General features: G+C 41.3%; 1 long non-coding RNA gene across 2 annotated transcripts; it reads left to right on the plus strand.

Moving 5' to 3' along the window:
• Positions 1 to 15,381: 15,381 nt before the first annotated feature.
• On the plus strand, positions 15,382 to 99,592 carry LOC142826747 (uncharacterized). 2 transcript variants are annotated; one of them, XR_012900977.1, is made up of 3 exons: positions 15,382 to 15,500; positions 98,416 to 98,616; positions 99,455 to 99,592. It is a non-coding gene; the product is annotated as an uncharacterized LOC142826747 (long non-coding RNA). The 2 variants fall into 2 exon arrangements; XR_012900979.1 differs by lacking the exon at positions 15,382 to 15,500 and adding an exon at positions 17,881 to 17,973.
• The last annotated feature ends 44,587 nt before the right edge of the window (positions 99,593 to 144,179 follow it).

Here is a 144,179-nt window from a genome sequence, read left to right on the forward strand (position 1 = left end):
GCAATGCTCCTCTTAATGCAACCTAATATGCCATTAGCCTTCTTGGGTACAAGGGCACACTGTTGACTCATATCCAGCTTCTCATCCACTGTAACCCCCACGTCCTTTTCTGCAGAACTACTACTTATCTGGTTGGTACCCAGCTTGTAACAATGCTTGGGATTCTTCCGTCCCAAGTGCAGGACTCTGCACTTGTCCTTGTTGAACCTCATCAGATTTCTTGTGACCCAATCCTCCAATTTGTCTAAGTCACTCTGGACCCTATCTCTGCCCTCCAGCGTATCTACCTCTCCCCCTAGCTTAGTGTCATCCACAAACTTGCTGAGGGTGCAATCCATTCCCTCATCCAGGTCATTAATAAAGATATTGAACAAAACCGGTCCTAGAACCGAACCTTGGGGCAGTCTGCTAGAAACTGACTGCCATCCTGACATCAAGCCTTTGATCCCTACCCGCTGGGCCTGGCCTTCTAGCCATCTTTCTATCCATCTTACTGTCCATTTATCCAATCCACATTCCCTTAACTTGCTGGCAAGAATATTGTGGGAGACCGTATCAAAAGCCTTGCTAAAGTCAAGGTATATCACATCCACTGACTTTCCCTTATCCATAGAGCCAGTTACCTCATCATAGAAGCTATTCAGATTGGTCAGGCACGACTTTCCCTTTGTGAATCCATGCTGACTATTCCTAATCACTTTCTTCTCTTCCAAGTGCCTCCAAATGGATTCCTTAAGGATCCCTTCCATGATTTTTTCAGGAACCGAGGTAAGACTGACAGGCCTATAGTTCCCTGGATCGTCCTTCTTCCCTTTTTTGAAGATGGGTACTACATTTGCCTTTTTCCAATCATCCTGGATTTCTCCCGATCTCCACGACTTTTCAAAGATAATGGTCAAAGGCTCCTCAATGACATTTTCCGACTCTCTCAGTACCCTCGGATGCATTAAGTCTGGAACCATGGATTTGTGTATGTTTAGCTTTTCTAAATAGTTCCTAAGCTGTTCTTTACCCACCAAGGACTGTCCATCTTCATCCCATCTTGCGTCACTTAGCGCATTAGTCTGGAAGACCACCTTGTCCATGGATACAAAGGCAAAGAAATCATTGAGTACTTCAGCCTTCCCCACATCATCTATCACTAGGTTACATCCTTCATCCAGTAGGGGCCGCACACCCTCTCTGATCATCTTCTTCTTGTTAACATGCCTGTAGAAACCTTTCTTGTTATCCTTCACATCCTTAGCCAGTCACAATTCCATTTGCGCTTTTGCCTTCCTGATAACCCCCCGGCATTCTCAAGCTATACATTTAAACCCCTCCCTGGTCATTTGTCCAAGTTTCCACTCTTTGTAAGCTTCCTTTTTGTGCTTAAGTTCACCAAGGATTTCCCCTGTAAGCCAGTCTGGTCTCCTACCATGTTTGCCTCTCTTGCTACGCATCGGCATGTTTTCTTTCTGTGCCTTCAATAAGGCTTCTTTAAAATACTGCCAGCTGTCCTGGACTCCTTTCCCCTTCATGTTAGCATCCCAGGGGATTCTGCCTATCAGATCTCTGAGGGAGTCAACATCTGCTTTTTTGAAGTCCAAGGTGTGTATTTTACTACTGTCTTTTCTTCCTTTGGTCAGGATCCTAAAATCTACCATCTCATGATCACTACTTCCCCTATTAGTTCCTCCCTGTCTGTGAGCAGAAGGTCAAGCTGCGCATGGCGCCTCGTCGGATCCTTCAGCACTTGTGCCAAGAAGTTATCCCCAACATTCTCCAAAAACTTCCTGGATTGCCTGTGTACTGCCGTATTGGTTTCCCAAAAGATGTCAGGGTGATTAAAGTCCCCCACGAGAACCAGGGCCTGCGATCTGGAAGCTTCTCACAGTTGTCCGAAGAAAGCCTCATCTACCTCATCCACCTGATTTGGTGGCCTGGAGCAGACACCAACCACAACATCACTGCTGTTGTTTGCTCCTTTAAACTTAACGAATAGACTCTCAACAGGTTTTTCTCCCTCTATATACTGGAGTTCAGAGCAATCACAGTGCTCTCTTACATATAGTGCAACTCCTCCTCCTTTTCTCCCCTGCCTGTTCTTCCTGAACAGTCTATAAACTTCCATGACAGTGCTCCAGTCATGGGAGTCATCCCACCAAGTCTCTGTTATCCCAATTAAATCATATTTCTTGGACTGGGCCAGGGCCTCCAGTTCTTCCTGTTAGTTGCCCAGGCTTCTCGCATTAGTGTACAAATAACCAGTTGATCGCCGTATCTTCTCCATTCAAATCAGGGGTCCTCCTTTGTTGCTTGTTCCTCTTTGCATTTCTTCCCAGTATCCGACTTTCCCACTCTCCTCAGGGTTTTGGTCACTGTCCCCCGACGAACCTAGTTTAAAGCCCTCCTCATTAGGTTTGCAAGCCTGCCTGTGAAGATGCTCCTTCCTCTCTTCATTAGGTGGATCCCATCTCTTCCTAACAATCCTTGTGTCTGGAACAGAGTCCCATGGTCGAAGAAACCAAAGCCCTCTCTGCGACACCACCTGCGCAACCACACATTTACTTCCTCAATTTGACGATCCCTGCCCAGTCCTTTCCCTTCAACAGGGAGGATGGACGAGAACACCACTTTCACTCCGAATTCTTGGATCCGTCTTCCCTTCACTACAAAATCCGCAGTAACCCACTCAAGGTCATTCTTGGCCGTATCGTTAGTTCCCACATGGAGAAGCAGGAAGGGGTAGCGATCTGAAGGTTTGATCAGTTTGGTAAGCCTCTCAGTCACATCCTGAATGCGAGCTCCCGGTAAGCAGCACACCTCTCAAGATTCCAGGTCCGGACGGTAGATGGCTGGCTCAGTCCCTCTTAGGAGGGAGTCCCTGACCACCACCACCTGTCGTTTTCTTTTGGAAGTGGTGACCGTGGAACCTCCATCCCTAGGACTATGCATCTCATGCCTTCCAGTAGATGGTGTTCCCTTCCGGTTTCTTTCTTGTGAGCATTCCAAAGCATTCAGCACTGCAGAGCCTGCAGATAAAGCCTGAAAGCGATTACTTACCTCTATAGCATTGGGAAATTCCCATGCTGGCCTTTTTTCCCTTCTAGAAGTTACATGCTGCCAGTTCTCTTCCTGGTCCCATACTGCCCTCTCTGGCTCTTCCACCTGCTGTGCTTGAAGGAATAAACACTACCTTCTATCGAGGAAGTTTTCATCCTCTCTGATCGAACGTAGAGTCGACACTTGGGCCTCCAGTCGTCTAATTTTTTCTTCCAAAATAGCGACCAGCTTGCACTTAGTGCAGATGAAATCCGTTCTTTCTTCTGGGAGGAAGACAGACATGGCACACTCCATGCAGGTGACAACAGCAAACCTATCACCATCCATCACTGCTGTCTTGGAGAAGGGATTTAAAAAGAAAGGCAAGAGAACCTCGTGCCCTTCCCAACTCCCTCTCTAAACTCCCTGTTAGCACTCACCTGTTCACAAGCTCCTTGGTCGCTTGCCCACTGCCTTATAAAGCCCTGGAGTGCCTGAAAGTCCCTCCCCTTACCAAGGCTCAGCCAATCAGCAGAGGCTTCTAGAACTCAAACTTTAAATAGAAGCCAACAGTTTCCACCTTCCAATCACAGCACACACTCCATGAAGGGGAGCAGGAGGTCAAAGGGGAAGTGAAAAAAAAAAGCCTCACTCACAAACACAGGGAAAAAAATAAACAAAAACAAAAAAAGAACATACACCAACCCTCACTCACAAACACAGGCTCAGCACATAGTAAGAAAGCCCAATAACAACACACACTTCCTTCAAGAGTCCTGTATCTGCTTCTCCTTTATCTGGAGAACTCTCTCTCTAAACTCCCAGTTAGCACTCACCTGTTCACTAGCTGGCTTGCGAGTCCCTATCACGATGTGGGCACCTACCCCAAGGTACTCCTCCACCTACCGTGCCGCCTCTCCCAGCCTGCTGCACCCCCCTTCTCTGCAGCAGTGGGAAGCGGAGTACATTAAGGCTGGGGTGCTCTGATTCCTGCCACCACAGAGAAGCCTACTGCAGTGGGCTGAGAGGGCAGCACAGTGGGCTGGAGAAGTCTGTTGAGCGACTGAGCACTCCCACTGCCAGTGTAGCGAGTGCAGGGGGGCAACCCCTGTTGAGGAAGTTCAGGTAGCCGCTGCAGGGCCTCCAACAGCATGCAGCCTGGGTTGGCTACCCTGATTTGTCCTAGGGATGGGATAGCTCTGGACACAGCTGTTCAAAGCATCCAGATTAAACCCTGTATTATGTCCATCATAAGACATACTTTATACAGCAATCATTACAATAGTATGTGAGGTGTGAATACAGGGTGCTTTTGGTCCCAATGGTTAAAAAAAAGTATTGTGTGTGCCACTCTAACAGGAAACTGCTAGGTAAGCATATCATGTAAGAGAATGTTTCTTGCACAGAAAAATGAAATAGCTAAAAATTTTAATCCAAGGGCAAATTTTCTAAATTACTAAATAATGGTTGCCTTAGGTTTATAAAGATTCATTCTGAGAATTAATCACGTTTCAACTCAGTGTGACTCTAGCTCTACTCAGAGCTGCCAAGATAACTGGAATAGCATGAGAGATAAACAGAAGTATGCTACAAAAAGTGGTTGCGTCTCATTATGAAATGACCAGATGCATAGGCTGCATTTGTCTTGTTTCAAATGAAGGCTTAAAAGCCTCCAATCTTTTTTTCTATGGTGAATTAAAGAACAGCGATGGTGTAAAATGTTTATTTTGTAGAGTGCAGTACTAAATATATTAATTGGGATGTGTTGACCAATAAACTCCTACAAAACAAATCCATATACAATAAAACTGCAGTTGTCCAGCATCCAGTGGTCCAGCACTCCTGCTAGTCCAGAACCACCTGGAACCCGGAAGTGCTCCAGGTAGCCAGACAATTGGAGCTGCTCTGCCCCGGGCTTCCCAGAGTCAGCCGCTGATCAGTTTCAGCAGCGTCTGACTTGAGGATGCCCAGGCAGAGCAGCTGGGGTGCTGCCGGGTTAGTCCCGCAGCACTGCCCCCTTATCCCTCCCATCCCACCCCAGACCCTTCATAGCCCCCCCTTCCGATAGTCCGGCATATCTGATAATCCAGCACCCCCTTGGTCCTAAAGGTGCCGGATTATCAGAAGTTTACTGTAATACTGTCTAAAACCAGCTTCTTTCCAACCAGTGGTATGCATGTCTACGGTATGTTTTACTTTGGATTCTGCTGCGGAAATACTGGCTCTTCCTCAAAGGAGCACGTCACTAGTAGTATTTAAATATTCTAGAGGTATTTAAATTATTCAAAAAATTGGGCTCGCATTTTCAAAATTCCTTGTTTCTATAGTTGACCATCATGCTGGGCTGAAGTGAATTCATAATTTATACTCAACGCTACAAATGATATACCAAGGTTGTTCTTCTAACTATGGCATAAAAGTCCCAGGTTCCTTAAGGAATGAAGAGATGGCAAAGTCCAGCATGTAAATTACAGGCGACATACTACATTCTGGATTGCTATTAGCCTTCATTTTCTCATCAATCCATGCTCCCTTTCAGTTGTTAGCCCTTTAGCCAACAGCAAAAACTACTGGTTGGAGCATGAGCTCCACTTGTGTGGCTTTCTAACAACAGCTTTGTTTGTTCTAGCCTTGACCCAAAGAATGCCAGCTTAGTAATGCAAAGCGAACCTTCCCTCTGCTGCCAGAACATAGAAAATAACAACTGAGGTTTCTCATTCACATCTTTGTCTGCAAATGTTACTCTGTATATTTGTTTTGTTATTTCCTTAAAGGATGAGCACATTGATTTGAGGCAATGAACCAGACCAGAACAATTATGAGATATGAAATTTTATCTACCTTGGATCACTGCAGGTAAATTTGTGGTCCTATGCACTGTATTTAGTTTAAATACAGTTGATGTAAACCACTTAGAAAACTATTTTCTTCTTATCTTTTAAAGACAATGAGGAGAGCAATAGTTCTAGTCAGACCATAGTAAAAATTCACCTGCACAGCATCTTAATCCTGATCTACAAAACCCAGCTATGATAGTTTTCAATTTCACTGTGCCCTGCTTGCCAGTCATACAGAGGCTTTTTATTTGTGACCAGTTACCCATAGGAACTCAGCTGATACATTTGATGGTATCTCACTTTTTGTAATCCAAATGTAAACGTAACTTGCGTCCACTCTCCCACAGTCTACTCCAAAGAAGCTGATGAATGATTCCGTGTTTTTTCCATGGCTCCAGATTATCACTCTATTTGTGCAGCATGGGATATAATTTCAAAATGTTGCATTTCAATAGGGTTCACAAAAGCTCATTAACGTGCTTTGTTTGTTCTGTTCCCCTCACAATGTTTTCAAAATCCAGCCAGTCTCAATTTCCTATTGTTCTGCTATTGCAGTCATCAAAAATGTGCTAGAGGTCTAAAATGTGCTCAGAGGTCTAAAATGGATTCATGTTCTCTTACCATAACCTTAACCTCCATTGAAGAAATATACATGGGCTTTTCAAGCATTAACCACCCTATGAATAAATCATTTCCCTTAACAAAATGTGAAGAAAAAATTATGTTAGATATACAGTGTCACCTGTTCCAACGTAACCCTGATTTAATCTTTTATAGAGATCGTGCTATGGTAATAGTCTACACACAGTACTCTCTTAGATATGCAGACAGGAAATAATGTAGGCAGAGCTATTTCCGTTCTCTCCATCCAAGCACACAGAACACGTGCAAGGAGAAACTTTTCGCTCACTATATGTCAAATGTATGGGATGGAAAGAAAAGCTGGTACTGAAGACAAAGCATATTTCATCTATGTTTCATTGAAAGTATTATAAAGGTCAGTTAATTTCCAATTGATAAGAACCATGGAGTGATGGCGAAGCCTGGTTTGGGTTTGTCTACATTGATATTAAACACCTGTGGCTGGCCTGTGCCAGCTGACTGAGGCTTGAAAGGCTTAGGCTAGAGAGTGGTAAAACTGGGGTGTAGGCATTTGGTTCTGACTGGAGCCGGCATCCTGGGATGCTTTTCTCTCAACCATTTCATCTCCCTTCCATACTGTACAAGACATGCATTACACAAGAATGCAGGTTCCAGCATAACTTTGCTCTGTCCAGCTCCTTCCACAGCACTTTCTTTTTAATTTTTTTTCTAGGAGAGCTTGGGAATCTGATATCTGCTGTCCACACCATGCATCTCTGTTTTTTCCTTGTTGTATACTTTGTAAAAGGCCAGAGAGATGGGCTTCTTTAGTCTTTATACAGTAGCCCCAAAGAAAATGAAGATAAATGCTTAATTCCTTCATATCTATTGTTGGTCCAATTGACCTTAAGAATTGAAGCCTTTCCTCCTATAATAAAAAAATCTGTATTTGTGTATTGTTGTAATATTTTTGCTGTTTCCTGCAGTTCTCCAATGAATAAATTGCTTTAAATGTTGTTGTCAGGCCATTCACATTTTCAGTATGCAGCAGGTTTACATACACAGAATGTTTAATTAATTTACAGATTAATGTTTTTTATTATTATTATGCTACTGCCATTTGGCAGCTGTTTTGACAAAACTGCCTTCCTCATTACAGAATTTCTACTTGTGAAAGGAAGTCAACCATAGCAAATGCACTTATTGAATTATCCAGCTCACCAATTATATAGTATAAAATTATTCATCCTGATATAATTTGATCAGGAAAAATCATTTATCTTTAGTAATGGTTTTAAATTAGATATTATTCTGCTGGATAAGTGCAATTTTGCCAGTGTCTGTAGTTAGAGAACTTTTTTTAATTTACTTGAACACTGAGTTATCACCTATTTTGTGATTTTACTTTGTTATCAAAAAGGTTAGCTTCTGACTAATCACTCCATTGAGCCCAATTCATTCAAACCTTGGAATGCAATAGTTAGACGTTTCAGAGCAAAATGCCAGATTGGTACTACAGTTTTGAAAAGAGCTAATTCCAAATCTATTTCAATCTGTTTATAAACTAATTAATTCAAAATCAATCTTACTATGTCTTAATAGAACCAATAAAATTTCGTTGTTTGCTTTTCAAGTATTTTGGCATTGTTGCAGCAATGCTTTAAATAACATTGAGATACCACTTTAGAATTAAAAGTCCTATTTTATTTATACAGAGTAATACAGAATCTATCTTAATTGTCAGTATATTTATATCTTATTATTTACTATGTACAACCTTTCTTTAACAATAATAATAATTAAAAAAAGACTCATGTATTTGAAGACAAACGTTACAATGTCCCAAAAAACAAGTGAACTAAAACGATATATGAGCTAAAATGACTATTCTAATGGTATAAAATGAATACTTTAAATATCACAGTGATTCTGAAAACACTATAAATCTATATCTTATGGGTCAGGTCATTTTTCAATCTACAGCATAAGAAAATAATGTGGACTAATAAAGTTTGAGCTATTGTTGAAAATTACCCTATGTCAGGTCAACCTACTTTAGAAAGATTCGGGGAAATGGGCAATAATATCACTGGTACTTGAACCTTAAGCTTGTTCAGCATTCCACCTGGACAATACAGCTACTGCCTAGCAAGAATATACTTGTATCACCCCTAGAGGTCTCACAGTGCTTTTCAAATAATTAATCCTCACAGCATACCAGGAACTGCTATGTTACAGTTGGGTAAGTAAAAGCAGAGGTATTTCCTGACTAAGTTCGCCCCCCAGATTTTTAAGCACTAGTCCAATCTTTATTTGAGCCTCTTAATTGAGTTCTGCAATTTTGCAGACCTTAACTATCTTTTCAGTCGGTGCAGTGTAAAAAGACCAGTGGATACCCCATTTTCTTTTACATACTTCCTTCCGCATCCAACAAAAAACAGTATAAAAATATTGCAGCAATTGTTTCCCAGACTGAAATGGAATGAGTAGCCCCAGAAAATGACAAAGTATTAAAAAAAAGTGCCTATTACTAAGTGCCATTAATGATCGAAATAAGTGGCCTGATTTTCAAAATTGCTAAAATCTCATTAGCTACAGGCTGTACCTCCCTTAACCAGGACTCTCTGGTCCAGCAACATCTGTGGATGTATAAGGAGGTAGGGCCACAGGGCAAGGGTGTGTATGTGTGGAGCAACTCGCCCAGGAGCCCTGTGCTGAAGGGGGGGGACACAGCGGGGAGATCTGGCCCCAACTGCTGTAGTAGGGGGCCAGCAGTGGTCACAGAGTCCCAGCAGCCATGGAATCCCTGCAGTCACAGAAGCTGTGGAACCCCAGCAGCCACGGACTCCAGTCTGGGAAGCCATGTCCGTGCAGGCAGCAGCAGGGCTTGGCTGGAGTCCTAGCCAGGGGCAGCATGGGCCAAGTTGGGAGAGACCTCACCTCATTTGGCAAATCCCTTTGTTCGGGACCAGTCAGGTCTTGAGGGTAGCGGACGAGGGCAGTCCAACCTATACTACTGCTATCAGTATTGCTGGGCACTCAGCACTTTTGAAAATCAGGCCCCTTATTTGGGCACCCAACTCTGGGACGAGGAATCTATAGTTAGTGTCTCATCTTTTAAACTCTTGACCTTAGTTTGTATAGCTTCTTCATGAGCCAAATCCTAAGCTACTTACTCATTTTTTTTTACCCAGTCTTTGTAGAGGGCCTCAGGATTGGCCCCTGTCAGTACTGTTCCTGCAAAGATTTAAATCTATCTTACACTGCTCGCTGACTGGTAAAAACCTATTTGCTCCCTCCCTGACCATACCCTGGTATCTCAGGGCTTTACTTAGCTGCCAGGATTTGGGCAGTAGTGAAATAGGGTTTGTTGTCTAGTAGCTGCCAGAGGTCTAATCTGCAGTATAGTGGCCAAAAGTATTTATAGAATGTTGTTGATGTTCTGAGTTCTTAATTCTAGACATTAAGAAATCATGAAACCAGCTCCTCCCACTCTTATTAGATTGCTTGGAAATGATGAGCATTTTTAAAAATGAGAAATGCTGGGTTCTTTTTCATACCTTTTGTCATTTTAGCTGTTAGGGTGCACTTGTTTCATATGACAAACCATTTATTTGCAACTGCTATTTAAAGAAAGGTGAAAAAAAGAAGCTGAGATTTCTCATACGACAATGTAAGTCCAGCAGCTGGAGCTTTAAGAAAAAGACTAGAATCCATGAGATGTGACTTAGATTTTGAGTATTAACAATGCTGTAGTGAGCTCAGCAATGTTTCCATAAAGGCTAGGGTGGAAGAAGAGGGAGAAAACTGTATGTGGCTATGGGATAGGGGGAGGAATGGTATTTATTTTGTATTTAACAAAGAAGTAAACATTAAACTTTCTGAGAACATCTTTACTATATCCTTACAGCTAGTCACTTGAAAAAGGTACCTGTCCAAAGTTTCTACTCTCGTTTCCTTATCCTGCTTGACAAGCACATTTATAATTTCTTGTCTTGATTAACACCCTCTTTCTCACAGGCTTTACCTCATTGTAGCTCTGTTTGACTTCAGTGGTTAGTCCAGATTAATATGCATGGATATGAGAGGAGAATTAGGCCCACTGTTTTTAAATTATACAGATATGTACGATTGTTTGAAGAGTCTTTGATCACTTCTCAGAGCGGGGCTATTTAGGTAGTCCAATACGGTATTTGCTTTTAAGTGATCTTGTCTTTAACATTCTCGAGCAACAGTTCCAGGTCAATTTGCCAATAGTCATTACATAATATACAGCCTCACCAAAACTTTATGTGGTGAATGAAGATCACGTAACTCATTTCTATTTACCAGTTTTAATGTGTGTGTGTGTGTGTGTGTGTGTGTTTATGTTTATGAAGGGACTCTCATCTATTTGCACCTGGGAATACATTTATTTCTAAAATAATTCAGAGAAGACTCTGAGTGCTGCTATCCTAAGTCAATGTAAAAATATTCTAAAATACTGCAGAATTGATTTTTTTTAGAAATAATTAATCTTCTCTAGTTGGACATGGATTGTGCAAGCCTACTTAAAATTGTGAAGCTTTCAAAGATGTATTTCCCCCTTTTCCTCTGATGCTTCAAGGTGGGTTAGAGGCAAAACCCATTTGAAAGACAATTGAGAATCTAAAGTATCTTAAAATGACTATTCTTGCTTTAATCTACCCTCTTCAGAAGGGAATTCAATATCTTTCACAATCTACAACTGTGAATTTCAATAAGTCACTTAAAAATTTCAAATCACAGATGAAAGGGATCAATCTGTACAACCTGTGAATTTGCTCAACATTACAAGATGGTTTATTAGACGATGAGCTTTCGTGGGCCAGACCCACTTCCTCAGATCTGAGGAAGTGGGTCTGGCCCACGAAAGCTCATCGTCTAATAAACCATCTTGTTAGTCTTTAAAGTGCTACATAGTCCTATATTTTGTTTCAGCTACACCAGACTAACACGGCTACATCTCTATCACTACTCAACATTACAGGTACAGTAAGATTCTGAGATGAGTGTGCAGTAAGAAGGGGAGTGGGATTGAGAAACTTTGTCTTCATTCCTACCTAGAGAAGTTCAGGAATTGTTCCCTAATTACTCCCCTGAGGGGGGCCAGATGCTCCCAAATATGATGCGGAGTGAATGTGGAACTACAGCTTTTCCCTTCACCCCAGAGGCCAGTAGAATTCTATGCTACTGAGACATCAAAGTTTTGCTTGCCTCACTATGCAATGAAGTGGGAATGGATATACACATGTATTTAATTTTACTCACATGAATAGAACCATAGATATTAATAGGATGCAGGGACTTAAAACTAAGTATCAAGGAAGCATTTGCATGATTGGTGTATCATTGTATATAGTGTCTTTTATACAACCCGTATCCCAGAATAATTTCTAGAATTGATTATGTACTTACCGTAGAAAATAAGATCTGAGGAGAAGATAGAGGAATTCAAAGGCATTGAAAAAAAGGGGTCAAATGAAAAGCTTGCCAGTGAGTTTTGATATCAGATTTACCCCTGAATGTCTGTTGTTCCACGTAAATGCACCATATATATCTTCCTTAACTGAAAAAGGCAGAAATGATGCTATGACGTTCTATAACTTGCTATATTGCAAGTAAAATGGCAGTCTCTCTGCCTGCCTATAAGCTTTCTTCCAGTGCTACTCTCAGTTAGTCTTAACAACCTGTCATTAGAGCTGTGTGAAAAGTCTTTCATCTGTAAGATAACTTACACAATCTATTACTTTTACTTTTCTCCAGGTCAGGTTTCTGTTTGCTGTGATGCATAGATAGAAGACAATTTTGACCAGCATAAATGGAAGCTTTAGACTGACAGGAAAATTTCACAAGAAAGGACTAAATTTCATAAATGTAGGAATAACACAAAGCAGCCCAATAATATACACCCACATTCTACTTCTCAGAGGTGTTTAACACAACCCAATTGTGATTGTAAAAGTGATAGCAAGGAAAATATACAGCATTACAAACAGATGAGTATTTTAGCACTGAGACACTATAAAAAGGTATAGTTTGGTACACTCTTTTAGACCAATGGATTTTTCATGTTTTTAGCAAAATTTGTAAGACACAAACACTTTCTCTCAAACAAGTTTCTGGTCTGGTTTGAAAGCTCATGCTAAAGAATGAGGGCAGCCATCTATGTAATTTTTGGATTGCAGTGTGAAGACAATAGCAGAGATAAAATCACCAAGGGTGTATCTACACAGCAGCATTATTTGGAATAACAGCCATTATTCCGAAATAACAATGCAAGCATCTACACAGAAATTCTGTTAGTTTGAAATGAATTCAAAATAAAGGATGGCTTATTCCAATTTCTGTAAACCTCATTCCATGAGGTGTAACGCCTCTTCTGAAATAGCTATTTTGGAATATCAGTAGTGTGGATGCTCCATTGCTGCTGTTTCAAAATAGCTTTTCCCCTGGACCATTCAAAGTAATTACTCTCCAGTGCCTTCTGGGGATCTAAATCGAGGTAGCAAGTTCACATTATGGAAGCCTGCCTCAGACTAAATTTGAGACTTCCTTGCAGTGTAGATGTGCTATTTTGAAATAAGCTAGTTAGGAGTATTTCTTCCAGAATAGTTTATTTCGAAATAAGCGTGCAATGTAGACGTACCCAAACATTTCTCATGCAGACAGATTTATATACTAGATCAGGAGAGGATGGAATTAGTCAGGGATATTGATATTCTGTGAGAGACAGATCTCCAGTAGCCCTGGATCATCAAGATCTTTTATCCTGTGAGCCAGTCAAGGCATCAGGCTGATCAAGGGATCTCTAATGCCAGCAACAACTACCATAGTTCCCAGTGAGTAGGTGGAAGTGGTGTTTCAGATTGATCTTTTCATGTTTTAGAGATGCTCATATTCTCACAGGGTAGTGGTGTGTCTATATAGGTTCTTCATCAGGAGTTGTGCAGCAAAACAATCAATTTCAAGAACAGATATTACAGGTGGTTCATGTCCCCTCAGGGATGGAGGCAACTGACTTGAGCGTGTTGTCTGCTCAGTGCTTAATTTGTGCCAGACAGGGTCAGATTAAGACATTCTGAGGCCCTAAGCTATATCAAGTTTAAGAGGTGCCAGAGCATTACCCAACATGTGTATTATTCTAACAGAAAGGACAATGAATATAGAAATAATAAAGTTCTATATTTGCATATATATCAGTACATAGGAGAGGATGCAACTAAAAACTAATGCGTTTTTTACATTTATTTAGAATCCCCTCATTATCTGACAACCTAAAGCGTTGCATTCTTAGCTTGCGCATAAATCCAGCGCTGGTGCCAGGGCTTCCCAGTGTGGAGCCCTGGCACTTCTAGGCTTGGCAGTTTATAGCCCTGGCACCTCTGGGCTTGCTGCATCAATTATGAATGTAAACAAAATTACTTGAGCCCTGGCACCTCTAATTACAAAGCAAGGACTGTGACTGTTGTACTGTCAGTAATGAGCTTTTCCTTGTTATTGCCACTTCTCTCACCCCTTATGCCACAGAGAGAGCATGGTGTAAGAGACATGTCACCTTAAACCAGGATTTGAGAAGCAGTTCTGAGGCTGAAGGCACAATGTCTCTCATAGCTCTGGGATGGCCGCTAATAAGTCACCTTGTTTCTCACTATAGCAGAGCCCAAGCATTACTAATTCTTCTGATTTGTATATTATCACTACCAGGAAACAGTTTATAAACTACATAAATCTTAGCACTGGCATAAGTGAACTACATTACAATAAACCTGCCCTAACACAGCCAAATGTCATAAAAATCCATTGATGGGTCACTTCAAAAATTCCATATTTGGATTGCTCATTTCAAGCCCTTAAAAATGCCCTCTGTCTTGGGTACTCAGCATCTAGTCAGCTACTTCCATCCTCCTTGGAAAGAGATGGAGAGCCAAGCAGACACATGGCTTAACACCAGATAGTCAGCAGCAGGCTGATAAATAGCTCTGTTCCTTGTTTTGCAGCAGAAAAGCAGAGCTACTCATTATTGCAGCCTACAGCAGATTCTTCCAGATCGGCTGTGAGTAAGGGAACAAACTGCAATTCCTACCTCAAAAAAATGATTCTTAATTTTCATTCTGAATATTTTATCGTGCCATTAACACTGTGGAAGGCATGTGCTTAGCCTGGACCTGGATTTTCGCCAAACTGGGAAAAACACACCCATACATAGTAATACAAAATCCTTTGCAGGTTAAGATATTTTCATTTGAAAAACCAAACAACTAATGCAATTTGATGTAATGACTGAACATAAAAGGAAGAGGCATGGCAAGCTGACAATATCACATTCGCAACATAATCTGTGAAATCAGTTGCTTCATGTTTCCATCCATTTCCCCCACAATTTCCTTTATCATGCACTTAGTTTAGTTCATTCTCTGGGAACTAGTTACCAACTAGTTCATAATGGCCCTGAGAAATGAACTGCTAAGCATCAAGAAACAACTACACTTCAGGTTTGCAACCCTGACAAGGCTCCAAAAGGCAGAGGCTTGCAGAAGGAGAGACATAAGAGTATATTTTATGGTACCAGGAGGAGGACAGCTGGCTGTTGTGAATGATGGTGTCAATTTGCAGGGTCTTTCTTCTAAAGAATAACATTTGAGTCACTGAGGGTGGATTGCCGGCTGAGAATTAAGCAGTTGTTTAAAACAAGTAAATAGCCTGGTGTGATGGGGTGTGTTTCCCCATACTGGACTTACAACAGTGGAAATGGGCTAATAATCTAATTAGGCTGCAAACAAGGAAGCTTTAGGCTGGAGGAAGCTAATTAGGGAGAAGCTTCACCTGTGAGGGACAGATGGGGCTTCTACAAAAGACATGCAGATGGAATGGAGAGAATTTGTTGTCACTGTGTTAGAGAGGGGCTGAGTGCTGAGCTGGACCACATAGCTGTGTAGGCTGTAGTTCCTCTGAGAGGAAGAAGCTGTGAAACTGGCAGATGCGGAGAAGGGAGGGAAAACCAGAAGGTTTGGAAAGGGCTAAGAGACATACAGCAAGGTATAGGCTAGAACAGACCATGACTGCTGACTAGAAGTGTTCTAAGTTGGGAGGAACCTGGAGCAGAGGGTAGCCCCAAATTGCCTAACTAGTTACTGGGGAAGTGGTGTGGGTGGGGCAATAGCTAGGAAGCCTTTTTCTCCCTGTTTGGGAGAAGAGGCTTTTACTTCTTTCTTCCTGCCCACCAGGAGGGGAAACCACAATAATGACCTGGCTTCAGGGCTGTGTTATAAAACAGGCCCTGCAGATACTTAAGAAAGATACAGCTTTGGAGATTAGAAAACATCAGCATAGGGCCCTGAGGCTGGAAAGAGCTGTATTAGATTTCAATGAGAGATAGGAAGAACTAGAATGATTTACTTTGGAAATTAGTTTGAATGAAGCTTCTGCTTCTTCAGTGGAACGGAATAGAGAAGAGTCCTCAGCCTGAGGGACCCTGATGGGGAGGAATGGGGGATCATAAAGTAGGAGGAGAGGTGAGCCCCATTCCCTAATAGTAGAGGAATAGTACTGTGGGATGGAGTGCAAGCTCTTATTCTGTGAGCAAGCTAAGAGGCATATGGGGAGATTTTCTTTCCCTGGTGTGTGTGGTGTTCAGGGTGAAGTGCAGTGGGGATAGGATGGAGCAATAAGGAACCCCTGGCCATGGACCTTAAACTCTCTTAACAATAAAGACTGTAGGAGAATGCAAGGGGTCAGATGGACATGTAATGCTTCTAGCCTCATCTGAAACAATCAGAAATGAGGTCTCCTGTGACCTTTGTTTTACACTATACCAAAGCCCACAGGGCTAATTCAGTTACAGGGCTTCCAATCTGAATCTTCTGAAAATAGAGGGAGCTCAAAATGTATTTTGTCCAAATTATTTGCAGGTAAAGCTCTTTTGGGGGGAGAGGGGAGGGCAAAGAACTCCATTGAATGAGTAACTGACCTGAGGGACTTCACCATATAGGCAGACATCAAATGGAATTTAGACACTGTTTGCTATGCATGCTAACCCAAAGCATGTATTTTTTTTCTCCTGAAGCAGGAGGAATTTCTCCTATATACAGTGTTGCATAATATGCCTTACCAGGATGGAGCAAAGGAAATGCCTCCCCAAGCCATAAAATATTGGCTGATACTGGAGGCAGGTTACTTGGACTCGATGGACCAGTTGTCTGATTCAATATGGCAATCTTTTATTCAGAAAAGGCCTTATCAGGAGTGACATCTGTGATTTTTATTTCATACACTGCTTCAGGAGATGAGAAGCTTGGAGGTAAAATTTGAGGTTAAGACTGATGCTATTGCTCTTTGCATAAGTATATTTGAAGAAAAGACTGAAGCGCTTGAAGGAAAGACTAAAAAAGCAACTTAAAATGTTCAGGCTATTCAGAATGACACAGTAGCTTTAAGGCTCTTTTAAGAGTTGACAAAAGATTGCTTTTATTATAGGAAAAAATTGAAATGCTTGAAGTGCATTTTAAGAGTACTGGGCTTTGTGGAAAAGTCTGAAAAAGAATATCCCCTTTGAAAATGATTCTCCCACTTGGTTTCCCAAAGAGGGGATATTTGGTTTCCAAACCCACCTTCCTAAGTCTTAGCAAATTAGGGGTTCTACACATTTTTGGTTCAAGTTTGTCTCTACTAACCATACACCTCTGTGCTAATGTTCTCTCAAGACCTGACCCACAGCCCACTGAAATCATCATGATGTATTCTATAGGCATTGGAACAGTCCCTTAAGTGCCACATAGTGTGCTTTCTGGGACTGAAAATGCAAACTAGTTTCTCTTGACACATTCTTTATAGTTTTCTTCTCATCTGTGGGTCTGAATCCTTCCTCCAGAGGCCATGGGACAAGACTGAGGCAGGTGAAAGATGGCAGGTAACATGTCACAATCCTTTCTGCAAATAGCTTTCTAGACCCCTATTTAGCTGAACCAGACTCAAAAACTGTAGTCTGAGCTACTTGAGTTGTAAAACATAATTTCTTACTGAAAAAAACCCCAATGTTTTGGCTTTTCAAACTAATGTAATTCCTCACTCCTCCCCTTTCCCATATTTGTGTATGACCCTGTCTACCTACAGAAAAACAAGAAATAATTGTTCTGGATGAGCATATCCCTGGGATATTTTCCAAGAGAACAAAAAAGGCTGATATTGGAGGGTAAAACAAACTGTACAAAAATGAAATTCTCAGGAAGCAGTTTTCACCTGAGGACAATCTTCTTTCACTGTTGCCCTGGGAGACAGTCTCCACTTATTCTTAATGATCTGCTTGGATCTTTATGCATGAGTCCTTATTTACCATAAATTTTGTGCAAAAAGATCTGTGGATTTCAGCACATTAAAAAGGCTCAAAATAGTAACCTTCAATGGTAACCGGTCTCAGCTGCCACTTCTTGTTGGCAGCATCAGACTTCCTGGTTAGCTACGGTTGGAAAGGAGAGAGCACAGAAGCTGTTGATATGCTGGTCAAACTTTCCAGGTGAGTTTACCTCAACTGAACCTTGGCAATAAGGTCAATTGTTATATTACTATTTATAGCAAGGCCAACTTTTCTCACTTTTTTGAGAACCTATAACAATTTCTTCATGCATTTTTGAACTACACTATAAAATGTAATAGAATGTGTTTAGTATTTTGATATCCTTTTATAGGATGGCTTAAAGAACCTATGACAAGTGATTCAAACTCAGTTAAATTTGGTGGGATTTTTAGAGTAATTGCTATAGAACTCTATTGGATTTATCCTTAATGAATTCTTTGTGCTGAAATTTAGGTACATAGTTGAGTATCTTGCTGACTCAGAGCCTTAGGGATGTCTGTATGTGTTAAGGCTGTTCCCCACTCTGGAACTTCAAGTGCAGAAGATGAGGGCTTGCAAGGACTTCAAAAGTTCCTTGCAATGAAGGTCAGATTCCCTGGCCTTGGATTAGATTAATTGCTGCCGCTACCCATATGCAAAAACCCCTGTGAGCCCAGGAATGAGCATTTGGGAATTCCTTCCTGTGAGGTATCCTCAAGCTCTTTACCTCTCCCTCTGGAGAGAGTCTGAAAAACTGGAATTGCTCTTAATAGTTGGCTTTGCCCTCTTAGGAGATTCTGTGTGCATGTGCCTGCTTTTTAAGACACAGGGATCACATCCTGGGCTTAAAGGGTGATTTTTATTAATAAAAAAAACAAAAAAATACACTTGATGAAACATTGCTTGGTTGCTAGGTGTTTAGAGCAACTGAAAAAAAGGATTAAAACAGAGAATCACTTCCCTGGGATTCAATTTAGAAGTTAGTGTAAAAGGGTAGTTACATATGCTTAACATAAGTCCAACAACCCGTGTCTTCCCCCCCCCCCCAAAAAAAAAACCTGAGTGTGTCAGTAAACATTCCCTGTTCTACTCAAGTATCTCTGGTTTCAAGATTTAGTCCTTCCTAGGCATGTATGTTGCTGGATACTCTATGCCTAGGTTCCTGGCTTACTTCCTGTCTAGCCAGCTTTGCTTTAATCACCCAATGACAACATACAGTAACAGGAAGGTCACTGCTTCTAATTCAAAAGCCCACACTCTGTTTGCATTGGCTCCCTGCCAACTGTTTCCTGCTTCCCTTGTATTCCTGGGGACTTTCTAGTACCCACAGTCAATGGTTTTTAACTCTTGCAGGCAAGACACCTATGGTTATATCTTAAGAGTTAACCACTGTGAAAATACTTAACTAAATGGCTGGAATGTCCAGAAAAGGATATTACCCATCTTTCCCTCTGCCCTCCCTCTCCTCCTCCCCCCCCCCCTTGCATTCCTCACACTATATCTTGGAGGGAAACCAGTAGAAAAGAAGTTGGGGGGGGGACCTTTTAAATCATAACTCTTAACTTCTAAATACAACAGGTCTCAAATGCTGACTAATTCTTTCATAGTGTAATGCATTTCTCTTCTTTAAAAAAGAAAATCCTGTTACTACTCAATCCAGAATTTTCTTGAATTTATGGTATCCTGAAATATTAGTTAGCAAAATCCAAATGTGTGTGACTTCTCCACATTCATAAGAGACAAGTGAGTACAGGAATTGAAAATTGCCCAGAATATTGAACCTAGTTCTATGGTTTGGGAATATATAGCTTTTCTTTCTGAATTGTGCTTTCCTAGCATGCAGTGTGTAGACTGGGGAGATGGGAAGAAAGGATGCAGAGCTAGATTAGGGGAGGGGAAAGCAAAAATGTTGCCAGTGTAAGACACAGGACTCTGTGTGAATAATGTTGCCCTTTAGTAGCTGGTCTAAAAAGAAGAGACTGGAGTCTTTCTTGAGCTTGAGCACTAGTTTTTGCAGCTGGAAACTTCAGGGTTCAAGTTCCAGCTTCCCAGGTGTATGCTTTATATAGTGGTTGTATCTACTGCATTCATTATACTGACAGGACTAGTAGTCCTTAGAGTTGCTTTTTTTAAATAAATAAACACAGATTGTATTCAATCTGGAGAATCTAGCATATCATAGCCACAGTAATACCGTGGGATTTATGTGATTAGAACTTGCAGGAAACAAATTTCCCAAAGCAGCCTGGCAACAAAATTGCTCATTTGTTTATTAACTCTCACTCAGCCATGTGTCTTGTGACAGTAAATGTTAACTGTTTTGCATTGGAATTATGCCTAGTGAATGCTAGTGAATAGATTTGAGATAAATACACGGTGATGTCATAATATTTCCTTATTTGATGAACTGATGAATGTATTTACAATTGCAAAGTAATAAGAAATAGGTTTTAGACTAAGACTTCACTATTTCACCTTTTATAGCAGATGTAAAATGTAGGTAACTTGACAAACTACAAGGAAATTTTAGATGGCCTAAAACAATTGTATTTCTACTCATACATGTGTAATTACTGTTGAGTTGTCATTCACCTTGATTATGCTGACATATGGATCATTTGAAATGGAGGGAGGGAGGGAAGGAATCTGAAATCATGTGCCTAGAGAGAAAGATTGGTATCAAAAGCACGCAATGTTTATTGTAACAAAGTCCTATTAAACTGAGTTTATTTTAGTTTTTATATATTAAAAAAGGTCATTAATTCTCCTGTATTTTGTACTTTGGACAAGGTGTCTTATTTTACAGCAGGGGTTGTAACATCTAGTTTGCCTGTGTCTGGCCTCTGAGGCTTAGGGGCTCTCCTAACATTGGGGATCCCACGCTTGCACTCCAGCCTCCCTCCATCTCCGCAGCACTGGTCCCCAACTGATTTTTATGTGGGTTAGTGGTCCCCAACCCCCAAAAGGTTGCCCAGCCTGGTTTTACAGCTCCAATGTTCAAATGTCTGGGAGTCTTGAGAGAACTACAAATGCTGGTTTGCAGGGAACAAATTTTATTTCTGCCTTCCCTTACTAACCTGAGGTAATACTTTTATTTGACAGCCCAACTTTCCTAACATGACTACTCATTTTGGACTCCAAAGTTGAGACATGGTAAAATAATCTGATTTTTAAAAGGGTGGATGCTCAGTTATTTCTGAAAATCAGGCTACGTCAGTGTTTCAAGGCAGACATCCAATATTACTAATCACTTTAAAACTAAATTTGGTGGAATTGATGTTTACACAGTAAGCAGAAACATTCATATCACTTTAACTTTAGGCAAGCTTGGATTAACTTTAAGGCTGCAGCCTGGAGCTCCACAAAAATAAATTTATAATTAGGGGTCACCAACCTGTACCTCACATCACCTCCTTCATCCCAGCCCCCTGCCTCAGCTCAGAATCCCTTTCTGAACCCCTCTCCTGCACCTCAATACTGTGCCCCAGCCTGGAGTCCCCTCCTACACCTCCACTTCCTCCCAGAAAGAAATTAATATAAGCAGCTCTTCTAAGGTAAGAAGTAGGCTATTTTGAATTAACTACAATCTACATGTTTTAAGACTGAAATGTAACCACAGAACAACTTTAATTAAAAGTCTAGTATAGTGTTAATAGCCTCCAGGCCATACTTGTGATCACTTTGTTCTAAATTAGGAAAGTCTTCTATATGGGGTCCCACAAACTTAAATTACCCCAGGCCATGGGAGAATTAATCTGGCTCTGATAGACATTCAGCACAATGCCTTTTGCAGCTTCTCTGGTATCTGACTCCAACATTTCCATAGGTTCAGGAACTTGGGGATCCAGGGAATGCTGCAGCCCCCCTGGACTCCTGGCTTGCCACCCAGGGTCCCAACTGCTTCCCTGCTCACCTTAGGCTCTGTTGCCCTGTGCACTGGGGTGCTGTGCTTTGGCTCCACATGCTGAGGGGTATCCTGCCACCCCATACCTCAGGTCCCAGCTGCTGCTGTCAGCCGACGGTCAGGGCAGTGAGTGGGGTGTGTGTGTGTGTGTGTGCGCGCTATACACCCGAGACTTCAACTGCTGAGACCGGGGTCCCTTGCAGCGGGCAACCTGGAGGAGGTTGACGAGCGCCGCAATAAGTTTACAGCGAGAGCTTATTACACTTCAGATTTTAGCTGCTAGAATCTGTGATTCCTTTGCAGTGGGCAGCCTGGGGGAGGCTGAGAAGTGCCCCCAATGGATCTGCTACCTGGGAGTGACACAAATCCAAATGCCCAAGCTCTCCCTAAATCTGTCCCTTAAGACCGGCGGAAGTTCTTTTAAATTGTGCCTGGTTCTATTACAGCAACTGAAGGAGTCAGGTTAAAGCTTAAACAGTTACAGGTTTATTGAGGAAGCTTATAAATCATATGGTTGCAATGGCTATTCTATTTCTTAACTGCTAGCAAAATATAGATCTTAAAAATGGTTACAACGAAGAAAAAGATAGGAAAACAGAAATAATAGTACCAAGTAACAGCTTAATCTTTAAAGAGCTCTAAGTCTGTGTACACTAAAGACAGAGGACCACATCCAGGTACAATTTTTACCCGCTTCTATGCCTCTCGACTCCAGCATGTCAGGCCAGGGCCAGTCCCTCAATTCCTAGGAAAGATGAAAATACGAGGTGGGCATCCCCATAGAACCTTGGGAGGTCAAACACCTAACCCGACCAGCAGGTAGAGGGTAGATTAACACTCAAAGTGAGTGTGCTGCTGTACCCATCTTTATACCCATGGGGTCACGTATTTCTCTTTCTTATCTGTCATGCCAAATAGTGCTGGTCTGCCTTTTGTGAGACCAGTTCTTACAAGGGAGTTGTGAACTTAATTTACACTTGTAAGAGAGAGTTGAGAGGATTAAATTGGAAGTACTGGGCATTCTTTTCTCAGTGGGGGATTCCTCACCCAAGGAATGGCTGTGTGTATTCGTATCAACATGGGTGTTAGCTGGGCACTTCTTGCAGCCTCGAGCTCAGCTTATTGCCTTAATCGTTCTCTCCTCATATCCATGTTTTCAGCTTACTCAGAGTCAGAGAAAACTCGCATATCCTGATCTTGCATCAAAGCTTAATGGCTATGCTGATTTTCCTTATTGTTCCTTCTCTGCCCTGTATACAGACATCTCAGAGGGCAAGCAAGTTTGATGAGATGGGGGGAGGGGCTGTCTGGCTACAGCTGCCCCACATGCCAGGGCTTTGTTCCCCACCTCAGCTTGGGGAGGAAAGGACAGCTGTAAGGGGGAGGATGTCAGCAACCCCCATTCTTAAAAATATTCCCTCACCACTGACCTCTTCCTCCCACAGTGTTCCAGTGAGGCACTTGCCCAATCTGAATGTCAGAACTGATCACAGCAGAGTAGCTGGTCAGCTTTATTTTTGCTTCTTGGAAGGTTAGACAAGGGAGAGGTAGAAATGAGAACTGCATGAAGGCCATCATCTGCTGTGCATTAAACCTGATGGACCAGACAGTATAATGCTGTCTGTTGCAGATTATTGTGAAAGTGTATTTTAATGTGCTTATTGATTTGCAAAATGGCCCACTTAATTTTAATCTGATTGACAAGTACATTCAGAATAACACTCTAGTTTCTGCTAAATACTGTAGGCCTGATTCTGTGTGGTGCTCATGAGGTGCTGTATAGAATCACCTTGGAACTCCTCTAGTGCTGCTCAACTTCTCAAAGATCACACCCTAAACTGAGACAAATTGGAAAAAATGTGTCTTGATTTTTATTTTTCTGTACAAATGTCATTGCGTTAAAGGTCTTGCGTTAAAGTATTTGCGCAAGAGAGCGTCTACACTGGTATGCGCCTTTGCGCAAGAGATGTGCTTTTGTGCAAGAGCATCTATGCCAGTATAGACGCTCTCTTGCGCAAGAAAGTTCCGATGGCCATTTTAGCCATCGGTCTTTCATGTGCAAGAAATTCATGTTGCATGTCTACACTGGCCTCTTGCGCAAGAACAGTTGTGCAAAAGGGCTTATTCCTGTGTGGGAGCATCATAGTTCTTGCGCAAGAAGCACTGATTTCACACATTAGAATGTCAGTGTTCTTGCGCAAGAACTCCCAGCCAGTGTAGACAGGCAGCATGTTTTTGCGCAAAAGAGGCTGCTTTGGTGCAAGATCGCGCCAATGTAGATACAGCCTGTGGGGGCAAGAACGGTTTTTTCTCTCTACTGAGCCAAGATTAATGAGTTGGTAGTCCTGGGGCTCCTACTTGCTCTGTAGACTTTTCTGTAGTCAACTAGCAGAAATACCCAATGCCACCTGCGGAAAATATAGTAAAAGGTATGATGAATGAACTATGTCAATTACATTAAAATAGCATATTTTATTGGAAAAACTTCTTACATATTACTTTAAGAAATTAACATAGCTAGTGATGTGCTTACAAAATAACACATCCCATAGTGTCTCTCTTCTCAATCCCCACAAATCAGGAAGGCCCATCTTCCCTTAGAGACTCTGTACAAACCAATGTCTGCCGCCTCCTTGCCAGAAGCCCTGAGAAATGAAGGGGATGTCTCCTGGATTCTGCAGCAGCAGCAGCAAATCACTGCTCCCAAGTAGCCACTCAATGCACGCTCCATGGGGCAACCTGAATGGGACTTCTAGCAGCAGCTGGACCGGTTGCATTGATCAGACAAAGCAAAACACCTTCAGACTAGGTGCAATTAGTGATATCTAGATGATCAGAACATGTAGCACCTAAACGTACCTGTTCTAATGAGAATAGGCTGTTCTGAGTGTACCGTGTCCTCCTCAGGCTCTACGGTGCTCAAAACTCTGTCCTCCTACCCACCTCTTCTTTGTACCGTGAGCTGAATCCTGCAAAGTGCATAATACCCGTGGCACTTGCTGATAATGCGCACAGCCCTGCCAGGAGAACGCACGCAGCCCAAAGGAGGGTGTGTGGTGGGATGGCTCGTTTGGGTGTAGGGGGAGGGAAGCAACTTTAATTTCCAGAAGGGGTTCAGTCTGAGCCCAGTTGCATGAAGATGTTGAGAGGCTGTGATAGCTGGAGGCTTTTCCCAGCCACAATAAGCAAGGCTAGACCCGAGCCAGCATCAGCCACATTTGGGTCTGTCCTGGAAACCTGCTGCTGCCTTAGTAAAGGGGAGGTTGCTAATTCTCTGCCCCACTTCAGCCTCTTCTTCCATGGGCTTTCCCTTGATGGTGCTGCAGGTGCCCAAGTGCTTTATCCTCTAGGATCTTGTAGTTGCAGTTTGTGACACACTTAACAGAAGAGTCCAGCAAATACCTATGATCAGGTGCTACTAAGAGCTAACTATCATTGGGCCCAATTGGGGTGCTGGGGAACTGGTTTCAAGATATAACCAGTTCAGTTATTTAAGTTAGGAAATCAGGAGTATCCGTGCAAACTGTGGTGTTTCTAGTTCTTACCAGTTCAGAGCTCTTTCAGAATTATCAGTGGGCCCCAGTGAGACTCTGAGGGAACCGATTTCAAGATATAACCAATCCTGCTATTTAAGTTAGGAAATCAGTATTATCTGTGCAACATTTGGGCTGTGTCTAGATTGGCATGATTTTCCGGAAATGCTTTTAATGGAAAAGTTTTCCGTTAAAAGCATTTTTGGAACAGAGCGTCTAGATTGGCACGGACGCTTTTCCGCAAAAGCACTTTTTGTGGAAAAGTATCCGTGCCGATCTAGATGCGCTTTTCCGCAAAAAAGCCCTGATTGCCATTTTCGCGATCGGGGCTTTTTTGCGCAAAACAAATCTGAGCTGTTTACACTGGCCCTTTTGTGAAAAAGCTTTGCGCCCGAATGGGAGCAGAATAGTATTTCCGCAAGAAGCACTGATTTCTTACAGTAGGAAGTCAGTGGTTTTGCGGACATTCAAACAGCCAGTGTAGACAACTGGCAAGTTTTTCCGGGAAAGTGGCTGATTTTCCAGTAAAACTGGCCAGTCTAGACACAGCCTTGGTGTTTCTTACCATTCTGGAGATCTTTTGGAACAAACAAACTTTCAGAAATATTTTTAAGATAAGAGGGAATAGAGAAGGCCAAAACATCCACTGCACTAGAGGAGAGCTGGCTCTGGTAATTGGATATCAGGCAGGATGCTACAGCAGTCTAATGTCAGTAGATGTATGTCTCCTGTCTACAGCTTTACTGATTGCTTTTATGATCTGTCTTTCCCAATATTCAGCTACGGGGGGTGGGGGGGAGTTTCTCGTGCTCAGCACCCATAAGTGGGATCAGATATTGAAAACTACTGAGCATCCAGCAGTTCCCACTGTGGCCCTTATAAGATTTTTCAAATAAAGGAGCTGAGATCTTTTGAAGATCTGATTCCATTCTGTAGTATCCCCAACCACAGTAAATCATTTCTTCTTCCCCCTACTCCCCACCTCTCCACCTTTTTGCTCACAGAGCAATTTTTGAGCTACTTACCATGATAACTAGGCATAGAAAGCCCATCCCATTGTGTGCATCTTGACAATGTAGTAAATGAATGAATTAGGTCTCCTGAAAGGTCCCTTATATTAACATTGTAGTTGTTGTAAAATGCTTTTCAGATTCATTTCCCATCATTGTGGTTCATTGTAGCCCATAATATTTTTCTCCACCATATAAATGCTGAATCAAAATAATCCCAGTGGTTTAAATGTCTCAAGAATTCCTCCTGGAATAAAAAGAAGCAGGCAGGTATAGGGAAACAAAAGAAACTGACCCTGCATGGTGCTGAATGCTTTCTCCCAGGTGGGCTTCTTGAAAAAATCCTTGGCAATCCAGGCCAGGTTTTAAGGAGAGATTTTTATTTGATATTTCTATTTAGTAACTTTATGAAAAAGCCAATACTGCATCAGTTATTCCTGAATATGAAATAATTCACAAATTGATTTGGCCAATACAACCACTTTTCCCTTTCAAGTCTCCAACATGCACAAAATGTCAGAATGAGGTGAAATGTTAATTTTGAAAGACACATGTTATCATTTGACAGTAAACCCTGAGAAAACATCTGACTGGTTAAATGAGACTTCAGTTGTCAAGCTGAGTGAGTTATTTGACAGCACACAGTTTAATGAGCATCAGTAACACCATGTCCAAAGTTCATGATGGAAGGGTAGAATATTGATCCTTAATACACTGCAATCAGCTCTTCCAAGATGTTCACTAGTTTAGTTTTCCCATAAAGTATGTACCTTTCTGGTGGCAAATATAGTAATTTGTTTTAGCATTGGTTTTTGCTCCTGCATACCTCAGATTCCTGCTAGGACTGAAACTTTAGGACTGACAGACTTTCCTATAAAGGAGTCTTTCCATGAAAAACTTCTTCGGTAATTAATCTCAGTTTTACAAGGAAAGCAATCTTCTAGTTTCATAAGCAATACAAATATAATACTGATCAATGTTTTGAGCTACTATCTGTTCCCGCTATGTCTCTCCTCAACAATGTCTTCTCTAAGAATATGACTTGATTTTGTTCAAATTAAGTCAGTGGGAAAACTGCCAAAAAGTTTCAAGGGGACCAGGAATGTTCCTTTCTCCATTGCACAGGATAAGTAACTGATGTTTCTTGTTTAAGAACATTTTGCAGTTGTAACTAATTCTCTTACAGTAAGGGTGAGGAACCTTTTTTTTGAGTTGGGGGCTGCTGACCCACAGAAAAATCAGTCGGGGGCTGCATACAAGTGAGAAGCGAGAACTGTGGAAGAGGAAGTCATTCCTTTGCACACCAGAGCCTAGGCGGAGCCAGGCTAGTAGATTTTGTGTGCTCCAGTGCTGTGGGGAGGCAGTGGGGGGCTGGAAAACCAGCGCAGGATCCCCAATGCAGGGAGGGACCCCTGAGCCTCGGTGGCCGGATTCAGACAAGCCAGAAACTGCATCTGGCCCCCAGGCCTCAGGTTCCCCATCCCTGTCTTATAGCTATAAATTGATTGTCCGTTTCCTCTTGTATGAAGACATTTCTTAGTTCCATCACTGTACTATACAGTCACAGCAACAGCAGCAAATGCAGACTTATTCACTTTTCATTTTCATTAAAGAGAATGAAATGTATTTTAAAAGGTACTGAGTTTGACAACTATGTGCATTCAATCTCCCCTGTCCACGCAAAATGTAAAGTAGCATTAATTCAGGTTTTATCCATGCTGTTCCACAAATATCTCTCTCGCCAGAACTGAAGGATTTCTTCCAAGGATAAGAAGTTAGGCCTGGCTAGGAAACCTCTTAAAACAACATTCAGTTGCCTCATCTTCTAAGCTGTGGTAAAAAATTATCTCTATAGTGGATAATCATGGAATAACTCTGTCTATAGTGAAAGTGGCTTTTTTATTGACAGAAGGAAGTTAATTATGAGCAGTTGTCTGTGCAATTGTCAAAACCATGATCTGAAAACTGAAATATTAATGTTACAAGTTCTGCGGTCATGTATCAAACAATGGGGATAAATGGAAATAACTGCTCATTTAGGGTATGTCTACACTGCAACACTATTTCGAAATAACTAGCATTATTCCAAAATAACTTGGCCCATACCTACACAGCAGGCAGTTATTTCCCAATAGTGTCAAAATGCTGTCAAGCTGGAGGCCTTCTTACTCCAATTCCTGTAACCCTCATTGTATGAGGAATAAGGGAAGTTGGAGGAAGAGTGCTCTGTTCGGAAATAAATGCTGTGTAGGCGCTCCCTATTTCGAAATAAGCTATTTCAAAATAAGCTATGTAATTGACACAGCTCAATTTGCATAGCTTATTTTAGGTTAAGCCCTGCTGTGTAGATGCACCCTTCAGTGAACACCATCAATCCTGTGCATCGAATGAGGCAGAACTGAAAAAGTTACTTTTCTTCAGTGCAACCATGTTTTTCTCTTTGTAGAAAAGATGGAAGTTCCTTCCTGGTTTTTGTCTGTTCAGATTCCAGCTGTTGTGACCTATCTGCCTATGGACAAATGGAAAGTGTATTGAATTCTCATATTTGATTTGTGCATGTTATATCTACATCCTTTAGCACTCTAACCATATGCCGGGATGTGTTTATTAATAGCCCTATAAAACACTGAGTGATATACATGTGAGGCATTTAATTGTCCTGAGTCAGATTCTGCTAGGAATTTTGCACTCAGTACATTGACTCTCTAGAATTTCTCTGGGTTTGCACCAGTATAACCAAGATCAGAGTATATCTTGCTTTGTTGGAACCTTACAGAAAGGAAGCTTGGTAGATGATGGCATTTAACAAGATGTTTATAGCATGTTAACGTTATGATTATGCTACTTGTTATAACTATAACCTTATGCCACTAAAACAAAAAAAATTAATTATAACTAATGGCGTTGGTAACATAAGCGGTATGTAGCATGTAGAGATCCACACTAGAGAAACTGAAAGGAACAGATTATTGCCCAAAACTATTACATCATGGTTGTTTTACCAAAGTGCTGACGTTTGAAGCCTTACCTATATTCGTCGATAAACCGAGTTTGTCAAAATGCTTAAAACATTGCAATGTAGTTTCAGCTACTTTGTTTCTAATGCAGCTTTTGGGGACAAGCTTTTCAAGCCTATTGTCCAGAGAGAAGATTTGACTGCTGCAAGAATTTGGAATGCTTGAAAAACACTTTGGGCCAGATCCTGTGATGTACATTGAGAGTTCCTCTAATTACAAGTCTCAGAGGGATAGCCATGTTTGGGTATGTCTACACAGCACCCTGAACTCGAACTCGTGGAATGAGGAGTAACGATAGTTCGAATTAGGATCTTTAATTAGAACTACCTACTCCATGCCGCGTGTAGCCGCGGGCATGGTGTTTGGACTAAAGGGGATTTAAAAATGGCGGCGCCTGGGAACATGCAAATGAAGCCCGGGATATTTAAATCCCAGGCTTCATTTGCAACTCCGCTTGCCCTAATTATCCTACCTAGCTCGAACTAACGAGCTAGTGTAGACGTATCCTAAGGTACCACAGGACTACTCATTTCTTCTAATTACAAGGCAGCTATGCTAACATAGACCATCTGAGGAGGTGGCCCATTGTATACACACTTAAGTGATCACAGTGTTTTCAGAAGCACTATTGTTGATGCCAGTGCACAAGCTCTGAGATCTCACAAACCTTTGGTCCTCACCAGTTCTCTGAAAGAATTTATATGTTTGCGCAGATTGGCAACAATGGTGGTGAGGATGCATACATTACTAGCATAAAGCTCCTACCTAACTTTCAGTGACAGCTCAGAGCACTGGCTGTGTCAGCCGTCAGCTCTCTACCCACTGAGTTTAGAAACTGTTCTTTTGAGTTTCGGGAGGGATAGCAGTATCTAAAAATACCTTGTAACCAAGTTTATACAAAGTTCAGGAAACTCATTTCTGATAGATGCAACTTCCTGCAACATCCTTGAAAATCTCTTACGTTCCATTAGGAGTTTTGAGACCATTGTTTTAAATGTAAAAGATTATGAATTACTGTGGACTGGGATTGTTTGTAATCTGTAATGCCTGGTTAATCAAAGGACTATATTGAACATCATACTGGACAAAATGGATGTTTGTTTGTGAAATGGATTACCTGGAAAATATCTAATGCAAATTCCCCACCTAGTAGTTATGCAAAAATCCAGCCTTTTGAAGCTATACAGAGGAGTGGGTTTTTGTCTGTTGATAACTTGTTACTTCAAAGACCCCAGCTGTACAAAGGAAATGATTGATTCATGGTTTTTTTCTGGTTCTGAAACTGAGGCCAAAATTACACGAGCAAGATACAGCAAAGAAAATCTGTTCATAGTGCTGTAACTTCCAAGGTGTCCACACTGGTCTACACTAAGGAGTTATTTTGAAATAAGTGAAGCATCCACACTACCAAGCCTGTTATTTTAATATCTATACTCCTGCTTTCTTCAGGGAATAAGCTTATTTTGAAATAGTTACTTTGGGAGTTATTTCAAATTGAATTATTTAGAAATAATTTCCTGGTGGAGACATGCCCTTAGTTTGTGCTAGCTCTACAGTTGCTGCGTTCTAGCTAAACTACCTTGATGATTTTGCTTTACTCTGGATACAGCTCTACGGTGGATGTTGTGGTGCACTACATTTCTCTGACAAGCCTCTGGTACTTGTCCTACAATGCCTGTTTTTGCTTCTCTGGTCATCTATATGAACTCTACTGCCCTCCCCTCAGGTGACCAACCCTCAAACTCACCCTTCACATTCCTTGGGAATTTTGAAAGTCCCTTTCCTTTTTGGCTGGGGATTTGTGAGGTGCTCTTAACATCTCTTTCCAGGTGACCACATATGCTCCATGCACCAGGCGATCTTCTAATTGGAGCCATACTGAGGTGCTGGATCTGGTCCCCATTTAGGGAGATGAGGCTGTCCAGTCCCAGCTGTGCTCCAGCCATAGGAATTATGATACTTACCGGTAAATCTCCAGATGCATGAGTAAAAGGGGCCATGATTGGGATGCACTGCAGTGTATGGTCAAAGCTAATGAACTCTGAAATGCCTGCCACAAGGCACATGAAGCAAACCTCCACTCCAGTGCTGCACCCATGGCCTGCCGATTCTACTAAGAGCTGAATGAAATACTTGGGAGTGATCCCACCTCCACTCTGAAGAGCCCCATTCTTAGCAACAAATATTACTTGTTTTCAGCATTAAATTGTTGGCTCAAGGTTTCCCTGATCTGAATGGTTCTGGCACTGTGCTCCTCTAAAAGCCCAGGTCTACATAACACTTTAAAACTACAGGCTATCTCCATTAGATTCATTTGCCTGAGCTTCGCCTCACAATAAGCATTAGCTAACCAAGGCCTGGGTCATTGCAGGACTTCAGAGGGGGAATACATGTGCAATTATCTTGATCTGTGATATCCTTTTCTAGATGGGGGATATGTGTGGAAAATGCTTTCTGGTAGTTTCCAAGGACAGAGTCTGTGGAATGATTAAGCATGTTGCAGATAAAACACAACTGGAGCAAGCCTACTCTTACATGTGTTTTGATGCACAGAAACCTAAGAACTACACAGCTAGCATCAACCATAGAGCACAAGCTCAGTTTAAGGGAAAGTTCAGAGCATGGTGAATAAAAATGCTGGGTTCAGATTACTGGCACAGGTTAAAAGAGAGATTTTGGAAGTTGTTTATTTTTCCAGGATTCTGTATCATAAATTAGAATATACTTTCACAAATTATCAGCATTGGAGGAAGAGATTAAAAAATCTGTACTCTAAAAGGGTCAGGAAAAGATAGGAGGAAGGGTGCTTAACTTGACAGCTAGCTGCTTGAAATGGGTTTTTTTGCAAGAATAATTGTTAGTAGGTTACTATTTAAAGAGTGCAAACACCATATGCATGTGCTTTCTGGCTGGGCTTGAAAGGTCATTTGGAGTCCTGTTCATCCCTGCTACCCTCTCACATCCCTACTGAAGCTTCTTTGCTCTCTACCACCCAGAGTACAATTTTCTTCCACTGAAACCCTCTTACACTCTGAACTTCCTCCCTTCATAGATGTCAACTAGTTCCTCTCTTAGCAGAGACTTATCTTTGTTTAGGCCAATTCTCCAAGTACAACAGGATGTGTTAATTGGTCTCTCAAGCCTACATTAACCATTCTGCCACCTGCGGGATAAATATACCAACACAAATGTATTTTCAACACAATTCACAAATATTTCACTCAGCAGATACATTGTGATGTAAGCATTATGAAACAAACATACACACACACATTGATCTCCTTCCCTGCTGTTCATTACTATTCTTTTTTAAAATTTTCTTTCTCCGTATGTGATGGTAAATAATTCCCATTACACTTTAAAATGTTGAGAGAACAGCTCAAACCATTGGAAACATACAGGAGCTCACATATTGTGCATTCCTGCATACTCAGGCATTTAATTTAGACTGGGTTTATTATAGCCAGAGTTTGGTATCTGTCAAAAAAAGAAACAAAAAAGCCATAAAAATTAAAGTGTGTGTGTGTGTGTGTGTGTGTGTGTGTGTGTGTGTGTGTGTGTGTGTTGGTGGGGGGTGGAGATACTTAAATAGGAAGAAGGCAGTTAGAATGCTGAATGTAGCATCTGTCGGTTGCATCTTAAGTCTGTTCCATTAAGTTTCACCTGAGAGCCAAAATGATATCTAGTGAATTTCTTTAATGATATTTTCTTCTCAAAATAACATAGTTTATTACGCAGGTCTAAATTACACATCTTTTAAGTGCTGCTTTGCCTGACTTTATTAAATGTCATAAAGACATTTTATTCAGTAAAACCAGGCAGTTATGGTAATAATTTTGAAGGTTAGATCCTGCTTCCTGTTCCATTCTATCTACAAAATTCTGATCTATTCAGGGTCTTGTGCCTCACCCTTCATCCTGATATCAAAACATTTTGTCAATATGGAGAATGAGTTAACAGCAAGCTGGGGTGTAAATCTACAATACTCCAACATGCCACTTAGTTCAGTGGACCCCGCTTCCATGCTGTAAATGCTCCACTCTAAACTACTGTTGTTTTGAAGCCCCGGTAGATCAAACTACTTTACAGAACATTCCATAGCATGATACCAGGGTTCACATTGCTAGTCAGTGTGGGACAGGCTACAGTACTGCAGACTTATACTCTCTCTTGCTAAACACTCTTTCTCCCTATTGACAAATCCTTCAGCCCAGATTTTTAAAGGTATGTAGGTGTTACTACACTCATGGTTGCAACCTGATCAAGAGCAACCTAAAAAATCCCACCTTTTTTCTTCGTGTTGATTTTTTTTCTGTTTAAGTTCTGCTGTTTTGGTGGTATTAACACTAATGTGTACATGGTGTAATGACAGCTAACCCCAGCCTAGTAACAAATTCAGGCATAGACAGCTTTTGGGTTACTTTGTTACCTCTAGGTAACTTATGAAACATATGGCCATTCAGAAAGGATAGCAGAATATCCTACCTTGTCTAAACCAAACCAAATGTTGTAGATACATTTCTACATGAACCTAAAACTGTTACCGTGATTCACAATAGAATAAAGCCAGCATAGATATGCTTATCCAATATATCTTCATTCTTGGTGTGGATATCCCCCTAGAAGAAACCTGTTGAACTAAGAACTATCATTTTTTAAATCAGGAATATATAAGAAAATAAATCATTCTGCTACTAATGCACATTCATAATGAGCTTCATTTAAAAATGATTGGCCCTGCACTGCTTGCATGATATGTATGAAATCTAAATGGTCTCTGGTAATTTACAAAGCATTACTCTTATTTTGCTTCCTTTCTGTACAATGCTATATAAACTCAGGCTGTGTCTACATTGGCAAGATTTTGCACAAAAGCAGTCGCTTTTGCGCAAAATCTTGCCACCTGTCTACATTGGCCACGAGTATTTGCGCAAGAACACTGACATTGTAATGTACGAAATCAGTGCTTCTTGCGCAAATACTCTGATGCTCCCACTCAGGAATAAGCGCTCTTGTGCAAGTATTCTTGCACAAGAGGCCAGTGTAAACAGGCAGACAAGACATTTTGTGCAAATGCAGTCTAAACACAAAAAAGCCCTAGTGGCCGTTTGGACGCTCCATACCTGCAGGCAGCTCCCGGACTTCCTGATAACCTGAGACTCCTTAAAGGCAGACACAGCCTGCAGAGGCCACGAGGCAGAAGCCCTTCTGCGACCTCTGCTGAGAACTGTGCCATGTGGCCCCTGTCGTTCCCAAAAGCCACCCAGAGCAGGATGGCAGCTCCAGGAGGGGGAACAGCCACCCACACCCCCAGCGCAGGAGGCCCCAAGGGGCTGAAAACGGAGGGCCCCATCCTGGTCCCCGGGGTAGCTGGAGGCCCTACTGGACCTCTGGAAGGAAGAGGAGGTCCTCCACGACATCCGCCATCCTTATCCAGCCTCTGACAAACAGAGGCCAGTGACTCCATTTCTATCCACTGGCTAATAGCCTTTTATGGACCTAACCTCCATGAAATGATCTAGCTTCTCTTTAAACTCTGTTATAGTCCTAGCCTTCACAGCCTCCTCTGGCAAGGAGTTCCACAGGTTGACTACACGCTGTGTGAAGAAGAACTTTCTTTTATTAGTTTTAAACCTCCTACCCATTAACTTCATTTGGTGTCCTCTAGTTCTTCTATTATGGGAACTAATAAATAACTTTTCTTTATTCACCGTCTCCACACCACTCATAATTTTATATACCTCTATCGTATCCTCCTTAAGTCTCCCCTTTTCTAAACTGAAAAGTCCTAGTCACTTTAACCTCTCTTCATATGGGACCCGTTCCAAGCCCCTAATCATTTTAGTTGCCCTTTTCTGAACCCTTTCCAAGGCCAAAATATCTTTTTTGAGGTGAGGAGACCACGTCTGTACACAGTATTCAAGATGTGGGAGTACCATAGTTTTATACAGGGGCAGTAAGATATTCTGTCACTTTACAGTCATGCACGCATATGGGCATAGAATTATTATAATAAACTTAAGACTTGCCCCTCTGAAGTAGGAGAATGACATAATTGATGCACATGAATTCAGCAATGCTTGAATAAATTCTAATGCTCTTCTTCCCACTCTCCTCATAGTTTGCAATAGCAAGGGTTTGCAATAGCAAGGGATATGGGTGAAGATGTACTGTCCTGGCAATATTTTTCTGAGCTGTGCAGATGCCATCAAAAGGTGCATCTACACTGCACCCATAGCTTGAAATGAGATACGCAATTTGAGCTACGTAAATTGCATATCTTATTTCAAAATAGCTTATTCTTAAATTTGGGTCTTTCTACACAGCTCTTACCTTGAAATAAAGCACTATTCCGAGACGTCTCTTTCTTCTCGTGGAATGAGGTTTATAGGGACATCAGAATAGCAAGACTATTCTATTTCAAAACAAAGGGACTGCTCAAGACGTGTAGATGCTCTGCAGTGTAGATGTAGCCCAAGGGAGCACGCAACAGAAGGTGTTGCATATCCCTTCCCGGGGATAGCCCACATGAGCCTCCGTCATTCTATGTATGCTGTGTAGTTGTAGTCATGTTGGTCCCAGGATACTAAAGAGACAAGTTGGGTGAGGTAATATCTCACCTACCTTCAGCCTCACTCTATGCCGTTTGTCTCCTCTGTCTGCCTATGTTAGGCCTCTCCCCAGCCTTTTGCAGTAGGAACACAGGAATAGAGAGCATGACTGACCCCTGAACAAACAGAAAAGTTGGGGAAGAAAGCTCTCCTCCCCCATAATGTAGCCCATTGTGTGTATTAAACCAAATAATTTAGTATAGGGAAAAGGAAAAGCTATTCCCCTCTTCTCCTTGAGTCTGATTCCTGGCTGCCACCTGTCAATTTGAATATAGATCAATCTGGCTGTGAGGGATATTACTTTGAGTTCCTAATTATATAGCTGTAAAAAGGAATGGCTTTCAGGAAAGTATTTTTCTAACTCCACTGATTCATTATGCAAAAAACAAAAAATAAAAAAAAAACCTTCACATGTGACATCCCTTCTGAAAATAACATCATTGATAAAAGTTTCAAATGTCAAAATAATAATGATTCACTTTTAAAGCAATTAGCACTATTCTCACCAGGTGACAGCGTAAAAAGATAGCACAATGGTTTATATCTGGGAAAACAATGTTATTTAAATAAGACAAAAATAAACTCGAATTTTAGCTTCCATTTTGTGCCTAAATACTATAGTTACAAATCTGTTTTGTGGATTGTTAGTTAAAAAAACAACAACTAACAACCAATTTACCTTTTACTTTATTCTGTACGTCAGAACTTGTTCTCTCTTGGATAATTCAAATTGTTGGTGACCACGTTTAAAGGATGTTGTCACACCACTCTCCCTGCAAAAAATTCTGGCTAGGGGATAATTAAATGTAGTTTCACCACCTTTGGCTTAGCAGCTATTTCAAACTGCATTAAAGGAACAGTTATCTGCAAGCCAGAATTAAATACATATATATTTATTTGAAGCATATTTTTAGATCATGACACTAATAGCAATACCACTGTCATTGACTGGAAAAACAATAACATATTAGCATGAATGGATTGCCAAGTGTTCTAGTCCTAGCAAAGTGTATATTTGGATCCTTAACTTGTTCCCTTTTTTCCAGGCAAGCAACATCTGGGAGCTTGTCAGAACTGGCTCTCTGGTGTCCCTCTTTGGGTAGATGTGTGAAGCAGTATGGATGTGTCTCAAAGGGGGCTGTAATCAACTCTCATTGAGAAAAACTGAGTCAAGGCTTTGGAGCAAAAGAGAATGAGACATCAAGTCTTTTGAAGACCCTTTTGCAGGAAGAAAATGGTTGTAATGGTGATTATTAGGGAAAAATTATTTTCATATGAAAATGTATTTCATATGAAATATTTGATAGTATTTGGCTTTCATGGAATGCTTACATGTTTCTATTTTATTAGTTATAGAGAATATTATCTATTTATACAATATGTACTTGCTGTCATTCGCTGTAATAGACAGATGTTGCCTTTACTTCTCATTGACCATTTTTTCCCACATTCCCATGAGCCAAGTTCTGTCATCTCTCCATAAATTGGATAATCCTCTGTCTCTGAATGTCAATAGATCTAAGTGTGAGTTCAATAGGATTACAGGCAACTCCCGCATTTATGACCTAATTGGTTCCTGGAGAACCGTCTTAAGTCAAGCTGTCGTAAGTCAAACCCTTAATCCCCAGAGGTGCAATTTATAAATGGCAGTTCCATTTCCGGAACCCTATTTCATGCCCTAAATATACCAAAATTGACTATGGAAGTGGAGGAAAAGTAAATAAAACAATAATATTTGCCTTTACAAACATTTATTAGCTTAAAACAAACATTCAATATGAAAACAAATCACATAAAATACCTTCATCATCTTCTCTTGGGGAGGGAGTTAGTTATTAGAGAAAAACAGAAGGGGAGGGGACTTGGATTGCATCTGGGTCATGTGGATCGTCAAAATCTAATCTTCTTGATTGTTGAAATGACCTTTGAACTGCGTTCAAAATTAGGATAATCTTCTCAAAAATTTTCAGCGCTGACTTGAGACCCTTGAATGCCTCCAAAAGTCTGAATGGTAAATCCTGGGGGAGGTGGAGTCTCGACAGTAACGTCTTCTTCAATGACCCTTTGTTCTTCAATTTCTAAAAGATCTTAACTGGTGATTATTTGGATTCCTGAGCATGAGAATCCAACAACTCAGTCATGTCTTCAGGACAGACTTCAAGATCCAGTCGATTTGCCATCTCAGCCACAGATCCAGTGACTTCTGCTAAAGTATCTCAAAAGTCCTCAAAATCCTGAACAAATTCAGGGCAGAGTTTCTTCCAAACTCCCCTGAGGTTGGATTCGGTGACTGCATTCTAGACTTCTTTATTGATTTTCCACTGTGTCCAAAACATTGAAAGACTTCCAGAATTCTTTAATTGTTGGTCCAACTTCTTTGTCAAATGCTTCTACCAGTCTCTCGAAAGTCCCTCCAAGATAGTAAGCCTTGAATGAACTGATGACCCCGTGGTCCATTGGTTGAAGTAATGCAGTCGTGTTAGGGGGCAAGAAAACAATCTTGATGTTCAGATTCACATGTTGAAGAATTCTGGGATGGCCTGGAGCATTGTCCAAGATGAGCAATGCTTTAAATGGAAGGTCATTTTCAGCACAATATTTTTGAACCTCAGAAACAAAATTATAGCTGAACTAAACTTTAAAAAGAGGTGCAGTCACTCAAGTGTTGGAGTTTGATTTCCAAATGACTGGAAGGGTTCCCTTCACCAAACCTTTAAGTGCCCTTGGGATTCTCAGCACGATAGTCAATCATTAGTTTCAATTTGTAGTCCCCTGCAGCATTAGCCCCCAACAACAAAGTCAGTCGATCTTCAGCTGCTTTGAATCCGGGAATAGACTTTTCTTCCTTCATGATGTAAGTCCTCAATAGCATTTTCTTCAAATAAAGTCTGGTTTCATCGACATTGAACACCTGCCAAGAACAATAACCTTCCTCTTCTATAATTTTGGTTAACTTCTGTGGAAAATCCTTCTTTGCTTCCATGTTGGCACTGGTTGCTTCTCTGTAGACTTGAATGTTAGGCCAACCAGCTCTCTTCCTAAAGCAGACAAACCAACTCTTGCTAGCACTGAAAGAATTGTCCTTGGATGTTTCACCATGTTTATTCTTAAGCACCTCAAAGATACTTTTAGCCTTTGCAGAAATCATTGCTTGATTGTGAGGCATAGGGAGGCGTAGCATCTGATCATTTATCCACAAAATTAAAAGATTTTCCATCTTGGGAATGAGCCCATCATGTTTTCTAATCAGTGTTGTTTGCATTGGCCTTGCACTCTCCGCTTTGTTTAGATATTTAGCCTTGACTTCAAAATAGTACTCACAGTTGAATGAGACAACTTAAATTTATAACCTAGTTCATACACTTTCATGCCCGATTCGTGAAACTTCAAAATTTCATGTTTAATTTCCAAAGTAAGGGCTTTCCTGGGCTTCTTGGTTGATTTTCCACTCTCTGCATTCCTTTTCCTTTTCTCAGACACGTTTTCAGCAAAACACACTCAGTTGCATTTCCTGCTTGTGCATTTCTGTTTTGTGATGATGCACGGAGTCTGTGTCATACGCCGTCGTAAATGCAAGCTGCGGACATAAATTGGAGGGTTTTAGGAGCTATCCTGCATGATGAAAAATGGTCGTAAATGGGGAGGTCATAAGTCGGGGTGTGTGTGTATTCTATATGAGGAAGAAAGAAAAGATGGGGACCAAAAGGATCAGAGGAGCAGATGATGCAGATGCCCTATCTTGCATTGTTAGAACCCCCAAAACTCACAATAAAGTCTAGATTGGGCCCTGAGCATGTTATTTCGGAGCAAAAAAAGAATTAGGTGAACCAAAACCCATGATTATCTGTTGACACAGGAACTTGTTTTCCTTTTGATATGCTGAATACCACAGTGAAGGGTCATTCCATCTCCTCCCTGTGCAGGAGGGGCTTTAAATCAGCCCTGAGGCCTAAGAAGGCTCCACTCACTGAGCTTCCTGGGCATACCCAAGCTGCTCTGCTATAAAAGAGAGCAGCCCAGCTTATTTGAGGCTGCTGGCGAAAGGGAGAGCATGTGCCTTGCCAGTTCTAGGCAAACCACAGAGGCTGCTCAAACTCTGAGGCAGTACCATGCAGGCTGGAGGCCAGACGTATCTGGAGATCTCACTGGCTCCAGACACCAGCAGAAGCAGCCAGATCCGAGACAAAGTAGGGGAGTTGGCAATTCATCAGTGAGCAGAGACACTTGAAACAGAAAGCAGCCCAGGGACAGCAATAGCTACAGGGTGAGTCAGATGATGCCAGAGAGTCAGCATGTTGTAGCTGGAAAGCCACTAACATGGGACAGTGCCTTCCCAAGACTCCAGCCTTGGACTGGGATCCAGAGGAGTGGGAGGGTCTGGACCCCCCTGCAGGGGGGGATGTATACTCTCCCCTCATCTCCTGTCCCTTGAGGGGGGACATCATCACCCCATGAGTAGGAGTGAGTTATTAACCAGGACTATTGAACTGTACTGCACTGCAACCAGGAGCAAGTCATAGACTGTGTCCAGTGGGCTGCATCACACTATCTACCTGAGGGGAGGCAATTTATTGTCTGGGACCACTGAAGGCACTGTCACATGTATACAGACAGGTTATAGACTGTGGACATTGAGTCACATTACCCCACGAGGAAAGGTGAGTTGTTGATTGGAATTATGGAATTGTGTTGATGGGGGTGTTCTATATAGACCTTGGTGGGTGACGTGAGAGAGACGGTCTGGGGAACAGAAGTGGGAAATATGAGTATGACAGATGCAAGCTGGACACTCCTACCCCGCCCTGAACGTGGTCTTCTCCCCAGCCATGTCGTAGCCATCAAGACAATATGAGAAATACAAAACTATTGCTTGTGTTATACCCTCCCCCCCCACTCTAGCTTTCCCCTGTCCTTTGAATATTTCCACAAACTGAAACAAAGTACACTCTCTAGGCTATGTCTAGACTGGCATGATTTTCCACAAATGCTTTTAACGGAAAAGCACTTTTTGCGGAAAAGCGTCCGTGCCAATCTAGATGCGGTATTGCGCAAGAAAGCCCCGATCACCATTTTCGCGATCGGGGCTTTTTTGCGCAAAACAATACCGCGTTGTCTTCACTGGCCCTCTTGCACAAAAGCATTTGCGCAAGAGGGCTTTTACCCGAATGGGAGCAGCATAGCATTTCCACAAGAACACTGACAATCTTACATGAGATTGTCGGTGTTCTTGCGGAAATTCAAGTGGCCAGTCTATATGCAGCCTCTAGTGTTTTGAGTGTGTGGTGATGTTGCATATTAATTGAATCTACTCTCATCTCTTCACTTCAGAGTAAAGTCTCTTTTCTGTCTGACCTTAGGAAAGCCATTTAAACATCTGTGTCCTAACTCTGCAGTTGTAGAGCAGGTATAATGAGTATAAGACTACCATACCTCTTGGGAGTTTTGGTGCTTAATTCCTTAATGTTTGCAAAGTGCTTTGAATGAAAGGTGCAGTATTGCATAATATTTATTTGCATCAGCATAATTTAGGCCCAGATACTACAATGTGCAGTATAATCCAACCCCCTCCTCGCAACACACACACACACACACACAAACATACATACAGTTCACTGGAACACTTTTAACCAAATTAAATTTTATTATAGCTAAAATATTTTATGGAGATATTTTGATTTTGACACTGCCAAAACGTTGGGGAGGGGAGGTTGAGGTTGGAGAGGGGAGATAGGAAGGACTAATTCTATCACCCAGCACTTAGGACACTGGTCCTGGATGTGTAAAACTCGTGTTCAGGTTCTGTTCTGCTTGATGAAGGGCAGTTTTTCGTCCCAGATCACTTTGAATCAGGAAGAGGAGAGATTTGAACCTGGATGTTTGAACCTGGATGTTCTACATCCTACACAGTGCTCTGAACACTCCTGCACTCAGGCACATATGCACACTCTCTTGAGACCACTTCCCTAATTTAAAATGGACATTGTGATGCAATTCCATCTTGCAAAAAGGTTTGATCGGTTTTGGTTTTGTTCAAATACAGACTGGTAAATGTCTTGACATGACATCTTCTAGTCAGCTCTAAACACAATCCTGGGAAAGTCATATGGAGCTCATTGCAGGTTTGGGAAATTTGTTTGCTTTGCATTTCTTCCGTGCCACTCATAATGATGGTTCACATACTGTTTCATGAGATGCAAAACTAATGCTACACACACTATTAATTTACACATAATCTAAACATACCTTGTGATTTTATGCTCATAGTATATGTGCATGCACACCAAACCCCTCTTTGTGAGGTGCATATGAAAGTTTTGTTTTTATTTTCCAGCATTTAGATTAGCTTCTTATAGAGAAAACTTTCTCTTTTAAAAGCATCTATGTGTGGCAGAGCAGTATTTAGGCATATGCTCTGTACCTGATATTAACATTTTAAAATATTTCACTTTGGAGTTTAAATGATATAGCACAAAGGGCTTCTTATAAGTCCCATAATCCTTAATAAACCAATTAGAATTCATCATTCTGCCTTTGGCATTTTCCTTTATACTTTTAAATTACTTTAAATAGGTACAATTCAAAGTAATGAGAGACAGTTTCAAGCTAAATTAAGATTTCCCTTTTTCCTCTGGATATGATCCTAAACTAATCCAGTGACTTTTTCCTCAGCCTCAATACCAAGCTGATTTACATTTTGAATCCTGGTTTCATGCTCCCAAGTCAGGAAACCTATCTACTGAGCCTCTCCAATGCCTACCCACAATAGAGAAGTACTAGCATCATCCATCTACCATGCTTTGTGAAATGGAAAGGAAACGTTATAGCTACATCTGGAAAATATATCACAGTCTAAGTATGTTGTGGAAATACTTGAAAGTTCAGGTAGGTTCTGGATCAGCATTGATAATGCTATGGAAAATAGACTGGAACTCAATATGTAGGTTAATGCAGAAACAGAACATTTCTGAGATGGACAAGGATCCTTAGAACTTAAGTATTTCATGCCATAACAACATCACTTAGGGCACTAGAATAGGTTGTAGGTTATTGATAATGCATTGGAGGAGTTCCAGATACTTTTTTCATTGTATTCCTTTGGTATATATGGTCATGCCAATTCTCTTCCATCATATGATCTGAGGAAGCGGGGCTGGCCCATGAAAGCTCATCACCTATTAAACCATCTTGTTAGTCTTTAAAGTACTACATAGTTTTTCCTTTTGTTTTAGCAAGATCAGACTAACATGACTACCTCTCTATTACTATTCAACATGCAAGGTTTTACAAAGGGAATTTTTTAACATAATTCACATGCATTGGGTTAGATTCTGTACTATCACTAAATTAGAAGCAATTCCATAGAAGACACAGGAGTGACACTGGTGTGCAAGTCATGTTTGAAGAAAATCAGGCGCCACTATGTTGCATTTTTTAACATCAATATCACCTCCCCTTTTTTGAAGGAGATGTTATATATTAAGCCTTTAACTTAATGGGCTAGTATGAACAAATCCTACTTTGGAAAGTAATAAGATTGAACATTTTATTTTAAATTGAATGTACGTCCAAGCTGTATGCAAAACTGTGCTACAGACCATATCTCTTTATAGTTAGCTTTGAAGGAATCCTCTCCAGTATACTTTATACAGAAGTAATTTCCTTCCGTACCCAAAATAGGGATCAGTAAAGTATCTGAAGTCTCTATGAGAGTACACAGCTGGGAAAAGTGCCAGAGGAAAAAAAAATTGTGAAAACAACCAGTTTTCCATTTGAATTTTAGAGTCTATGAAGTCAAGAGTGGAAAGGTGGTGATTTCTATACAATGATTCCCTCTTCACAGAACTTGAGCTTGCATTAGAATTATTTTTCATATTTCTTCTGCTCTTGCTGCATTGGTTTCTCTTTCTTCCACTTGTGAATATGTTGCCTACTTTATTTTGTGTATTTTCTTTAGCCTGTTTTTGGTTAGCTTTTGGAACTGTTACAAAAGTAATGGTAACTATTCTGGATCAGAATTAGAAAAATTGAATCTCTTACAGGGTTTCAGTAGAGCTGACCAAAAACCAGAAATTCATCCCTTGAGAAATTCTAAAATTTTGACTTTTTTTTATCCCTGCATTGGGACAAAACGTTAAAATATTGAAAAAAATAAGTTTGGAAAATCTTGATTCATTAGTGTTAAAAGTGGTGTTTCAACATGCTGATTTAGCTTTTAACTTTTTCTGAAACATTTTGTTTCAGAATCTTCCCCTTTGCCTGAGTTGCCATAGGGCATCATGGAAGTTGTAGTGCTATTTTCTTCCTTCTCCCCTTGAGCACTATTTACTAGCTAAGTTCCATTTCCCATAATGCACTATGTGTGATCTCTCCCTGTGATTTAGCCACTGCATCGTCTTGTGGGAATTTCCTGTTCCACCTCAATTTGTTTCCAAATTTACATCTCCTGTGAGGTGTCTCGATAGCTGAGGCAAAGGCAGGTTCAGAAGTGAAATGCTCAAATTCAGGTCAGGTCACCATTTCTTAGAGAAACAAAATGTTTCATTTTGATTTTTCCCAACAACAACAACAAAATCTAGATTTCCAGCCTGTGGAAAATGTTGATGAAACCCCTAGAAAATATTTTGTCCAATTATTTTCAACCAGACTAAGTTTTAGCACACCGGACTGCTTTTAGTTCAGTTACCTTAAGTTTGAAATAGTTCTTAAAATACTGTCTTTCATCATGTAGCTATTTGAAATTGGAACTACCAAGTTTGATCCTGCAATTCTTACGCATGTTAGTGTACTATTCATCTTTAGGCTTTCCCAATGACCATGTGTATCAGTAGGGAGGAAAAATCATCTGAAAGGCTGGAGGGATTTCCTAACCTGATATGACAGATAATTCTAAAACACTATTTGTAGCATACAGTCGGCAAGTGTAAGCCATCATAAAGCATCACAAGCTAAGAATACTACATCTTTGTGATCGAATAGGCAGAGAAAGGGGATGTCTCACAATGGCAATTAACTTAAAAGCCATTCCACATAATGTGCAATTGTAGAACTTATTGCCATGGGAGACAGAGGACAGGAATTCAGCAAGAATAAAAAAGAGTTTGCACAGTTCTATGAATAAGAATAACTAGATTTGTCATAATAAAATATAACAACTTTGAAACTGAATGAAAAATCCAGAAACATGAGTTTTAATGTCAGTCTCTAACTGGTGAAGATCAAAACAAGACACATATTCCTACCAAAGGGCGGGGGAAGGGGCAAAAAGGGGGATGTTTTCCTTTGAAGCATCTGGTACTTGTTACTGTCCAAGACAGAATTCTAGACTATATGGATCACAGGTCTCATCCAATATGTCAATTCCTATATTGCAGACAACAGAACAACTACTTAGCATCATGATTCTGATCTTTCAGGGAGGTAAAGAATGAATATGTTTATCATGCCTTGGACTTACCTTTTGTGATCTGCGTACTGTAGAGGAATGAAATAATTCAGGAGCATTATTGTATAATTATTATAGCTAAGGAAATGGACTTTGATCCTCAAATCACTACAAAAGCCAGATCTGAACTTTTCAGACATTAGTGGTGTTTGTTCTGCCCACTATAGAGAGAATGTTTCTTAAGGATTTCCAATTTCACTCTTTCAATCAGGCTGGATATATACCTGAATCTGCTTTAAAAATTATTTGAGACTTCTCTTCTGGCCACAAACAGCATTGAAGAAAAGCAGGAAATATTGCAAGGTTTTGATTAAAGTTCCATATTTGTCTGAAGGTCTGGGTTTGTATATTATTAATCCATTCTATTATCATACTGGCTTCTTTTTCACATCCAACAAAATTCTATAACTCTATCACATTGGGGCTGTTATAATTTATCAGACTTAGACAGTGATTATGACCATATTCTCATAATAATAGATATTTGGACAAGTGTAGAAACATTGGACAAAGTTAGTGTTACTGGCTGTTATTTTGAAGCACACTGCTATGTGGTCATGACTTTAAAAAAAAGCCTGTACTTTGTTTACTTGGCTTTGACATTGTAGCTAATATACTGTCAAAGCTTCAAGTGTAAATCAACATGAGCCCTACCTCCCAAGGACTTTCCTTTGGTTTTATCACAGCAGTGGAGTCAGTGTTGTAAGATCACTGCCAGGCTTTTAAACAACACATGACAAATTTTGTACATAAAAGCAATATTAAACTTTTTAGTTCTTGACTAATAATTATTGTTAGAACTTTGAGGCCTGGGCTCCTGGAAATACACTAATATTCTCAGTTTGTTTCCATGCCTTTGCTCTTATTTCTTTCTCTTGCTTTAGGAGAAGTAACAGACACCATTTTTTTTTCTCCATTGAGCATCCATTCACTTTCTCTTAGACCCTTCTTTTGGGTCACGTCTAGTCTGCAAGCCTCTATCGAAAGAGACTTTTGAAAAAGCCTCTTTCGAAAAAGAGCATCTAGACTGCAAGCAGTCCTTTCGGAAAAGCAAGCCACTTTTTCGAAAGAAAGCACCCAGGCAGTCTGGACGCTCTCTTTTGAAAAAGCCCTGTTTGCATTCAAGAATGCCTTTTTTTGAAAGAGCACTTTCGAAAAAAGGCGTTCTTCCTCGTGGAATTAGGTTTACCGCCGTCGAAAGAAAAGCCGCATTCTTTCAATTTAATTTCGAAAGAAGGCATCTGTAGTCTAGACGCAAGTGAAGTTTTTTCGAAAAAAGGCTACTTTTTTCGAAAAAACCCTTGAGTCTGGACACAGCCTTGCTGTCTTCCCTGAGCTCCAGTTTCATGGTCAGCCTTCCCTTTGCTCACTATTGCCTGTTCCCCTTATCTCTAGCGTATCCTTTTCTAATGCTGACCTTCCCAACTGTTTGCCTATTGTACTTAGTACTATCATCCCAGGCCTGCATCAGTTTCCCTTATTCTCCATTCATAGGTGGGAGATCTATGTTTTTTCTATTTCTGCTTCTAGCTTTCCCATTCCAAATGCCTGGTTGTGTCTGATTGTCTTTTGGAGGTGTTATGCAGCTGTCTTTCCAAGTATGAGAACCGAGAGGTCAGATACAGAGTTATCAGTTTATAAAAAGCGTTCCTCTTGCAGGTGATAATGGTGTGGTCTGATCATTTTTTGTGTGCACCTCTTTTTTTCCCCTGAAGTCAGATAGTAGTGAGATGTGGTTCCTCCCTTCTATCAGGAAAATTTCAGTAGCAGGACTGATGATGAAAGCTGGAGTGACACCAGGAAGAAATGCATTAGGCCACAGTTGAGGAGGGTAATATTTTTAACTTTCTTGCCAAAAGTACCAAACAGCAAATGACCAAGCATAAAACATGTAATGTGTTTATTTGTTGTATGGCTAGGATGTGATGAATTAACATTTCAGCATTTGCCGGTAATTTGAAGCTGTATTAATCTAGTATATCACAGGGCATAATAATCAAAGATGTTAAAATAATGTTGAGAAGTTTATTTTTAAACTAAAAATACTGATTTGTTATTTTGATGGCATACTGTGCAGATTCTCTAGAGGAAAGATGGACCCTTAAATCAAAGGTGGGAGAGGAACCAGAGAGATTATGGCAGCTCCCTAGCTGCATTAGCTGCAGCTTGCATCCCCCCTTGTAGGAAAAACCATTACATTCAGATTTGTTGAAGATATTGGGGCCAATGCATAATAATGACTTGGAAGAATTGCAGAGAAGAGCGTTGGGGAAGGATATAAATGGAGCATCTGACTGTGAAATCCTGGCTCCATTGATGCCAGTGGGAGTTTTACCATTGATTTCAAAGGGCCCAGGATTTCGACCCTTGTATATTTTGTAGACTCATGAAATCATATCTCCACTTTCCTGTATTTCTACTGCAAAGTTTACTTGTTGGGGTTTCTAAACATGTGCTACTTTTCTGGATCTTCATTTTCATGTTTATTCCTCTAGCACATCCAAGGGGTTTAACAATCTTTTTGCTTTAAAATAGAGAATTGTTCCCAAATCTTTCAGTGAATGATTTATGCTCTAACCTTTCTGAGCTGTACTGTCCTATAAGGAATGGAAATCTGCTCTAGTCAACCTATCATTATCTTTCAATCAGGCCGTGTACTCAGCTGCTAGAAAAAATAGCATGTACAGTCATCACAGTTCAAAGCTAAAGATAACTTTTATCCTAGATTGTAGCTGGTAAACAGCTTCTATTATGGACTATTATATGGCTAGTAGGCTACACTATATTTACTTGGGAGGAGGGGAATACTTTCATTACAAAGTAAAATCCTAAATTTTATAGCAAATCAGGGATCTTGTAAAACAATGGATTCTAAATAATTCCTTCCAGCTTAGTGAGAACATCTCAGACCTCTCATATGCAGAGGTTTTACTCCTTCACCTAATTTCCAGACGGATTTTTATCCCAGAATATGACATGAATAAAAAGTGCACACACACAACAACTTAATTGGAGTCACATTCCCTAAAGCATGATCCACATAACTGCTTAGTGTACTGTGCAGATTCTCTAGAGGAAAAATGGACCCTTAACTCAAGGGTGATAGAGAAGCCAGAGAGATTATAGCAGCTCCATAGCTGCATTAGCTTCAGCTTCCATCCCCCTCTTGTAGGAAAAACCATAGGAGGAATTGTATAATGATGGATCCATGTATTGTATACAGATACAGTCAACACTATGGGGTCCCTGTGGTGCTCCCTTTAGCTGTTGTCATTTGCTCAGAGATAGGAAGGGTAACATTTGTTCTTGGATCCCCATGACATGGGGGCAGTGAAGGAAGCTACTCCTGTGGACTAGGACTCGGATATCTGCACTCTGAGCCAGGAACTATCACAAACTTCCTGTGTGATCATGGGACTGTCTTTGCCTTTGTCCCCATGTGTGAAATGGGAATTATATTTTCCTTTCTAGGTGTTCTGACGATAACTCTTTGGCATGTGAGGCTTTCAGATGCTATGAGAATAAAGACCGTATAAGAATAGAGAATAAGACAGGAACTCAACAGTGCCATTTGTATAATTATTTTTCAGAGTTCTAGGTCTCTTTATCTTTAAAAGAAGCTAAAGATCAAATCTCTGAATACACTGCAGCAATGGGAAGGTGCTCAATTTTGTGAATCTGATGTCCTTAAATGCACTACATTAGAAAAAAACAGGAGATACTAAAGTGAAGGAAATAACTCCTCTTACTCCACACCAGCAAATATTTACCTTCTTGCCAGCTTTTGGGATTTGTCTATGCAGCATTTTACTCATTAGCTGTTGACTTTAAAAATCTGTTTTTTAGACTTGTTTTTAACTTCAACAGCTGTGGATGCCCTAACGTAGTCCCATTCTGCTACACCACCCTTGCATAATTTGTTCTCCTTGTATAATCTCTTCTATGCTGTCTTCATCCTTAAATCACCTCCCCATATCCTGACAACCTCTCATTCCAAGGTAGGAGAGTTCCATTCTACCTAATTCAATTTCCTATCTAGTCCTCCCAGTCTACTGTCTATTTTCCTACTTCTCCTCAGCAAAGGAAACAGAACAAATGTGGAGTGACTAGCCATTTTGAAAAATAATATGGGTAATCACCTGAAGTTTAGTCAGGCAAAGTTTTCAGAACACTATGGGCTGGTATAAACTGATATAGTTCCATTGAATTAAGCTGAAGATCTGGCCTCATAATTTTAAAATTGTAATTTTTTTTAGGGGAAAAAAGCCCTTTATCCTGGGATGATATGCAACACAGTATTTCAAACAGCCTTTTCCTTTAGGGAGTGGGGAATGAACATTAGTGAATAATAAGAAACTAGTGTTTCACCTTTAAATAAACTTAGTTATGGAGGGGCTGATACCATTCCACGGTGTATCCTCTGATAAATGATAGAATATAAAACAAAGATGTTCACCAACTCTGCAGAGTAGCCCTTTTGTCCCTGACATCTGAGCCAGGGCTGCTTTTCTTAGCTGTCACTTTTCACAGAACTTCATAATATTTCTTTATAAAAAAAGCATCTCTTGATACTCTGGGAAATTTATGTTAGGAAGTATGTAAGGCTCAAGGTGCTGAAGAAAGCTGAATCATGCCAATTTTAGAAAGTGTCCTTCAGGGAAGAGCAGCAGGTGGTGTATCTTCACATTTTAATTTAGTTAACACCTTCTGCAGAGAAAGGGTAACACTAGGATGACTGAGGAGCACATAGCTGAGAACAATGAGTTTCCAGAGGACTTGCTTTTTAAGTAGCTTTTGGAACATTGTTTAGGTGGGGAAGAGGGTCTGAAAACTAGAGATTGGACCTTAATCAAAACCCTGATTCTAGACAACTTTGACCTTTGGTTTCAGAGAGGTAAACATGTTAGTCTGTACCTGAAGAAACTTAAAAAACAGCTAATAGTCTTGTAGCACCTTACAGACTAGTAAAACATGTAGATGGTATCATTAGTTTTTGTGGGCACATTCCATTTCAGATGAATGGAGTGAAGAGGACCAGGGGAAAATAAATAACAGAGAAATGGAGAGAGAAAGGGTACATCTAGACTACGAGCTTTTGTCGACAGATACTGTCGACAAAGCTTCTGTCGACAAAGAGCGTCTAGACTACATTCAGTTCTGTAGACAAAGCAAGCTGCTTTGTCGACAAAACCCCGTAGTCTAGACACAACCCTAGATGCAACTCTGTTGACAAAAGGCGTTATGCCTCGTAAAATGAGGTTTACCAGCATCGACAAAACTGCTGAGTTCTGTCGACATTATGTGTAGACGCAGGTATAGTTTTGTCGACAAAAGTCCACTTTTGTCGACAAAACTCTGTAGTCTAGACACACCCAAAGAGAAGGAAAAAAAATATTGTCAATTAGTGTCCATGGTAAATGAGATGGATAGAGTGGGTTCTAAGAACTCTAAGTATCCGGTGCTTGGCTTTTTACGTCATTAGGGTTTGGAAAGTAGCGGATAATCCAGCTGAGGTCTTTGCTTAAACCTCTAATGCAGGTGACAAACTTGTAAAAGAAATCAAGTTCTGCAGCTTCTCTCTCCAGCTGTTTTTTAAAATTGCCTTGTAATAATATTGTCACTTTTAAATCCATTAGTGTGTGCCCAGGCAAATTAAAATATTCCCCAAGAGGTTTCTATGTGTGTTACCATGTCAAATATCTGATTTGTCTCCATTAATCCTTTGTAGACACTGTCCAGTTTGGTCAATATACATGACAAAGGGGCATTGCTGGCACTTGATGGCATGGATGACATTGATGGATGTGCAGTTGTATGAGCCGCTGATGTGGTGGCTTATGTTGTTAGGTCCTGTGATGATGTCGCTTGAGTAGATGTATGGACAGAGTTGGCACCAGGGTTGATTGCAATGGTGGGTTCCTGGATGAGTATGATGGAGGCGTGTTGCGTGGTTGCTGGAAAGAGTTTGTTTGAGGTTAGGGGGTTGTAGTGCATGAGGATTGGCCCATTCCCCAAGGCCAATAAGAATGAGGGGTTATTTTGCAGGGTAGGTTATAGATTGTTAAAGATGCGTTGGAGGGGATTAAGTTGGGAGATGTAGATAATGACCAGTAGTGTTCTGTTGTTTTCTTTGTTAGGCCTATCTTGAAAAAGTTGATACCTGGGTACTCATTTGTCTCTGTCAATCTGTTTTTTCACTTCTCCAGGTGGGTATTTAAGTTTTAAGAATATAGATCCTGTAGGTGTTTGTCTCTGTCTGTGGGAATGGAGCAAATCTGATTACATTTTAGGGATTGGCTGTATACAATTGATTGGGAAATGTGTCTTGGATGGAAGTTGAGGCATATAGGTAAGCGTAATGGTCGATAGGTTTCTTGTATAAGGTGGTGGAAATGTGGTCATCATATAATTGTACAGTACTGTGAAAGAAGTGGATTTCTTGTGTGGACTGGTCCAGGCTGAGGTTGATGGTGAGGTGGAAGTTGTTGAATCCCTGTGGAATTCTTCAAGGGTCATAAGAACATAAGAATGGCTGTACTGGGTCAGACCAAAGGTCCATCTAGCCCAGTATCCTGTCTACCGACAGTGGCCAGCACCAGGTGCCCCAGAGAGGGTGGACTGAAGACAATGATCAATCGATTTGTCTCCTGCCATCCCTCTCCAGCCTCTGACAGACAGAGGCCAAGGACACCATTTTATCCCCTGGCTAATAGCCTTTTAGGGACCTAACCTCCATGAAATTATCTAGCTTCTCTTTAAACTCTATTATAGTCCTAGCCTTCACAGCCTCCTCTGGCAAGGAGTTCCACAGGTTGACTACACGCTGTGTGAAGAAGAACTTTCTTTTATTAGTTTTAAACCTGCTCCCTATTAATTTCATTTGGTGTCCTCTAGTTCTTCTATTTAGGGAACTAATAAATAACTTTTCTTTATCGGCCCTCTCCACACCACTCATGATTTTATAAACCTCTAGCATATCCCCCCTCAGTCTCCTCTTTTCTAAACTGAAAAGTCCCAGTCACTTTAACCTCTCCTCATATGGGACCCGTTCCAAACCCCTAATCATTTTAGTTGCCCTTTTCTGAACCCTTTCCAAGGCCAAAATATCTTTTTTGAGGTGAGGAGACCACATCTGTACACAGTATTCAAGATGTGGGCGTGCCATAATTTTATACAGGGACAGTAAGATATTCTGTGTCTTATTTTCTATCCCTTTCCTAATAATTCCTAGCATCCTATTTGCCTTTTTGACCGCTGCTGCACACTGTGTGGAAGTTTTCAGAGAACTGTCCACGATAACTACAAGATCTCTTTCCTGATTTGTCGTAGCAAAATTAGCCCCCATCATACTGTACGTATAGTTGGGGTTATTTTTCCCGATGTGCATTACTTTACACTTATCCACATTAAATTTCATTTGCCATTTTGTTGCCCAATCACTCAGTTTGGTGAGATCTTCTTGGAGTCCCTCACAGTCTGCTTCTGTCTTGACTATCCTAAACAGTTTTGTATCATCTGTAAACTTTACTACCTCACTGCTTACCCCTTTCTCCAGATCATTTATGAATAAGTTGAAAAGGATTGGTCCCAGGACTGACCCTTGGGGTACACCACTAGTTACCCCTCTCCAATCTGAAAATTTACCATTTATTCCTACCCTTTGTTTCCTGTCTTTTAACCAGTTCTCAATCCAAGAAAGGACCTTCCCTCTTATCCCATGGCCATGTAATTTACACAAGAGCCTTTGGTGAGGGACCTTGTCAAAGGCTTTCTGAAAATCTAAGTATACTATATCTACTGGATCCCCCTTGTCCACATGTTTGTTAACCCCTTCAAAGAACTCTAACAGATTAGTAAGACAGGATTTCCCTTTACAGAAACCATGTTGACTTTTGTCCAACAAATTATGTTCTTCTACATGCTTCACAATGGTCTTCTTCCATGGTCCATATGATGAAATTGTTGTCAAGGTAACATAAGTAGATTCCTTACTAGGGGGTCAGAGCTGAGGAAATATTGTTCGAGGGCAGCCATAAACATGTTAGCATATTGTGGGGCTTGAAGATATAAGTTGTCCCTAAACTGGAAATAGTTATGGGTGAAGACAAAGTCACAGAGCTCTGTAACCAGGTGTGCAATGGCGTCATCAGGGATAGTGTTTCTGATGGCCAATAATCCATCATTTTCTGGAAAGTTGGTATAAAGAGCTTCTACATCCATGATGGCCAGGATGGTGTTTTCAGGAAGATTACTGATGCTCTGAAGTTTCCTCAGGAAGTTGATGGTGTCTAAGATAGCTAGGAGCGCTGGTAGCATAAGGCCTGAGGAGAGAGTCAATATAACTGGATAATTCTGATGTAAGTTAGCAAGGGCCTGTAGCCAGACAGACTGCCCCATCTCAAACAATCTTGCTTGCCCTCTGAGATGTCTGTATACAGAGCAGAGAAGGAACAATAAGAAGATCAGCATAGCCATTAAGCTTTGATCTGCTTTGACCAGGATATGCAAGTTTCTGACTCTGAGTAACGATTAAGGAAATGAGCTAAGCTCGAGGCTGCAAAAAGTGTCAGGCTGGCACCTATGTTGATTCGAACACACACAGTCCCTGAGAGAGGAATTTCCCACTGAGAAAAGAATCCCCAGTACTTCCAATTTAATCATCTCAATTCTCTCTTACAAGTGTAAATTAAGTTCACAACTCCCTTGTAAGAACTGGTCTCACAAAGACAGACCAGCCCCATTTGACATGACAGACAAGAAAGAGAAATACGTGACCCAATGGGTATATAAGATGGGCCCAGCACACACTCACTTTGAGTGTCATTCTACCCTCTACCTGCTGGTCGGGTTAGGTGTTTGACCTCCCGAGGTTCTATGGGGACGCCCACCTCGTATTCGTCTTTCCTAGGAATTGAGGGACCGGCCCTGGCCTGACATGCTGGAGTCGAGAGGCACAGAAGGGGGTAAAAATTGTACCTGGATGTGGTCCTCTGTCTTAAGTGTACACATAGAAAGAGTAAGCTGTTATTTGGTACCATTATTTCTATTTTTCTATCTTTATCTTCTTTGTAACCATTTTTAAGATCTATATTTTGCTAGTAGTTAAGAAATAGAGCAATAGCCATTGTAACCATATGATTTATAAGCTTCTTTAATAAACCTGTAACTGTTTAAGTTTTAACCTGACTCCTTCAGTTGCCGTAACAGAACCAAGCACAATTTAAAAGAACTTCAGCTGGTCTTAAGGGACAGATATAGGGAGCCCTGACCGTCGGCTGACAGGGCCTGAGATGATGGAGTCCAGGATTGTGGATCTTGGGTAGGTGATAGAAAACTCCTGGTCGGGGTTTTCAGGGTGAGGGTGTTTATCTAGATTTGGTACTGAGTTGATGTAGCAGGAAGTTTCATGAGCAGATGGTTTTGGGTTTATTTATTTATTTATTGTATTCTTTAGTGGGATCATAGGAGAGAAGCATATAATCTAGTGTTGGTGAGTTGTCTGGCAGCGTCCTGTTCATGGTGTGTTCTGTTCATGATGACTACAGCACACTTTTTGCCAGCCTCTTTGCTTGTAATGTTAGAATTGTTTTTGAGGATGTGTATAGCATTGCGTTCTGCATGACTGAGGTTATGTGTTACATGTTGTTGTTTGCTGACAATGTCAGCCCGTGCAAACTTGCAGAAGCAATCAATGTAGAAGTCAAGACTCTTGTTACACCTATCATGAGGGGTCAACATAGAGGCCTTCCTCTTGTGGGGTTGGCAGGGAAACCAGAAGGTCAGTATATTATTCACGGGTGTGTTGGAAATATTCCTTTAGATGAAAGCGGTGAAAATAGGCTTCCAGATCTCCACAGAACGTAGTCATATTTATGGGAGTGGGAGAGCAGAAAGAGTTCTCGAGATAGGACAGATTCTTCCACCAGGCTGAGAGTGTGGTTGGATAGGCTGACAATGTTGCTAGGTGAGGTGAGGTTCTGGAACTGGCATGTAGGAGTTTGGATACTTTATTTCCCTTTTTCTTCTGAAGGGAGGTGAAGTGCGCATTGTAGGTGGCTGATGCCAGGGTTCCCCTGCCTAGACACTGCTGCTGGCCCCACCAGGATTCTGCAAACCGCACATTCTCTCGACTGGCTTCTGCTCCTAGGGCTTTTTGGTCCAGCAACATCCATGCCGGACCAAAGAGTCCTGGATTTGGGAGGTTCAACCTGTACATTAAAACATGAAATTTGTTTTTATGCTTCTGTAGTGAATAACTTTCACATTTAAATATTGTAGTTATGGCAACTGGCAGTCACTTCTACATAGAAAGTGGTTAGAAGATGATCAATGACCTTGAACAGCAAAAGTGACAATTTTTAGAAAATCATTTTAGGGTTATATCCTGCACTAAGGCATCTCTTCTTGTGACTTTCAGTCAAATAAATCATATGCCACTTTTAGTGTGAGATGCACTTACCTGGAAAATTTTACTTTAAATGTAAAATTCTCCCCCCACCCTATTTTAAGCATCTTTTCATGCCTCTTTCTGTTCTTTAGTTGAATTTTCACGCTCAACTTATTTTTCTCTTCAGTTTCTGATGTACAGTCCCACTGTTCTTTTTTACCCATTTCTCTTTGCCATTATCCTTTTCCTTCTCACTCTTTGAATAGAATTCATTTTTTTACCATTTGGCTTTTCTCAATGTTCTTGTTTCTGATCCTTTTTTGCTATTTTCTCTGCCCATTACACAGCTGAAAAGAAAGTTTAACAGAGAACAGAAGCCGTCACTGCCATAGAAGTACTAGGTATGTAGAGCACAAGTGTGTGTGGGGGAGGGGAAGTTGGGGGAAGGGGAAGTATTTTTCCCACACACCTTTATGTATGCCTTACTAATATAGTTAGTTCCATTGATTGTCCATGCTGTATGTACACATATTGTTCTTTTTACTGATGTCAAGTCCTAGCTGAAGCAGAGCAGCAAATATAGTTACAAATACAACCTCGTGGAAAATAAAGCAATACTTTAACCTCGTCAATATCACACAAAATAAATAGAGTCCAGCTGTGTGATTTATAAGCAGCTTTCTCTGTGAGGAGCTCTGGGATGGTTATTGCCTCAAGAAGGCACAGTCCCTGCACTGAGTGGTTTGATGCACAATGCAACTAGACAGGCTCCACAGTTTTTAGTGACTGATAGCAATGGATGGATGGGACCAGTAGGTGATGCTGTGTTTATTTTATTTGTATAATACTATCACCATATTTGTTGTAGGTTAATAACACATTGCACTTCCCCAAATAAACCAATAGCATGAAAATATAGCAAAAATATTATAAATGACTAAATTAGTAATAGTTGAACCTCTCTAGTCAGGCACCCTCTGGACCTGACTAGTGCCAAACCAGGGAATTTGCTGAATCATGGGAGGTTAATATTGTCTCGCAGCATTACCAAAACTTCCACTGCTTATTGGGCTCATAGAAGACATTTAGGGGTAAAATAGAACTAAATAAAAGCACAGAACATTGAGAGCCAGGACTGATGGCTATAAACACAATTTGTGGGACCACAGGAAATTTGGCCACACCTATGATAAGTGGACATCTGGTTAACTAAAATCATGCTGCACCACAGATATTGTTGAATCCAAGAATGCTGGACTAGATAGGTTCAACCTGTACAAGTAAATAATGCTGTAAACGGTAGGACTTAAGTTCTGCCTCTGCTCTTGTGGTGCTAAAAGATTTCCATTAATGAACTAAACTCTGCTCTCAGGCATACACACATCGTCTCATTGATTTTAACTGGCCCACGTTTATCAAGGTGAGGCAAGATAAAAGAGCAATACTGGTAGCAAAAGCTGATTTTTTCCTTCAAGTAAAAATTAACTTGAATTACCGTCTATTGAGCAAAAAAGGTTTGGCATGGGGAGCTGCCCTACTTTTTCCAGCTCTACTTCAAATAATCCATTCCAGTCAACCATCTGAAGGGAATTCTTACCCTGTTTTTTGTCTATTACATAATTCATCCAGACAGATTTCATTAATCAGAATTTGATTGTGTAAACATGCCATTTTTTCCCTCTTTCTCTCTAGTAGCATAACAGTAAATATTTCTTCTCCCCATCTGAAGTCTCATTCAGTTCTCCAGCCCGACCTTGTCCACACACTGAAGTCAGACTAAGCGTTAGGTGAATGTAACTTCAACAAAAGTAATAGGAAAAAAAATTAACTGTTGAGACTTGCGAATTGAACAGACATATGGAAGCTTTGGGGAAAGCAATAGATTAATAGCAATGGTACAGATGAGATGGGATTACTCTTGGCAACTATAATTTCATTTGTGGCTCCCCTGGATTATAGGTTATGGGGAATGGACAGAAAAAGAAACTCTATGAATATGTATATACTACATTTCACACCATAACATAATGAGAGCTATAAATCATGCATTTATATTGTAGTGGAATATTGCAGCCCTTATATGTGTATAACTCCCTCTGAATTCAATCAGAGGTTTGCATGCACAAGGACTGCAGGATAGAATCATTAAGTAATTGTTATAAAGAGTTAAAAGCACAGTTGGCTGAATCAAATCATATCTCACACCCGAACTTCTGGAGGATTTGAAATAAGAATGCAGATATGGTTCTGAATTTTGAAGTTGTCTGCATGTTAATACTCTAATGGGAAAATAGCACCCTAGATTTGAATATCACCAGACTTAGGAATATGTGAAATTCAGATCCATTTCAAATGTTGCCAGATTTAAGATTTACCATCTTTAGGTTGACAGGTACATTGTCCCATGATCAAGCTTAGTATCTAATTATTCTGTTTTTGGGAACCCAGATATGCACAGTTGTAACACTCACAGTACAGGAACTCTGTATATTTACAAATACAGTTTATTAATACATTTAGCACAGTCATAACCACCCCAGTTTTGTAAGATAGGTAGGGAATGCATATCTATATTTCCATAACATATATTCACACCATTCCTTCTAGAACAACCCGAGGTATTGGCCATCACCTTCCTCATCACCTTCACCTTCCCCATCATCAGTGGTTATCATTCTGGCACCTCCCAATGACTATATCTTCTTCTCCTAACACCCCAACTCTGGGGTGCCATTTTATAATATATAATGCGCATATTCAGTAGAGGGTGTTTCCTTTTCTCCTTATTTGTATTTCCTCACCTTACTAATGGCGAAATGGTTTTTTTTCCTATAGATCAGTAAATCATTGATCTCAACTTATCATATACATCAATTTGCTACCATGGGTCTTTTGTGGTTGTCTATTGCATTTGTTATTTCTGCCCTACCCGGTTATTCAGCCTGGTCTTAGCTGGTTATTTCCAGACTTTCCAAGTAATGGTGCACCTGCTAAGATTGAGGGTATTCTTGCCATTGAAAACTGCTTTTATCTAGATGAAAATTCCAGAATATATGAGTACTGACTCTGCTATCTGGGTGAAAAGTCCCTGGCATGTGCATGCTAGCTTTGCCTTAGCTCAACATACAGGATGTGGCCTGGAAGTCCCTTGCATTATAATGAAACTGCCAATATAAACCTAGTGTAACTTTTATAATAAACATATAAACAAAACCATAAGGAAATAATAATGCCATATATCTATAGGCAAACAAGCAGGTTAGTCATATAGGCTACACTAAATTCTGTGCTATGAACTCCATTCTACAGAGAAATATGTTTTTAGTCAAACATGGACACAGAATTTTCTATTTCCAAGTACCAGGTACAGCAGTGAAGGCAAGTAGCCTCCAGCTCATCATTTGCTGGCATCACAAAACCTCAGTTCTCTTAGAATTTTAGTCTTGCATTGACCTTTGAATATCTGATGTTTGCCCCTTTGGTTGTTTCTGGTATCCACAAAAGAAATAGTTTATATTTCGAGTGAAATTTTGTTAATGAACAGAATTTTGAGAAACAAAACAAGAGATAAGCTTTTTATGTTCCTCCCTTCAGAGCTACTGTATAAAATTAATTCTAACAATTGGAGACAGGTGATGAATCCCTATTCTGATTGGTCAAAGCTGTCAGGTGATGAATATGTTTGACATAATTGAGTTAAGAGTTAGAAGTTATGTAATATTTAAAAGATGTTTATTAATCTTTCTTCTAAAGAACAGTTTTAAAGACTTTTAACAACACTTCCTATAATAATAGAATCATTTTCTGAAATATACAAGTTTAATTTTTCTTGAATATTTTTATTAAGGATAAATAAACTGACTCAGACAAGAATTCTTCAGTCTTCTCAGACTTCAGACAACTTTGTAAAGGAGAGATCCTTTATATAGACTATTGGCTATGGGAGATTAAAAATCATGTTTGTATTGAGTGTTTGCACAGCACCTAGTAAAATAGTCTGTGACTGGAATCCTTAGGTGCTATGATAATGGAATTAATATGAATTCATGGATTCACTTCCAATTACAACCTCAGTTTCTTCATTTGCTTGTTCCTCAAAATATTTCATTCTGCAATCCCCCAGAATGTATCTCTTGTGTATTAATGGAATCACCACAGTTCAAGCACCAATCAGGTGAAATAAAAACTGATCTACACCTGGACCTGGAGTCAATTTTTCCTGGTGTTCAAAAGTAATTTCTTGCCTGTGCATCTTTTCTCTTGAGCCCCGAATGCAACTGAGACTATAAGCAGAAATTCCAAAATACCATGAAAAAGTAAGTTCTTACCTCATTTCCAGTGCTTTTAAGCAGACAAAAGAGATTTGAATATTTTTGGCAAAATGGGCCCAAATCAGAAAGTTGAGATCAGAGGGATTCTGCAGGGAACTAGAGGAAACTATTTGCGCAGGTAATTGGACCAGTGACCAAGAACTTTTTTTAAAAAAAAGAAGCCTCCCTTTACAGCTATTTGAATTATGAGTAATAAAGCATACTTGAGTATGTTCAAGGATTCAAGGTGCTAGAAACCAACAAATACAATGACATTCAAATCTAACTGTAAAGCTTTCTGCTATGACCATCCCCTGACGTACCTTAGCATTTGGCTTTATTGCACAGTCTCATTTAGTTGCAACAAAACCACTGAAACAAAAATTAAGCTATTATAAAATGTTGCATAAAATGGAAAGTAGGAAGTGTTGAAAAGTACAAAATTTTGTTTGTCACCTGGGCTGAGAATATATTAATAATTAATATTGGAGTACATTTAACAGTGTTTTTATCAAAAAGGTGAGTAAATATTTTGCCAGAGGTAATTTTTTCATTTCAGGCAATTGTATATTGATCACATATATATTTATTCATCGGGAAAAAGAGTAGTGTAGGAATATTTACCTCTATGTTCCCTTCAGGATTCACTACCAAGTGCACAACAGCAATGTTCTGATAACAAATACATCGTGGCTATGTACCTTTCCACGGTGGATAGGGTACAGAGATTACTATGCAGTTGCTAAGCTATCCTGTTTCCAACCATCACCACCATTCCAGTATGGTTTAAATGGTATGAAGAACTTTGTGCTGACTCTAAAGTGAGATGAATTTCACCAATTACTTTAAAAAACCAAAACAAACACCAAACTTACATTTGGAACCTAAATTGACAAGGCCCCTTTAAGAATTAAACTATCCAGAAATAAGTTGACTAGAGGTAGGCAAAATGTTGCATAAACATTTTTTTTCAAGCACAAAATGCAGATTCAGTGTCATCAGAACTGTGAGTGTTAGATCACAGAAATCCTCTTGGAATTATCCTGCTGGTATGCTGATTATACCTGCGACGCTCACCTTCGTACCCTCTTATGTGCCTCACCACCATGTTCTCCTGGGCCAGAAGCTCTCACCTCACCCTGCAAGGGCACAGACTTTGGGTTACCATCCCCCATCAGAGCTACATAGATGCTGAACCATTTCAGCTCTTGGAGAGCTCTGCTATAAGGACTCAGCACTCAGGAAACGAACTCCCCAAATAAATCAATCCTTCTCTATGTAAAAGTTTTACACAGAGAAAACTTATAAAGTCAGCCCTTTTTATCAATGAAAGAGAGAAATATGCACAGTGGCTGCTCCCTTCTGCAGATAACAATTTTTACACTGGGGTTAATAATAAACAAAAGAGTTTTTCTTAAGTGCAAATAGTAGGATGCAAGTGGTTGCAAGTGAAAACAGTCAAATCAAAGTGAGTTACTAAGTTAAATAAAAAAATCACCAGCTAGTTCTAATTCACTAAAAAAAGTGTTATATGCAAATTCTTACTCTACACAGCTATTCTTGTCTCAGGTGAAATGCTTCAAGTAAGAATTTATCTTTACTCTCCTCTGGGTTGTCTTCAATATTCTTTGTGGGCCATGCAGTTTCAAAGGCCAGTTGAAGATAAAGGACTGATGGTTTCCATTGCTTAAATAGACTTTGTCCAGGGTTGGAACCCTTTGGGTATGTCTACACAGCGGTGCTATTTTGGGATACAGGAAGTATCCTGAAATAGCAACCCCACATCTTTTGAATGTGCCCACTATTTCAAGATAGGTCTCAAAATAGTGGATGTACTATTTTGGCATCCCTATTACTGTCGTTCTACAATGGTTAAGGGATGTCTCAAAATAGTGCATTATTTCGAAATTTGGTGCTGCATAGATGTGTCAAATTTTAAAGTACACAATTTCAAAATTCAATTGAAATAAGATATGCAATTTGCATAGCGCAAATTGCATTTCTTATTTCGAGTTTAGGGTGTTGTCTAGACATACCCTTTGTTTGGCACCTCCCTTCCAAGTGGAAAAATACCAGAATCAAGATGACTTCCAGTACTAGGTGGCATAGTCATATGTCTTTCTAGGACCAAACATAGTTTAGGCTTATAAAACAAACACAACCATTCACGGGTCATTGGTGTGAGTATTGAGTCATTGAGTACTTAAGTATCACTAATGGCTCTCATTAGCACATTAAGAACTATAATCAGATCTATACTTCCTATTTTTAACTTCACATACAAGAAGGATATGTGCACAGAAGTAGGTTATAAACTTTTAGCAGCTTGTAACATTAAAATTGATATGTTACATTAGATATTTAAATTAAAACTTTCAAGTTATCCATAAGCTAATTTTCAAAAAGCAGTGCTTTGCCATGATAGGAATATTTCACAAATTCTTGTCAGTTGTGTTTGTCAAAAAAGAACTTTAATCTTTAATTGTCATCAAAATATTTCATTTAAACACTTCTGAATATATTTTGATTTTTCAGTTTAGAATTACTTTTTATTGTGAAACTTCACATTTATTTTGTAATTAAAATGTAAAGAATGCTCTAAGACTATACAAATTGTTTTCATTTTGGGTAGACCCAAACACTTCTTGTGGTCCTAAGTGACTTTTTTCCTCTTCTTTTGATTTCCTGAAAAAATTGTATTTGGTTTGATGCAAAGAGATTTCTTCAATATTTTTACAATTGCCAGCAAACAAATAGCTCGTACTTTTTGTATAGCTCTACATAAGACAGCTATTCACTTTCACTTAATTAGTCTTTGTGTGCCTTGGCAGGAGAGACTACAGGTGAAATCCTCTTACAATATCTAAAATTTCATTGAAATCAGTGCAGAAAGAATTTCTTCCAGATAGAGAGACTGACTTTATTTTATAAAGTAGCTTGAAGGGTCCTTCCAGGCCACCTAACACACGATTTCATTTTTTTTTATTTAGTACACTGTCATGCCAAGCTGTTGCCCCTTTAGTGAAGGTTGTTTTTTAATTCATGAAAATGACAGCCAGATATATCAAATTTACCAACACATTATTTATCTCCCATATGGATAGTGACCAGTCTATCAGGGTGGCAAGCCCTTATTGATTAATGCTTTGGACAAATTTTCACTCAAGATTTTGTTGCCATTAACTGGTTAGTAAACTTCTAAGTATGGTCAGTGAGAGATAGTGCTGTGGAAAATATGCAACTAATGAAAATAAATTTCATGATTGATTCAGCCAGGTGAAAAAGTCGATAGCTAGTACATGTTTAAAAGATATGTATTAACATGTTAAATGTTAGTAGGCGATGTTGCTAAGTAAACTAGGACTACTAAATTTTCTACTACTATTTGTAACTAAGTGCATTGATTCACCAGTGCAATTAAACATACCTGTATTGTACACTTTAGAATAAGATATTATTTTATTAGCCAGCAATATAAATCCAGTCTATTATTTGCAATTCCAGGGTATTAGGCTGCAGTCTATGTTCAAACAAAATTCCAAAGAAAGACAGGCTCTCGGCATTCACTTTAGAAGTGCTCTTGTGCAAGTCTGTCTTTGAAAGAGGCTTGTTTAGTATTAAGAAACCCATTTTGTTCACTGCACAACTATAATATGTCATTATACAATATATAAAAAAGCAACATTCTAATAGTTATGTTTTAGAACATAAGTTGGGGTAGGAAAGGTTACCTAAGTCAGAACACAGATATGGTAGACAAGAGTTTTAGGAAGGATTTCTAGTTCTGTCATTTGCTGTAGCTCTATCATTCAGCCTTTCCATCATTATTCAAAAATCAGACCTAAGACACCATACAATGGCCTTTCTACCATAGCAACTCAACTGTCAGTTTGGTGGCCCACCTAGAGGTATCGCTGGGTTTTACCAGGGAGTGTCTCTGACTTTCTGAACAAACTAGTTCTGTTAACCCTTGTGAGGACACACATGTAGGAAGTAATTTCTTCAAAAAGCCAAAATAACTTATATTTAAAACACAATATCCCCTAACACAATAAGTCTAATGCATATACCAATAAGACTAACCATAAATACTCTTAATATATCGGGCATATATTGGAATAAAAAAAAATGCCAGTAGTACATATACATGTTGAGAAGCCCAATACTATACTATTACACAATTAAAAACAGTTTTAACTCCAATAAAACTCCAATAGTCCGGTATCCAATAGTCCGGCACTCCTGATAGTCCGGCATCAAAATGGCAAGAGCCTAGTGAGTGAGCTTCAGCAAAAAATGAGACACAAGGTAACAGCAGCAGCAGCTGAACTGAGCAAAAAGGGTAAAAAAGGCTTAAAAAAACAAACATTACAGTATACTGTATACAGTATGTACAATAAAAAGGGTTAGGAACACTATATACAGTATATAATGTATACAGTGCATATATATAACCAGCTTATACTACCTCCTGATAGTCCGGCATATTTGATAATCTGGCACCACCTAGGTCCCATAGGTTCCAGATTATCGGAAGTCTACTGTAGTTACATTCTGCAAGGAATGTCCTGTCACATACAGGATGCTGACAGCAAGGTTTTAAAAACATAAAACATAACAACAATAACCATACAAACTCAAATATTAGCTTTATGATTTCATGAATACGTGCATACCTTAATTATTCAAAATCTTGCTTATTTTCTCCTGTAGTCTTTTATTTCCTCTGGGAAAAGTCCATCTGATCTATGTGATGGTCCTATTTTTTATTTCTCCCTCTTATAACTTCAGGTTTTTTTATTTGTTTTTCTTCTATCTCCCTGCTTTTTCTACTTAAGGCACCTTCCACTCACACAATACTCACTCACTCTCACTCTCACACTCTCTCTCTCTCTCTCTCTCTCTCTCTTATTCGACAGTTCTTCACCTTATATACAGATTTTGAACCTATTCTGATTGGTTGTTTCTTCTATCATTGTTCTTAATCAGCCAATTAGCTCCAAGCCCTGTCCTCTGTCAATCAATTCTACACCTGAGTGAAAACCTGCCCCTGTATCACTTGACTCGTTTGAAGATCTGTGTTCTACTAACTTACTCCTGCCTTCATGTATTGCAGTGACCTTTATTTCATACCAGTTTACCAGCTGGTCATTGGCTACATCATTCTAAGTTTGCCATTTGTTGTTGCCTAGTTTTGATTTGTGGCTGCCATATTGTTTTCCCTAAGTGTGATCACTTAAACTTAGGCAACAACAAAATGGCAACTTAGAATGGTTTGGCCAATGATAAACAGGTAGACTGGTGTGAAATTATAATTGCCAAACAGAAGTGTTTGTACGCATCTTATTATGTTTCACTATCATTAGACCAATTTCATTCATATATATATGCCTAAATCTTGAACTTTCCCTGATTCAGCTCATTATGACATTCATCTGTTGATGCTAGACAGTACTTCTGTGCTAAATAGTTTTCAGCAGGCACAGCAGATTTGTCAAATGCTTAAAGAGAATTGTATGATAGTTCTATCCACATGAATTCTTTTTCATTTGTGTATATTTAATTTACATTTGAAATAAGATCACAGATATCAAAAAAGATTATCAGGAATTATTGTGTAAGTGTTCACCTACTAACAGGGGCCAAAAATTGGGTATATTAATTGCCTTTCTTATTTAAAAATATACTGCAAAGTCTTTGTACCAAACTCTTCATTGACAAAACCCTCTGACTGCAGCTTTGTTCAGTTCAGCATTTTTTAGACTACTGTCCTACATGAATACTTTCCAGAAGTGCATTAAACAGTGTGATATTAACACCAACACCTGAATACAAAATCTTACCCTTCCAACTCCTCTGAATTCCATGAGATTGGATGAGGTATGAAGACTGAACAGAATTTGGACCTTTACCTGGAAAACTTTAGATTTACAACATCTCTAATCTAATTTATTTAGGTCCATGTACTTGTTCAGTTTGCAGGCCCATAGTAGTTGGGTGAGATCCAGCTATGGTATTAATCAATGGGAATATCAATGGAGCTACTCTAGGATAAATTATTCCCACTGACTAGTTTTATTAGTTCCCAATTTCTGGACTGATATGATTTGAACAACTAAACTAGATTCATCAGCTAGATCATATAACTACCATTTGCAAGTGGATTGACCATGATTATTAATATGTTGCTATATCTTAATGAAAATCTTAAGTAAAGATATCAAAAGAGTGAAACATATTAACTATTTTAGATGATTTTCTATATTTTCAAATATATTGCATTTTATTACAACACAAAATACAAAGTATAGAGGATGCACTTCATATTTTCAATACAAATATTTGCACTTGTATTTGCATTTGCATTTGCAAAACATGATAAACAATTAGTATTTTTCAATTCACCTCATTCACTTCAAACCACTCACCAGAGAGCTGTAAGGAGAGCCACTTGATGAATCTCCATAGGTTTTAAGCACCCAGAGTCTGAATTCAGTCCATGAATGGTCTCCATTTTTTGAATTCTTGGCATACTTTCAGGTTCAGGTCTTCTATCTGGTACCTTCTCCAAGGAGAGCAGTCACATCTGTACCCCTGTCCATCTCCTAGAAGAAATACTGCTTCCACAGATTTTCCATTCCCGTAGCTTAAACATATCCTCTCCCAGTACCCAGACCATAGAGAAATCTGGGCCCACAGAATTCTAAAATCAATGCCCTTTACTTAAGCACATAATAAATGCACTGATCTCTATAAAACTAACGAATCCTACATGTATGTGCCTGCCTTCATTTTCTCAGCATACTCCAGGCAAATCTGGGCTGGGGTCAGATTTGTCTGGGGAATCTTGAGACATTTTCTAGCAGTTCATAGAACTTTCTCTGAGCTTGCCTTCTCTCTTCTTCTCCCCCATCTAAACCTTCCTGAATGGCTTTCTATCTTCCCCAGGTGGTAATATCTACTGTAAACTATAAACATTCAAATGGCAACTTCAGTTTTTTAATGCATTAGAGGCAGTCTCAGATATGGGCACTGAAGTTCAAGATATATAGAACATTTTAGCTCTTTCATGGTTTTCAATTTCTTGAAAGACAGAGGAGACTGCAGTAACCTCACGAAACTGTGTTTTATATAAATATAGTGTGCGCCTGTTAGTTGATGTCATTAGAAAATACTACACTTAATAAAGTTATCAGCATGACTTGTCCCTATATTGCTTGATCTGGTTAGTTCTTTGAGTAGCTTGCTTTAATTGATGTCACCAGGGAGGGAAATGAAAGAAATCACCATTTTAAAATGCAAATGATGTATTCTTCTGCCACCAAAGTAAATTAAAAATATTAAAGTAATGCCTTTTCCTTCATATTAAATGTTGTACTTGATCTACACATCCAACATTCAACTTCACTGGATAGAGGAAAGTATTATATCTAGCCCTAAGCACATGAATTAAACATTAGTGAATACTCTATTTTCAACTTAGCCTATGTAGATTATGTAATTTCTAATAAATGTAAATGTTGCACAAGATGATTTTTTTTTATTAAGTGTTAGTTTCATCCACCCAGGTATTATACCTCCTGGTACTATTTTTCCATTTACTGGGCTCATCCAGAATCACTGATATCAATGGAAACTCCAGGGAGGGAAGAATTGTAATTTTTGTCAGAGAAAATGGTGTACCTTAACCAGAAAGGACTGGGGAGTAATCCAAAAGATTATGATAACCTAAAAACTCATTCAACACATTCCAATAAATAAACTGTTGGCAAATGCAGCAAATGTCTCTCAAGGAAGTTATTCAGGTTAACCCTACACAGTTTTTGCTCCTATCTTCCTTACTTTAGAGCTGATCCTCTGGTTTTGTAGATCGGCATCGCTATGTTGATTTCAAAAGCTTTTATGCTGATTTACATCTAGGCTACGTCTAGACGGAAAGCCTCTTTCGAAACAGGATTTTTCAAAATATACTTTCAAAAAAGAGTGTCTAGACTACAACCTGTACTTTCGAAAGAGCAAGCTGGTTTTTTGAAAGAGAGCACCCAGGAAGTCTGGATGCTGTCTTTCAAAAAAGCACAGTTTGCATTACATAGTGCCTTTTTTTGAAAGTGCTCTTTCAAAAAAAGATGTTCTTCCTTGTAAAATGAGGTTTTCCACGGTCAAAAAAACTGCCGCGTTCTTTCGATTTACTTTTGAAAGAACGAGGCAGCAGTCTAGAGGCACGGGAAGTTTTTTTCGAAAAAAGGCCACTTTTTTCGAAAACCCCCCCCCTGTAGTCTAGACACACCCCCTACTGAGGATCTGGCACGCTACTTCCAAACTGTCCAAGACTGTGTTCATAGTACAAACGGCAAGCAATTTCCATAGACAAAATAGAAAGAGGCAGCCTTTTTTGCTTGTACATATAGAGTTATTCACACAATTATTAAAAAAAAATTAGCTGACATAAAAAGATGAGCTATTAGAACAGCAGCATGAAGCATGCTCAATTAAATTTTGAGATCTATTTTTTATTAAACAATAATATCCTTGTGCAACAAAGTTTGGTTAAAATTTGCATTTTCCTTTATGCACACAAAATGCAACACAAAATTTGTCTGTAAAATGCACAATAATAAGTTAATAGTTCCTGGGCTAACTGCGGATCTACTCCCTTTCTAGTCTCATTGAGTGCAGTCCTATTAGGTCTTGGACCATCCTGTGTAATCCTATGACTTTCCCACTCTCCAACCCAGCTTTGGGCATCAGCCTTGATTACTGCAGCAGGTATGACTTATGTTCAGCCCCTGTAATTTTCTTCCCTTCAGAAACAATGATAGTAGTATCATGTAATCAAACTGCCTTCTTAAAGCAAAGTATTTATTTAGAACCCCTCCATCCTTTCTGTCTTGAGAAGGGATTCTAAACCCTTTGAGCTTTCTGGTTAACAAAAGTAAAAACGTCTTTTCACACCCTAGAATATTTTGAGGCTAAGCTTTAGGCCTAGGATTTGGAACCTACAAAGATGTCAAAGAGCAAAATGACTCCATTTTTCTGGTTGCCAGTTTCTGATCAGCATAACATGGACATTTATTCCAATCATCTTACTTACACAAAATGGTTGAAATCTTCCTATGAGAAATGCTAGTGTGTTAAATATTCCCCTAACCACTTTTTGCATACTATCAAGGCTATCATATTTACACTGCCTCAGTCATGTTCCAGTTTCTCTGTTAGGTTGAACAAATACTGTTCTACTGTAATATACATCCTACCAGGAAAAGCAAGGAGCTTTGAAAACTGTTTTCTCCTTCTCTCTTGGCCAGATTCATTCTGTCAAAATATTTAGCTTCATCAGAACCTTTTGTTGAATTCTATATTAATATGCAAAGGGAGTTCTTTAAGAGTTATGGCCTGTCACACTTTCAATATTGTCCTACATAATGACCACAATATGCCTGTCAGACACTTACCTTGTCTTTAGCAATGTCTGCAATAATGCAGAACTCAACTCCTTTTAAAAAAAATAATTAGATACATACATGTTTTTGACAGAAGCTGCTTGTTCTTACTTCTAGCAGTAACAGATGTAGCAGATGCCCTCTAATGACTGCATTCTGGGCAGAGATTCATTTCCTTTTGTCCCATATCCCATGTTTGTATTCAGAGTGTATTGACTTTGGTCATGGGTTAGCCAGTACTTGATCTTATCTGGCACTTTGCATGATAAAGACGCAATCCTATTCTCAATGCAAAAAATGACAGAACTTCCATCAACCTCAATGGAAGCAAGAAAAGGCCAATAGTGTATAATATGCTATTGTCTCTTACTCACTATGATTGACAGCTAGGTGTAGTAATGAGGCTGAATGTATTGCATACAGAAAGGACTCCTGTTATGGGTTTGAACAAAAAACGGTTGTAATGCTGCTGTCATGTAAGAATGTAAGCAGTGACCATTTTCCATATGAGCTGGGGATGTGGAGGCCATAAAAGGGCTAGGTATCTGTGAACTGCATGAAAAATGTCAAAATTCTAAAATATGCTTTGAAATGTTAAATGAAACGGTATTTTCATGGATCTTTAAAAAAATACCTGTGAGCATTGGGGTTCAGAATTTCAGCACCACACTGGTGTCTGTGTTGTCCCCCAAATGCCCTGCATTCATAGTGTTCATTGGCCAGAATTCTGCTAAGCAATAGTCAGAGAAGATAAGATGCTTTTCTGAATATTCAGTATGGCTTTCACTTGTTCAGCACATTCATACATTACTGTTTTTTAAAGTCAATCTTCCGAAAATTAAGCACAATTCTCTTCTTTGTGTGAAAGAGTAAACAATTTTTTTAAATAACAAACCTTCAATTTGAAAATCTCATGGAATGATTTGCCTCTCTATTTAAATTTATCTGAGGTAGTTTGGGGCATCTCTGTCTTGAAATCCAAAATCAATAGCTGTCTTCTAAAACTGATACCTCAAGAAATACTTAATCTACTCTGAAGTACTCTATTTATTTAACTTTTTTTGCAGTGCTAATTACCTTATCAATCTTGCATGCACTATGCACTGTGGTTAAACTGTTTTTCCGTGGATATTGTTTGGATAGAATTGAAATAAGCACTATGGCATATCTCATTAAAGAAAATGCATTAGACTCCTTTAAGATACTAACTTGAAGCTAGATTACGCCACCTGTACTTGCATTTGCATACAACCAGTTACTGACTTCAGTAGAACTACTCATGAAGGAGTCCTGAGGTCTCTAGAAATGCTGGATGAAAAGGTCATATCAGATAATCTAGGGACCACAGAAATATGACCAGGGCCTAGGCAGTCAGACATGAGCAGCAGGTATTGGAGGTAGGGAGAGGCTAAGCCTCTCCAAACATCCAGATATAACCCCCCACCCCATCTCCTGCCCCACGTTCTCCTGCTTCCAACAATCCTGAGGCTGGCTGCCTAAGCCTCCCTGTGCTCCAGGCCTAGAGCTAAGCTGCCCAGCATCAGGCGAGAGGGCTGGGGGCACAGGACAGGGGTCAGCAGGCAAAATGGCAGAGGGCTGGGGGTAGGAGCAAGGGGCCACAGTGGGAGTCATTTGGGCATGGGGAAGGGACTAGGAGCTACAATAGTGGGGGCTTAGCTCTGTTGGGTGTGGAAAGGGTGGAGTTCAGGAGTCTAGCCTCCCCAAGCCAGCATTACACTCACCACCTACTAGTCTGACCTACTGGTCAAAGCAGTGGTGGTCAGAAGACACAAAAAGCGTGAAAGGTCAAAGCCAGAAACCAGGCATTAAAGCAGGGAGCAAGCTGACATTCAAGTCCATTGTTGAGCTAATGGGGAGAGTGGGGAATCTTGTTGCACAGACACTTCCTGGAACTCCTTCTACAAAGGGTGCCTATACTGATCTGCAGGGAAGTTTCTAGTGGAGTTCAGAAAGGGCCAGTCTTAGAATCAATCTCATTCATTATTTTTTATCAAAGATCTTAGCAAAAAAAGCAGGATTTAATGACTTTTGGCTACAAGCTGTAGACTTAATAGTTGAAAGTGATAGATGCGGGAGAGAGATCTGGATGTGTAGGTCAATCACAGAATGACTATGAGCCATCAGGGTGAGGAGGCTATGAAACAGGCAAATGTGACTATAGGGTGTGTCAAGTGGTATTTCCAGTAAATACAGAAATGTATTGATGCTAAGGCACAATACCAGACCATGTGATTATACGATGCATTGGCAAGACTTCATTTGAAGCACTAGGTACAATTCTGGTTGCCCATGTTCAAGACAGACGAATTCAAACTAGAACAAGTACAAAGATGAAATGTAATATGGTCAGAGAAATGGAGAATGAGGAGTAGAGGGGTAAACACAGGCAAGGAGGGAGCAAATTAAACTAAACGATGATGTTTGCACAAAACCAAATGGGTATAGAACAGAGGTTTTCAAACTTTTTTCTCATGACCCAGCTGAAGAAAATTGTTGGTGCCTGTGACTCAACATAATTTGACCAAAGTGTGGGGTCATCCACGGTGTGGCTGAGGATGAGAGCTTCAGATTTGTGGGCGGGTCAGAACTGGGGGAAGAGGGGCTTACCTTGAGTGGCTCCCGGAAAGCAGTGCAGTGGGGGTGCTAAAGCAGGCTTCCTGCCTGTCCTGGCACTGCAGATGATGCTGCATCCCAGAAGCAGCCTGCAGCAAGTTCTAGCCAATGGGAGTGTGGAGCTAGTGCTCAGAGCAGGAACAGTGCATGGATTCCCATGCACTCTTCTGACCCCCCGTCCTCACCGAGAAGCTGGGCCTGCTGCTTCTAGGGCACAGCATAATCTGTGGTGCCAAGACAGGCAGGTAGCTGCCTTAGCACCCCTCCCCCCATTGGTCACACTATAGCAACAAGACCCAGTGCTTGACATTTTGCATAGTTTGAAAACCACTGGTATCAACTGGCTAACAAATTCAGGCTGGAAATGAGTCTCTAGCATGGAAGGAGTGAGGTTCCACAAGAGACTCCCCATAAGACTTGCGGGACAAACAACTTAATTAATGTTGAGAGAATTAGTCATATGGTATGAGTGTGATTATATAATGGGGTTGCTTGTGATAGTAGAGGGCAAGGCTCAACAGCCCCAGGCCTTGTTTTCCAGTTTGTCTTAAGTTCCTAAAAGGTTTGTGCTTCACTGTTTAGAAAGGGATTTCTCACTCAAACACCCCTGCCATGTATTTGGAGGAGGAGTGGTCATCTTTATCTGAAGCATCAGAAATTATGTCCGCTTAAGGGGGTACATTTTCACCTTGTCCAGTGTCCTCTGAAGGGACACTGGGTGTTCTCACACTCAGGTGCTTGATCAAAGTTTAACTGATTAGCACAAACAGGGTTGGGAAGGAATTTTTTTCCAGGTGAGATTGCTAGTGATTTTAGAGCTTCACCTTCATCCACTGTCAGGATTCGTGCACCTCTGTCCCTCCCATTCTCTTGCTGTGGTATAAAATAGTCTAATATTTTATGCACTGTGAACTTTGGTCTCATTTTGGTTTTTGAGTTTAGTCTGTGAGTGCGAGGTAGTGTCAGTGGTCAGCAATATACAGGTCTGGCCTTAAACTCTGACTCTCTGAATTAACTAAAAGTTGCAGAATCTAGCCCTTTATTGGTTCTCTGGATTGTGAAACAGCAAATTACATTGTCAAGCTGGTAAAAGTAACCGACAAAAATAAAACCAGCGTTAGTGAGGCAGTGGTGTGTATACCTAAATATCTCAATAGTCTTTAGTCTGGCATCTCATCTAAAGAGCTTTACTGTTTAGTATTATTGACTGCAAAGGCAAGTGCTGGTACAGCAAATTCTCATAAACAAGTGTAGACAATTTTGAAAAAAAAAAGTTTTAATCTAATTAAAACACCTTCTATGCTATCTTATCAAAGAAACACAAATGAATTGAACAGAAAAGATGAAAAAAAAATCTCTTCAAGATTCCTATATTAACAATTTAAATTTTCATTTTGAGAGCGGACAGGCAATTCTACAGAGTAGACTGTCAAATTAATAAAGGCAGAAAATGAATTTTGCTTTGGAAAGGATGTTAGAAAAGTTAAAAAAAAATATGTAAAACAGGAAGGATTGAATGTCAAAACAAAATCTTAGTGATTGTTGTTCTGAAAAATATGCTTCTTCCAGCTGCTGAACTTTGAGGGTTATCTGCAAAGCTAACATGTATTGGAAGAAAATTTTTATTCTAAAAAGGTTTGTCATTCAGAACATTAACATGATATTGTTACAAAAAAGATTTAACATCAGAAATTAAATAATTAGGGTTTTGATAGTTCTTGTAGGAAAAAAAATAAGTCTTTAGTCCAACAACTGACTGAATGTGGGTGCACATTTGTACCTATGCAAAGCCAGTTACAGGATAGGCCCTATGACACTCTCTGCTGTTCCTCAGATCTTATGTTTGCTCTTAAAAAAGAATTTGCATTTTTGTGGTATGAAAATATTTGGTTAAAGGGCAACTCTTAATGGAGGAAGGAGACCGCTCTTTAATCCCAACTTCACTTCCAGTTCTACTGCTTACCTGATGTAGTGGAATTTTCCTCAGGGGGAAGCTTGGTGACTTCTCCCAGCCATGTGTTTGTAAGCTGTTTGGAAGTCCCAGCAACCATCCCTTTCTGAAGTGTTCAGAGGTGGCCTGATGAATCTGGTTTCCCCCAGCATTCATCATTGCCCCAGGCAGTCATCAGCTGAGCTTGCTTTTTTGTCTCTCTTCATTGGGAAGCAGGACCTAATTATCCCATTCCACTGTACTGAAGGGAATTAGGGTTCCTAAATTTCCTAGTTCTGTCCCAGAGTTTCCGTGTGACTTTGGACAACTCTTTTAATCCCTCTCTGCCTTAGTTTCTCACATGTAAAGTGATGAATACCCTTTTGGCCCATTATTATATTGTCAATTTAGAACTTAAGATCTTCAGTACAGGGACTTGCTCTTACAGTGTGTTTGTAGAGTCCCTAATTCAGTAATGCTGGCCTTTGTAGCAGTCTTTAGTCACTAGTATAGTAATAATTCCTTCCATAACACTAATATGCTAATGCCCTTTCCCTTGGTCCTGCTGCTATATGGATCCATAAACCTTAAAACACTTTAGAACTTTAAGCTGCAAAATGGAGATAACAGGAGTGATATACTTTCCTCATAAAGATGTTGAAGACTGATTTAAAGTGCACGCACTGCCCTAAAAGGTTAAAATGTTATAGAATGACATCTTTCAGGAGTGCTCTAGATATCCATTATCCTAACCACCCAACCCTCTAGAACTCACAGTGGGAACATCTTGTACTTGATTGGCATGAAGAACTGCTAAACAACTGATTTCATCCTGGGAGAGACAGCTTCAAACTGCCTTCAGTTTTAAAGGGCTAGAGCAGCAGAACCAGAAGGAACATTTCTAGTTTCCACAGCTCTTGAAATGGGTTTGCCAACTTATCCCCATGATGGCTTAAGAGGAACAGGTCCAACCTAACACTCCTGGAAATGGCATACAACATGACACTTCGGGAGGTTCATTCAGACCAGCAACAGGCTGTCACTCCCCCTGTAACTCAGTATGTTTCTGTGCTGTGGTGTTTAATGTAAGCAGCCGCTTAAGGGCTATGACCTTAGTTCCTACCACTCGGGTTATTCCTAGTAAGGTGACATGAACAGCTCTTCTAGCCCTGGATCTCCTCAATACCATCTTTTCTGCACTCACTGATTTTAACAAATTGGCTTTTCCTTTAAAGAGACAACAAGCACCACATTGTTGGTTTGACTTTGAAACACTGCAGTTGAGGTGGCTGAATAAACAAGATTAAGTTTATTAACAAAGGACAGATATTTAAGTGACACCAACTGAAAGGAACTGTAATAGAAATGATCAAACAAAGGTAAAATACATATCTAAGATTAAAACCTAATTTAACAAACTGGAGTCTTTTTCTTTTGTTCAGAGTAGTTTTCTAACTACAGTCCATCTTCAACATGACTGGCCAGTTCATAGACATGATCAAAAATCACAGCTCAAAGTATTTGGTTTCTTTGAAGCATGCCAAAATGGCTTTCTTTCTGTTTATATTCTGAAAACGCATATGTCTTTTCAAAGTCAAGAAACCCTCCTTGAGGCTCTGCTTGCCATTTTAATTTTTGCAGTGTTTAAGTGGCTTTCTCTCCCACTCACTAGTTTGATGGCTTTGTTTACTTTTTTATGTAAATGCACTTCTATTGACTGCCCTTGTTCAATGTACATTGGAGACATATTTAAGCCAATCAACCATGTTATTTTGTCTACAGTGGAGTGTCTTAAGTCCTACCTGCCAAACATATTTTAAGAATGTATTTCTAGAACGTATACATCTTCATATATTAACTGTACATCAGTCTCCACAGCTTACTTGGCAATTACATAATTTAAAAAAACCCAGACATAAATATCTGTTAATCCTGGGGAAGCCTCTAACTCCACCCAGCCACTTTTTGCATCTACAAGTTGCTATGATGCCTCTTTATATTTTTAGCTCCTCCAAATCAGGAGTTGTCTTCTAACTAGGCCTCAAAGAACAGGGCTGAAAAATCCACATTACTGAGGCTATGTGCAGAGTGTTTGGGCAAAAACTTGGAGCATTTACACCTCAAGCACATTTTTGTGCAAGTGAATTTGTGCAAATTTACAGTGAATTGACAGAACAGAGGGGTTTTTGTGGTACAGGTATTCCTCTTTCTACAAGGAATAACTCCTTTTTGCGCAAGAATTCCTGCACAAAAAGGTGTGTGGGGGCAGGAAATGGGGGTTTTATGCAAAAACAGCCAATCGAAAGAAGCACGGGTGCCCTGGTGGCCATTCTGTTAATGGCAAACAGAGTTTTCTTGTGAGAGAGCGTCCATGCAGTCTGGACACTCTCTTGCGCAAAAGCGCATCGCTTTTCCGATGTGCTTTTGCAGTATGGATGAGCTCTTGTGCAAGAAGTTTTTGTGGAAGATCTCTTCCTGCACAAGAAGCCTGCAGTGTAGACATAGCCTGAAGTTTTAATCTTCAGGCTATGCACAAATCCTAACTTTTTTCACTCTTCTGTGCCCTGGCTAATAAAACTGTCCCTGTCATTAGCCTGAAGATCAGCAAATAACTTGTGACAAATATTTTACTTATAGAAGTCTTTTTCTCAAGAGTAATCATTAGTTGAAATGTTTTGCCAAATATTTTCTGTAAATGGTACTGGAAATCTAGTTTGTAATCGGTTTACTTTGAATATTTTGGGATGCCTACCCCACACAGGCATAGAAGGGGTTAATCATGCTCTGCCCCCAGGAGAAGAAATGAAGTTCAGTCTTCAGAGTATCCCAGACAGGTTGCAGGAAGCAGCCAGTTAGGAAGGAGTTGCAGGAATCAACCAAGCAGGCCTCAGCTGGCTCAGATAAAAGGGAGCACAGAGATGCTGGGAGCACAGGGAGTAAGGACTGTGACCCTGGATGGCAGAGAGAATTTAGTACCTTGGGCAGAGCAGAGCAGTGGCCAGATGCTGGGATTGAGCATCTGAGCCCTGAAGTCAGAGTGGCCAAGAGAAATAGAGCACCATTGACTGAGGTTACAGAGGAGTAGGAGGCTGCTGTTTACTGGATACCTGGGTTGGGGCCTGGGGTAGTGGGAAGACCCTGTTTTCTACCACTCAGCACTGGGGAAGTGGCTGGTTTGCACAGAGATACCCCCCAGAAAAAGGAACTACAGATCATGACCCAACCAGAGGGCTGTATTACAAAGAGGATGCTGCAGTTCTGGGAAGTAGGAGAGGAGCGGTAGGCAGAAGCAGAGATAAAGTACCAGTGTGAAGACTGTGGCTGAGGTTGTCGATGTTTGTTTTGTTTAGCAGAAATACCTGGCATCGCCTGAGGAAAATATAGTAAAAGGTGTGATGAATGAACTATAGCAATGATATTTTATTGGAAATATTTTTCGTATATATTTCTTTAAGAAATTAACATAGTACTTTTTCTGTTATCATAGGGAAAAAATCTCGTAGTTGCAGTTGATGTGACATAATTAAGGGAAGAGTCCAGCAAATACCTATGATCAGGCGCTACTAAAAGCTAATTAGTGACCCAATTGGGCCTCTGAGGGAATCAATTTCAAGATATAACCAATCCAGTGATTGAAGTTATGAAATTAGAAGTGTCCATGCAAAATGTTGTGTTTTTATGACCAGGCGCTACTAAAAGCTAATTATCAGTGGGCCCAATTGGGGCTCTTGGGGAACCGGGAGAACAGATGTTGAGATATAACCAATCCAGTTATTTAAGCTAGTAAATCAGTACTATCCGTGCAAAATTTGGGGTTTCCAGTTCTTACCATTTTGGAGATCTTTCGAGACAAACAAACAAACTCTCAGAAATATTTATAAGATTTATATTGTAGTAGGGTCTTGAAGTGCTTGGGCATCCATGACCATTTTGTAAAGAAAAGATATACCCATTTTTTATTTTCATTAAAAAAAATTACAAATCTAGGATTAAAAATCTCTATTTTTTATCAGTAGATCTTCTGTCAGGGAGTGGGAGCCTCTCTGTGCCTTCAGGGAACCTTTAGCCTAGATGCTTCTTGCTGTGAGGATCATTCAGATGAAAGTTCTTGCTGGAGCAAAGCAGCCACATCCCTAGCAGAGAGGGAAAGAGGACTGGGGGGGGGGGGGGGGGGGAGAAAGGTGTATCTGATCTTTATAATGGAACTATTTTTGCCAAGTGCTAAGCCTACCTGTACCAAAAGTGCAACTGAGAAAATGAAGGTTTTTGTGAAGTTAAAAAGAAAACTAATACAAGTAGACAATGTGATAATTACATTATTTTTGTGTTTTGCATCTCAGTATTACTGTGGGAAGTCCACAGTCACAATGTGTTATTTGCATTTTCTCACAAAACAAAACAGTTATGTGAGATTTGTCAAAGCATGTACAGTAGCTGAAGAACTCTTCTTTTGACATGAAATCCCAACCTGAATGACCAGTAAGGAAATATTCAAGCTCCTTTATAAATTCATAGTGGATGAAGGTCTTCAATGGAACTGCAGTGATGTAGCATAAGCCATGACCAGAAAGAACAGTGGGTGCAGCACACACAAAGAATGTGGCACCCACAAAACTTTGGGCATTCTGTATTACTGATCACCAAGCTTTGACATCGATGAAGTTACAACCTGAACTACATGAGGCTCGAGTCCAGCCTCCTGAGCACATTCAGATTCTGTTTCCAAATGAACTCAAGTGGTTGTCACGTAGCATCATGAAAATCAAGGATTCCTGGAGAAATTAAAATTTTCCTCTTTGGGAAAATAGATATTGTAGATTAAATGTGTAATGAGGACTTCTTGATGACATTAGCTAGAGTTCAGGACTCAATACTCAAACTTGCCAGTAATTGTGGTGGAGAGCCACTAAGTTTTAAAACATCTGTAAAGAACATGCAAAAATAAAAAACGTGGGATGCATGTCAACCAGGTCAGAATTCATTGTGCTAGGAACTGAACAAATGTATAGTAAATAATATTCCCAGCTCCAAAGTACTTTCTGTCAATATTCATTTAAAACAGGGTGTTTCAGTGATCCTTCTCACTATTAAACTGGTTTACCAGGGTATTGGCAGAAAGGGAGCACTAAAAGTGTGGAAATACAGCCACTAAAGCAGAAGCATAATGGTGCTGTAAGACGCTAACAGCACCAAGTCCCTCCTCAGCCTCATGGGTGCATTGTGTAATGAAGGCCATAATGTATCTGTAGAATCAAATGAGAGATGGAAGAGACTACCCTGTGGTCTAACCCAGGGTACGTCTACACTACAGCGCTAGTTCGAACTAACTTAGTTCGAATTAGTTAATTCGAACTAAGCTAATTCGAACTAACGCGTCTAGAACTAAAAACTAGTTCGAATTAGCGTTTTGCTAATTCGAACTAGCAAGTCCACATTGAGTGGACTCTGAACAGGGCTTAAGGATGGCCAGAAGCAGTGCCGGCAGGGCATCAGAGGAGGACGTAGAGCGTGGAGATGCTGTCTCAGGCTAGCCGAGGGCTGCGCTTAAAGGGTCCCGACCCCCACCCTGGACAGACAGTTCTCAGGGGTTCCCCGCTTACAAACCAGTCCTGGCTTGGAGTGCCCGAAGTACGCACACTGGGCACATCACAGCACTCGGCCATCAGACCGGCTGCACTTGCCGCAGGCTGCCATCTGGGGAGAGGGGGCAATCGGGGGGCTGCAGGAGAGCTTCCACCCCCAGAAGCCCACAGAGCCAGCCCAGTCCTCCCCATCGGGGGCTCGTGCCCCATTCCTCCCTCACCTCCTTCCACTTACCCTTCCCTAGCCCCCCTTCTTATTGATGTACAAAATAAAGGACACGTGTGTTCAAAAATAGAAACTCTGTTTATTTAACAAAACTCGGGGAAACTGGGAAAAGGAGGTGGGAGAGGGGAACAGAGAGGCTGGGAGAGGGGAGGGGGAAAACTGGGAGGAGGGAGCTGAAAGGGGGAAGCAAGGGAAAGGAGGGGGTGGGGAAACTGAAGGATCAGGGGTGGGGGTCTCACCGGGCCGACCGCCTCCCAGTACGGCGAGGGAGGGGGCCTCGGCGTCCCCGGGGGGATGGGGTGGAGGGTGCGGAGGTTGAGGTGGGGGGTGTGGACATTGAGGAAGAGGTTGTGGGGGTTGAGGAGGGAGAGGTGGGAAGGGGAGCAGGAGTGGGAGGAGGGACAGCAGTTGGGGGGACAGCTGGTGCAGGATCAGCACGGGGCACCATGCTCTGCAGCAGGAGCTGCAGGTTGGTGCTCAGCCCTCAGAGCTCAGACAGCAGCTCGTGGCGGACCTGCAGGTCTTCCCGCATCCACGACCGTAGTGTGCGGTGCACGGCTTGCAGGGCCCCAAGGTGCTGGTCCCAGTATTCCTGCTCCGTGCTGGCGGTCCGGAGCAGGCTGCGGGTGCGGTAGCATGTCCCGGGCGGGGTGGTGCGCCCTGCACAAGCAGCTGGTGCAGCTGTAGAGAAAGAAGAGAAGGGGTCAGTTCTCCCTGGGGACGCAGAGGATGATGCCCAGCCCCCTCCCCAACTCCGCAACGTGAGGGTGACCATGTCCTGCACCGTCACAGCCGCTGTGCTTGTACAGAGGCCATGGTCAGGATGTCTGGCTCTCCCCGGGACTGGGAGCTGCCCCAAGACCGCACCCATGTCCCTGTGCCATGTATAGTGTGGCCGGGGCGGCGGGGGGGAAGGGGAGATATCCCCTGCCTCCGTGTAGAGGGGACATGTGAAGGGAAATCATCCTGCTGGGTCCTGCCCCGGGGTCGGGAGCATGTCACGTCTCTTTGCACAAGCATGTGACTATTGGGCAATGGCCCCTGGGTGTCACGCAGCTGGAGCCACCTGCCCAAGGGTGGCATGGCACGTGCTCGCACGTGCACAGGTGTCTGCGTGATCCGTGGAAGACATGGCCCACGCGTGCGGTCTCTGGTCTCCCTCCCACCTCCCCCCCGAACTACTTAATTCAAACTACTTACCTGGTACGGTCTCCCTGGACGACGCTGCTGGCGGTGACCCTTCTGGTGTGCCCAGCTCAGGGCCCTCTGGTCCCGGCTCGATGTCCCCCGGGCTGGCACGGACCGCCCTGCCCCCCAAGACTTGGTGGAGGGCAGTGAAGTAGGGGCAGGTGGCAGCCCCTGCAGTGGCGCCGCCTCTTGTGGCCCTGGCGTACGCCTGGCGCAGCTTTTTAATTTTAATGCGCACCTGCTCCTGGGTGCGCCTGTGTCCCCTGGTGGCCATGGCGGCTGCTATGCGCCCATAGACGGCCGCATTCCTCCTCCTAGTGCGGAGATCATGGACGTTGGGGGCCTGCCCCCAAACCTCAATGAGGTCCATGACCTCCGCACTAGTCCAGGAGGCCGCGCGCCGTCTACAGCCCCTGGCTGGCCCCTGGGTGCTGGGGGACTGGGCAGGGGACGTGTCACTCGCACTGGCCGCCTGGCTCATGGTGGGGCCACTGGTTCGGGGCAGAGACTCCTGGCAGGGCTGGCTGACTCTAGTGCCGTCTGGCCAGAGTCTACCCCTTTAAGGGCCCGGGGCTGGGGGAGAGGAGAAGAGTTTTCCTGGTTGTGCCCAGAGAGGCCACCAGGGGGAACCTGGGAAGGGCTAGCCTCCCACTAGTTCGAACTAAAGGGCTACACAGCCCTTAGTTCGAACTAGCTAGTTCGAACTAGGCGTTAGTCCTCGTAAAATGAGGTTTACCTAGTTCGAACTAAGCGCTCCGTTAGTTCGAATTAAGTTCGAACTAACAGAGCGCTAGTGTAGCGCCTAGGAAAGTTAGTTCGAACTAACGTCCGTTAGTTCGAACTAACTTTGTAGTGTAGACATACCCCCAGTGCTTTCCAAACTGTGGTCCATAGAAGTGAGTGATGGAGGACTGTCTTATTCTCACTCTATCCTACAACTCTGCACAGAGCTAGTTAAAATCACTGGGGCCAACAGACTTGCTGTGTGCCTGGAAAAAGCAGAAGACTCAGCTCTGTGCCCCTGGAAGGATAAATCTTTGGGCAGAAGGGGCAGAACTGAGACTAGACTCCCCCAAGCAGGTCTCAGAGTTGCCCAGAGCACACCTTCCAGGGCTCCAGCAGTGATTTAAAGGGCCCTGGACTCCAGCCACCACTGCTGCTTCATTAGTGGCAGCTAGGAGCTCCAGGCTTTTAAATTGCTGGGCCCCAGGGCAGTAACCCCTTTACCCTCCCTGTTGGTGGGTGTGGCTATAATGCAGTCCTACGTGTTTGAAATCATAGAATAACTTCTGCAAACTTTTGAGAGTACTGCTCTGGTCCTCTACAGTTTTGGAGTGTAGTCTGCTCTCATAATATGTGATATTACATGAACACTGTCAGGGCTGTTCCACACTGGCACTCTAAGTGTAGATAGAGGGGGTCCACAAAGACTTTAAATATACCTTGCCACTACAGGCACTGGTTATAAAAACTTCCCCTAGAATCACAAGACACAAATTTTGGGGGATCACTGCCACCAACAAGGGATTTTATCCCTAAAACCAGGGGGGAACATTTGAACCCACCTCTAAAGTACCCCAATCTTCTACCACAAGAGAGCTTAAAAAAAGAAAAAGAAAAAAAAAACAAGCTGCAGTCTGTAGTAGTTAACCTCTCTGTCTGAGGGATGCTGACACACAAAGACAGACAGACCTCCTGTACCTTCCAGGACACAAGAATCAAATCATCACCTTAAAAAAAGTGATGTTTTATTACAAAACAAAAAATATATTTGATAAAGCATAAATTGTTGCACGATGTTACAGAGCAACTAAGGAGACCATTCACTTTCCTGTTTGTACAATGCTGAGCATAATGAGGCTTTGTTCTTGGCTGACCTTTGGGTGCTCCTGTAATAAACATGATTAATAATAACAATGTATGTCAAGTTGTATGTAGCTGACAAGCAGACTTCAGTAGGCATTTGATTTTAGTGTATTTGACCAATCAGATAGGCATAAGGGGTTACCTGAAGGTTTTTTTTAAGTGGTAAGAGGAGGAAAAGAGGGGGCAGCTCTTTGTGCTTGTTACTTTGCCTGATCTTATCCATTAAATTATCACATGTTCAGGAACAGATTTTCAGGTGGTAAAAATTGACATAGTGGAGTTACAGTGGTGTGAAAAAGACACTGATGTAAAACTGTCACAAACAGAGCAGGACACTAAAATAAATAAAACCCACGAGTATATGCTGGAATTTTAAATGAATTTGCTTTGTGTGAACATTCAAGCACTTAAATTATTCTCACTTGAGTGTTTGCAGTAGATTTTCAGATCATGATCAAGTATTTGTGGATACTTTATACTGCATCAGAACTGCTTGGCACAGCATTCAGATCAGGATCCTAAAAGCTTTCACTCCAAGCATTGGCTAATCTAAAGATGTTACTGAAACCTTCCTGACTAGGGCTGTGCCTGCAAATTAAAGGTAAATTCTGCAACCAGACATCAAATCCTATAGCAGACTAATTTGTTGGTTGTTATCTTACTTTTAACTGATGACACTGTCTGAGAGATTTAAAATCCCAAGGGTTTGTTCAAGCGCTTCCCCTTGCTGGACAAATAACAGTGATACAATCCAAACAAAACCAATTCCATTTGGCTTCATGATAAAATCACAGGGTGAGGAGGGGAAAAATGAATAAATTCTACAGGTTCTACCCTCCCTAAGCCAGCAACATCCGTGGTCCAGTAGGACCATGGAAGTTCCTGGACTACAGAGCCCTGGGCGAGCCCTGGGCAGCAGGACTGGGCATCAGAGGCAGCCCCGACTGGGCTGGTAGTAGTGAACCAGTGATAGGCCTGGCTAGCTGCCCAGATAGAGCAGAGAAGGTGTGCCTGACCTGACTCTCAGCCATCAGTAGGTAACAGCTGTAGGCTAGGAGGGGAGGAGGTGACTCTGGCAGGGATCTCCCCCAGTCCAGCAAATTCCCTTGTTCAGGACTGGTTAGATCCTGAGGGTGTTGAACCATGGCGGTTCAACCTCTAATAATAAGTCAATTTAATGTCAATGTGATTGGCTTGCAGAAAATGAACATAAATTCATAGATTAAATTTGGTGAGTACCCTAGACTAGAGGTCCACACACCTACTTGTAGTTTGCTGTTAGTTCATGGAGAGTTGGCTGCTCACTTGGTGCTCATTTCTGTCTCGTTTCAAGCAGCTAAATCATATTAAATTAGATAAAAGCACAGTCATTAAAAAAAAAGCAATTATGGAAAAATAATATAGAGATTGAAAATTGGAAGGGATAGGCCACACAATTGTGAGTGGTTCATTAGGAAATATCCCTTCTGAAATGTCATCCATATTTTCTTCTCAAATTTCTCCCTATTGTACAGTATCATGCAACCAAATCAATAATGTTTCTAATTTGGGAGGAACCCAGATTGAAATACATGCCTCAGTTTCCCTGACATGCGCTACCAAGAGCGATGCTCTGGAGAAGTTACATAAGCAAACTCTCCAAAGCTAATCAGTACAATGCACAGTTACTCCAAAGAATGACTGTGATGTTCCTCCCAAATATTTCACTTGGGTGAAAGTGATCATGAAATCATAGAGTTCATGATTCTAAAGAATGGTAGAAGGGAGAACAGCAAAATAGAAACAATGGATTTCAGGAAGAGAGATTTTGGTAAGTTCTGAGAGCTGGTCCCATGGGAAGCAAGACTGAGGCTAGCACTACACTGCAGCCTTTTATTCCGGAAAAGCTTATGAGAATGAAGCATGGGTGGAATATCACTGCACTTCATTTGCATGATTAATGAGTAGCCACTTTTGTGCAAGAGGCTTTTGCGCAAAAGAGAGCTATGTAGACGGCTCCTTTTTGTGCAAAAACCCCCTCTTGCACAAAAAGGAGTCATCTACACAGCTCCTTTTTGCGCAAAAGCCTCTTGCACAAAAGTGACTGCTAATTAATTACGCAAATGAAGTGCAGTGATATTTCACGCCCATGCTTCATTCTCATAGCTTTTTTGGAAGAAGACTACAGTGGAGCCATAGCCTAAGGGGAAAAACAACTGAAAAGAGTTGGCAGTTTTTCAAAGGGACATTATTAAGGGCCAAAACACAAGCTATTCCTCTGTGTAGGCAGGAAGTATGGATGGAAAGTATGGCAGGAAGGGTATAACAAGTGGCGTTCCACAGGGGTCTGTTTTGGGACCGGTTCTATTCAGTATCTTCATCAACTATGTAGATATTGGCATAGAGAGTACACTTATTGGCTACATCTAGACTGGCATGATTTTCCGGAAATGCTTTTAACAGAAAAGTTTTCTGTTAAAAGCATTTTCGGAACAGAGCATCTAGATTGGCACGGACGCTTTTCCGCAAAAGCTCTTTTTGCGGAAAAGTGTCCGTGCCAATCTAGACACGCTTTTCCGCAAAAAAGCCCCGATCGCCATTTTAGCCATTGGGGCTTTTTTGTGCAAAACAAATCTGAGCTGTCTACACTGGCCCTTTTGCGCAAAAGTTTTGTGCAAAAGGACTTTTGCCCAAACGGGAGCAGCTTAGTATTTCTGCAAGAACACTGACAATCTTACATGAGATTGTCAGTGCTTTTGTGGAAATTCAAGCGGCCAGTGTAAGACAGCTGGCAAGTTTTTCTGGAAAAGCAGCTGATTTTTTGGAAAATCATGCCAGTCTAGACGTAGCCATTAAGTTTGCAGATGATACCAAGCTGGGAGGGGTTGCAAGTGCTTTGGAGGATAGGGTCATAATTCAAAATGATCTGGAGAAATAGTCTGACATAAATAGGATAAAGTTTAATAAGGACAAATGTAAAGCACTCCACATTGGAAGAAACAATCCATTTCACATATACAGAATGGGAAGCGACTGTCTTGGAAACAGTGCTGCAGAAAGGGATCTAGGGTCATAGTGTACCACAAGCTAAATATGAGTCAACAGTGTGACGCTGTTGCAAAAAAAGAAAACTTGATTCTGGGATGCATTAACAAGAGTGTTGTGAACAAGATACAAGAAATCATTCTTCCACTCTACTCTGTGCTGATCAGTCCTCAATTGGAGTATTGTGTCCAGTTCTGGGCACCACATTTCAAGAAAGATGTGAAGAAATTGGAGAAGGTTCAGAGAAGAGCAACAAGAACGATTAAAGAACTAGAGAACATGTCCAATGAAGGAAGACTGAAAGAACTGGGCTTGTTTAGTTTGGAAAGGAGGAGACTGAGAGGGGACATGATAGTGGTTCTCAGGTACCTAAAAGGGTGACACAAGGAGGAGGGAGAAAAATTGTTCTCTTTGGCCTCTGAGGTTAGCACAAGAAGTAATGGGCTTAAACTGCAGCAAGGGAGCTTTAGGCTGGACATTAAAAAAAACTTCCCAACTGTCATGGTGGTTAAACACCAGAATAAATTGCCTAGGAAGGTTGTGGAATCTCCATCTCTGGAGATATTTAAGAGCAAGTTAGATAGGCATCTATCAGGGATGGTTTAGACAGTACTAGGTCCTCCTGTAAGGGCAGGGGACTGGACTTGATGACCTCTCGAGGTCCCTTCCATAGTGTTCTTTGATTTTATGAGAACTCCTCAGGAAAGCCATCTGGTATAATTATAGACTCTATTCTCATTCACACAAAACTGTAATCCTTTTTTGAGTAGGAATCAGAGCATTCCAATACTTGCATTTATAAGAAATGAAGTGGTGTGAGGTAAGGCGAAACCTTTCGGCTGTCCAGATGGCTTACCAGCCTTTCTGCATACTTTGGCATGGGAGCACAGAGATACGTAGGTTTGAAAGAAACTTTCTTTCCCTGTCTGTCTCTCTCAGTCTCTCATTAGCTCATCTGGCTGGTAGAATTCAAACATGCTAGCATTATAAAAAGGATGAAGTTAGGCTGCTGCTTTTCTTTTTTTTTTTGAGACTGATAGCTGGAAGCATGAGAACTGATAGCAGCATATTGCATGAGCACCTCCTGGTGGCCAACTGATGAAGTAGTATCAACAGTCTCCTCAAAGGAGGCCACTTGTCTGCTGTTTTTCACCCTTTGTGTTGTTAAATATAATGTACGGAATATGCACAGGAAATTACACTGTTTGTGCTCTTAGTAATTTTCCTTGGTAAAAAATAAGTGGTTCAAAATCATTCCTGGTTTGGCTCCCCATTGACTTTAATGGACTTATACTATGGATAAATACATCCTCAGAATATATTTTTAAAATGTCATTAGGTTCAATGAAGCACCTAGGATATTTGTTAGTTAGCGCAGATGTCACTTCTCTGACTTTGTGGTTTTCTGTAATTACAATAGACTTCCGATAATCCAGCACCTTTGGGACCTAGATGGTGCCGGATTATCGAATATGCCAGAGTACCAGGAAGTACTATAAGGGCATACTCCCAACCCAATCCCCCTCTCCCCCCCAACCTTGTGCTCGGGTCCTGGAGCCGCCGGTACAGCCGCGCGTCTCCCTCCAGGCGCTGGGGCACATGCGCTGAGCGGCCGGCTTTTTAATGAGATGGCCAGGACGTCATGTGCAACCCAATCCCCCTCCCCTCCTCTTCCCTTCCCCAGAGCCAAACACCTCCTCTCCCTGCTGTCACCCAATCCCCCTTCTCCCTCAACCTTATGTCTGGGTCCCAAAGCAGCTGCCTGTGCTCAGCGGAGGGCTGCTAGCACGTATGTGCTGGACACTGTGTGCACTGGGGACCGTGAGTGCACATGCGGCTCACAGCGGCCTGGCCGTGAGGGTGACTGACATGATCAGTTCCAGGTTCCAGTTGATGCCGGACTATCAGGAGTGCTGGACAACTGGATCCCAGACTATTGGAGTTTTTCTGTATAATGCCTGCAGTCAGCTGGACGTTTAAGGTACAGAACACTGGGGTCAGAGTAAAGCCAATTTGTCAACTAACTTTTGGGATGTGTGCATGAGAAGAACAGGCTCTGGGTTACTCATTTGGGTACAAAAATGGGAGCTTTTTTTTCCCCTTTCTGCATCCATTCTTGTACACTACAGAGGATCAGGACACAATCTTGCCCTCGATGATTCCCACACAAACTGTGCTCAGTTTTCAAATAAAAATAATAATCTTTCCAACTGCTGGCCCTGCAAATTTGTCCTAAGCTTAGAAAATTAAGCAGTGCTTTCTGCTTGTTGGATAATTTCCAATAGAAAAAGATCCTGCAATCAGAATCTAGCTGATTATTTTGTTGATTAATGTAGCTTTCTCTTCCTGTATGCATTTTCTCTACTCACTGGGAAAAAAATCTTTTGAACAGTAAAATGAAACAAAGGTTGTATACTGAGTAACAATACGTCTGTTACATAGTTATATTTGAAATGCCATTATGATCCAAAAAACATTTTCTAGCCTCAGTCACGATGACAGTGATGAAATAGCTGGTCAGCACAGTGCTTATTCATATTCTAGTTCTGTGAAATGAAAAACTAACTAAACTGTAAAAGTGGTGAAATCTGCCACTTTTTCTGTGGTAAATAGGTGGCCATGCATAATATACAGTAGAATTTTACTGAAATAGGTTGAATCCCACTGTTATGAATGTTGTCCCCCTCACCCTCCCAAAAAAATAAAGTTAGAAGCAAAACTACTTTTTGTACATATCAGCCCTTTAGTTCATGAAAGGAACAGTAAAAGAAGGGTGGCTTTGTGGCTGAAGATTGAGACTAAGAACCGGTAAATATAAGCATTGGTCCCAACTTTACTATTGACTTACTGTGCAACCCTGGGTAAATCACTCTCTATGGCTTGCCAGGAAAGGCAGCAGCATCCACGCAGTGTTGTGTAGCTATCTGTGGCTGTGAAAAGCTTGTGGGAGGGAAGGCAACCTTTTTCCATCTCCTCCCCCCTGCTGGAACCATTTCCTGCTACTTTTTATTGCACAGACATGGTCTCCAGTAGCAGAGAGGAAGCGGGGCATTACGCTACTAAAAATCACAGTGTAGATGTGGAAGGTACTGTTTGGGCATGTAGTGTTCAGTCTATGGTTCTACTTGCCTCAGTAGTGCCTCATGGTTTAAACTGCGATTTATACCCTTGCTATTGGGGTGTGAAGTTTCTGTGCTCTGTAGGCTGCTGTAAATATAGACTTCCTCTTAGAACCTTACTTTCCCCACCATGATGTTATTAGCCACACTTCTCTGGTACCCAGGGGTGACTGTGAAACTAACTTTATTAATGTTTGTACATCAAAGCTCCCTACCTCTTGTATCTTTGCATAGACTTTGGCCTAATTCTGCCCCCTTGGCCCAAGGAAATCGGTCTCTGCTCCTTAAGAGCATCCATGAACTGTGTGAAAAGGAGAGGCTGAAGGTGGAGAAAGGGGCATGTTGCCCCCGTTCCTAGGAAGAAACATGTTGCTAGTCCAGTATTCACAGTATTCACACCCAGAAGCAAGTCTCTCTAAAGAGGGACAGGTCTATATCATCCCTTGACTGACCTGGGTTCTGTTCTCAGCTCTGCCACTGGCCTGCTGGATGACCTTGGGCAATCCACTTCACCAGTGCTTTAACAACTGCAGATAGGCACTCTAGCTACTTTTAAATGATACCTCACTTCCATCTCATGTTCCCCTTACTCTTCCTCACTGCTTAAATTAAAGCAAAGGCCATTTAACATTGATGGTTCCCCTCCCATAAATTGAGCACTGCATTTCACCTCTCTGTGCCTCAGTTTCCACATCTGTAAAATGGGGAGGACAATGACACTGACTCCCTTGTAAAGCTCTTTGGATATGTCTACTCTGCCACCCTAGTTCAAACTAGGATGGCTAATGTAGGCATTCGAACTTGCAAATGAAGCCCGGGATTTAAATATCCCAGACTTCATTTGCATGTTTCTGGGTGCTGCCATTTTTAAATGCCTGTAGTTTGAACCACCTGCCCGTGGCTACATGCGGCACGGACTAGGTAGTTCGAATTAAAGCTCCTAATTCAAACTACCATTAAACCTCCTTGCAGGAGCTTTAATTTGGAATAACTAGTCCGTGCCGCGTGTAGCCATGGGCAGGTAGTTCAAACTACAGGCATTTAAAAACTACAGAATAGTGATAGAAATGTAGCCGTGTTAGTCTTGGGTAGCTGAAGCAAAATGCAGGACAATGTAGCACTTTAAAGACTAACAAGATGGTTTATTAGATGATGAGCTTTCGTGGGCCAGACCCACTTCCTCAGATCAAATAGTGGAAGAAAGTAGTCACAACCATATATACCAAAGGATACAATTTAAAAAATGAACAAATATGAAAAGGACAAATCACATTGCAGAACAGGAGGGGGATGTGGGGGGGGTGGGGGGGGAGAAGGAAGGTAAGTGTCTGTGAATTGATGATATTAGAGGTAGGGAGAGTGGGATGTTTGTGAGTTAATGGTATTAGAGGTGATAATTGGGGAAACTATCTTGGTAATGGGTGAGATAGTTCAAGTGTTTGTTGAGTCCTTTTTGGAAAGTGTCGAATTTTAACATGAATGACAGTTCAGAGGATTCCCTTTCAAGTGCAGATGTAAAAGGTCTTTGTAGCAGAATGCAGGTGGTTAAGTCATTGAGAGAGTGTCCTTTCTGGTTAAAATGGCAAGAAACTGTTTTCTCTTTGTGATCTTGTCTGATATCTGTTTTGTGGGCATTAATCCTTTGGCGAAGTGTCTGAGATGTTTGTCCAATATACATAGCAGACGGACACTTTCGGCACATGATAGCATAGATTATATTTCTGGATGCGCAGGAATATGTGTTCTTGATCTTATAACTCACATGGTTAGGTCCAATAATGGTATCAGCAGAATAAATATGTGGACAAAGCTGGCAGCGGGGTTTGTTGCAAGAGAAGGTACCAGGGTTGGTATTAGTGTGGTATGTCCTGTGGTGGTTGGTAAGAATCATCTTGAGGTTAGGTGGTTGTCTATAGGAGACTATGGGTCTGTCTCCCAGAGCCTCTTTGAGTATGGTATCCTGTTCCAGTATAGGCTGTAGTTTATTGATAATGTGTTGGACAGGTTTAAGTTGGGGGTTGTAGGTGATGACAAGTGGTGTTCTATTGTTGGTTTTCTTGGGTCTGTCTGGAAGTAGATGGTTTCTAGGTATTCGTCTGGCTCTTTCAATTTGCTTTTTTATTTCTCTGGGTGGGTAGTTGAGGTTTATAAATGCTTGGTAGAGATCCTGAAGCTTCTGGTCTCTGTCAGTGGGATTAGAGCATATGCGGTTGTATCGAAGGGCTTGGCTATAGACGATGGATCGTGTGGTATGTTCTGGATGGGAGCTGGAAGCATGTAGGTAACTGTATGAGTCGGTGGGTTTTCTGTAGAGAGTGGTGTCTAATTTTCCATTGTTGATTTGTACTGTGGTGTCCAGGAAGTGGATCTCTCGTGTAGAATGGTCCAGGCTGAGGTTGATGGTGGGGTGTAGGTTGTTGAAAAGCCCTTCGATACAACCGCATCTGCTCTAATCCCACTGACAGAGACCAGAAGCTTCAGGATCTCTACCAAGCATTTATAAACCTCAACTACCCACCCAGAGAAATAAAAAAGCAAATTGGAAGAGCCAGACGAATACCTAGAAACCATCTACTTCCAGACAGACCCAAGAAAACCAACAATAGAACACCACTTGTCATCACCTACAACCCCCAACTTAAACCTGTCCAACACATTATCAATAAACTACAGCCTATACTGGAACAGGATACCATACTCAAAGAGGCTCTGGGAGACAGACCCATAGTCTCCTATAGACAACCACCTAACCTCAAGATGATTCTTACCAACCACCACAGGACATACCACACTAATACCAACCCTGGTACCTTCCCTTGCAACAAACCCCGCTGCCAGCTTTGTCCACATATTTATTCTGCTGATACCATTATTGGACCTAACCAAGTGAGTTATAAGATCAAGAACACGTATTCCTGCGCATCCAGAAATATAATCTATGCTATCATGTGCCGAAAGTGTCCGTCTGCTATGTACATTGGACAAACATCTCAGACACTTCGCCAAAGGATTAATGCCCACAAAACAGATATCAGACAAGATCACAAAGAGAAAACAGTTTCTTGCCATTTTAACCAGAAAGGACACTCTCTCAATGACTTAACCACCTGCATTCTGCTACAAAGACCTTTTACATCTGCACTTGAAAGGGAATCCTCTGAACTGTCATTCATGTTAAAATTCGACACTTTCCAAAAAGGACTCAACAAACACTTGAACTATCTCACCCATTACCAAGATAGTTTCCCCAATTATCACCTCTAATACCATTAACTCACAAACATCCCACTCTCCCTACCTCTAATATCATCAATTCCCAGACACTTACCTTCCTTCTCCCCCCTCCCCACATCCCCCTCCTGTTCTGCAATGTGATTTGTCCTTTTCATATTTGTTCATTTTTTAAATTGTATCCTTTGGTATATATGGTTGTGACTACTTTCTTCCACTATTTGATCTGAGAAAGTGGGTCTGGCCCACGAAAGCTCATCATCTAATAAACCATCTTGTTAGTCTTTAAAGTGCTACATTGTCCTGCATTTTGCTTTAAAAACTACAGGCATTTAAAAATCCCGGGCTTCATTTGCACGTTCAAATGCCTATATTAGCCACCCTAGTTCGAACTAAGGTGTCAGTGTATACATACCCTCTGAGATCTAGTGAAGAAAAATGTTCTATAGTATCTGGTATGTATACATTTTTATCATTTATTAAATTCATTAAAATCCATATAGCTTAATAAAAGAATCAGGAGGAGGACAGAGCAGCAGGCTAAATTAATATGACTTTTAAACTGCAGAGCATTTAAGCAATGCTAAATTAATGTTATGAAAGCTAATGAGTATTATTATTATAGACAATGTATTCCCACACTGGTGTATCTTTAATTTGACACCTCACAGCTTCCTCAGGATAAATCACTCAGACAAGCCATAATTACAAGCATGTGATAACTGAGGGTATGTCTACACTACCCCGCTAGTTCGAACTAGCGGAGTAATGTATGCATACCGCACTTGCTAATGAAGCCCGGGATTTGAATTTCCCGGGCTTCATTAGCATAAGCGGGGAGCCGCCATTTTTAAATCCCCGCTGCTTCGAACCCCGAGCAGCGCAGCTACACGGGGCTCGAACTAGGTAGTTCGGACTAGGGTGCCTATTCCGAACTACCGGTACACCTCAGTTCACGAGGAGTAACGGTAGTTCGGAATAGGAATCTAGTCCGAACTACCGAGTTCGAGCCCCGTGTAGCCGCACTGCACGCGGTTCGAAGCAGCGGGGATTTAAAAATGGCGGCTCCCCGCTTATGCTAATGAAGCCCGGGAAATTCAAATCCCGGGCTTCATTAGCAAGTGCGGTATGCATACATTACCTCGCTAGTTCGAACTAGCGGGGTAGTGTAGACATACCCTGAGGCAGTCAAGTCAGGTGTTGAGGCTAGATCTGCATGCACATCAGGAATCTCTTCTCTTTAAGAACAACTAGCATAGTGAGATCTTTGTTAGCAAATGGCTTATCAGAGGGTGCCATTATTAAGCTAGGGACAACACATTTTTATCAGCAGTTTAATTAACTCAAAGCTGACGTGTGGGAGTATAGACCTATGAAGAAATTTGACAAAGATTGTTTATAAAAAAAGTCTACCTTCACCCCAAATATTTGAAAAATGGAGAAGAGAAAGATGATGACAGAGACTGACAGAAATGAAGCTGTAACTATTATGGCCCTTTCTCTCTCCACCACCTTATGTTCTTCCATGATGAATAACCTTGAGTACTATTTAAATTTGGGTTTTCCCTGGTGCTTATAATAGTATTAACTGAGTATGTCATAGATGTTAATGAATTTAGCTCCTCTATATCTCTGTAGGGAGGAGAATATTATCCTCATTTTACAGGAAGCACAAGAGTCAGGAACAAAACTGAGATATCATGAACTGTTGTCCACGGGCAAGAATATCCTCCCTCTTGTAGTATGAAGTTTGGTTGGCTTGAGTTTACTGTAGAATATGGAGACAGTGTATGAGTATTTGAGGATGACACAACTAAGATTTTTATGAAGGTCTAGAAGCATAATGAATCAAATGAATGAAGATTCAGATGAACAGCCATAGTCACTTCATTTTTGCATTCCCCTGTTTGAAACAACTTTTATTTATAGTCCTTTCGGGTATACCTAATACAAAACTTAAAAACAATTGTCCAGTTCTTGAGTTTTTCTCTGCTGAATTGGCTGCACTGTTAAATGGGTATGTGGCCCACTGATTTTTTTTAACTGAACCATTTTCCAAGAACAGTTTTCCTGAAGTGACTGACAATGGGTAATATCATGTGGGGTTTGTCAGCATTGAAGGGTTACTTCAGACTGTTAGGAAGGGTATAGTCCAAACCCTTTGACCAGCCTCACACTAAACCCTTTGGCCATGCTTATATGTGCTTTGAACCTCTGCATGCTTGCTAGTTGGGGGGGTATGGAGTGGAGAATGGTTTTCTTCTGAAGGTAGGAACAGATGTGATCCCTCTGCACTGAGTTTGTAACTATTGTAGAATACAGCAGGCTAGGAGTTGTGTCAGTTACAACAACAACACATTTAATAGCATTTAGCAGCGATGCATTAAAGAGCAAAGGATTTCTAATTCATTGGAAAATTCTTGTCATAATAAAGATAATAATAATGTGCATGAATTCTCCATGTCAGAAGAAATGATCCTCCCAAGCCAGGAGAAACTACCCAATTAGAGCAAGGTACTGCCCTTTTGTGCTGTCATAGCATGGCCCTGAATTTGGCAGCTAATATTTAATTAGTGACCTTGAAACCTTTCTACCACAAAATTCTAATGCTGAAAAGGAGCCAGAATGTCCAGTACGAGTTAAAATAAAAAAGGAAGTTAAGCAGAGAACAGCCTTTAGTACAGAAGCATTTGATTCCTCCTGAGAAATCTGACTACAGCCAGAGGAGAAGCTTTCAATTAAGAATATAAATAATAGCCTCTCTCAGGAGGACTATTGAAATTATCACCATTGTCAGAATATTAACATGTTTTCCATTTAGTTCTTTTATAAACTCTACATCTGAGTTGCTGCTTTGTATCCTGCCTTACTAATGAACCTATCCATTTTTTTTGTTAAGAATAGACATTGTGCAACAATAGGCATAAAACTTTCCCAGGATTTATCATCATCTTTGGATATGTTAAATCAGGGATGTCAGAAACCTGTCCCACTTAATTTATTTTAGGTGGCTGGTGTGACATATTCACATTGTATAGAACCTAAGATTTCCATTTTTAAAAGTACATTTCTAGCTTCCTTGTTTGCAGAGGAAAACCTTCCAAGTGTGAGCCAAGTATAAGTGATGCAATGTGGACTCCCTGAGTCTGCAGGTAACTTAAAATAATGATTCAAAGGTATGAACTCTCCTGCCCTTTATCAGTCACTTGAGAGGTGCAGCATAGAATCTGATCTCTGAATAAATTAACACTAAAATAGTACAGGTTGAACCTCTCCACAGGTGTTCCAGGAGCCTTGCGAGTGCCAGGAGCTTGGCTGGGCAGGCTACAGGGAGGCTGGCAGCTGAAAGCCCTGGTGTGGGAGTCCAGCGAGGCTGACAGCAGAGGGCCAGCATGCCAGTGGGCTCCAACAGAGCTAGCATGGCAGTGAGAGCCAGCGGCCCTGAGCCTAGTGCAGTGGGTGCAACAGTGGGCTCCCGCAAGGACTAGTACAGCAGCAGTCTTCAGTGGGGAAGCGGGACTAGTGGCAGGATGGGAGCTGGCAGGGAGGCCAATGACCAGGTTAGGAGATGAACTGGGTTGGGGGGGGGGGGGCAGAATTGATCTCCCCTGGTCTCACAAACTCCCTCCTTCAGGTCTTGTTAGAGCCCCGGCTCTGAGAGTGCTGGACCAGGGAGGTCCAAAATATAGTATGAAAATGGGATAAGAGCTTTATCTTGCACTACAGATCCTTCAGATATCATGATTTCTCTGCATATTTCTGACCTAGCCTGCTAAGCTTTGTTCTTGTGCTTTTTTTTGCAGTCTATCGAAGAAGCACAATTCCTATCTATTGCACATAGATTTAACTTTCCGTAGTCTTTAGCATCCCAAAAGTGAAGACTGATTGATATTGCCTAGGGAACTTAATGAGACTATAAGGGATATTGTTCCTGACCAAGGGGCAGATCTTGCTTTCACAGTGGCAACTGAAAATGTTATCTCAGTTAACTGTATCTTGGATTCACTGCTGGCTTATACCTTGTGCACTAATTTATTCTAGTGCAAAGTGTTTGTCAAATGCTATTGTTCTGATCTGGTAGTATTTTGTACCAGCTTTGTACTGTTGTAAATTACTAGGTAAGGAAGAGAGTGAGGACAAATCAGCTCTCTAGTGCTGATGTGTAACAGGCTCATTTCTGAATGCGAGATCGATGCTGTCAGACAAAAAAAGAAGAATCAAACTGACTCATTTCACGAAAAAAGCTTTCAGATGTTGTTTTACAGTTTCTTTTTTAGCCTATTCCTTGTTTGTTGCAGCTCCCAAATAAAAGAAAAAAAATAAATCATTACTAAATACTTTAATATTCTTTACTTGCTTGTATGTTTTAGTCTTAAATTTCTGAACTTGAAGCTGTTTTCTTGGCCTCAAGCAAGATTCTCTAAGAGGGCTGCTTATCAGATCACCGTCACTGTCCACTGGGCCCCAAGCTTTCATTTTGTAAGTCAAGTCTAACTTACTGTAACAATTCTCAGAAAGAAATTGAGAATTTATACTTAACACAAGGAAAAGGAGACATAATAAATACCTGTTGTGAAAGTTAGGAATATTGGGGAAAGTGTTTTAATATCATTCATCACTGCAATCAGCTTTGATTGGTTAAATGGATGTGCCTCTTTAAATCAAGGAAAGGAGTCATTTGTGTTTGTTGCTGCTTTTTAAAGTTCCGTCAAGGCAGGGACTCAATTGCAATATCACATCATTAGCTGTGCTTTTGGCCAAGGTGTTCTATAATTTACAAGATGTCAAAAACATGGGTTATCCTAAAAGGAACTAAATAAAGGAAACCCAGCTGCATCCTTCCCAGTTCTCAGCTGTAGGTTTATAGGGTTAATAAGACAAAATATATTCAGTTGTTTGGCCTTGGTTTCTAAGGCGACTGAAGTGAAACAATAATCCCTCATTTTGATGAAGCTAACTAGATTGTCCAAGTCTGTTTTAGGAAATGGCACAAAGTCAGGGAAACAATTGAGATTAAAACAGGAGGTGAATTGGACATAAATGCTAATGACGGCAAAACTATTAGTGCCACTTGGCTGTCCTCCCTGGTGGTTATTGATTAGTAGTGATGAGTGAATATCCTGTTAAAATCAGTTCTCTTTGTGGACTACATTTGAGACAGCTATTTTAGCACCTGGAGGGAGCTGTGGTGGTGGTTTGAGGAAGCTGTAAAAATGGCAGCTATTTATCTTTGGCATCTCTCATCTAATAAACTACAATATAGGACTAGTTTTAAAAACTTTGATCTGCTAGTGAGAATATTTATCTTGTATTTCTTCACTGAGAGGTGGCATTTATTATGGCAGATGCTGAAGGAAGACAGAACATTTCTCCTCTGCAGCTATGGATTACCGCTTACATTTTGGGCTACGTTAATTTATTTTATCATCTAATCCCTGTTTTAAATGGGTCTCCATTATAAAATCATTGCAAACTTTGACAATATTGGCTGTCCCTGCTGAATGTCTTTCTAGGAATGGAGCATGAGGGCTCTTGCAATATAGGTATGAAGGTTACTGAAAGAACAGTAAGGAGAGACCATGCAATGCTGGCAACTCTGCCTGACCATATTAACCTGAACCACTGTAACATTTATACTATGTATATGGCACACGCACACACTGTCAGTTAAAAATAATTATACATGTGATAACAGAGAAACCAGGGATTAGGGCTCCTAGGTATCAGGTGTTTTTTGAAGAAAATTTGTTTTCCATGCAGGTGTGGGGTTTTTTTTTTTAACCTTTCAATGCATATTAGACAGAATGCAGCACTCAGCAAGATTCTTTCGGTACCATATAAATGCAGTTGTAATATTAAAGGCCATGGCCTACCCTCACCCAACAGGACCAGCCTCTGCACAGTGATCAAGGGCTAACCCCTTTCACTCTTCAAATGATCACAGAAGGCAGAGGGAGACATTAATGATTTGTACATGAGAGAGGAATGAGATACTCCTTCAAATCAGGCTGAATGCCAGGTTGGCTACCTACCGTACTCTACCCTCTCCACCTGCTGATTCCTTGCATTCTCTCCTAATAACATGGGCAATAATGTCACTCTCTGGTTGGACTGTGGAGTTGCAGTGATTGCCTTTCACATCACCATTCATATTGCCTTTCTCTCTAGAGTTTTATAGGTGGTTCTGGATGATTCCTTCATTACCCCGCCTCCCTTGAGTGACACCATGGATTCTCTGAACACACTACCAAATGACTAGACCCTTGTTTGCATGATGCAGCCTTCAACCACATCAGAATACCCTATGGGTCCATGGCGCTATCTCTAATAGACTTCTGATATGTCCAGCTGAGGAACTGGAATATTGAGGTATGGGACAGAGCTTATCTTGCTGACCTTCTCCGCAACATATTTATTCTTTGGGTGGATGTAGAGATGGTAACTTAGAAGCTTCCTAAAACATGAAAGGACCTACTACTTCAGCATCTCCTTTTTGTGTCAAGTTCATCTGAAGACTCCTCTTCTTAACCTTCCCCAGCAGTCTCATGAATGCATGTTACATTTTGGCCCTTTCTGCTCTATATCTGCCCACTACCAAAGGAACAACTGAAATGAAATCTAACTGAAATATGATCTGTGAAAGTAAAACATATTTATGCACTCCATTTAAACTTACAAGGTGAAATCCTGGCCTGACTGCTGTGAATAGGAATTTTGCCATCAACTTCAATGGAGCCAGGATGTCACTCAGAATGAAAAACTTGTAGTCTGAACAAATGCAAATTCTTATATGGGATGTAGTTAGAAATCTATCAGTACTCTGGGTAACATTAGATCATATTCTGACACCCTAATTCATTCTCAATAGTACTATACTTCATGGAAACACCCACTAAAATCAGATCCCTGTCCAACTGAAGATAACTAATTTTTGACCTAGTAAATCTGACATATACTCTTTTTGTATCTTGCTCTCAATATTTTCATTTTACCCTTCAGTACTACTCTAAAAATAACTGTATAATAATTATATCAATTATAATTATATCAATAATTAAATCCTATTCAACAAACTGATTGTTATTTTCATATATCAGTAACTTAGATTATACTAGTTCAGAAGTGTTCCATTTTCTTCCATCTTCAAGTGTAGCACAGTGCCTTGATGTTTTTAAATGACATTGTTTTCAATTTGCATATTTTGCAGGCCATTCCAGAAAGCGAGACATATGACTGACATCTCCACATCTAAAGCAGTATTGTTTGAAGCATTGCTTGTATTTGTGTCCACCTGCAAATGTATGCTTTTATTTACCTTCCATCATTTCTGTTTGCTATGCTGACATTAAAGCTTTGTGAACTGCCACTGCATTATTCAGGAGATAATGATTTTGCAACTTTCTATAGCTGATTTTGACTAACTCAGCAGTCTTTATCAAGGGTTAAATTATTTCCTGCTAGTAGATTGTCTTTGATTCTCGAATTATTTTTATTTTCAATTATTTGAATCAATCATTTTGTCAGCTTGACTCTCTAAACTGCTCATATGGTAGAGATGAATTCATGTAAAGTAGCTATAAACTCAACTGTCAATCCTCCGGGGTTTTGTGCTAACCTTCAGAAATATTCTAACCCTGACCCTATTTATGATAGTTGAAAATGCTTGTTACCCACAAGAATTGATTTACCACAGCTTTTAGAGTTAGAAGGAGAATGTGGTATGAAAGGTAAGTTGTAACATGTCCTTTGTTAGGTCCCAAGTAATACAGCAAAAAAGATTTTCTTTCCTCTTGCAGAAAAGTTATCTTTGCTGATGTCTTGCAGGCAATGCATGATAGGTGTCTGTCCCAGTGCAATGGAATTTCTGGTAATCCAGGAAATGGCATGAGAACTGAAGATGCTAATAGAATTTTTTCCTTAAAGAAAAAATCATGTCCAAAACATTGTAGTTTGACTGAAGTAGGCAAGAGTCTATAAGATAAAACAATTCTTTATTTAAACTTCTTCCAGTGTAACCATTTTTTTATAGCTGATTAGCTGATGTTTCACACAAAACATTACTTATTTGTTGGAAAATGCTGATTTGTCAAAAACAAAACTTTTTGAAGAAAGATATAATTTTAAAAAATCATTTGTCAGGAAGGTGGACAAAACTAGGTGGAAATTCCAGAGGCGGGTATAAATGTACAGGCATAAGAAAAGAGTACCAATCAAGGGTAAGGTAGAGATAATGAGGTTGATTCAGTCAGGAAAGATGAGGCCCACTTCTAGCAGCTGATGCAGAGGCGTGAACACCAAGAGAGGAGAAACTGCTTTTGTAGTTGGCTAGTGAGAAAGTAGAATGAAATCAAAGTAAGGCCAAGTACGCCTGCATGTAGCAGGATCAGGAAGAGGGACATTAGGTGATAGACACAGGTTCCGTTTAAGATTGTGAGACATTAACAGGAGATTGCTGAGGCTTAATAAGGAAATTAGATACGTGACTGACCCCAGGTAATCTTGTTAGTTTTGCGCCCTTTTGTAATCTTTTGTTTAGCACTCTTTTTGCCTGCATAAGGTGACTTGGGCATTGTTTGGGGAACTCACTTTCCTATCTGTATTGGTGAAGCGCTTTGCTAATAAACAGAGTGATCTGCCAAATTGTGAGTCCCAAGTCCAACTTTGACAATTGCCATTCACAGTCTTTGTTTAATCCTAAACTGATGGTGTCAAATTTGCAGATGAACTGTAGCTCAGCAGTTTCTCTTTGCAGTCTGTTCTTGAAGATTTTTTGCTGCAGGATGGCTACCTTTAAATCTGCTACTGTGTGTCCAAAGAGATTGAATTGTTCTCCTACAGGTTTTTGTATATTTCCATTCCTGATATCTGATTTGTGTCCATTTATTCTTTTATGTAGGTATTGTCCAGTTTGGCTGATGTATATAGCCGAGGGGCATTGTTGGCACATGATGGCGTATATTACATTGGTAGATGTTCAGGAGAATGAACCAGTGATGGTGTGGCTGATCTGGTTAGGTCCTGTGATGATGTCGCTGGTGTAGATATGTGGGCAGAGTTGGCACCGAGGTTTGTTACAGGGATTGGTTCCTGAGTTAGAGTTACTTTGGTGCCGTGTATAGTTGCTGGTGAGAACCTGCCAACCTGAAGCAAATGATCTGTGGATGAGGATTGGCCTGCTTCCCAAGGCCTGTGAAAGTGAGGGATCATTGTCCAGGATGGGTTGTAGATTACTGATGATTAGAGTGGTTTTAGCTGAGGACTGTAGGTGATGGCCAGTGGTGTTCTGTTGGGCTTGTCTCATAGTAAGAGGCTTCTGGGTACACATCTGACTCTGTTAATCTGTTTCCTCACTTCCTCTGGTGGGTATTGTAGTTTCAAAGTAGGAATAAGAGCCTCCGGAAAAGGGTGCTTTTTCCGGAGGATCGGGGCCAGTGTAGACGCTCTTTTCCGGCTTTTTTAAAAGCCGGAAAAAAGCGGCGGACATTTTTATTTAAATGCCGCGGGGGATATTTAAATCCCCCGCGGATTTCCCTACGATGACTGCTGAAATTTACATGCCCCTTCTGGAAAAGGGGCCAGTGTAGACGTAGCCCATGTGTGCGATCTGGGATGGAAACTGGAGGCATGAAGGTAGGCATAGCAGTCAGTAGGTTTTCGGTATAGTGTGGTGTTTATATGACCATCGCTTATTTGCACCATTGTGTCCAGGAATGGGATGTCTTGTGTAGACTGGTCCAGGCTGAGGTTGATGGTGGGGTGGAAACTGTTGAAATCACAGTGGAATTCTTCCAGAGCCTCCTTCCCATGGGTCCAAATGATGAAGATGTCATCAATGTAGCATAAGTAGAGAAGGAGTGCTAGTGGACGAGAGCTGAGGAAGCGTTGTTCCAGGTCAGCCATAAAAATGTTGGCATATTGTGGTGCCATGCAGGTGCCAATAGTGTTACCACGGTTTGAAGGTATATATTGTCACCAAATCTGAAATAGTTGTGTGTGATGTCACAGAGCTCAACAACCAGTTGTGCTGTGGCATCATCAGGCATACTGTTCCTGACAGCTTGTATTCCATCTACGTGTGGGATGTTGGTGTAGAGAGCCTCTACATCCCTGGTGGCTAGGATGGTGTTTTCTGGAAGATCACCAATGCATTGTAGTTTTGCCAGGAAATCAGGGGTATCTCAGAGATAGCTGGGAGTGCTGGTGTTGTAGGGTCTGAGTAGAGAGTCCACATATCCAGACAGTCCTGCAGTAAGAGTGCCAATGCCTGAGATAATGGGGCATCCAGGATTTCCATTTGTGGATCTTGGGTTGTAGATAGAGTAATGCCGGTCAGGGCTCTAAGGGTGTGTTTGTATAGATTTGTTCCTGTGCTAGTGTAGGGAGTGTCTTGAGCAGATGGTGCAGTTTCTTAGTGTATTCCTCAGTGGGATTTGAGGAAAGTGGCCAGTAGAATTTGGTATTGGAGAGTTGTCTGGCAGCTTCCTTTTGGTAGTCAGACCTATTCATGATGAAAACAGCACCCCCTTTATCAGCCTCTTTGATTATAATGTCAGAGTTGTTTCTGAGGCTATGGATGGCATTGCATTCCTCATGGCTGAGGTTATGGGTCAAGCGATGCTGTTTTTTCCACAATTTCTGCCTGTGCACGTCGGCGGAAGAATTCTATGTATAGGTCCAGACTGTCATTTTGACCTTCAGGAGGGGTCCATGTAGAGTTCTTCTTGTGCTGTTGGTGGGAGGTTATCTGTGTGTCAGTGCACTGTTCAGTGTTGTGTTGAAAGTATTCTTTGAGTTGGTGACTGTGAAAGTAGGCCTCCAGATCACCACAGAACTGTATCATGTTTGTGGGGATAATGGGGCAAAAAGAGAGTCCCCAAGATAGGACAGACACTTTTGCAGATTCAGACTAACACGGCTACCCCTCTGATACTGTTTTCAGAGTCCCTCTTAGCAAAATGTTTTCACCTAGTATGACTTTTTTCAAGAAAGGCAACTGTAGGAGGGAACTGAGCCAGTAAACTAATAGAATTCTAGGAGAGAATAAATGTGCTCTCCTACCACCCAGCCACACTAGAATGTTTAATAAGTACTAAGGAAGCAGGCAGGTTAGGGAGAAGACACAGTGTTTATCTGCAGAGGCATCTGGAATTATCTAGTTCACAATGGGAATGCAGAGAAGCTTAACTCAGGCTTTAGTATAGTAGAAGTTGCTATAGAGCTGGTCTGTCTGGAACCTGGGTTCGCTGTCTCAGATATAGACAATCTAAAGATTAACTAGGATCTGCTGACAGGATTAATTAAATAATATTTTTAAACGGTTCATATATAATGATTTGGTGGTACTGGTAAAACCACATCTATGCAGTGAGAAGGGAAGGGAGAGTAAAAGTCAGCTGGACATACAGCTCCTGACTTACAAGAGGATGGGAGTCCTCTGGACTGTGTCAAGACTCCTTTGTTACTGAAGGAAACAATTTACCAGGAAGAGATTGGAGGATAATTTAGACCAATAGCCTACACTGTGCTGACAGGTTGGCTACATAGGAAAAGGAAATTGTGGCATCACTTAAGCTCCGATTCCAACACAAACTTAATCACATGAGAAAGCTAAAATCAGGCACATACTTAAGAACCTGATAGAACTAGGGCTTTAAGGTGCATGTGAGATTTCGTGCACCCCCTTCCACTACTATGGCATAAACAAAGACCTTAGAGAGGCAAAATCTTCTGCTTTATCCCATGGGATCAGGATGACATTACATCATCCTCTTCAATAGGCTGTGCTCAAATGCCACAATTATACCTGTAGAAATGCTCAGAATATTTGCCCTCTGATACTAAAAGGAAGTGGACATCTTAGAAATATCTACACTATTGTGTAGGAATCTGATACAAGTTATACCTCTAAAAACCAGCACTCTCTAGTCCAGCAACATCTGTAGACCAGCAAGGATGCTCCTGGAACAGAAAGCCCGGGAGTCAATGGAAGGAGGGACAACAGCCCGACCAGGGCCAGGGGCAGTGGGGCCAGAGCCCCAAAGCAGTGCTGGGGCTAGGCTGGAGAACCCTGACAGCCTGTGTCAGTGAAGGGCCAGGGAACTTTGGCCGGCCACATCAGTACAGGACCAGGGGCTGGAGAATCTTATCCGCCCATGGCAGCACAGAGCTGGGGAAACCTGGCCACCCATGACAGCATGGGACCAGAGTACCCCGGCAGCCTGTGGCAGCACAGGGTCAGAGCTGGAGATCCCCAGCAGTACACAGAAGTGTGGATCCGGGGAAACCTGACCACCTGTGGAACCATGGCTGCCGATGGCAGCCCGAGGCTGGGGAGGCAGCAGGAGCATGGCAGACAGCCTGGCTGAGGAGGGATTAGAGGGAGCCATAGACAGGGGATTGGCTGGCTTGCGGCGATGGCAAGGGACACCTCCCCTGGTCCAGAAAATTCTCTCCTTCAGGACCGGTCAGGTTCTGCCGGTGCCAGGGCAAAGAGGTCCAACCTCTCCTAACAGAGTTTTGAATGCATTGAGAAAAGGAGAATTTAACAGTGAGTTCTTTTAGTTTTCAATATGTTTAAAGCTAAGAAAATGTATCACTGTGATATACAGTACTCAAACTGGACAGGAGAAGGAAATCTCTTAAATATAAAATGAGAAAAATATTATCCATTTAAATCAACTACCAACATAACTCCAGTTGTGAAACCTTGATGAAGAGTGAAGGTAGAAATGCTCCCAGTTAAAAGCTTTATCAAAAGCCCTAGGGTCTGAGGTAGAAACTAAAAACATAGCAAAACAAAACAAAAAATTTGCATTAGGCTTTAGTTCAAGAAGGAAACACAGTACAAATGCATAAATCATCTTGTTAGTCCGCAGCTGAAGTTCTGACTATTAGAAGAGAATGCCTTTAGATCTGAATAAATAATATATTTTCTGCAAGACAGTTTTCATTTTTGACATTACAAAGCTACAGTACAGCAATTATTTCCAACAGACTTTATATAAAAATGTGAACGTACATGCATTTAATTAATAGATATCATATAAGACACATTTGAATCTATTTTTCTTTTGTTTATATATGTACATGGTAATATATAGACATGCTACAAAAGTAAAGGTTAACAAATGCACAATTTGGCAGTAGGATATTTATATTATTAATTTCAAAGAGACAATTGAATTTTGTTGTCTAACCCTTTTATGATGGCGAATGATACAATTTTCAAAATTAGAAATGCCCCAGAATCCAAATGCTGTTGAATTTAGGGTTCAAATTCACCTTGAAATCCAATCTGAATATAAAGTTATAAAAGCCTATATATCTCTAAGTATCTGAACCAGAATTGCAGAATCCCAAAGACCTGTTGTGCCTGGGTGCCTGAAATGGACCACACTTTGAATACTTTACTCAAGGTAAAATGCAAGAAATGGCAGACAATGCCCCCAAACTAATATTTAATACTACAATCAGAGTCATCAAACTAGCAGCAAAAGAACTTCTGTAGCATTCTATTGGTTAACAAGAAGCCAAAAAAAAATCCCCATTTGATATTCCAGCCTTTAGTTCCCATCCAGACAAAATGGTCCAAATACAGTAAGAAGTTATTGAAAACCCAGTTCCTTGAATGTGTAGTTCCACCTCTCCCAAAGGATCAGACATTTCCAAATCAATATATACTTAGGATTTTATCAATTTTGTGCTGTCAGTCAATTGTTAATAAACAAAGAATTTATTAGTAAAGGAAAAAACTCAAGTTATAAATGGGTAAAAGATCATACATATAGAAATGATTTCAAGTTACTTAGATGGGGTTTGCAGCAGTGATAGAATAGTCAATAGCTTGTGAAAAGTTCCTCTGGTGACTTCCAAAAAATTAGGTCATTTTTTCATAGTTCAAAAGGTTCCGTTTAGTTCCAAATCCACAGTTCAGAAAACTGGAGCAAGGATGAGGCAAAAATAGAGATGTTTCAGGTCTCTTTTATGTCCTCTGTCACATGCATGGGTATTTATTGTCTCTAATAGAGCCATTTTAATATTTTCCAATAATCAATGAGTTGATGTGCCTCAGTTTCCCAGACTGGGCATGTAATGTTATTTTTTGCTCTAGGTTTGCTCATGGGTAATAACTTTGAAATGTCTGTACCATAAGGCTTTCTACCATGAAATATGCTTTCATTCAATAAGACAACAGAACTATTAATGTTTTAGCACAGTGTGTTCTTGTTTGCCCTTCTTAGCATGTTCAAGGATTTTTTCCAAAGGTCATATACATTTTACATATTTAAAGTTGTTTACAATAGCAATGTATTTATCCCAAGTAAGCATTTATAAATATTTTTGTCATGTTTGTGTGCCTTCTGTTCAGACAGTTTGTCTCTATGATCAATTTCCTGTTCAGACAGTTTGTCTCTATGATCATAGAACTGGAAGGAACATCAAAATGTCATCAAGTCTAGTCCCCTGCACACATGGCAGAAGCAATCACAATCTAGACAACCCCTAATATGTGTTTGTCTTACACATTTAAATATCTCTAGTGATGAAGATTCCACAACCTCCTTAGGCAATTTATTACTGTGGTTAACCACCCTAACAGACGTTTTTTCGATGTCCAACACAACCCACCTCCACCTTGTTACAATTTAAGTCCATTGCGTCTTGTCCTATCATCAGACAATAAGGAGAATAATTGTTCTCCCTCCTCCTTTATAACAACTTTTTGTGTACTTTAGGGGTGTGTCTAGACTACAGGGTTTTGTCAACAAAAGTGGACTTTTGTCAACAAAACTATACCTGCGTCTACACTGCCGCTGAGTTCTGTCAATATAACGTCGACAGAACTCAGCAGTTTTGTCGATAGCGGTAAACCTCATTCTGCGAGGAATAATGACTTTTGTTGACAGAGTTCTGTCGACAGAAGGCATTATTGCATCTACACTGTCTTTTGCATCTACACTGTCACGTCGACAAAGCGGCTTGCTTTGTCGACAGAACTGGCTGTAGTCTAGATGCTCTTTGTCGACAGAAGCTTTGTCGACAGTATTTGTTGACAAAGCTTCTGTCAACAAAAGCCTGTAGTCTAGATGTACCCTAAGACTGTTATCATATCCCATCCCAGTCTTCTTTTTTCTATTCTAAAGAATCCTTAATCATTTAATCTTCCCTCATAGATCACGTTTTCTAGACTTTGAATCATTTTTGTTTTTCTTTGGACTCTTTTCAATTTGTCCACATCATTTCTGAAATGTGACACCCACAACTGGACACAAAAGTCCAGTTAAGAAAAGGAGCGGCTGAAGGCCGGCTGCGGCAGCTGGCGCCCCAGGTGGAACACACGATTGGCGCCCCCGCCTGCACAGCCGTCAATGGCATGACGTAATCATTGGGCACCCCGTGATATCATCATCAGGCAGTCCGTTGAAGGTGGCGCCCTAGGCGACCGCCGAATCTTCCTATACTCACAGGTCACCCCTGGTTAAGACCTAGTCAGTCTGAGTAAAACAGAAGAATTATTTATCATTTTTTACTTACAACACTCCTGATAAAGCAACAGTGTCAAACTGTTGACTCTTTTTAGCTTGTGTTCCTCTATGACAGCCCAATCCCTTTCTGCAGTACTCATAGGAATATAAGAACACCACACTGAATGAGACCAAATGCCCATCTAGTCCAGTATTGTGTTTTCTGATAGTGGCCAATGCCAGGTGCCCCAGAGAAAATGAACATGAGAGCTCATCATCAAGTGATTTATCTCCTGTCACCCATTCCCATCTTCTGACAAACTCCATTCCTACCCATTCTTGGTATCATCTACAAACTTTGTAAATGTAAATCACTAATGAAAATATTGAATAGAACCAGATTTGTTATGCCCTTCCAGCATGACTGTGAACCACTGATAACTAGTCTCTTGAAATGGTTATCCAACCAGTAATGCATCATCCTTATAATTTCTCCAAATAGGCTCTATTTCCCTATTTTATTAATGAGAAGGTCATGTGAGACTATCAAAAGCCTTACTAATGTCTATATATACCACATCTACGGCTTTCCCATTATCTACAAGACTTGTTATCCTGTAAAGAAAACTATCAGGTTCATTTGACATGATTTGTTCTTGACATATCCATGCTGACTGTTACTTATATCAAGTGCTTTATACTTCTACGTACTTGTAAATTGATTCTTTAGTTATTTGCTCCATTATCTTTCCTGGTAGAGCAGTTAAGCTGATCGGTCTGTAATTCCCTGAGTTATCCTCATTTACCTTTTCTATAGATGGGCACTATATTTTCTCTTTTCCAGTCTCCTCAATCTCCTTGAGTAAAAGGATACATTTCCACAGACCCTGGTGACTTGCAGACATCTAATTTTCTCAATTAGGTTTTGAACCTACCCCATTTTCACTGGCATTTGCTATGTTAGGCATCCAATTGCCACAACCTTCTTGGTGAAAACCATAACAAAGAAGTCACTAGGAATCTCTGCCTTTTCCACATTATATTATGGTTTTCCCCTCTTCATTGAGCAACAGCCTTACCCTATCTTTGGTCTTCCTGTTGTATCTAATGTAATTGTAGAATGTGTTCTTGTTACCCTATATGTCTCTAGCTATTGTGATCTCACTTTGTGCCTTGGCCTAATTTTGCCTCTACATTCTTATCTTATTTTTTTGCATACATCCGTTGTAATTTGACCTAATTTCCACTTTTTGTGGACTCTTGATTTTTAGATCATAGAGATATCCAGGTTAAGCATACTTCCTATTGCTCCTACACAGTGGAATAGATGGCTCTTGTGCCCTTAATAATGTCTTTTTGAAAAACTGCCAACTGTCTTCAGTTGTTTTTCCTCTTAGTCTTGCTTCCCATGAGACCCTACCTCCCAGCTCCCTGAGTTTGCTAACGTCTGCCTTTTTGGAATTCATTGTCTATATTTGGCATTCTACCTTCTTACATTCCTTAAAACCATGAACTCTTACCATATTATGATCACTTTCTCCCAAGCTGCCTTCCACTTTCAAATTCTCAACCAGTTCATCCCTATTTTCAAAAATCAAATCTAGAATAGCCTCCTCCCTCATTGTTCTCTCCACCTTCTGAAATTAAAAAAAAGTCTCCAATACTTTCCAATAACTTGTTGGATAATCTGTGCCCTGTTGTGTTATTTTCTCAAGAGATCTCTGGATAGTTGAAGTCCCCCATCACCACCAAGTTCTATCCTTTGGATGATGTAAGTTGTTTTAAAAAAAAGTCTCATACACCTCTTATTTCTGGTAACATGATCATAGATCTGTAGCAGAACCCTACCATGACATCACCCTTGCTTTTCACCTCTTTTATTCTTACCCAGAGACTTTCAACAAGACATGATACCATCTACATGTTTTGTTAGTCTATAAAGCGCTATCAGACCATTTGTTGTTTTTTAAGTTTATCCTGTACAGACTAACTTGGCTACCCCCTGAAGCTTCCTATTTCCATGTGAATCTCAGTCCAAGTGTATTCATGATATATATATAGTAGCCCAATGTCTGTGACTCTGTAATGCTGAAATGCTGGCTGTTCCCTCTGGGCAGTGCTGTTGCCTCCCGCTGTGGCTCTCGGCTGACTTCTGCGCCTCTCAGCTAGGCTGCTGCGCGGGAGCCCAAATGGCCACTTGCACCACTTGGTCCTGCACAGTGGCCCGGCTGAGCAGCGCAGAAGTTAGCCGAACACCATGGCGGGAGGCAACAGTGTCGCCCAGAAAGAACAGCCGGGGGTTGGGGCCCATCAGAGAGCGTGTGTCTCTGATGTTAAGAAAGGGCACCGGATTCAAAAGGAGGAAAGCGGAGAGGACATGGAGGAGATGGAGAGGAGAATGGTGAAGGACAGAAAGAGAGAGATGCAGCAGGAGGAGGAGAAGAGAAACACAGAGTGAGAGGTGGGAGGAAAAGAAGAAAAAGAGAGAGGGATGGAGAGAGAGGCCGTTTGCACTGCTTGCTCCCGCGTGGCAGCCCGGATGAGTGGGGCAGAACTCAGCTGAGTCCCACAGTGGAAGGCAAAGGCGGGCGGGGCGGTGACGTACATGCCCAGGGGGCAGGGCATGAACGAGCGTGAATCCCCGATGGAGTCAGAGGAGAGCGGAGAGAGAGTGAGAGGCAGAAGGGGGAGAAGAGAAAGAGAGAGACAGAGAGAGAGGCAGAAGGCGTAGGAGAGCTGAGAGAGAAGGGGGGCATGATCACAGTGCATGAGAGAGAGAGAGACCAGAGGCTCAGGAGAGAAGACCAATGTGGAGGAGAGACCTGAAAATCCTGTCTTATGACAGGCCAATTGGCTAGTTTTTTAAAATAAAAATCAACACTTCCTCCCTTTTATCCATGCCTGTCCTTCCAGAATAAGCTGTACTGTTCTATACAAGTATTCCAGTCGTATGTATTATCCCACCAACTCTTTGTGGTGCCAACTATGTCATACTTCTGTTTGTTTACTAGAATTTTGAGTTGTTCTGCTTATTCTCCATGCTTCTCTCATTACCATACAGGCATCTAAGATACTGCTTATATTTCCCCTTCAAGTTCTATCTTGTCTCTACTTTATCCATGCTATTGCAACCCGTGCTCCCGCCAAATTCCGACCCTTCTCTTAAGTCTTCATGTTTTTTACTTGCTTTTGGGCTTTGATCTCCTGCCCCTTAAAAATTACTTTAATGACCTCCTCACTAAGTTAGCCATTTCATATCCAGATAGCCTTCTTCCTGGCTAGTTGGACTCCTTCTCTGTTTAGGATGCTGTTCTAAAAAGAAAGACTACTGTGGTGAAGGAAGCCAAAGTCCTACTAGCTACTCCATCTTCACAGGAAGTCATTTACCTCCAGGCTGCATCTGTCTCTTCCTGGGCCCCTACCTTTGACTGGAAGGATTGAAGCTAACATCACCTATGCTCCTAACATCTTCAACCATTCTCCCAGAGCTTTGTACTCACTTCTGATCCACTGAGGGCACACCTTGCAGTATCATTAATGCCCACAGAGATCAGTAGCATGAGGTAGTAGTCAGAGGGCTGGATGGTCCTCCACAAACCCTCTGTAATGTCTCGGAGACTAGCCCCTGGCAGACAGCATACCTCCCAGGATGCCATGTCAGGGTGACAGAAGTAGTCTCCAAACACCATTGCCCTACCTTTCCTAATGTGAGTGGTGGCTGAAAACCTCCTAGTCTTGAGGATAGATGGCTTTTTCTCCTCCACCTTGGGTCATGGTTCCTCATCTTATACCAGGGCAGCATAATGATTCTCCATAACCCTGGTGGATGGGTTGGAAACAGGGTATAGAAGTTGCCTCCACAAACAGGCGAATCAGGGACCTACTCCTCTATATTCTGTGATCAAGTATTCCAGTGCTAAATGTATGCTCATTGGCACCCCATGCTGTGCCCACTAGTTTTTGGATAAGGCTAGTTCTTGTTTTCACCTGTCTGCATATCTTTTCCAGGTGGGCTTTAAAAGTCAAACTTCTATTCAGTTTTACCCCTTGTTCTTTGCATAGGCTCATTTCAGACCCGTTGGCCACAAAAGGTATCATTAAGTGGTTTTGTGGCAGCTTTGTTGTTTTGGTGAAAGGCTAATGCCAAGGTTTTTGAGTCACTGGTGCAGAGTTTCCAGTTTTGAAACTATTCCCTCACTGAGGTCAGCTCAGAAGGTATTCTGATGGTGAGGAGATCTTTGCCTTATGCTACTAGGGTGATGTAATCAGCATAAAGAAACTGTTAGCAAACTGTGTCAGGTAAATCACAAATATAGCTGTTGAACAGTAAAGGAGTTGGCAGGGATCCTTAAGGTACACAATTGTTGAAGATGTGTATTCTGCTAATCTGCTGATTCAGAAGGACATGGTATCTTCAGTTGCTCAGGAGTTGCACAGTGCTATGTCAATTGATGATACTTGAGCTATAGCCTGTTTTTCCATATCATGCTGTATTGATCCACTACTTCCATCTATGCTGTTCTGGTTAATAATCATATAAGCCTGGTCTACACTAGACCAGGCAGGTCAGCTTAAGGCACGCCATCCAGCTACACGTTTTGTGTAATTGGATTAATTTTATCTTAAGCCAAGCTACCGCAGCATCTACACTGTGGGAAGCTAACAGGAGCATACGCTCCCACTGACTTTCCTTACTTCTCCCAGAATGAGGAGTACCCAACACTGGCAGGGTCTGCCTTCAGCATTAGATTTGGGAATCAACACTAGACCTGCTAAATCAAACGCTAGAAGATCAACCTGTGGAGGATCGATCTTCATACTGTAGAAATGCCCTTAATGTTTTATTATTATCCATGGACTGCAGGCGCTGACCAAAACTTAGAGTCGAATTTTAGGCTCCGACTCATCTCTCTAGAAAATTTCAGAAATATATATTGACATGAAGATTTCTTTATTCTATTGACTCATCCCTTTAATACATAAAATGTTGTAAATCAAAGTATCTGTTTACATTTTGGGTACAATGTATATGCTCATGCACTGGAGGAAGAATGGACTTGGTAACCTATTCAGTCTTTTCCCACTGTAATATCTAAGAATTAAGTGTTCCCTTTCTACAGAATTAAATCAGAAAAGGAAAAAACTACTTAAAAATACCTTGGAAAGAGACTTGCAGAGTTGCTACTTTTCTCTTAAGAGATGTCAGTGACCTTGTCAGGACAGAATACATAGCTTTCAGACCTCAAACTTGACAATCATCATGGGAATCATGCTATAAGGACAGCTGCCTTTCTGGTCTGCTCTTCTTCTTAGTAATGTGTTGTAAAGACAGGATGGCAGTCCTAATACTGTATTGTGTGACTCCGTATAGTAAATCACAAACACTTTGATTTAAATAATCTAACCACACTGCTTACAGGACCTGCTACCTTTATCTCTTCTATTTCCCACCCATTAAAAAAGCCAGTAATTTCTGCACTTAGGATTTTTATAATTTTTAATGATAAATTAAACAAAAAAAAATGGGGCTAACTTCAGTTCACCTGGACAGGTGGGAATCCTCCTATAAAAAAGGCAGCGGTGGGTTCATCATTATTTTTTAATCACATGGTTAGTTGAAACTATAAATATGTAATGGATTAAACTAAATGCAGATTTAAAAAAATCATATCCAGAAAGTGCCTAGTTTACATTAGGGTCATCACTGGTTTAGCAGAAGCTGCAGCAAGAATCACGTGAGCATTTTTTGGTAATAGTTTTTAGTACAGGCATGGTTACAATGTCCATCTTAATTCACCCCACTCTCTGCTCCAAAGTCTTGGAGACTTGGCCTTCTTGCTTCTTGGATGGCATGTAGATTTCCCCTCCCTCTCTCCTATGTTACATTGTTTCAGCTAGCCTCTTCCTCCTTTTGTTCTTTTACCTGGTTTCTCTCTCATGTACACATGACACACAACTGCTCTTCGTTCTGAGACATTGGTCCATTTAGGGGTGCTCATGTTTCCACCAGTGCATATCTTGCTCACCTAATCATTGGTCTGCAGGGCAGAGGAAAGAGGGTAGATACTACTGCAGCCTTCATGGAAACAACTTCAGAAAAATTCCTGTTGGTAATTGTAGGCAACCTTAGTATCAAGCCTGCAGAAAAGCTTTTATCGGTCCTCATATATCAGGCTGCTGAGGGCTATGGGCTATGTTTATGCCACTGCCCAAATATTAAACTAGAATTTTCCCTGGACAACCCTGGTGTTTTCTCTTTTTAAAAGCAAAACAATTGCTACCACTGTTTCAAGTTACAAAGAAAGTATCATTCAGTGGGAAAACATCCTTCACTGGATAATGCGTATTGATCAAGAGGAGTCAAAAATAGCACTTTCTTTCTTCCACACCCCACTCACCATTACACAAATGGAATTTTACACATCCATAACATCCAAAAAAAATGAAGCATAAATACTCTAGCTTGAGAGCTTGCAGTATTTTGTGTAAGAGATAAAACTGATGGTCTGGAGCGTTAGCATACTGAAACAGTGAGTCTGGGGTATTACATCAAAACATCACCTTTTTATGATTTTGCTGCATGTCACCATATCAGATAATCCCGAGGCAAATAATCTATCTCCAGCCTCATAGAATTTCTGGATAGCTAGAGACATACACAGAAGACAACATGTTAATTATGGATGTTTTAATTGTCATTAATCTTTCCCTTCCTGTATATACACTTTTCCTATTGCCACAAGTTGTAGTAAATTGCTCATTAAACTTCAAGCATTGCCATGTAATTCTTGCTACCATTTATAGCCAATGATCTCTAAAGTACAATTAGAGGGAGTATTATGACACAGAACAATAGAGACAATTATTTCTGAAGTTTATTAATGCTAATTAGCATATGGCATCGAAGGCAGCTGCTGATACTTCATTGCTAAATACTAAGGGACTAATTAGTGTTTGATGTTAATTAGTTTTTTTGAGTGTGCATTGTTCTTAAATGAATATATATTGTCACTATTGAGCTATTAAAAATTTGGTGTGTGCCTTCTTGCAGTGGTATATGGCATGGCATTTAGGAGCTCTTGCAGACTGTACAGAATAGATCTCTAATGCAATATTTTTCTAATTAACAGATGCTATAAGAAACTGAACAAGCCAAGTCTTTACTTTTTCTTTCAAGGAATATTTCAAAATTACATTTTAAAAATAATTGAATAAGAATTGTTCAAAAAACTGACATCAATTTTAATTTTATTGACAAGAACAATATAACTTAAGAATGGATTACAAAACTGATCTGACTGAGAAGAAAAGACCGAACAACTTCAGAGGTATAGTGAAAAATCCTGCATCCTAAGGTACGCCTACTCTACAGAGGAAGATCGAAGCTGCTGCTGTTGATCTTCCAGGGTTCAAATCAGTGGTCTGAGTAAGACAGCTATTTTGAAGTGAGAGGAGCACTTTGGTTGATGCCAGTAATCCTGCTTTCACGAGGAGTAAGGGAAGTCGAAAGAAGTGTGCTCTTCCTTCAACTTTCTGTGGTGTGAACAGCGCCAAAAGCCTAGTTAAGCTAATTCAACTTCAGCTATTGACGTAGTTGCAGTTGCGTATCTTAATTTGACTTTGTCCTGTGGTGTAGACATACCCCTAATGAATATTGATCTCATCTCCTCTAAATATAGTTACTTTCATATTTTTAGGTAGGAGGTGTCTACAGTTGGAGATAGGGATGTGATTCCTTGCTCAATAAGACATTCTCATCAGCTCTTAGTGAACTAGCACTCTAAGGGTATATCTACACAGGAAAGTTATTTTGAAATATCAGCCCTTATTTCGAAATAACTTTCCTAGCATCTACACAGCCAAACCACTATTTCAAAATAAATTTGAAATAGCGGAGTGCTTATTTCAAATTTGGTAAACCTCATTCTATGATGAATAAAGCCAAATTTGAAGTAGGGGGCCTCCAGCCTTCCCAGGGTGCCCTGGTGGCCACTTGAGCCTCAACCAAGAACACTCCTCTCCCTCCACCCCTACCCGGAGTCCTTAAAGGGGTAGACTCTGGCCACAGTGCCTGTGCCAGCTCCAAGACTGCCAGCCCAGAGCCAGCAGTCACTGCCCCTGACCCAGAGGTCCCAAAATATGAGCCAGCAAGGCACTGGCATCAGTCCCTCCACCACTCCCCAGGAGCAGTCTGCCAGCTCCCAGGAGCATGCCTGGGCCCGGTGAAGACAGGTGCCTTTCTGGTCCAGGGTGGAGATCGTGGATCTTATTCAGGTTTGGGGGGTATGCCCCCAACGTCCATGATCTCCACACTAGATGGAGGAAGACGGCCTTCTATGGCAGGATAGCTGCCAGCCTGGCCACCAAAGGCCACATGTGAACCAAGGAGCAGGTTTTCATGATAATCAAGTTGGTTGCCGAGACCCTGAGCCCTGAGCTTCCCCTCCCCCTTCTTACCCTTTCTTCCCCCTTCCAACTCCCTCCTCCCAGGTTTCCCCCTTCCCTCTCCCACCTTCTTTCCCCGTTTCATCCTCCCCCCCCCCCCAGTTTTGTTAAATAAAGAGAGTTTGTGTTCATGAAAATACATGTATTTTTTTTTTACATCAGGAAGGGGGATTAGGGAGGGGTAAGTGGAAGGACGTGAGGGAGGAATGAGGCACAACCCCCCAGTGGGGCAGACCAGGGAGGCTCTTAGTGCTCCTCAGGGTGGAAGCTCTCCTGCAGGGCCTTCTGGATACTGACAGCCCCCTGATGGACTTCCCAGATGGCAGCCTGCAGAAAGTGTAGCAACACATCCATGAGAAGCACCAGAGTGCCCAGGGGCAGCTCTGGCCCCATATTGCAGAGTGCTGTGGTGTCCCGAGTGAGGACAACCAGAGCATGCAGAGACAAAATGCTTTGCTGTCTCTCATTGAGGTAGGCAAGCAAGCAGGGAAAGCTGAGAACTGGCTATCTGGGGGTGAGGGTCCCTTTAAGCACAGGCCTCAGTTAGCCTCAGGCAGCAGCTACACAAAGTAACTCCTGACCTGATGTCCTGCCGGACCTGGTTCCAGATGGCCTTAAATGCAATTCAGAATCCACTCAGTGGTGATGCGGTATTTCGAAATAGCAAAAAGATATTTTGAAATGCATTTTGTGTGTACACACATTATTTTGAAATAACTTATTTCAAATTAACTATTTCAAAGTAAGATATTTCGAAATAACACTGTAGTGCAGACATACCCTAAGAGCATGCAGGTGTGGCATCTCAAGAGTGGGGAATCACACCTCATTGTGTTTTGATCAAATATGGCTGCCTCATGGCATTTTTAATTGGGGCTAGGGAGCTTTTTTCTTTCCTTTTTTTTTTCAAAAAATAAAGTTGTATTGGGACTTATCATTAGCTGTATTTACCTACAAATGAAAGCATCTTCTTTCTTTCTTTCTTTCTTTCTTTCTTTCTTTCTTTCTTTCTTTCTTTCTTTCTTTCTTTCTTTCTTTCTTTCTTTCTTTCTTTTTCTTTTTCTTTCTTTCTTTCTTTCTTTCTTTCTTTCTTTCTTTCTTTTCTTTCTCATTGTATTACAATATTTTGCACTATTGTAGAAAACATTCTCTGAATTATTGCAATGCATTTCTGATATGGTACGATTCTGGTGGGAATTCATGTCAGTTTTCAATAGCTCATCAACACCTTGTAAGAACTGACTTTAGTTTGGAAATACTTTTAAGTGATTTAACTGCCAATTAAGAAATTCTGATCTGATAACCTACAGGAAATTTGAGAGTGCTTCTCTCTCTGCATGTTTTTCAATAACTTCTCCTAAACGATAAGACCTAGGACCACCACATTTTGTATACAGTTTCTGCTTATCATAACTTAAAGATAAGAGCTTGGTTGTGCCAGAAAAATGGGACATTCCTGGGATGGGATGGCGTCTCAAAACCATGCAGAAACCCCCTCCCCAAATCCACAGACAGGTAAAAAAGAGTAGCTGGAGTGGGATGCAATCTCTTCCATCTGGGACTGGTTCAGCCCCAAGCCTCCCACCTCCCAGGCACCCTTTTTTGGGGGGGAGGGTTGAAGCTCCCTCCCCAATTCATATGGGAACATTCCTGGTTACTCCCCTTCATCAGGGAGTGAGGGGAAAGTGCTGAATTTCTTACTCTGGCTGGAGAGAGCTGGGACAGATAAAACCTGGACCTGTCCCAGCCAGGGGACATGCACACCTCACAAGCTGTGCTCAGTGGAGCTGTAGCAGCCATGGAGAGGCACTTCTCACCTGGTCCCAAGCTGCTGTGGTAGTCCTTTCTCCCAGGAAGCCTGCATACTGAACCCCTCATTTCCAGCATCACTTCAGAGCAATGATTTAAATGAAGCATGCACATTTTCATTTTAGTTTTCCAAAAAACAAAAATTGAGTTAAAGACCTGACCAATGCCAGGTAAATCTTCTAATACAATATAAAAGAGATTAATATAGCTAAACCAGAGAGGCCCAATACAGCCTGTAAGAAAGAAGTGTGCTATTGAGTAGCTCACAGTTGCCCTTTTCTTTAATATGAATGTAAGTTATTTTATGCAGTGCTCCACCATAATACAAGCAGCCAAAGCAGGTTCAAGTCTGTAAGTCTGAGAAGAGCAGGTGCACAAAGATAAGAAACATGGGGAGATAAGTAAAGGAGTCATCACCAAAAACAAATGCTTCAAAAAAGGTTAGAGAAGTAGGAGGAAAGCTGGGTGGATTGATTTTAATCATGGTTTAAATAAGAAAGCAAGAAATCTTGATTTAAACCTTACTTGTACTCTTGTTTTGCATTTGTATTTTTTTAGCTCTTTTCCTAAAGAAAGATTGATTCTGGTTGGTTGGTAACTATTAAAATATGAAATATTTAACTATGTATGGCCCTAACACTAAATTTGATGCTTCCTTTTGCTGACCAGGAAGGTGCACTAGTTTACTATTCATCCTAGCTGAACAAATTCATCAACCATAAACACAACCCTTGTCCAGGGCCACACTCAGACCAAAGAAATAATCCTAGCTAAGATCTGCCAACAGGCTAAAACCTATGCCTGCATCAGACATAATGAATGAACTTAAGTATAACCCCAGCGTCAACCCACTGAATGAACCAAGTTGTGTTAAAAAAATGAAATCAGCCTCAACCCTAACCCTCATTTTCATCTACAGTGAACCCTCGTTTATCGCGGTAGATAGGTTCCAAACCCGACCGCGATAGTTGAAAATCCGCGAAGTAGGGACACCATATTTAACATGTATACAGCGAGCCCTCGCTACTTCGCGGTTCGACCATCGCGGATTCACGTATATACATAATGTAATGAAAAAAGTCCGCGAAGTCGTGAATCCGCGATGGTCGAACCGCGAAGTAGCGAGGGCTCACTGTATCTCAAGGCCCGACTCTCACCCTATCCCATAGACCCCTGCTGGCTCCAGACCTAAACATAGTCCGTCTGCAAATATATCAACCTTGCTGGTGCCAACTCTATCCTTAGTCCAGAAAGCACTGCCCATCCTAGACCTAGAGCTAGACCTAGGCTGCTTAGCCCAGCCAGCCCCAAACACTATCCCTGATCCCAGTAGTCCTGGTAGCCCCAGCCCTAATATTAGTCTGTGAAGTGCTATGGGCCCCAGCTGTAATCCTAGCCCAGAGAGACCCCTGAGAAATGGAATTAACCTAAATCCCTTTAGACCTACTATGGGCAGTCCGACCCACTGGGGGGAGCCCTGTGAACCCTAGCCCTAAGCCTACCCCTAGGTGACCCCCCTAATCAAGGGCTGAGAAGTCCTATGGTTCTAACCCTAACCCCAGATTAGGAAGCCTGCCCTGTCTGTAAGATGTGGTGTTGTGGGTGATTATAATCCCATCCATAGATTTCAGTGAACCTAAACATTGCTTTAGGTGCCCTCTAGTCACCAATCCTAACCATGGCACGGGAGCCCTGCTAGCTTCATCCTTTTCCCTGGCTCTTCAGAAGTCTTCCATTCATGACCATAAATGTTTAGTGACACATGTTTGTATCCATACCGACCCCAGTTCATAGCTGCAGCCACAGTTGCATGGGGAGGAAGGCAAAAAGGGTAGCGAGAGGGGTCCTCTAAAACAAGTGCTATGGTGATCTGTCCCACAGAGTAGCCTCACTATTCAAATTTGACCTTTTTGAAAAAGGAGTAGGTAAACTTGAAGTAGCAACTTTTCAGTTTGTGCCATTAGAGCACAATGCTTTGGTGTCCTCTGCATTTCACACTCATGTTGTCTGCATTCCAATGGAAGTGAATAAACATAAACCAAATTAAAGCCACTTTAATTCTGAATGAGTGTGTCCACACAGGGATTTAGTGTAGTTTGAGTAATCTACTTTAAATGTACAACTTTAGTGAATTTAGACTAACTTTTCCGAATGCCCCTTCTTTTAGACAAGCCCTAAAAGAATCTTTTTTTTCTTCTTCTGACAGATAAGTAAACATAAAACCTAAACTATTCATAGAAGTCCTTTTTCTAGAAAACTGTTCCTATAACACTTATACAACTCTCATTTCCAAGTGTAGTGCTCAGTTATTTTATTGTATTTATCTCCACAATGAACCTGTGAGTAGGGAAATGTTATTGTACCCATTTTAAAGATGGGGAAATGTGACCTAGATATAGTAAATGATTTATCTAAGATTCAACAGTAATATACACTTCTCTATTGTACAATGTAGAAGTATGCAGGCATTGTAACATGCACATGACAGGAAAAGCAGTATACTGTAGTTACATATGTAAGGCAGAGATGTTACAATGTAGTTTATTTGAATACAAATGTAAAATCTGATATAATGTTACCCTGTAAACATCTGTAAAATACAAAGGACTGTGTTATATATGTATATCAATTCTCATAGTAAAATGCCTGTATATCTGAAATATTTGGAAATTTGCAATGTCTCAAAATGGAGTCTAAAACTTCATTTTGAATTTGGAATGCCTCTGGTACCATCCATTAAGGTCCAACATTCTGTCACGTCCACAGGTGACTGTTAAAGTTTAAACATCATTCACCTGTCGGTTTCCATTTACATAAATATATGAATATTCAGTAGCATTCCCACCACCCAATCAGTTTCTACCACGCTCAAGGTGCATCATTTGGCAGCCAATTGTTTTAAACCATTGCAGTCTATGCATATTCATGAGGCCAGGCTATAAAAGTTCCAACCGAACGATGGTTCGTTCTGGTCGTCGGGCTTAACCCGGGATCAGGGCGTCGCTTGTCCGTCAGGTCCTAGGTTTAGGATTAGGTTAGGAGTGAATGCCGGAATGAGAAAGGTCCTGTAAAGATCTTATCTTCAGAGAATTGGACAGAAGGTCTTTTTCTCTCATTTAGGGTTAAGTTAGTTAGTTTAGTGATTAGTTAGTTTAGTTCTCATCGTCGTGTTTGTTCGTCAGGCTGCATCGGGTCAACGCATGTCAGCCATCGTCGAGTCTGTACGTTGGGCATGTCGAGGTTTTAGTTAAGGTTTTATCTTTAGGTTTAGGATTAGGCTAGGTAGAGCAGAGTCTAGCATCCATCGTCTGCTCCAGAGGCGCCGAAGAGCCTGAAGAATCACGCTTTATGGAAGGTGAAGTCAGCAATTCTGCTCAGCTCTTCGTGGGACTCCTGGTTGTTCCTCTCTTGAGGTCCAGAAGGACCAACGGATTGAGGTCGCCAGCTTCGACCCGGAGACAGCCGACGAGGGACTCCTGACAGTTCCTCTCCTGCGGCTTAACATTAGCCAAGGGATTGAAGGTCGTCAGCATCCCGTCAATCGCCCTCGCGTCAAAGACTCTGTTGTAGGTATAGGGACCTTAAGGGACTTCCCCTTCTGGTCCATGTAGTTTAAAAGGGGACCGCTCCCTTACCTTAACTCAAGGTATCATTGTTGTAAATTTATCTTATGTTTTAATATAGTCCTGTGGTTATCAGTTTTAAACCCAGACTTAAGTTTTTATTTCAACGCGCCACACACTCTACCCGGTGATTAGATACGGGAAGAGAGGGTCCCAACCTTGATATACCATCCCTAAGCGGATTGGTAGGGATATTAAATTATCTCTTTGGGAAAAGTCCTTAAACACCCTTGACATTTCCTTATTCTGTTCGACAAACAGGTAACACCTAGATGACCTGCAAAGTAATGGACAACCTCTTGCCTGGATATCTGAATTGAAGTGCAGCTACAATTTAAAAAGTGACTCCATGACAATGACATCATCAGGTTCCATATGTATTCTTTCAAGACCTGCTCTGTTTGTAAGTCAATGAATGATTTCTGTAATTACCAGCCCTAAAATCTCAATCCTAAGTCTGAAAAGCAATCTGCACTATTATTGGCTCATCCATCAATCCCAGTAAAAAAGATCCTGCAACTAGAGCCTAGTAATGGACAATTTTTGTTGATGTTACATGAAGCAGATAATGATACAGACTCATTCTGCATCAATATTTTGGCTTTTCAATACTATCTAATAAAATATTTCAATAAAATAACAAGAATGAGAATGTGGCATTTGTGAATAATTACTATTTTGACCATAACCATTAGATCAAATTGAATAACAAAAGAAGTGATTTATTTTGCAAACATGGAATGACTGTTTCTCTGTTATATATGTTGCTATTTGTTTATAGGTATTTGGATGAATATTTGTTTATTCTTGGAAATGTACCTGTGTCATAAACTTTAGGAAATACAGGTTGAACCCCTCTAGTCTAGGACTCTAGTCTGGCAACATCCATGATCTGGGACTCCATGGGTGCCCTGGTATTGGAGCACTCAAGGGGAAAAAAACGTGGCAGCTGGACCATGGATGTTGCTGGATCAGAGGGCCCCAGTGGCTGGGAGAGGATCCTATCCTGGAGTGGAGGACAGTTGGAAGCCTGGTGGCAGAGGGGGCTGACAGATGAGAGTGGAGACAGGCCAGCAGCGGAGGGCTAACAGTAGAAGGCCCAGCCAGGGCTAGAAGCAGAGCCTGGTGGCCAGAGCCAGTGAGTGGGAATGGTAGCCAGGAAGGAAGTCCTGCAACCAGGAAGGGGGCCCAGTGGCTCAGGCGTCAGCAAGTGTGATCAGGAGACTTCTGTCCCTGGCACTAGACCTCAGTGGAAGGCAGACACAGTGGGCTGTGTTGTGGGGCAGGGAAAGAGGGGATAGAGATGCATATGGTGATCTGTGCAGAGCCAGAGAGAGAGAAAAGGGGCAAATGTTAGCCATGCTGATGTACTGGGAAGGAGGAGAGGGGGACACTAGCTGCCTGTGCACCACCTTCAGGATTGGTTGCTTCCAACTGCTGTCTGAACTTGAGACTGGTATGCCATCGCACTCAGTCTTTGCTTACACTTACTGGGAGATTAGTGTCGTGGGGATCAATCTCCCAGGGATCGATGTTGTGGGTCTCACATCAACTATTGCTCTTGATGCCGTCTGCCAACAAATATTTACATATTATTTTTTCACCAAATAGTGTCATAGAGATTGACAGAGAGAGTCCCAGACAAGCATCAAGCCTTTCCATTCCCTCCCCCACAATCAAAAACAAAATAAAAATCCAATCCAGCAATAAACAAAACACACTAACCTTGAAACCTGACTTGTCAGCAGTTGTGGGTTCCTTGATGAGAGGAGGGCCATTCAGATCAAAGTCCATATATAAAGGATTTTGTTCCTTGTGTGTGTGTGTGTGTGTGAAGGAGCAAGCTGAGATAATGTGTCCTTCCCAGGAAGAGAAGAAAAGAGGGTTAATCAAAGTGACTTGTATTTTATTCCTTAGTACCTTTCAAAATAGCTGAGGCAAGTGAGCGATGAGGCCAGCAGTGGGAGTTGGGACCATTACTGAAAATGGCCTCTTGCTAATTCCAAATGGCTACTGCCAAATGGCCTCTTACTACTTTGCTGCTCTCTTCTATTTGTGCCCACTCCTCTATTTGTGTAACTAACAACAGAAGAAGTAGGATATTATTGCTGTAAATTTGTCATTGACTCAACCTATTCTTCTCTTTAGGGTATGTCAAAACAGGATTAAAAGCCCTGTGACACAGCTGCAGCTGACGCAGGTTCACAGAGTTTGGGATGCTGGGCTAAAAATCACTGTGCAGATGTTTGGGCTAAGGCTCCAACCTGGTCTCTGAGACACCCCACCCTCCCTCTCCAGGTCCCAGATCTCAGGCTGCTGTCTGAGCCTGAATGTTGACACAGTAATTTTTCAGCCCCTGCCTACAAACCCCAATGAGCTAACCTGGGTTTATTATTCCCATGTAAAATACCCCCAGTCTGATATATTCATGTAGCATTTACTTAGATTGCAAACTCTCTGGGGGGAAGGGACTTTTTTTTAATGCCACAAACATTCAGCCTTCTGTGATGGGGTGGACTAGGCCTGATGCCCTCTGGTAGAGTCTGGAGGCCAAGCCAACCCCACCCCAGGGAGAAGAGCAGAGAATAGGTCTTCCAGGCAGACTAAAATGGCTGCTTCTGCTGCAGGCAATCAGGGCCCAGAAAGTTGATATAAAAGTAGCTGCTGGGCCAGGGTCCGGCAGCTTCTTACTGGAGCTCAACCCAGTCATACCTAGGGATTGACTTGGAGGAGAGTGACACCTTGGAGAGAGCTGAGTTTGAACTGGACTTTAGCCCAGTTGAAACCCAGGTACTATGGTCGAAGACTAGCTGTAATACACTACAATAATTGGCAGAGCTCTAGAGAGGATGCAGTGAGAACTTTATCTCAAAGCCCTGAAAGAGAAGGCTAGACAGAGCCACTTCTTGGAGAAGTGGCCCAGGGAGTAAGATAGCACTGGACAGCAGTGATGCTTAGCAGGCAACTGCTATTTACAGGGTCCCTAGACTGGGACCCAGAGGAGTGGGCAGACCTGGGTCCCACTCCCCTCTCAACAGCTAAAAAAAGGTGGATAAGAAGAAGCTTGGACCCCTCCACTCTGAGCCAGATGGGTGGAGAAGTTGTGGCCACACTCGTGGCCACAAAGGGGAGCTCATGAGAGACCCTTCACACCCTCTCAGACAAAAGCAAGGAGAGTAGCTAATGTCCAGGCAGAGTGTCAAACATCTTTCAACAGCTACTGTTCAGTGAGGGTATGTCTACACTAGCCCCCCCTAGTTCGAACTAGGGAGGCTAATGTAGGCATTTGAAGTTGCAAATCAAGCCCGGGATTTAACTATCCTGTGCTTGATTTGCATCTTCCCGGCCGGTCGCCATTTTTTAAATTTACAAGTCCAGACTAACTGCCCGCAACTACAAGTGGCAGGGACCCGGTAGTTCGAAATAAAGCCCTAGTTCAAACTACCTGTTATTCCTCTTGGAATTAGGTTTAACAGGTAGTTCATACTAGGGCTTTATTTCGAACTACCGGGTCTCTGCCACATGTAGACACAGCGGGCAGTTAGTCCGGACTTGTAAATTTCAAAAAATGGCAACTGGCTGGGAAGATGCAAATCAAGCACAGGATATTTAAATCCCAGGCTTGATTTGCACCTTCGAATGCCTACATTAGCCTCCCTAGTTCAAACTAAGGGGCTAGTATAGACATACCCTAAGGGAGCTATAATGCAATGACTCATCTGCATGAGGGGGGAATTGCTCAACTTTGTCTGGAAACTCAGCAGTGCCCACTAGACATTCTTGGTCTTGTGTTCTCCAAGCATATGGACTGAGAGTATAAAAACCAAACACAGGGGCCCATGTTTGTTCTTCTCCTGCTCCCCACCCCCTCATCCCACCATGCAGAAAGCAACAAGCATGCTCTGAAGACTCCAACAGAAGGGACTAGCTCAGGTTTAAGGGATAAACTTGTATATCACCCACTGCAGTATCCAGTGGGTTGAGAAAAAACTGCTTATTCTAGTTATTACCCAGTTTAATAGGGTTGGGAGTGCCAAGGTCTCAGGCTGCATCCTGGGACAGTCCTGTCAACCAGGATTAAGTTAACATTTCTCTCATTAGAAATTCATAGTCTTTTTGCTGTCAGAAGGAAAATCTCTCTGCTATAATTGTGAAACTGGTAAAGAAGCTGCTAATTGAAGTACTTCATCTTTTCACAAAGACAGATGTCGAAACACAAGTGTGAGAAAGCAATCAGAAAAGTTCCAAATCATGACTCCTACAGAGTATGTGTATAAAGATATATTCATTTCAATGCATCACTCATTCCTTATGCAAGCACTGGCTAGCCAGCTCTGCTGAACAATGGCGACTAGTTTTGCAATGTGTCTTATCATCATTTAGTTTGGCAAGGGGGGCAACAGAATTGCTTGGCCCCTGGCAAGGTGAGTGGCTGGCTCTGTGATCCTAGAAGGTATGGGGCCACGGTAGCTATTCTCAGTGTTATCCAGGCCATGCCACGCGCTTTCTCCATGTAGCTCTTAGCACTGCTTGGACTGAGTCATCTAGTGCTCTGGCCACCGCTACTGACCCAGTAGCAGCAGTGGCAGTAAGGAGTCCCATGCGCTACAGAACCAGTGTTCATTTAGGCCAAACTGTCTCTATGACAAAGGACACAAATCAGACATCAGAAATGGTACACATGAACCTGTAAGGGAACATTTTAACCTACCTGGTCACTCAATCACAGATTTAAAAGTAGCCATTTTCTACAAAGGAATTTCACTAACTAATTAGAGAGTCTACAGAACTGGAATTCATCTACAGATTTAACACTGTTTCTCTGGGCTTGAACAAAGACATTAACTGATTGGTGCTTTGCAAAGCCAATTTCTCCTGCCTTTTACATCATCATTTCTATATCAAAAGCTATATATGAGACACAGCCAGCCCAATTAATTAGCCTCATTAACACAAGTCCTACAATTAATAGGTACATCTGTTGTTACATATATATGGGTATGTCTACACTACAAAGTTAATTCAAACTAACGGCCACTAGTTCAAATTAACTTTCATAGCATCTATACATGCAAACTGCTAGTTTGAACTTAATTCGAACTAGAGGAGCGCTTAATTCAAACGAGGTAAACCTCATTCTACGAGGACTAACGCCTACTTCGAATTAAGTAGTTTGAATTAAGGGCTGTGTAGCCACATAATTCGAACTAGCTGGAGGCTAGCCCTTCCTAGCTTGCCCTGGTGGCCACTCTGGGCACAACCAGGGAAACTCTTCTGCCCCCCTCCCGGCCCCGGAGCCCTTAAAGGGGCATGGTCTGGCTACGGTGCTCATGCCAGTTGCAAGCCTTCCAATACCCAGCCAGCAGGCCCTGAACCTGGCACGGCATGAGCCAGCCACCAGCTGCCACCCACAGAGCAGGGGCGAGCCACTCGCAGAGCTCCAGGAAGGTGTCCTTCTTCATCCTGAAGTTCTGGGTCCACTGTTGTTCTCCCCAGTGCTCCAGTACGATGTGGTCCCACCAGTCGCTGCTGGAGTCCAGACGCCAGATGTGGTGGGGCACGCTGGCATCCAGCCGCTGCTGCCGCTCCTCCACGAACCCTGGGGAGGCCATGGGAGAGGTAGGGGGGCTGACGTGCACCAGATGGTACAAGGCAGTCTCCACCCATTGCTAGCAGGCTTGCAGCAGCAAGTCCAAAAACTGGAGCAGCATGCCAAGGGTGAGCTCTGGCTCCATGGTGCCAACTGCGGCAGCGTCCCCAATGGGAAGCACCAACAAAGGCAGATGGAGAGAAAAATGCTTTGCTGTCCCTCAGCAATGTAGGCAAGCAAGTGGAAAAGCTGAGAACTGGCTGTCCAAGGGGGTCCCTTTAAGCACGAGCCTCAGATAGCCTCAGACTGCAGCCACACAAAGCAACTACTGACCTGATGCCTTGCCAGAACTGGTTTCAGCTGCCCTTAAATGCGACCCAGTGTCCAATCAGTGTGGATGCGCTAGTTCGAATTAACAGTACACTAATTCGATTAGTTTTTGGGTCTAGATGCGCTAATTCGAATTAGCTTAGTTCGAATTAACTAATTCGAATTAAGTTAGTTCGAATTAGTGCTGTAGTGTAGACATGCCCTATGTCTTGATTTCTATTATTCTATTATTCCATTTCATCGAAAGAAGTGGGTTTTACTCATGAAAGCTCATGATGCTATGTACTTTGGTTAGTCTCTAAGGGTACGTCTACACTGCACGGCTTATTTTGAAATAAGCTATTCCGGAACAGTTATTTCAAAATAACTTCTTTCAAAATAGTACGTCTACACTGCAGGGAAACCTCAAAATTAGTCAGAAGCAGGCTTCCCTAATGGAGATGTGCTTTTTTGATTAGAGTCCGAGGAGGCACTGGGGAGGAATAATTTAGAATGGCCCTGGTGAGGGGCTATTTAGAAATAGCAGCAGTGGTGCCTTCTACACACAGCTTATTTTGAAAAAGCTATTTCATAATAGGAGTTATTCCTCATAGAATGAGATGTACAGATTTTGGAATAAGCCATCCGTTGTTTAGAAATTATTTCAAAATAACAGAATGGCTGTATAAGCACTCGCATTGTTATTTTGAAATAATACTAGTTATCTCGAAATAATGATGCAATATAAGAGATACCCCAAGGTGCCAGAGGACTACTTGTTGGTTTTAAAATTATAAACTAGCACAGCTACCATGCTAAGATTCTTTAATGCTTCCATTTATTCTACACATTTAGGTCTCAGGAAGTCCATCTTATTATAAATCACAAAGGGGATGTCTACACTACAGCGCTAATTTGAACTAACTTAGTTCGAATTAGTTAATTCGAACTAAGCTAATTCGAACTAATGCATCCAGACTAAAAAATTACTTCGAATTAGTGTTTTGCTAATTCGAACTATCATGTCCACATTAAGTGGACCCTAAACCGGGGTTAAGGATGGCCGGAAGCAGTGCCGGCAGGGCATCAGATGAGGACTTAGAGTGTGGAGCTGCTGTCTCAGGCTAGCTGAGGGCTGTGCTTAAAGGGACCTGACCCCCACCCCGGACAGACAGTTCTCAGGGGTGCCCCACTTGCAAAGCAGTCCTGGCTTGGATTGCCTGGAGTACCCACACTGGGCACATCACAGCACTTGGCCATCAGACTGGCTGCACTTGCCGCAGGCTGCCATCTGGGGAGAGGGGGCAATTGGGGGGCTGCAGGAGAGGTTCCACCCCCAGAAGCCCGCAGAGCCAGCCCAGTCCTCCCCGTCGGGGGCTCGTACCCCATTCCTCCCTCACCTCCTTCCACTTACCCTTCCCTAGCCCCCCTTCCTGATGTACAAAATAAAGAAAACGTGTGGTCAAAAATAGAATCTCTCTTTACTGAACAAAACTCGGGGAGACTGGGAAAAGGAGGTGGGAGAGGGGAAGAGAGAGGGTGGGAAAGGGGAGGGCAACTAAAATGATCAGAAGTTTGGAAGAGGTCCCATATGAAGAGAGGCTAAAGAGTCTGGGACTTTTCAGTTTAGAAAAGAGGAGACTGAGGGGGGATAGGATAGAGGTCTCTAAAAGCCCGAAGTTTGTGGAAGGCTGGAGAGGGATGGCACGAGACAAATGGCTTGGTCACTGTCTTTGGTCCATCCCCTCCAGGGTCCCTAGGGTTGGCCGCTGTTGGCAGACAGGCTACTGGGCTAGATGGACCTTTGGTCTGACCCAGTATGGCCATTCTAAGCTCAGGGCTCAGGGTCAGGGGTCTCAGTGGACCACCTTGATTTTCATGCAAACCTGCTCCTGGGTGGCCAGGCTGGCAGCTCTCCTGCCCTAGACGGCCGCTTTCCTGTGCCTAGTGCGGAGGTCATGGATGAGGTCCACGATGTCTGCACTGGACCAGGCGGATGCCCACCTCTTGCATTCCTGGGCAAGCTCCCGGGAGCCGCCAGCCTGGTCCCGGGAAGAGGAGGAGGGCTGGGGGGTATCCGGTGGCTGGCTCGATCTGTGCCAGATGCAGGGTCTGCTGGTTGGGTGCTGGCAGGCTTGCACCTGGCATGGGCACCGTAGCCAGCCCGTGCCCCTTTAAGGGGTCCGGGGCCAGGAGGGGGGCAATAGAGTTTCCCTGGTGTTGGCCAGAGTGGCCACCAGGGAAAGCTGGGGAGGGCTAGCCTCCCACTAGTTCAAATTAAGGGGCTACACACCCCTTAATTCGAACTAGTAAGTTCGAAATAGGCTTAGTCTTCGTACAATGAGGTTTACCTAGTTCGAACTAAGCGCTCCGCTAGTTCGAATTAAGTTCGAACTAGCGGAGCGCTAGTGTAGCGCCTATCAAAGTTAATTTGAACTAATGTCCGTTAGTTCGAATTAACTTTGTAGTGTAGACATACCCAAACTCAGTTCAAAGCAGCTCCAGTACCAACCCATGTTGTACAGAATTGGAGCAATAAGCATTATAATAACATTTTTACCTATCTACAGTAGAGATGGCACTGGCTACAGAGCCTTCCATGTCATCTGACATGGGAACACTGTCTCGAGCAACAATATGGTTTGTTTTTTTCCCCACCTCATAAACTATAACTCTTTTCTGCTTTCTGAAATTGTAAGCAAAATATTTTATTCTAATTAGGATAATTTGGGGATTTGTTTACACAATTTATGAATTGTGTGTGAAATTAGTAACTCTGTGTGTATCTTTATCAGAGTGCAATTTCTGTTTTGAGTATGAGGTCTAATTGCCTTCTCTCTTGCCTCTTTATCTACAAATTTGAATGACAGTCCAATACAGGGCTGACAATGGTACTTTCTTAACCCAGGATGATTCTCTATTCTAATACAAACAAATTAGACATTAGCCTGGTTCCCATACAGAAGAACTGTCAGGGGAAAGGATATCTGGCAACTAAGGCTATATCTGTACTACCAACTTTTGTTGATAAAACTTATGTTGACACCTAAAAGCTGACATAATAAAAATCACTAGAAGGTGTTCACACTTGCTCCCTCTGTCAACAGCTCATGTCCATGCTGGAGACACCATTATCAATAGTGGAAGCAATGTGTGATGAATATGTAAATGTGTATCCCACAATGCAGTGTTGTGGGAAAACAGAGTTGATCACTTCTTGGGATTCCCTCCAAGTTCTCTCCCATCCTCCTCAATGGCTGGGAGCAGCATCACGAGTAGCTTTGTGAGTTCTCCAACAGCTGTCTGTTCCCCTCCCCATGCAGCAGCAGTCTGCCTGTCATTGTGTTCCTAGTGAAGAGCGGAACAGGATCTCTCCAATGATTTTACTCTTTGTTTGTTCTCCCAAATGGTGCAGCTCACTCAGCTGTAAGATTCTTTCCAGCGCTCTGAAAGGGGAGGGCTGCGGGGCAGCAGAGATTAAAATACTGAGCAGAGTGATCAGGGCAGGAACTGTGGAACACTGGCAGAAGCCAGTTCTGTTGACAAAAACAGCAGTAGCTATACTGACTCTTTGTCAACAATGAAGGGAGGGAGAAAAAAAGTCTGTCATGGGATAGAAGTTTCTGTTGCCAAAGTCAGCATTTTTCCTGTAGGCTCTGACTATTTTGTCACCAAGGTAGCAAGTTTAGAGACAGTTTCCAGTCTTCATAAACATTCTCCCTTTTTAATGCTCATCATTCATTTGTCAGAAAAGGAATTCTGAGGATTTTTTATTTCTAAAAGCCCAATGAGGGTGGGAATCCTTGCTTCAACTTAACAGAATAGCTTCTTGTGCCCCAACATAAGAGAGATGGGGGAGGTGTCTAGAAGACCTATGTTAAAGATGCATAATAATTTCTTAGTGCAACAGAGTCTAGAACAACTAGACCAGGGATCTCAAACTCTTCGCCTGTAGGCCAGTTCCAGCCAGAGTGATTGGTACTCCCAGTGGACCTGGGGGTGGGGTGGAAGGGGCTGTCTGTTACTGTCCACAAGCCCCTCCCTTTCCCACCATCATTCTGCCCTCTCCCACCAATGGCACATTGTCACCCCTAGCAGATGACTTAGGGGAGCACCCGAGGCAGGGAGTGTTGGCCCAATACGGTGGCAATGGTCATGCCCTCCTAGAGGTATGTCTACACTACCCCCCTAGTTCGAACTAGGGGGGTAATGTAGTCATCCGGAGTTGCAAATGAAGCCCAGGATTTGAATTTCCCGGGCTTCATTTGCATGAAGCCGACCGGCACCATTTTTAAATGCTGGCTAGTTCAAACCCCGTGCCGCGCGGCTACACGTGGCACGGGCTAGCTAGTTCGGATTAGGCTTCCTAATCCAAACTAGCTAGCCCATGCCACGTGTAGTCGTCCGGCACGGGGTTCGAACTAGCTGGCATTTAAAAATGGCGCCGGCCGGCTTCATGCAAATGAAGCCCGGGAAATTCAAATCCCGGGCTTCATTTGCAACTCCGGATGACTACATTACCCCCCCTAATTCGAACTAGGGGGTTAGTGTAGACATACCCTATATTCTCTGCAGGGGTAGAAGCCATGGGGGAAATGGAGTGGGACAAAGGCTCCTGTTTCATTTAATAGTTTGTTTATGAAGAATATTAAATCCTTTAAGGAACCAGAATATTCAGGAAAGATTCAAGAGGAGCTAGAATAAGAACAGTGCTTATTTCACATGTTTTTCATTCAATAAAATACCTCAGTTGGGGTATGCCCAACAAAAAAAAAAGAACATTTTTTTTCTCTTCATGGAAGAAATAATTTAGCAAGGGTAGAAATCTACCTTGTGCAAATTTCCAGATTAAGGCATAGGTTTCTCTCAAGACCCATTGGCTTAAGTGGGATTTATAAGGATTCAAAGATCATGTTCACCTTCTTTATAAAGGTAAATTCTATTATCCACAGATAGAAGCTTTCCATGTCAATGACATCATCCAAAAATGTAATACTAGCCTCTCTCTATGAACTGAATATTAAATTGGTCTAAATAGGGAGCAGTTTAGAATTAGCTTTAAGACTATTAAAGATGATTATTCTATTTGCATGTTTTCCACCAATTAAATGACAAGAGAATAAAACACTGAGTTACATTAAAATACTGTAGAGCACATCTGATGGTGTGTAGAGTCCATACGGAGGGAGAAAATATAAAATTTCTTTAATCTTGTCAGTAATTTAATTCTCCTCAGAAGTTAATCTCTACTAGATAATATGGAATTTATAGGTTAGATTATATTGCTTCAAATCAAGAAAAGCCATTTTCAATTTTTTTTGTAAACTAAATGATGATTTTTTTTCAGCCATATTCTCATTGGGGTCTTGTTACAGTTGCAATGGAAATAATTAAAAATAATAAGCAGAACATACAGTCCTTTTGGCCTGAACATGGTATGTATCTTGAGAGAAGCAAGTGTGTATTTAAAAGATAACAATAGAACACAAAGAAAAGAATATCTGCCAGAAGTGCTCTTCAGGCCTTGAAACTCAATGATTGTGCACAAGACAGAGATTCTGTGGAATCCTAATGTTGAAGTAATTACAGTCTTGCTGTTGGGAAGATAGCAAACAACTTAATTCTCCAGCTGAAGCCCAAGAATTTCTAAGCAGATTTTTAAACATTTCAGTCTGAACTCAAGTAGGAATAAAAATGTGCAAATATAGAAAATAAAATAATAATAATAATAATTAATAAAGACACATTATTTACACAAAGCAGAACTGAGGGTATGTCTACACTACCCCGCTAGTTCGAACTAGGAGGATAATGTAGGCATACCGCACTTGCAAATGAAGCCCGGGATTTGAATTTCCTGGGCTTCATTAGCATAAGCGGGGAGCCGCCATTTTTAAAACCCGCACGGCTACACGGGGCTCAAACTAGGTAGTTCGGACTAGGCTTCCTATTCCGAACTACCGGTACACCTCGTTCCACGTAGTGTACGAGGTGTACCGGTAGTTCGGAATAGGAAGCCTAGTCCGAACTACCTAGTTCGAGCCCCGTGTAGCTGTGCTGCACGGGGTTCGAACCAGTGGGGTTTTAAAAATGGCGGCTCCCCACTTATGCAAATGAAGCCCGGGAAATTCAAATCCCGGGCTTCATTTGCAAGTGCGGTATGCCTACATTATCCTCCTAGTTCGAACTAGCAGGGTAGTGTAGACATACCCTCAGTTCTGCTTTGTGTAAATAATGTGTCTTTATTATTATTATTATTATTATTTTATTTTCTATATTTGCAGTATTTACAGTACTAGCTGGTCATTGTGGCTTAAACATTTTTTGAATAAATAGACACGTGTGCGCTAGAAAGTTGAAGAAATGATTGATTGCCTTTAATAAGCATGAGAAAGCTAGGATGGAAAAAAAAGCTTCTGAGAAATGTAATTGTCTTAAAGTAACATTTTGTTATTTAAGGAAAGTATCAGAAAAATGAAGGACAGAAGGCACAGTGAAAGTATATAAACCACAAAATATTTAGGGATTACAGTTGGTGGCAGGCTGACAACAACAGACTATTCAATTAAGTTTGTTTCTTCATTAAGAAAAAAAGAGAAGCAAAAGAGAGCACTCTCTCTATAGAGGTCCTGCAGCTGCTGCAGTCTTGAAAGGAGTCCACAGGAAAAAGAACACCCATTTGTTGTGCAGGCAAGTACTGAATTAGGGTTCAGAGTGGCTATGGGATACCGCCCCCCCGCAAAAAAAAAAGAGAATTCTAACCATCCCTGCGGTGAGAATGGAGCACCTCTCATTAGGCTTTGGGTAAAATGCTTGCATTGGCCTCCAAATCAGAGAGCCATAGAGGTAGAATCTGGCTTCTGGGAAGGAGTAAGATAGGCAGAAAACTGATTAAAAAAACCTCACGGGGAGCAAGTCAGGATCTTGTGGGAGAAGTCCCGGTCCTTGTAACTGGAGGAGGGAAGATCGCAGAAGTAACTGACAGGATCCCTGTGGGAGCAGGCAGCACGGGGAATCCTACTGAAGATAATGTAGTGTATTCATTTGGCCCAAGAGGGGCTAACAAGAATTGTTACTTTGAACCTGACAGGATTTTGATTTGAACCTTTCAGTTACACCTGAAAGAGCTTCATCTTGGCCAGAGGGCTGTGCTACAGGAGATTGAGCAAGAGGCAACTGGCCAGCAAAAAGCAGCAGAGCATCATCGCAACCTGACACAAGGGGGTACTATGGGTGGTGAATATAGATCACCCAGTTCACAGCAGGACCAAACACCATCTAGACCATTCCTGATAGATGTCTGTCTAACCTGCTCTTAAATATCTCCAAAAATGGAGATTTCACAACCTCCCTAGGCAATTTATTCCAGTGTTTAACCACCATGACAGCTAGGAAATTTTTCCTAGGGTATGTCTACACAACAAGGTTATTTATTATTATTTAATAATAATGGCTGATATTCCAAAAGAATTATGTGATCATCTACACAGCCACCACTATTTCAGAATCGGGGCTATCTAGATGCTCCACTTCTGATATTTCAAAATAGCTCCTCACCACAGCTATTCTATGTTATTCCTCCTGGGGCTCTAACTCGAGATAGAACATCTAAACTAAGGAAACAGTCCTTGAACTAGCTTATTCTGAAATAACTGCAGTGTAGACATAGCTCCAATGTGCAATCTAAACCTCCCTTGCTGCAGTTTAAGACCATTTCTTCTTGTCCTATTTTCAGAGGCCAAGGAGAACAATTTTTCTCCCTCCTTCTTGTAAATACCCTTTTAGATACTTGAAAACTGCTATCACATCCCCTCTCTAACTTCTCCTTTCCAAACTAAACAAGCCCAATTCTTTCAGTCTTTCTTCACAGGTTGTGTTCTCTAGATCTTTCATCATTCTTGTTGCTCTTCTCTGGATCTTCTCCAGTTTCTCCACATCTTTCTTGGAATATGGTACCCGGAACTAAACACAATACTCCAATTGAGGCCTAACCAGTTCAGAGTAAGGGTTAGCATGTAGCATTTCACTATGTCTAGTTTTGAAAACTTTGATTTGAACTTTGTGTTTGACTGAGGAGTGTTTCTGAGGAAGACTTATGCTATTTTCCTCCAAAATGATTGGATTACTTTCCTTAATCGGATTATTATCTTTGTTCTTCTAGATATGCTTTTAATATAAGGTTAGAAATGAACCACACTTGGCTTTTAGGGTTTTATCACATCATGCTGAGGGAGCTTTTCCATGGTTAGAAAAAATAGCATGTTGTGAAATTACAATATTGACAATGCTGGATGCTAGTATACGTTCCACTAGTGATTCAAAGTGAAGTCTATTTTCTGAAGAAAAAATAATCTCAATATACCATGCAAATTAATAGGATACGATCAGTTTTAAGGGACAAAATAAAATAACTTGTACCCCTAGATAAAGACCAAGAAAAAAATACTTTGTTTTAAGGAAAAACAAAAAAACAAACAAACAAAAAATGAACATTCGAAAAATCCACCACTAGAGTCTGGGTAATTATGTACATAAATCTTATACAAGATGGATTCTTTCAACTACAGTATATCTCTTATTATATTTATCTCCCCATTACTGTAAAATGCTTTAACTATTAAGAATACACTCCCTTGAATTTTCTTATTTTTGAGGATGAAGATGCTGAAATTTCACCTAAATGTTTTAGCATGTTCAAGAGAATTCAGATGCAAAGGAAGGCTATATATTCTTAATGTCCTTTAGATTGGCTAGAATTTTCTTCTTGTTAATAGGTATTTAAATGCCATATATTTTCCATAAGAGTTAATGTAGTTTTAAGCCAACCATTTGTTTATGGAACATCTGTTAATTTAATGATCCAGAGTATTTCACAATGAATCCCAGAACAGTAGAATGTGAAGAAAAGAAAATTTTCTATATGAGCTAGGTGACTTCAAATGCTTTACAGTGCATGGAATTCATTACACAAAACAGAAGCCCAAAGTACTAAAACAGTATAATGGTAAAAGTTATCAAGTACAACAGATATTATTTTGATAAGCAAAAAACTCATATTGAAAATTGACTGAGAACTTGAGGTATTAAAAATAAAAACTAAGCTGCGAGATGCAGCAATTAATATTTGACTCCCAAAGGGTATTGGGGATCTCTTAAGAAGAACTGAAGAACCCATTCAAAAAATGGTAAACAAATGCCCTCATCTGACACATTCCCCCAAACCATGCCATCAGAGGTAACAATTAAGCAAATAAGCATGTCCTCCTACATCTCTTATCTTTACTTAATATGAGACAGAACAGAAAATGTTAAAGCATGCTCCTCTTCATGCATGCTTGCTATTTGGCCTCTTTCAGTGAAAATTTTTTAATTTCTGTATCTCATATGCATTGCATTAAACAAAATAAATCATATACTTTTTAGTTTAAAAAACTCTATCAAATGAAGGACTACAACATTTGTAATTCTATCCAAATGAAACTATTTATACAAAAGATAAATGGGATTGATTTCCTCATCATTGACATCTCATAATGATCTAAACCTGTAAAATAGTAACTCAAATAAGGCAGAATCAACAAAATTCCCAATCAAGAAAATCACTCAACTACTTGGTCTATATAGTCATATAGACACTTAGCATATTTTGAGCTGTACCAAATAATTTCATTCATGCTGAATTCAAATGAGCATGTAAGCATTTCTGGGAATTTTGTCATTGACATCACTGGAGCTAGAATTTTATCCATAGCAATAATAGATTCATAGTGTAATGATCTAGTTGTGGTGCACATAGAATGGACTCCCATCTTGAATTATTCCTTCCAAGTCTTCTTCCTTCATCAAAAGTCAGTAGGGATTTAGTCTTTTAAAGTACCTCAAAATTGCATCTTCCAAACTAAGCTGAATGCATTATGTCCTTCTCCTCACTTTATAAGGAGCGGAAAAACAAACAAATAAACAAACAAACAAACAAACAAACAAACCATAGCACACCTTTTTTATACATTGGACAAAAACCCACGGTTGCACTTGTTTTGTTCTCAACTGGTGCATGAGTGAAATTTCCTGGCATTGTCTCCTACTGTGTGACACAATGTTAACTTTTCACACTGAAAACTCTTTTGTTTCCTCTCCTTAGCTGGTTTTAAAAGTCATGATTTCACTCCATATAACAGGGTTATCACTACCACACAGAACACTTGTATCTTAGGTGTCAGACATCTCAAATGGACCCTTTAAAGATGTTGAAATATTATTGATGCAAAACCAAACCAACATGTGATTTCAGCTATAAAACTACCTGCTGTCAGCAGACTACCTAGATAAAACTATTGACCCATTCAATGTCACTGCCATCTAGAGCAGTATTGGCAGGTCGTTTGTTTCCATTTTATAGGGTGCATGCGTAGCTTTGGTTTTATAACCATTGATCTTACATCTCGTACATTTTCTAGTTTTTTGTAGCTTTTCCAGAATTCACTGCAGTTAGTCAGTAGTCTCTCCAAGTAAGGCAATATCATGCTCAAGAACTTCTGAAGATTAATTTTTATGTTTCACAAGTTTTGACCTCAGTCAGCTTTGTCATGGGGGAGTGTATTACAACATTAAATAATGTAGAACATATCCCTGATTCTAAAATCAATCAGTAATATAACCATTGGCCCTTACACAGCTAAATATACTACAGTATAGGCTGTACACTACATTCTTCATAATCTTCATATGCTGGAATTGGAGTATTCACAACTCTAATTGATGCACTAAGTTAAAAGGTGCAAGGTCTACAAAAAGAAATATGAACTCCTTTTTGTTGCTCTAGCTGTTTTTCAACAACATATCAAAGACCATATATAGAAAGAATTGTACATTGACCTGCAGGGAAATCACACTGGTTGCCTGGGGTTGAGACATTGCGTAGTCTGATTGTAAACATCTTTCCTAGGAATAAGATAACATTATTCTCCTATAAACTAGAAAAAGGGGATAGAGACCATTTTCCATTCTTCTGTAACGTAATCAGTATCCCAAACCCTTAAGATGCCTCTGTGAAGCAAGTGCATTACATGTGGGCCTTCACCCTTTAACAGTTCTGATGAAATATTGTCAAAACCAGATCTTTTATAAGTGATTGGCCACAACCAGCACTTCCTCTAATATCTTCAACCTGGTTTCTTCTGTGTTCATTTTGGTTTAAATTGTTGTTTATATCTTGGTAGGGAGCTGTTCATTGCTTCACAAAAATGCTAAAGACAGTGTTTAAGTTGTGCATCAGTATCTTGGTTTGAAAAATTTTCCATTTTTGTCTTTGACTCTCAGAGGCCATGAGAATTGATGTCCATCTAAGTCCTTCAAAGTCCCAAATATACATTTCTGGTCATATGTTTCATAGAATCATAGAAGATTAAGGTAGGAAGTTAACACAGGTTATACAGTACAATCCCCTGGCTTGAAGCATTATCAATCCCGACCTAATCAGCCCAGCCAGGGCTTAAACCTGGCCTTTAAAACCTTAAAAGACTGAGATTCTATCTTTAAGTAACCCATTCCAGTGCTTCACCACGCACCTAGTGAAATAGTTCTTCCTAATATCCAACTGAGACACTCCTCCCACACACTGCAACTTGAAACCATTGCTTCTTGTTCTATCATCTGTCACCACTGAGAACAGCCTAGTTCCATCTTCTTTGGAATGCTTTTTCAGGTATTTGAAGGCTGCCAATCCCCCCTCACTCATCTCTTCTACAGACTAAATAAGTCCAGTTCCTTTCCTCATAAGTCATGTGTCCTAGTCCCCTAATAATTTTCATTTCTCTCTACTGGACTCTCTCCAATTTGTCTGATCCTTTCTGCAGCGGTGGGTGGGGCAGGGCAGGGAGGGCAAAACTGGGTGCAGTATTCTAGATGTAGCCTCAGCAGTGCTGAATAGAGAGGAATAATCACTTTCCTCAATCTTCTGGAAATGTTCATACTAATGCAGCCTAATATGCTGTTAGCCTTCTTTGCAATAAGGGCACACTGTTAACTCTCATCCAGTTTCTTGTCCACTGTAATCCCCAGGTCCTTTTTTTTTTTTTTTTTTTTTCAAAACTGCTGCTTAGCCAGTCAGGGTACATCTACACTAGCCCCCTAGATTGATTTAGGGAGGCTCATGAGGGCGACCGAAATTGCAAATTAAGCCCGGGATTTAAATATCCCGTGCTTGATTTGCATGTTGCCGGCTGGTAGTCATTTTAGAAATTGACTAGCCCGAAGTAACTGCCTGCAACTATACGGGGCAGTGAAACAGGATTCCAATTTAAAGCCCTATCTCAAATTAGCTGGTATTCCTCCTGCAATGAGGTTTACCAGCTAATTCGATTTACGGGCTTTACATCGGAATCCCATTTCACTGCCGCCTGTAGATGTGGGCAGTTACTTTGGGCTAGTCAATTTCTAAAATGGTGACCGGCCAGCAACATGCAAATCAAGCGCGGGATATTTAAATCCCGGGCTTGATTTGCAATTTCGGTTGCCCTCATTAGCCTCCCTAGATTGATCTAGGGGGCTAGTGTAGACGTACCCTCAGTCCCTGGCCTGTAGGATTGCATGGGATTCTACCATTCTACATTCAAGATTCTGCACATGCCCTTGTTGAGCCTCATAACCTTGAGTCGAGTACTGTTGCTATTTTTAGAAATCTCACATTGACACCTTCTTTGTATTTTTTCAAATCTGCTGTGAAAGTGTTCTTAAAATGAACATGTGCTGAGTCATCATTCAAGACTGCTATCATCTGAAATATATAGCAGAATGCAGGTAAAAGAGAACAGAAGACATGCCATTTCCCCCGCCCTCCAAGGAGTTCAGTCACACATTTAATTAACACAGTTTTTAAAATGAGTGTCATTAGTATAAAAGCATGCCCTCTGGAATGGAGGCCGAAGCACAAAAGGAGCATATGAATGTTTAACATAGGAGCACATAAATACCTTGTAACGCTGGCTACCAATGTGCCATGCGAACACATGTACTCACTTTCAGGTTAATAAAAAGCAGGCAGAATTATCTCTTGTATATGTAAACAAACTTGTTTGTCTTAGTGATACACTGAAGAAGAAGCCGGACTGAGTGAACTGAAAGACTCCAGTGTTTTCCATTTAATTGCAGTTATGTAACCAAAAAAAATTCTACATTTGTAAGTTGCACTTTCAAGATAAAGAATGCATTGGTTGGACCTCCCCGATCTGGCACCCTTCCAGGAATAGGTAGTTTTCCATACCTCCCTGCTGGTCTCCTCTCCCCAGCTTCCTCTCCCTGTGAGCTGTAGCAGCTCCAATACCCTGCCGGAGCTCAGACCAGCCACACCGGAACTTTTCCACCCTGCTGGAGTTCCCAACAGCTCCATTGTCTGCAGGCTCCATTGACCCATGGGCTCTACCTTCCCCTACAGATTCTATTCCCTGCCAGCGCCAGGCTCTGGTGCCCCACAAGATCTGCTGGCTGAGCCAATGGCTCAACTCTGAGCTGCCGGCAACCTCTGCCACTGGAGCTTTCTAGTCCTGCAACTTCTGTGGTTCTCCTGGACCACACATGTTGTCAGACGAGAGACTCCCGGACCACTGAGGTTCAACCTGTACTTGTGTGAGGTGAACTGAAAGAAAATATTTTTATTACAAATATTTGCACTGTAGAAATAATAAAAATAGAAAGTGAGCACTATACACTTTATATTCAGTGTTGTAATAGAAATAAATAAATTTGGAAAGATAGAAAACATCTGTTTCAACTGGTATTCTCAATAGTTAGCAGTGCGATTCATCACAATGGGATGCTGTGAAGGAAGGGCACAACATCTCTGAATTCTCTTAGAATCTCTTGCCTTTCTTCTTTCTAGGTGAGAGGAAAGGGGTGGGGATTGTACTGAGAAATGTGTTCAGCTATCTGTTCTTACAGTGGCCTTCAGGTCAGATTTAATTCTCAGCCCTTTCATCACCTTTCAGTTGCATGTTTTAACTTTCTCTTTGAGTTGCTCTTTGTCACCCATTTTCTTGTCAAGCCTCTGCAACTTGTTTTGATTTCTCTCCTACCACACCATGTCCTCCTTTTGGGGGAGAAGAATAGGGAGGATGAAGTACTACTGCCTTTTTTACTCACCTTCTGAAACACAGATCACACTCAGACTCTGCCAAAACATCCTCCCTTTATTCTCCCAGCCGGTTTTCACAGTTGAGGTCTCTTTTCATGCCTTTAGGTAACTTTTCTTGCTCTCTATTTTTTAAAAAAAATGTTTTCTACAGTAATGGTTTATATTTATATTTATCTTTGGTGATGAAAGTCAGATCAGGCACTAGGTCTAGACACCAGCTATCTACTGCTTTGCATAATGAGGCCTCCAGGGGAAGATATTTTTGCATCCTGAGATTGCAGGCACAAATAATTGTGGGCATAGTTTTACTCCCTCCGTTACTTGCTGTTGTAGCTGGATATATGTCTCCTTCATTTGCAGGCACAGTTGGCCATGTATAATGAGATTGACTCATCACCATAGCACCTCCTGCTGGTCACACTGGGAATTAGCTGTGTCCGTTAGACTGTGCTGCCTTCTGGCCAGTGTCTTGCCTGATGTCATTCTGTTCTACTGCCTCCACCGTCTCCCTGTGGCTCCACGTTGATCCCTGAATTGAGGCACCATCTTTTGGACACTTCCCTCGGGCAGTAGCCACCACTTCATTCTCACCCCCTTCCGGGGGTATCAGGAGTTCTCTGTCAATACACCTGTCACCCTGACCAACTGCAGCCCCCAAGTCTAGCCCCTTGTCACAAGGAAAATCTGTACTCTGTATAGGCCACACTGCAGTGTGGATAGGTGCTGTGTGAAGGGGAGGGTCCTCTCACTACTCTGGGTTCCAGCTCAGTGATCATCTGGTGGCCGCCAAGTCCTGCCCTCCTTCACTCCCCTTGATTGCTCATGTTCCCTGGGACCTTTGCACCCACTCAGCTCTTGTCTCAAGGCTTCCCTGAGCCTACCCAGCACCTCTCTCCCCAAGTGCTTCTTCCTGGGGACCAGTCCTGCCTCTTTGGTCAGCACCCAACTACCCTGTGCTCTGCTGAGCAGCTCTTTTATATCAGGGATGCCCCAGCAAGCAACCCTTTGATTGGATCCCTATAAGCCTCTCTCTGATTAGAGGGATTTTTGCAGGCTCACTCCAGCCTGATTTAACCCTTCCCTGTCAGAGTGGGGCAGCTGCCTCACTACAACATGTAAGAGTGAAAGGAGGGAGGTGTCAATATTTATGAATTTGCTATAGTACTAGATTTTAAAGCTGAAATCCAACAAAATAGGTTTCCCGGGTGGATAAGTGTATAGCCCATCTAAAATGGAATCTAATTAGATAACTCCTTTTTCCCTGAGTCATAAGGAATGTAAGCATTTTTTAACGTTTTTTTCTTTTCAAATCAGCTTTAAACTTGCACAGTATTTCTGAAATCAAGATGCTTCCTTACTCTTAGCCAACCAACAATTTATTAGTTCACCCAGATCCACATTAGTATACAAATAACCATTCAAATATAGACATGACTAATATTCAAGGTGTACACTAAACATACAGTAGTCTCGAAAGAAATTTTCACAGGCTAAAATTAAATCTGAGCAATTCTCAATTATTTAACACCTAACACACATATCACACTTACAAGGATACACTTAAGAATATGGTTCATATTGGTTTAATGGATTGGTCCCAAAGGGACAAGTGCAGCATATCAAAAGCAATTGCTCAAAGTTACTGTTTTCAATTTCTCTCACACCAATTTTCTTGGATTTATGAAGGAGTTAAAACAGAAAATATGGTTACCTATGATCTCACTAGACAGTGTAGACTCAGCAAGATAATTTAAAGAAATAGAAAGTAAATTGTGATCTTTGAAATGAAATCTCTTATCTTCTTATCCTTGGGTTTAGGAGAATCCTTTCACACTGTTGAAGGTGTTGCTTGCCCTTAGGATTCTGCACCTACTCACGGGTCTCAGTAACTTCTCCAGTTGCTGAAACAAAATACAGGACTATGTAGCACTTTAAAGACTTACAAGATGGTTTATTAGATGATGAGCTTTCATGGGCCAGACCCACTTCCTCAGATCAAATAGTGGAAGAAAATAGTTCAGCCATATATACCAAAGGATACAATTTAAAAAAATGAACACATATGAAAAGGACAAATCACATTTCAGAACAGAAGGGGGATGCGGGGGGGGGGGGGGGATGGAAGGAAGGTGAATGCCAGTGAGTTAATGATATTAGAGGTGGGGAAGGGTAGATGTCTGTGAGTTAATAGTATTAGAGGTGATAATTGGGGAAGCTATCTTTGTAATGGGTAAGATAGCTGGAGTCTTTGTTAAGTCCCCTGCGGAGAGTGTCGAATTTTAGCATGAATGCCAGTTCAGAGGATTCTCTTTCAAGTGTGGTATTAAAAGGTCTTTGAAGCAGGATGCAGGTAAACCAGTCATTAAGACAATGTCCTTTCTGGTTGAAATGACAAGCAACTGTTTTTTCTTCGTGATCCTGTCTAATGTCTGTTTTGTGGGCATTGATTCTTTGGCGAAGTGTCTGAGACGTTTGTCCAATGTACATAGCAGACGGACACTTCCGGCACATGATAGCATAGATTATATTTCTGAAGGCGCAGGAATATGTATTCTTGATCTTAT

Source organism: Pelodiscus sinensis, chromosome 2 (genome assembly GCF_049634645.1).
Source record: "Pelodiscus sinensis isolate JC-2024 chromosome 2, ASM4963464v1, whole genome shotgun sequence".
NCBI classification, from domain to species: domain Eukaryota; kingdom Metazoa; phylum Chordata; order Testudines; family Trionychidae; genus Pelodiscus; species Pelodiscus sinensis.